Here is a 144,179-nt window from a genome sequence, read left to right as displayed (position 1 = left end):
GAGACTGAGGTGGGGGCCCTTAAACTCCATATCATTTGAAACTTCCTGAAGCTGGGATTGGAGCTGCTGTATAGAAGGGGGGTGAGTCACAGAGACAATGACTCTGAGGTGGGGGCCCTAAAACTCCATATCATTTGAACCTTCCTGAAGCTGGGATTGGAGCTGCTGGATAGAAGGGGGGTGAGTCACAGAGACAAAGAGACTGAGGTGGGGGGCCCTTAAAATCCATATCATTTGAACCTTCCTGAAGCTGGGATTGGAGCTGCTGGATAGAAGGGGGTGAGTCACAGAGACAAAGACACTTAGGTGGGGGCCCTTAAACTCCATATTATTTGAACCTTCCTGAACCTGGGATTGGAGCTGCTGGATAGAAGGGGGGTGAGTCACAGAGACAAAGAAACTGAGGTGGGGGGCCCTTAAATTCCATATCATTTGAACCTTCCTGAAGCTAGGATTGGAGCTGCTGGATAGAAGGGGGTGAGTCACAGAGACAAAGACACTTAGGTGGGGGCCCTTAAACTCCATATTATTTGAACCTTCCTGAACCTGGGATTGGAGCTGCTGGATAGAAGGGGGGTGAGTCAGAGAGACAAAGAGACTGAGGTGGGGCCCCTTAAACTCCATATCATTTGAACCTTCCTGAAGCTGGGATTGGAGCTGCTGGATAGAAGGGGGGTGAGTCAGAGGGATAATGAGACTGAGGTGGGGGCCCTTAAACTCCATATCATTTGAACCTTCCTGAAGCTGGGATTGGAGCTGCTGGATAGAAGGGCGGTGAGTCACAGAGACAAAGAGACTGAGGTGGGGGCCCTTAAACTCCATATCATTTGAACCTTCCTGAAGCTGCTGGATTGGAGCTGCAGGATAGAAGGGGAGTGAGTCACAGACAACAAAGAGACTGAGCTGGGGGCCCTTAAACTCCATATTCCTGAAGCTGGGATTGGAGCTGCTGGATAGAAGGGGGGTGAGTCAGAGTGACAAAGAGAGTGAGGTGGGGGCCCTTAAACTCCATATCATTTGAAACTTCCTGAAGCTGGGATTGGAGCTGCTGCATAGAAGGGGGGTGAGTCACAGAGACAATGACTCTGACGTGGGGGCCCTAAAACTCCATATGATTTGAACCTTCCTGAACCTGGGATTGGAGCTGCTGAATAGAAGGGGTGTGAGTCAGAGAGACAAAGAGACTGAGGTGGGGGCCCTTAAACTCCATATTCCTGAAGCTGGGTTTGGAGCTGCTGGATAGAAGGGGGGTGAGTCAGAGGGACAAAGAGACTGAGGTGGGGGCCCTAAAACTCCATATCATTTGAACCTTCCTGAAGCTGGGATTGGAGCTGCTGGATAGAAGGGGGATGAGTCACAGAGAGAAAGAGACTGAGGTGGGGGCCCTTAAACTCCATATCATTTGAACCTTCATGAAGCTGGAATTAGAGCTGCTGGATAGAAGGGGGGTGAGTCAGAGAGACAAAGAGACTGAGTTGGGGCCCCTTAAACTCCATATCATTTGAACCTTTCTGAAGCTGGGAATGGAGCTGCTGGATAGAAGGGGGCTGAGTCACAGAGACAAAGAGACTGAAGTGTGGGGCCCTTAAACTCCATATCATTTGAACCTTCCTGAAGCTGGGATTGGAGCTGCTGGATAGAAGGGGGGTGAGTCAGAGTGACAAACAGAGTGAGGTGGGGGCCCTTAAACTCCATATCATTTGAAACTTCCTGAAGCTGGGATTGGAGCTGCTGCATAGAAGGGGGGTGAGTCACAGAGACAATGACTCTGAGGTGGGGGCGCTAAAACTCCATATCATTTGAACCTTCCTGAACCTGGGATTGGAGCTGCTGGATAGAAGGGGGGTGAGTCACAGAGACAATGACTCAGAGGTGGGGGACCTAAAACTCCATATGATTTGAACCTTCCTGAAGCTGGGATTGGAGCTGCTGGATAGAAGGGGGGTGAGTCAGAGAGACATAGAGTTTGAGGTGGGGCCCCTTAAACTCCATATCATTTGAACCTTCCTGAAGCTGGTATTGGAGTTGCTGGATAGAAGGGGGGTGAGTCACAGAGACAAAGAGACTGAGGTGGGGGCCCTTAAACTCCATATCATTTGAACCTTCCTGAAGCTGGGATTGGAGCTGCTGGATTGAAAGGGGGTGAGTCAGAGAGACAATGACTCTGAGGTGGGGGCCGTAAAACTCTATATCATTTGAACCTTCCTGAAGCTGGGATTGGAGCTGCTGGATAGAAGGGGGCTGAGTCAGAGGGATAATGAGACAGAGGTGGGGGCCCTTAAACTCCATATCATTTGAACCTTCCTGAAGCTGGGATTGGAGCTGCTGGATAGAAGGGGGGTGAGTCACAGAGACAAAGAACCTGAGGTGGGGGGCCCTTAAACTCCATATCATTTGAACCTTCCTGAAGCTGGGATTGGAGTTGCTGGATAGAAGGGGGTGAGTCATAGAGACAAAGACACTTAGGAGGGGGCCCTTAAACTCCATATCATTTGAACCTTCCTGAAGCTGGGATTGGAGCTGCTGGATAGAAGGGGGGTGAGTCAGAGAGACAAAGAGACTGAGGTGGGGGCCCTTAAACTCCATATCATTTGAACCTTCCTGAAGCTGGGATTGGAATTGCTGCATAGAAGGGGGGTGAGTCACAGAGACAAAGAGACTGAGGTGGGGACCCTTAAACTACATATCATTTGAACCTTTCTGAAGCTGGGATTGGAGCTGCTGGATAGAAGGGGGGTGAGTCAGAGTGACAAAGAGAGTGAGGTGGGGCCCCTTAAACTCCATATCATTTGAAACTTCCTGAAGCTGGGATTGGAGCTGCTGCATAGAAGGGGGGTGAGTCACAGAGACAATGACTCTGAGGTGGGGGCCCTAAAACTCCATATGATTTGAACCTTCCTGAACCTGGGTTTGGAGCTGCTGGATAGAAGGGGGGTGAGTCACAGAGACAAAGAAACTGAGGTGGGGGGCCCTTAAACTCCATATCATTTGAACCTTCCTGAAGCTGGGATTGGAGCTGCTGGATAGAAGGGGGTGAGTCACAGAGAGAAAGACACTTAGGTGGGGGCCCTTAAACTCCATATCATTTGAACCTTCCTGAAGCTGGGATTGGAGCTGCTGGATAGAAGGGGGGTGAGTCAGAGGGATAATGAGACTGAGGTGGGGGCCCTTAAACTCCATATCTTTTGAACCTTCCTGAAGCTGGGATTGGAGCTCCTGGACAGAAGGGGGGTGAGTAAGAGAGACAAAGAGTTTGAGGTGGGGCCCCTTAAACTCCATATCATTTGAACCTTCCTGAAGCTGGAATTGGAGTTGCTGGATAGAAGGGGGGTGAGTCACAGAGACAAAGAGACTGAGGTGGGGCCCTTAAACTCCATATCATTTGAACCTTCCTGAAGCTGGGATTGGAGCTGCTGGATAGAAGGGGGGTGAGTCAGAGGGATAATGAGACTGAGGTGGGGGCCCTTAAACTCCATATCATTTGAACCTTCCTGAAGCTGGGATTGGAATTGCTGGATAGAAGGGGGGTGAGTCACAGAGACAAAGAGACTGAGTTGGGGACCCTTAAACTACATATCATTTGAACCTTTCTGAAGCTGGGATTGGAGCTGCTGAATAGAAGGGGTGTGAGTCAGAGCGACAAAGAGACTGAGGTGGGGGCCCTTAAACTCCATATCATTTGAACGTTCCTGAAGCTGGGATTGGAGCTGCTGGATAGAAGGGGGGTGAGTCAGAGTGACAAACAGAGTGAGGTGGGGGCCCTTAAACTCTATATCATTTGAAACTTCCTGAAGCTGGGATTGGAGCTGCTGCATAGAAGGGGGGTGAGTCACAGAGACAATGACTCTGAGGTGGGGGCGCTAAAACTCCATATCATTTGAACCTTCCTGAACCTGGGATTGGAGCTGCTGGATAGAAGGGGGGTGAGTCAGAGAGACAAAGAGACTGAAGTGGGGGGCCCTAAAACTCCATATGATTTGAACCTTCCTGAAGCTGGGATTGGAGCTGCTGGATAGAAGGGGGGTGAGTCACAGAGACAAAGAGACTGAGGTGGGGCCCCTTAAACTCCATATCATTTGAACCTTCCTGAAGCTGGGATTGGAGCTGCTAGATAGAAGGGGGGTGAGTCACTGAGACAAAGAGACTGAGGTGGGGGCCCCTTAAACTCCATATCATTTGAACCTTCCTGAACCTAGGATTGGAGCTGCTGGATAGAAGGGGGGTGAGTCACAGAGACAATGACTCAGAGGTGGGGGCCCTAAAACTCTATATCATTTGAACCTTCCTGAAGCTGGGATTGGAGCTGCTGGATAGAAGGGGGGTGAGTCAGAGGGATAATGAGACTGAGGTGGGGGCCCTTAAACGCCATATCATTTGAACCTTCCTGAAGCTGCGATTGGAGCTGCTGGATAGAAGGGCGGTGAGTCACAGAGACAAAGAGACTGAGGTGGGGGCCCTTAAACTCCATATCATTTGAACCTTCCTGAAGCTGCTGGATTGGAGCTGCAGGATAGAAGGGGAGTGAGTCACAGAGGCAAAGAGACTGAGGTGGGGGCCCTTAAACTCCATATCATTTGAACCTTCCTGAAGCTGGGATTGGAGCTGCTGGATAGAAGGGGGTGAGTCACAGAGACAAAGAGACTGAGGTGTGGGGCCCTTAAACTCCATATCATTTGAACCTTCCTGAAGCTGGGATTGGAGCTGCTGGATAGAAGGGGGTGAGTCACAGAGACAAAGAGACTGAGGTGGGGGCCCTTAAACTCCATATCATTTGAACCTTCCTGAAGCTGGGATTGGAGCTGCTGAATAGAAGGGGGGTGAGTCAGAGAGACAAAGAGACTGAGGTGGGGACCCTTAAACTACATATCATTTGAACCTTTCTGAAGCTGGGATTGGAGATGCTGAATAGAAGGGGGGTGAGTCAGAGAGACAAAGAGACTGATGTGGGGGCCCTTAAACTCCATATTCCTGAACCTGGGATTGGAACTGCTGGATAGAAGGGGGGTGAGTCAGAGAGACAAAGAGACTGAGGTGGGGGCCCTTAAACTCCATATCATTTGAAACTTCCTGAAGCTGGGATTGGAGCTGCTGGATAGAAGGGGGGTGAGTCAGAGAGACAATGACTCTGAGGTGGGGGCCGTAAAACTCTATATCATTTGAACCTTTCTGAAGCTGGGATTGGAGCTGCTGGATAGAACGGGGGTGAGTCACAGAGACAAAGAGACTGAGGTGGGGGCCCTTAATCTCCATATCATTTGAACCTTCCTGAAGCTGGGATTGGAGCTGCTGGATAGAAGGGGGGTGAGTCACAGAGACAAACAACCTGAGGTGGGGGGCCCTTAAACTCCATATCATTTGAACCTTCCTGAAGCTGGGATTGGAGCTGCTGGATAGAAGGGGGTGAGTCACAGAGACAAAGACACTTATGAGGGGCCCTTAAACTCCATATCATTTGAACCTTCCTGAAGCTGGGATTGGAGCTACTGGATAGAAGGGGGGTGAGTCAGAGAGACAAAGAGACTGAGGTGGGGGCCCTTAAACTCCATATCATTTGAACCTTCCTGAAGCTGGGATTGGAATTGCTGCATAGAAGGGGGGTGAGTCACAGAGACAAAGAGACTGAGGTGGGGACCCTTAAACTACATATCATTTGAACCGTTTTGAAGCTGGGATTGGAGCTGCTGAATAGAAGGGGGGTGAGTCAGAGAGACAAAGAGACTGAGGTGGGGGCCCTTAAACTCCATATTCCTGAAGCTGGGATTGGAGCTGCTGGATAGAAGGGGGGTGAGTCAGAGGGATAATGAGACTGAGGTGGGGGCCCTTAAACTCCATATCATTTGAAACTTCCTGAAGCTGGGATTGGAGCTGCTGGATAGAAGTGGGGTGAGTCACAGAGACAATGACTCTTAGGTGGGGGCCCTTAAACTCCATATCATTTGAAACTTCCTGAAGCTGGGATTGGAGCTGCTGGATAGAAGGGGGGTGAGTCACAGAGACAAAGAAACTGAGGTGGGGGGCCCTTAAACTCCATATCATTTGAACCTTCCTGAAGCTGGAATTGGAGCTGCTGGATAGAAGGGGGTGAGTCACAGAGACAAAGACACTTAGGAGGGGGCCCTTAAACTCCATATCATTTGAAACTTCCTGAAGCTGGGATTGGAGCTGCTGGATAGAAGGGGGGTGAGTCACAGAGACAAAGAGACTGAGGTGGGGGCCCTTAAACTCCATATCATTTGAACCTTCCTGAAGCTGGGATTGGAGCTACTGGATAGAAGGGGGGTGAGTCAGAGAGAGAAAGAGACTGAGGTGGGGCCCCTTAAACTCCATATCATTTGAACCTTCCTGAAGCTGGGATTGGAGCTGCTGGATAGAAGGGGGGTGAGTCACAGAGACAAAGAGACTGAGGTGGGGGCCCTAAAACTCTATATCATTTGAACCTTCCTGAAGCTGGGATTGGAGCTGCTGGATAGAAGGGGGGTGAGTCAGAGGGATAATGAGACTGAGGTGGGGGCCCTTAAACGCCATATCATTTGAACCTTCCTGAAGCTGGGATTGGAGCTGCTGGATAGAAGGGGGGTGAGTCAGAGAGACAAAGACTGAGGTGGGGGCCCTTAAACTCCATATCATTTGAACCTTCCTGAAGCTGGGATTGGAATTGCTGGATAGAAGTGGGGTGAGTCACAGAGACAAAGAGACTGAGTTGGGGACCCTTAAACTACATATCATTTGAACCTTTCTGAAGCTGGGATTGGAGCTGCTGAATAGAAGGGGTGTGAGTTAGAGCGACAAAGAGACTGAGGTGGGGGCCCTTAAACTCCATATCATTTGAAACTTCCTGAAGCTGAGATTGGAGCTGCTGGATAGAAGAGGGGTGAGTCACAGAGACAATGACTCTGACGTGGGGGCCCTTAAACTCCATATCATTTGAACCTTCCTGAAGCTGGGATTGGAGCTGCTGGATAGAAGGGGGGTGAGTCAGAGAGAGAAAGAGACTGAGGTGGGGCCCCTTAAACTCCATATCATTTGAACCTTCCTGAAGCTGGGATTGGAGCTGCTGGATAGAAGGGGGGTGAGTCACAGAGACAAAGAGACTGAGGTGGGGGCCCTAAAACTCTATATCATTTGAACCTTCCTGAAGCTGGGATTGGAGCTGCTGGATAGAAGGGGGGTGAGTCAGAGGGATAATGAGACTGAGGTGGGGGCCCTTAAACGCCATATCATTTGAACCTTCCTGAAGCTGGGATTGGAGCTGCTGGATAGAAGGGGGGTGAGTCAGAGAGACAAAGACTGAGGTGGGGGCCCTTAAACTCCATATCATTTGAACCTTCCTGAAGCTGGGATTGGAATTGCTGGATAGAAGTGGGGTGAGTAACAGAGACAAAGAGACTGAGTTGGGGACCCTTAAACTCCATATCATTTGAACCTTCCTGAAGCTGGGATTGGAGCTGCTGGATAGAAGGGGGTGAGTCACAGAGACAAAGACACTTAGGAGGGGGCCCTTAAACTCCATATCATTTGAATCTTCCTGAAGCTGGGATTGGAATTGCTGCATCGAAGGGGGGTGAGTCACAGAGAGAAAGATACTGAGGTGGGGACCCTTAAACTACATATCATTTGAACCTTTCTGAAGCTGGGATTGGAGCTGCTGAATAGAAGGGGGGTGAGTCAGAGAGACAAAGAGACTGAGGTGGGGGCCCTTAAACTCCATATTCCTGAAGCTGGGATTGGAGCTGCTGGATAGAAGGGGGGTGAGTCAGAGGGATAATGAGACTGAGGTGGGGGCCCTTAAACTCCATATCATTTGAACCTTCCTGAAGCTGGGATTGGAGCTGCTGGATAGAAGGGGGGTGAGTCAGAGAGACAAAGACTGAGGTGGGGGCCCTTAAACTCCATATCATTTGAACCTTCCTGAAGCTGGGATTGGAGCTGCTGGATTGAAGGGGGGTGAGTCACAGAGAGAAAGAGACTGAGGTGGGGGCCGTTAAACTCCATATCATTTGAACCTTCCTGAAGCTGGGATTGGAGCTGCTGGATAGAAGGGGGGTGAGTCAGAGAGACAAAGACTGAGGTGGGGGCCCTTAAACTCCATATCATTTGAACCTTTCTGAAGCTGGGATTGGAGCTGCTGAATAGAAGGGGGGTGAGTCAGAGAGACAAAGAGACTGAGGTGGGGGCCCTTAAACTCCATATTCCTGAAGCTGGGATTGGAGCTGCTGGATAGAAGGGGGGTGAGTCAGAGGGATAATGAGACTGAGGTGGGGGCCCTTAAACTCCATATCATTTGAACCTTCCTGAAGCTCGGATTGGAGCTGCTGGATAGAAGGGGGGTGAGTCAGAGAGACAAAGACTGAGGTGGGGGCCCTTAAACTCCATATCATTTGAACCTTCCTGAAGCTGGGATTGGAATTGCTGGATAGAAGGGGGGTGAGTCACAGAGACAAAGAGACTGAGTTGGGGACCATTAAACTACATATCATTTGAACCTTTCTGAAGCTGGGATTGGAGCTGCTGAATAGAAGGGGTGTGAGTCAGAGAGACAAGGAGACTGAGGTGGGGGCCCTTAAACTCCATATTCCTGAAGCTGGGATTGGAGCTGCTGGATAGAAGGGGGGTGAGTCAGAGCGACAAAGAGACTGAGGTGGGGGCCCTTAAACTCCATATCATTTGAAACTTCCTGAAGCTGAGATTGGAGCTGCTGGATAGAAGAGGGGTGAGTCACAGAGACAATGACTCTGACGTGGGGGCCCTAAAACTCCATATCATTTGAACCTTCCTGAAGCTGGGATTGGAGCTGCTGGATAGAAGGGGGGTGAGTCACAGAGAGAAAGAGACTGAGGTGGGGGCCGTTAAACTCCATATCATTTGAACCTTCATGAAGCTGGAATTAGAGCTGCTGCATAGAAGGGGGGTGAGTCACAGAGACAATGACTCTGAGGTGGGGGCCCTAAAACTCCATATGATTTGAACCTTCCTGAACCTGGGATTGGAGCTGCTGGATAGAAGGGGGGTGAGTCACAGAGACAAAGAAACTGAGGTGGGGGGCCCTTAAACTCCATATCATTTGAACCTTCCTGAAGCTGGGATTGGAGCTGCTGGATAGAAGGGGGTGAGTCACAGAGAGAAAGACACTTAGGTGGGGGCCCTTAAACTCCATATCATTTGAACCTTCCTGAAGCTGGGATTGGAGCTGCTGGATAGAAGGGGGGTGAGTCAGAGGGATAATGAGACTGAGGTGGGGGCCCTTAAACTCCATATCTTTTGAACCTTCCTGAAGCTGGGATTGGAGCTCCTGGATAGAAGGGGGGTGAGTCAGAGAGACAAAGAGTTTGAGGTGGGGCCCCTTAAACTCCATATCATTTGAACCTTCCTGAAGCTGGTATTGGAGTTGCTGGATAGAAGGGGGGTGAGTCACAGAGACAAAGAGACTGAGGTGGGGCCCTTAAACTCCATATCATTTGAACCTTCCTGAAGCTGGGATTGGAGCTGCTGGATAGAAGGGGGGTGAGTCAGAGAGACAAAGAGACTGAGGTGGGGGCCCTTAAACTCCATATCATTTGAACCTTCCTGAACCTGGGATTGGAGCTGCTGGATAGAATGGGGGTGAGTCACAGAGACAATGACTCTGAGGTGGGGGCCCTAAAACTCTATATCATTTGAACCTTCCTGAAGCTGGGATTGGAGCTGCTGGATAGAAGGGGGGTGAGTCAGAGGGATAATGAGACTGAGGTGGGGGCCCTTAAACTCCATATCATTTGAACCTTTCTGAAGCTGGGATTGGAGCTGCTGAATAGAAGGGGTGTGAGTCAGAGAGACAAGGAGACTGAGGTGGGGGCCCTTAAACTCCATATTCCTGAAGCTGGGATTGGAGCTGCTGGATAGAAGGGGGGTGAGTCAGAGCGACAAAGAGACTGAGGTGGGGGCCCTTAAACTCCATATCATTTGAAACTTCCTGAAGCTGAGATTGGAGCTGCTGGATAGAAGGGGGGTGAGTCACAGAGACAATGACTCTGAGGTGGGGGCCGTAAAACTCTATATCATTTGAACCTTCCTGAAGCTGGGATTGGAGCTGCTGGATAGAAGGGGGGTGAGTCAGAGGGATAATGAGACTGAGGTGGGGGCCCTTAAACTCCATATCATTTGAACCTTCCTGAAGCTGGGATTGGAGCTGCTGGATAGAAGGGGGGTGAGTCACAGAGAGAAAGAGACTGAGGTGGGGCCCCTTAAACTCCATATCATTTGAACCTTTCTGAAGCTGGGAATGGAGCTGCTGGATAGAAGGGGGCTGAGTCACAGAGACAAAGAGACTGAAGTGTGGGGCCCTTAAACTCCATATCATTTGAACCTTCCTGAAGCTGGGATTGGAGCTGCTGGATAGAAGGGGGGTGAGTCAGAGTGACAAACAGAGTGAGGTGGGGGCCCTTAAACTCTATATCATTTGAAACTTCCTGAAGCTGGGATTGGAGCTGCTGCATAGAAGGGGGGTGAGTCACAGAGACAATGACTCTGAGGTGGGGGCCCTAAAACTCTATATCATTTGAACCTTCCTAAAGCTGGGATTTGAGCTGCTGGATAGAAGGGGGGTGAGTCAGAGGGATAATGAGACTGAGGTCGGGGCCCTTAAACTCCATATCATTTGAACCTTCCTGAAGCTGGGATTGGAGCTGCTGGATAGAAGGGGGGTGAGTCAGAGAGACAAAGACTGAGGTGGGGGCCCTTAAACTCCATATCATTTGAACCTTTCTGAAGCTGGGATTGGAGCTGCTGAATAGAAGGGGGGTGAGTCAGAGAGACAAAGAGACTGAGGTGGGGACCCTTAAACTACATATCATTTGAACCTTTCTGAAGCTGGGATTGGAGCTGCTGAATAGAAGGGGGGTGAGTCAGAGAGACAAAGACACTGAGGTGGGGGCCCTTAAACTCCATATTCCTGAAGCTGGGATTGGAGCTGCTGGATAGAAGGGGGGTGAGTCAGAGCGACAAAGAGACTGAGGTGGGGGCCCTTAAACTCCATATCATTTGAACCTTCCTGAACCTAGGATTGGAGCTGCTGGATAGAAGGGGGGTGAGTCACAGAGACAATGACTCAGAGGTGGGGGCCCTAAAACTCTATATCATTTGAACCTTCCTGAAGCTGGGATTGGAGCTGCTGGATAGAAGGGGGGTGAGTTAGAGAGACAAAGAACCTGAGGTGGGGGCCCTTAAACTCCATATCATTTGAACCTTCCTGAAGCTGGGATTGGAATTGCTGGATAGAAGGGGGGTGAGTCACAGAGACAAAGAGACTGAGGTGGGGACCCTTAAACTACATATCATTTGAACCTTTCTGAAGCTGGGATTGGAGCTGCTGAATAGAAGGGGGGTGAGTCAGAGAGACAAAGAGACTGAGGTGGGGACCCTTAAACTACATATCATTTGAACCTTTCTGAAGCTGGGATTGGAGCTGCTGAATAGAAGGGGGGTGAGTCAGAGAGACAAAGAGACTGAGGTGGGGGCCCTTAAACTCCATATTCCTGAAGCTGGGATTGGAGCTGCTGGATAGAAGGGGGTGAGTCAGAGCGACAAAGAGACTGAGGTGGGGGCCCTTAAACTCCATATTATTTGAAACTTCCTGAAACTGGGATTGGAGCTGCTGGATAGAAGGGGGGTGAGTCAGAGAGACATAGAGTTTGAGGTGGGGCCCCTTAAACTCCATATCATTTGAACCTTCCTGAAGCTGGGATTGGAGCTGCTGGATAGAAGGGGGCTGAGTCAGAGGGATAATGAGACTGAGGTGGGGGCCCTTAAACTCCATATCATTTGAACCTTCCTGAAGCTGGGATTGGAGCTGCTGGATAGAAGGGGGGTGAGTCACAGAGACAAAGAGACTGAGGTGGGGGGCCCTTAAAATCCATATCATTTGAACCTTCCTGAAGCTGGGATTGGAGCTGCTGGATAGAAGGGGGTGAGTCACAGAGACAAAGACACTTAGGTGGGGGCCCTTAAACTCCATTTCATTTGAACCTTCCTGAAGCTGGGATTGGAGCTGCTGAATAGAAGGGGGGTGAGTCAGAGAGACAAAGAGACTGAGGTGGGGGCCCTTAAACTCCATATTCCTGAAGCTGGGATTGGAGCTGCTGGATAGAAGGGGGGTGAGTCAGAGCGACAAAGAGACTGAGGTGGGGGCCCTTAAACTCCATATTATTTGAAACTTCCTGAAACTGGGATTGGAGCTGCTGGATAGAAGGGGGGTGAGTCAGAGAGACATAGAGTTTGAGGTGGGGCCCCTTAAACTCCATATCATTTGAACCTTCCTGAAGCTGGGATTGGAGCTGCTGGATAGAAGGGGGCTGAGTCAGAGGGATAATGAGACTGAGGTGGGGGCCCTTAAACTCCATATCATTTGAACCTTCCTGAAGCTGGGATTGGAGCTGCTGGATAGAAGGGGGGTGAGTCACAGAGACAAAGAGACTGAGGTGGGGGGCCCTTAAAATCCATATCATTTGAACCTTCCTGAAGCTGGGATTGGAGCTGCTGGATAGAAGGGGGTGAGTCACAGAGACAAAGACACTTAGGTGGGGGCCCTTAAACTCCATTTCATTTGAACCTTCCTGAAGCTGGGATTGGAGCTGCTGGATAGAATGGGGGTGAGTCAGAGGGATAATGAGACTGAGGTGGGGGCCCTTAAACTCCATATCATTTGAACCTTCCTGAAGCTGGGATTGGAGCTGCTGGATAGAAGGGGGGTGAGTCAGATAGACAATGACTCTGAGGTGGGGGCCCTAAAACTCTATATCATTTGAACCTTCCTGAAGCTGGGATTGGAGCTGCTGGATAGAAGGGGGCTGAGTCAGAGGGATAATGAGACTGAGGTGGGGGCCCTTAAACTCCATATCATTTGAACCTTCATGAAGCTGGAATTAGAGCTGCTGGATAGAAGGGGGGTGAGTCAGAGAGACAAAGAGACTGAGTTGGGGCCCCTTAAACTCCATATCATTTGAACCTTTCTGAAGCTGGGAATGGAGCTGCTGGATAGAAGGGGGCTGAGTCACAGAGACAAAGAGACTGAAGTGTGGGGCCCTTAAACTCCATATCATTTGAACCTTCCTGAAGCTGGGATTGGAGCTGCTGGATAGAAGGGGGGTGAGTCAGAGTGACAAACAGAGTGAGGTGGGGGCCCTTAAACTCTATATCATTTGAACCTTCCTGAAGCTGGTATTGGAGTTGCTGGATAGAAGGGGGGTGAGTCACAGAGACAAAGAGACTGAGGTGGGGGCCCTAAAACTCCATATGATTTGAACCTTCCTGAAGCTGGGATTGGAGCTGCTGGATAGAAGGGGGGTGAGTCAGAGAGACATAGAGTTTGAGATGGGGCCCCTTAAACTCCATATCATTTGAACCTTCCTGAAGCTGGTATTGGAGTTGCTGGATAGAAGGGGGGTGAGTCACAGAGACAAAGAGACTGAGGTGGGGGCCCTTAAACTCCATATCATTTGAACCTTCCTGAAGCTGGGATTGGAGCTGCTGGATAGAAGGGGGGTGAGTCAGAGAGACAATGACTCTGAGGTGGGAGCCCTAAAACTCTATATCATTTGAACCTTCCTGAAGCTGGGATTGGAGCTGCTGGATAGAAGGGGGCTGAGTCAGAGGGATAATGAGACTGAGGTGGGGGCCCTTAAACTCCATATCATTTGAACCTTCCTGAAGCTGGGATTGGAGCTGCTGGATAAAAGGGGGGTGAGTCACAGAGACAATGACTCTGAGGTGGGGGCCCTTAAACTCCATATCATTTGAACCTTCCTGAAGCTGGGATTGGAGCTGCTGGATAGAAGGGGGGTGAGTCATAGAGACAAAGAACCTGAGGTGGGGGGCCCTTAAACTCCATATCATTTGAACCTTCCTCAAGCTGGGATTGGAGCTGCTGGATAGAGGGGGGTGAGTCACAGAGACAAAGACACTTAGGAGGGGGCCCTTAAACTCCATATCATTTGAACCTTCCTGAAGCTGGGATTGGAGCTGCTGGATAGAAGGGGGGTGAGTCAGAGAGAGAAAGAGACTGAGGTGGGGGCCCTTAAACTCCATATCATTTGAACCTTCCTGAAGCTGGGATTGGAGCTGCTGGATAGATGGGGGGTGAGTCACAGAGACAAAGAGACTGAGGTGGGGGCCCTTAAACTCCATATCATTTGAACCTTCCTGAACCTAGGATTGGAGCTGCTGGATAGAAGGGGGGTGAGTCACAGAGACAAAGAGACTGAGGTGGGGGCCCTTAAACTCCATATCATTTGAACCTTCCTGAAGCTGCTGGATTGGAGCTGCAGGATAGAAGGGGAGTGAGTCACAGACAACAAAGAGACTGAGGTGGGGGCCCTTAAACTCCATATTCCTGAAGCTGGGATTGGAGCTGCTGGATAGAAGGGGGGTGAGTCAGAGTGACAAAGAGAGTGAGGTGGGGGCCCTTAAACTCCATATCATTTGAAACTTCCTGAAGCTGGGATTGGAGCTGCTGCATAGAAGGGGGGTGAGTCACAGAGACAATGACTCTGAGGTGGGGGCCCTAAAACTCCATATGATTTGAACCTTCCTGAACCTGGGATTGGAGCTGCTGGATAGAAGGGGGGTGAGTCACAGAGACAAAGAAACTGAGGTGGGGGGCCCTTAAACTCCATATCATTTGAACCTTCCTGAAGCTGGGATTGGAGCTGCTGGATAGAAGGGGGTGAGTCACAGAGAGAAAGACACTTAGGTGGGGGCCCTTAAACTCCATATCATTTGAACCTTCCTGAAGCTGGGATTGGAGCTGCTGGATAGAAGGGGGGTGAGTCAGAGGGATAATGAGACTGAGGTGGGGGCCCTTAAACTCCATATCATTTGAAACTTCCTGAAGCTGGGATTGGAGCTGCTGCATAGAAGGGGGGTGAGTCACAGAGACAATGACTCTGAGGTGGGGGCCCTTAAACTCCATATCATTTGAACCTTCCTGAAGCTGGGATTGGAGCTGCTGGATAGAAGGGGGGTGAGTCACAGAGACAAAGAGACTGAGGTGGGGGCCCTTAAACTCCATATCATTTGAACCTTCCTGAAGCTGGGATTGGAGCTGCTGGATAGAAGGGGGGTGAGTCAGAGAGAGAAAGAGACTGAGGTGGGGCCCCTTAAACTCCATATCATTTGAACCTTCCTGAAGCTGGGATTGGAGCTGCTGGATAGAAGGGGGGTGAGTCACAGAGACAAAGAGACTGAGGTGGGGGGCCCTTAAACTCCATATCATTTGAACCTTCCTGAACCTAGGATTGGAGCTGCTGGATAGAAGGGGGGTGAGTCACAGAGACAATGACTCAGAGGTGGGGGCCCTAAAACTCCATATCATTTGAACCTTCCTGAAGCTGGGATTGGAGCTGCTGGATAGAAGGGGGGTGAGTCAGAGGGATAATGAGACTGAGGTGGGGGCCCTTAAACTCCATATCATTTGAAACTTCCTGAAGCTGGGATTGGAGCTGCTGTATAGAAGGGGGGTGAGTCACAGAGACAATGACTCTGAGGTGGGGGCCCTAAAACTCCATATCATTTGAACCTTCCTGAAGCTGGGATTGGAGCTGCTGGATAGAAGGGGGGTGAGTCACAGAGACAAAGAGACTGAGGTGGGGGGCCCTTAAAATCCATATCATTTGAACCTTCCTGAAGCTGGGATTGGAGCTGCTGGATAGAAGGGGGTGAGTCACAGAGACAAAGACACTTAGGTGGGGGCCCTTAAACTCCATATTATTTGAACCTTCCTGAACCTGGGATTGGAGCTGCTGGATAGAAGGGGGGTGAGTCACAGAGACAAAGAAACTGAGGTGGGGGGCCCTTAAATTCCATATCATTTGAACCTTCCTGAAGCTAGGATTGGAGCTGCTGGATAGAAGGGGGTGAGTCACAGAGACAAAGACACTTAGGTGGGGGCCCTTAAACTCCATATTATTTGAACCTTCCTGAACCTGGGATTGGAGCTGCTGGATAGAAGGGGGGTGAGTCAGAGAGACAAAGAGACTGAGGTGGGGCCCCTTAAACTCCATATCATTTGAACCTTCCTGAAGCTGGGATTGGAGCTGCTGGATAGAAGGGGGGTGAGTCAGAGGGATAATGAGACTGAGGTGGGGGCCCTTAAACTCCATATCATTTGAACCTTCCTGAAGCTGGGATTGGAGCTGCTGGATAGAAGGGCGGTGAGTCACAGAGACAAAGAGACTGAGGTGGGGGCCCTTAAACTCCATATCATTTGAACCTTCCTGAAGCTGCTGGATTGGAGCTGCAGGATAGAAGGGGAGTGAGTCACAGACAACAAAGAGACTGAGCTGGGGGCCCTTAAACTCCATATTCCTGAAGCTGGGATTGGAGCTGCTGGATAGAAGGGGGGTGAGTCAGAGTGACAAAGAGAGTGAGGTGGGGGCCCTTAAACTCCATATCATTTGAAACTTCCTGAAGCTGGGATTGGAGCTGCTGCATAGAAGGGGGGTGAGTCACAGAGACAATGACTCTGACGTGGGGGCCCTAAAACTCCATATGATTTGAACCTTCCTGAACCTGGGATTGGAGCTGCTGAATAGAAGGGGTGTGAGTCAGAGAGACAAAGAGACTGAGGTGGGGGCCCTTAAACTCCATATTCCTGAAGCTGGGTTTGGAGCTGCTGGATAGAAGGGGGGTGAGTCAGAGGGACAAAGAGACTGAGGTGGGGCCCCTAAAACTCCATATCATTTGAACCTTCCTGAAGCTGGGATTGGAGCTGCTGGATAGAAGGGGGATGAGTCACAGAGAGAAAGAGACTGAGGTGGGGGCCCTTAAACTCCATATCATTTGAACCTTCATGAAGCTGGAATTAGAGCTGCTGGATAGAAGGGGGGTGAGTCAGAGAGACAAAGAGACTGAGTTGGGGCCCCTTAAACTCCATATCATTTGAACCTTTCTGAAGCTGGGAATGGAGCTGCTGGATAGAAGGGGGCTGAGTCACAGAGACAAAGAGACTGAAGTGTGGGGCCCTTAAACTCCATATCATTTGAACCTTCCTGAAGCTGGGATTGGAGCTGCTGGATAGAAGGGGGGTGAGTCAGAGTGACAAACAGAGTGAGGTGGGGGCCCTTAAACTCCATATCATTTGAAACTTCCTGAAGCTGGGATTGGAGCTGCTGCATAGAAGGGGGGTGAGTCACAGAGACAATGACTCTGAGGTGGGGGCGCTAAAACTCCATATCATTTGAACCTTCCTGAACCTGGGATTGGAGCTGCTGGATAGAAGGGGGGTGAGTCACAGAGACAATGACTCAGAGGTGGGGGACCTAAAACTCCATATGATTTGAACCTTCCTGAAGCTGGGATTGGAGCTGCTGGATAGAAGGGGGGTGAGTCAGAGAGACATAGAGTTTGAGGTGGGGCCCCTTAAACTCCATATCATTTGAACCTTCCTGAAGCTGGTATTGGAGTTGCTGGATAGAAGGGGGGTGAGTCACAGAGACAAAGAGACTGAGGTGGGGGCCCTTAAACTCCATATCATTTGAACCTTCCTGAAGCTGGGATTGGAGCTGCTGGATTGAAAGGGGGTGAGTCAGAGAGACAATGACTCTGAGGTGGGGGCCGTAAAACTCTATATCATTTGAACCTTCCTGAAGCTGGGATTGGAGCTGCTGGATAGAAGGGGGCTGAGTCACAGAGACAAAGAGACTGAAGTGTGGGGCCCTTAAACTCCATATCATTTGAACCTTCCTGAAGCTGGGATTGGAGCTGCTGGATAGAAGGGGGGTGAGTCAGAGTGACAAACAGAGTGAGGTGGGGGCCCTTAAACTCCATATCATTTGAAACTTCCTGAAGCTGGGATTGGAGCTGCTGCATAGAAGGGGGGTGAGTCACAGAGACAATGACTCTGAGGTGGGGGCGCTAAAACTCCATATCATTTGAACCTTCCTGAACCTGGGATTGGAGCTGCTGGATAGAAGGGGGGTGAGTCACAGAGACAATGACTCAGAGGTGGGGGACCTAAAACTCCATATGATTTGAACCTTCCTGAAGCTGGGATTGGAGCTGCTGGATAGAAGGGGGGTGAGTCAGAGAGACATAGAGTTTGAGGTGGGGCCCCTTAAACTCCATATCATTTGAACCTTCCTGAAGCTGGTATTGGAGTTGCTGGATAGAAGGGGGGTGAGTCACAGAGACAAAGAGACTGAGGTGGGGGCCCTTAAACTCCATATCATTTGAACCTTCCTGAAGCTGGGATTGGAGCTGCTGGATTGAAAGGGGGTGAGTCAGAGAGACAATGACTCTGAGGTGGGGGCCGTAAAACTCTATATCATTTGAACCTTCCTGAAGCTGGGATTGGAGCTGCTGGATAGAAGGGGGCTGAGTCAGAGGGATAATGAGACAGAGGTGGGGGCCCTTAAACTCCATATCATTTGAACCTTCCTGAAGCTGGGATTGGAGCTGCTGGATAGAAGGGGGGTGAGTCACAGAGACAAAGAACCTGAGGTGGGGGGCCCTTAAACTCCATATCATTTGAACCTTCCTGAAGCTGGGATTGGAGTTGCTGGATAGAAGGGGGTGAGTCATAGAGACAAAGACACTTAGGAGGGGGCCCTTAAACTCCATATCATTTGAACCTTCCTGAAGCTGGGATTGGAGCTGCTGGATAGAAGGGGGGTGAGTCAGAGAGACAAAGAGACTGAGGTGGGGGCCCTTAAACTCCATATCATTTGAACCTTCCTGAAGCTGGGATTGGAATTGCTGCATAGAAGGGGGGTGAGTCACAGAGACAAAGAGACTGAGGTGGGGACCCTTAAACTACATATCATTTGAACCTTTCTGAAGCTGGGATTGGAGCTGCTGGATAGAAGGGGGGTGAGTCAGAGTGACAAAGAGAGTGAGGTGGGGCCCCTTAAACTCCATATCATTTGAAACTTCCTGAAGCTGGGATTGGAGCTGCTGCATAGAAGGGGGGTGAGTCACAGAGACAATGACTCTGAGGTGGGGGCCCTAAAACTCCATATGATTTGAACCTTCCTGAACCTGGGTTTGGAGCTGCTGGATAGAAGGGGGGTGAGTCACAGAGACAAAGAAACTGAGGTGGGGGGCCCTTAAACTCCATATCATTTGAACCTTCCTGAAGCTGGGATTGGAGCTGCTGGATAGAAGGGGGTGAGTCACAGAGAGAAAGACACTTAGGTGGGGGCCCTTAAACTCCATATCATTTGAACCTTCCTGAAGCTGGGATTGGAGCTGCTGGATAGAAGGGGGGTGAGTCAGAGGGATAATGAGACTGAGGTGGGGGCCCTTAAACTCCATATCTTTTGAACCTTCCTGAAGCTGGGATTGGAGCTCCTGGACAGAAGGGGGGTGAGTAAGAGAGACAAAGAGTTTGAGGTGGGGCCCCTTAAACTCCATATCATTTGAACCTTCCTGAAGCTGGAATTGGAGTTGCTGGATAGAAGGGGGGTGAGTCACAGAGACAAAGAGACTGAGGTGGGGCCCTTAAACTCCATATCATTTGAACCTTCCTGAAGCTGGGATTGGAGCTGCTGGATAGAAGGGGGGTGAGTCAGAGGGATAATGAGACTGAGGTGGGGGCCCTTAAACTCCATATCATTTGAACCTTCCTGAAGCTGGGATTGGAATTGCTGGATAGAAGGGGGGTGAGTCACAGAGACAAAGAGACTGAGTTGGGGACCCTTAAACTACATATCATTTGAACCTTTCTGAAGCTGGGATTGGAGCTGCTGAATAGAAGGGGTGTGAGTCAGAGCGACAAAGAGACTGAGGTGGGGGCCCTTAAACTCCATATCATTTGAAACTTCCTGAAGCTGAGATTGGAGCTGCTGGATAGAAGGGGGGTGAGTCACAGAGACAATGACTCTGAGGTGGGGGCCCTAAAACTCCATATCATTTGAACCTTCCTGAAGCTGGGATTGGAGCTGCTGGATAGAAGGGGGGTGAGTCACAGAGAGAAAGAGACTGAGGTGGGGCCCCTTAAACTCCATATCATTTGAACCTTTCTGAAGCTGGGAATGGAGCTGCTGGATAGAAGGGGGCTGAGTCACAGAGACAAAGAGACTGAAGTGTGGGGCCCTTAAACTCCATATCATTTGAACGTTCCTGAAGCTGGGATTGGAGCTGCTGGATAGAAGGGGGGTGAGTCAGAGTGACAAACAGAGTGAGGTGGGGGCCCTTAAACTCTATATCATTTGAAACTTCCTGAAGCTGGGATTGGAGCTGCTGCATAGAAGGGGGGTGAGTCACAGAGACAATGACTCTGAGGTGGGGGCGCTAAAACTCCATATCATTTGAACCTTCCTGAACCTGGGATTGGAGCTGCTGGATAGAAGGGGGGTGAGTCAGAGAGACAAAGAGACTGAAGTGGGGGGCCCTAAAACTCCATATGATTTGAACCTTCCTGAAGCTGGGATTGGAGCTGCTGGATAGAAGGGGGGTGAGTCACAGAGACAAAGAGACTGAGGTGGGGCCCCTTAAACTCCATATCATTTGAACCTTCCTGAAGCTGGGATTGGAGCTGCTAGATAGAAGGGGGGTGAGTCACTGAGACAAAGAGACTGAGGTGGGGGCCCCTTAAACTCCATATCATTTGAACCTTCCTGAACCTAGGATTGGAGCTGCTGGATAGAAGGGGGGTGAGTCACAGAGACAATGACTCAGAGGTGGGGGCCCTAAAACTCTATATCATTTGAACCTTCCTGAAGCTGGGATTGGAGCTGCTGGATAGAAGGGGGGTGAGTCAGAGGGATAATGAGACTGAGGTGGGGGCCCTTAAACGCCATATCATTTGAACCTTCCTGAAGCTGCGATTGGAGCTGCTGGATAGAAGGGCGGTGAGTCACAGAGACAAAGAGACTGAGGTGGGGGCCCTTAAACTCCATATCATTTGAACCTTCCTGAAGCTGCTGGATTGGAGCTGCAGGATAGAAGGGGAGTGAGTCACAGAGGCAAAGAGACTGAGGTGGGGGCCCTTAAACTCCATATCATTTGAACCTTCCTGAAGCTGGGATTGGAGCTGCTGGATAGAAGGGGGTGAGTCACAGAGACAAAGAGACTGAGGTGTGGGGCCCTTAAACTCCATATCATTTGAACCTTCCTGAAGCTGGGATTGGAGCTGCTGGATAGAAGGGGGTGAGTCACAGAGACTAAGAGACTGAGGTGGGGGCCCTTAAACTCCATATCATTTGAACCTTCCTGAAGCTGGGATTGGAGCTGCTGAATAGAAGGGGGGTGAGTCAGAGAGACAAAGAGACTGAGGTGGGGACCCTTAAACTACATATCATTTGAACCTTTCTGAAGCTGGGATTGGAGATGCTGAATAGAAGGGGGGTGAGTCAGAGAGACAAAGAGACTGATGTGGGGGCCCTTAAACTCCATATTCCTGAACCTGGGATTGGAACTGCTGGATAGAAGGGGGGTGAGTCAGAGAGACAAAGAGACTGAGGTGGGGGCCCTTAAACTCCATATCATTTGAAACTTCCTGAAGCTGGGATTGGAGCTGCTGGATAGAAGGGGGGTGAGTCAGAGAGACAATGACTCTGAGGTGGGGGCCGTAAAACTCTATATCATTTGAACCTTTCTGAAGCTGGGATTGGAGCTGCTGGATAGAACGGGGGTGAGTCACAGAGACAAAGAGACTGAGGTGGGGGCCCTTAATCTCCATATCATTTGAACCTTCCTGAAGCTGGGATTGGAGCTGCTGGATAGAAGGGGGGTGAGTCACAGAGACAAACAACCTGAGGTGGGGGGCCCTTAAACTCCATATCATTTGAACCTTCCTGAAGCTGGGATTGGAGCTGCTGGATAGAAGGGGGTGAGTCACAGAGACAAAGACACTTATGAGGGGCCCTTAAACTCCATATCATTTGAACCTTCCTGAAGCTGGGATTGGAGCTACTGGATAGAAGGGGGGTGAGTCAGAGAGACAAAGAGACTGAGGTGGGGGCCCTTAAACTCCATATCATTTGAACCTTCCTGAAGCTGGGATTGGAATTGCTGCATAGAAGGGGGGTGAGTCACAGAGACAAAGAGACTGAGGTGGGGACCCTTAAACTACATATCATTTGAACCGTTTTGAAGCTGGGATTGGAGCTGCTGAATAGAAGGGGGGTGAGTCAGAGAGACAAAGAGACTGAGGTGGGGGCCCTTAAACTCCATATTCCTGAAGCTGGGATTGGAGCTGCTGGATAGAAGGGGGGTGAGTCAGAGGGATAATGAGACTGAGGTGGGGGCCCTTAAACTCCATATCATTTGAAACTTCCTGAAGCTGGGATTGGAGCTGCTGGATAGAAGTGGGGTGAGTCACAGAGACAATGACTCTTAGGTGGGGGCCCTTAAACTCCATATCATTTGAAACTTCCTGAAGCTGGGATTGGAGCTGCTGGATAGAAGGGGGGTGAGTCACAGAGACAAAGAAACTGAGGTGGGGGGCCCTTAAACTCCATATCATTTGAACCTTCCTGAAGCTGGAATTGGAGCTGCTGGATAGAAGGGGGTGAGTCACAGAGACAAAGACACTTAGGAGGGGGCCCTTAAACTCCATATCATTTGAAACTTCCTGAAGCTGGGATTGGAGCTGCTGGATAGAAGGGGGGTGAGTCACAGAGACAAAGAGACTGAGGTGGGGGCCCTTAAACTCCATATCATTTGAACCTTCCTGAAGCTGGGATTGGAGCTACTGGATAGAAGGGGGGTGAGTCAGAGAGAGAAAGAGACTGAGGTGGGGCCCCTTAAACTCCATATCATTTGAACCTTCCTGAAGCTGGGATTGGAGCTGCTGGATAGAAGGGGGGTGAGTCACAGAGACAAAGAGACTGAGGTGGGGGCCCTAAAACTCTATATCATTTGAACCTTCCTGAAGCTGGGATTGGAGCTGCTGGATAGAAGGGGGGTGAGTCAGAGGGATAATGAGACTGAGGTGGGGGCCCTTAAACGCCATATCATTTGAACCTTCCTGAAGCTGGGATTGGAGCTGCTGGATAGAAGGGGGGTGAGTCAGAGAGACAAAGACTGAGGTGGGGGCCCTTAAACTCCATATCATTTGAACCTTCCTGAAGCTGGGATTGGAATTGCTGGATAGAAGTGGGGTGAGTCACAGAGACAAAGAGACTGAGTTGGGGACCCTTAAACTACATATCATTTGAACCTTTCTGAAGCTGGGATTGGAGCTGCTGAATAGAAGGGGTGTGAGTTAGAGCGACAAAGAGACTGAGGTGGGGGCCCTTAAACTCCATATCATTTGAAACTTCCTGAAGCTGAGATTGGAGCTGCTGGATAGAAGAGGGGTGAGTCACAGAGACAATGACTCTGACGTGGGGGCCCTAAAACTCCATATCATTTGAACCTTCCTGAAGCTGGGATTGGAGCTGCTGGATAGAAGGGGGGTGAGTCACAGAGAGAAAGAGACTGAGGTGGGGGCCGTTAAACTCCATATCATTTGAACCTTCATGAAGCTGGAATTAGAGCTGCTGCATAGAAGGGGGGTGAGTCACAGAGACAATGACTCTGAGGTGGGGGCCCTAAAACTCCATATTATTTGAACCTTCCTGAACCTGGGATTGGAGCTGCTGGATAGAAGGGGGGTGAGTCACAGAGACAAAGAAACTGAGGTGGGGGGCCCTTAAACTCCATATCATTTGAACCTTCCTGAAGCTGGGATGGGAGCTGCTGGATAGAAGGGGGTGAGTCACAGAGAGAAAGACACTTAGGTGGGGGCCCTTAAACTCCATATCATTTGAACCTTCCTGAAGCTGGGATGGGAGCTGCTGGATAGAAGGGGGTGAGTCACAGAGAGAAAGACACTTAGGTGGGGGCCCTTAAACTCCATATCATTTGAACCTTCCTGAAGCTGGGATTGGAGCTGCTGGATAGAAGGGGGGTGAGTCAGAGGGATAATGAGACTGAGGTGGGGGCCCTTAAACTCCATATCTTTTGAACCTTCCTGAAGCTGGGATTGGAGCTCCTGGATAGAAGGGGGGTGAGTCAGAGAGACAAAGAGTTTGAGGTGGGGCCCCTTAAACTCCATATCATTTGAACCTTCCTGAAGCTGGTATTGGAGTTGCTGGATAGAAGGGGGGTGAGTCACAGAGACAAAGAGACTGAGGTGGGGCCCTTAAACTCCATATCATTTGAACCTTCCTGAAGCTGGGATTGGAGCTGCTGGATAGAAGGGGGGTGAGTCAGAGAGACAAAGAGACTGAGGTGGGGGCCCTTAAACTCCATATCATTTGAACCTTCCTGAACCTGGGATTGGAGCTGCTGGATAGAATGGGGGTGAGTCACAGAGACAATGACTCTGAGGTGGGGGCCCTAAAACTCTATATCATTTGAACCTTCCTGAAGCTGGGATTGGAGCTGCTGGATAGAAGGGGGGTGAGTCAGAGGGATAATGAGACTGAGGTGGGGGCCCTTAAACTCCATATCATTTGAACCTTCCTGAAGCTGGGATTGGAGCTGCTGGATAGAAGGGGGGTGAGTCAGAGAGACAAAGACTGAGGTGGGGGCCCTTAAACTCCATATCATTTGAACCTTCCTGAAGCTGGGATTGGAATTGCTGGATAGAAGGGGGGTGAGTCACAGAGACAAAGAGACTGAGTTGGGGACCCTTAAACTACATATCATTTGAACCTTTCTGAAGCTGGGATTGGAGCTGCTGAATAGAAGGGGTGTGAGTCAGAGAGACAAGGAGACTGAGGTGGGGGCCCTTAAACTCCATATTCCTGAAGCTGGGTTTGGAGCTGCTGGATAGAAGGGGGGTGAGTCAGAGTGACAAACAGAGTGAGGTGGGGGCCCTTAAACTCCATATCATTTGAAACTTCCTGAAGCTGAGATTGGAGCTGCTGGATAGAAGAGGGGTGAGTCACAGAGACAATGACTCTGACGTGGGGGCCCTAAAACTCCATATCATTTGAACCTTCCTGAAGCTGGGATTGGAGCTGCTGGATAGAAGGGGGGTGAGTCACAGAGAGAAAGAGACTGAGGAGGGGGCCGTTAAACTCCATATCATTTGAACCTTCATGAAGCTGGAATTAGAGCTGCTGCATAGAAGGGGGGTGAGTCACAGAGACAATGACTCTGAGGTGGGGGCCCTAAAACTCCATATGATTTGAACCTTCCTGAACCTGGGATTGGAGCTGCTGGATAGAAGGGGGGTGAGTCACAGAGACAAAGAAACTGAGGTGGGGGCCCTTAAACTCCATATCATTTGAACCTTCCTGAAGCTGGGATTGGAGCTCCTGGATAGAAGGGGGGTGAGTCACAGAGAGAAAGACACTTAGGTGGGGGCCCTTAAACTCCATATCATTTGAACCTTCCTGAAGCTGGGATTGGAGCTCCTGGATAGAAGGGGGGTGAGTCACAGAGACAATGACTCTGAGGTGGGGGCCGTAAAACTCTATATCATTTGAACCTTCCTGAAGCTGGGATTGGAGCTGCTGGATAGAAGGGGGGTGAGTCAGAGGGATAATGAGACTGAGGTGGGGGCCCTTAAACTCCATATCATTTGAACCTTCCTGAAGCTGGGATTGGAGCTGCTGGATAGAAGGGGGGTGAGTCACAGAGAGAAAGAGACTGAGGTGGGGACCCTTAAACTACATATCATTTGAACCGTTTTGAAGCTGGGATTGGAGCTGCTGAATAGAAGGGGGGTGAGTCAGAGAGACAAAGAGACTGAGGTGGGGGCCCTTAAACTCCATATTCCTGAAGCTGGGATTGGAGCTGCTGGATAGAAGGGGGGTGAGTCAGAGGGATAATGAGACTGAGGTGGGGGCCCTTAAACTCCATATCATTTGAAACTTCCTGAAGCTGGGATTGGAGCTGCTGGATAGAAGTGGGGTGAGTCACAGAGACAATGACTCTTAGGTGGGGGCCCTTAAACTCCATATCATTTGAAACTTCCTGAAGCTGGGATTGGAGCTGCTGGATAGAAGGGGGGTGAGTCACAGAGACAAAGAAACTGAGGTGGGGGGCCCTTAAACTCCATATCATTTGAACCTTCCTGAAGCTGGAATTGGAGCTGCTGGATAGAAGGGGGTGAGTCACAGAGACAAAGACACTTAGGAGGGGGCCCTTAAACTCCATATCATTTGAAACTTCCTGAAGCTGGGATTGGAGCTGCTGGATAGAAGGGGGGTGAGTCACAGAGACAAAGAGACTGAGGTGGGGGCCCTTAAACTCCATATCATTTGAACCTTCCTGAAGCTGGGATTGGAGCTACTGGATAGAAGGGGGGTGAGTCAGAGAGAGAAAGAGACTGAGGTGGGGCCCCTTAAACTCCATATCATTTGAACCTTCCTGAAGCTGGGATTGGAGCTGCTGGATAGAAGGGGGGTGAGTCACAGAGACAAAGAGACTGAGGTGGGGGCCCTAAAACTCTATATCATTTGAACCTTCCTGAAGCTGGGATTGGAGCTGCTGGATAGAAGGGGGGTGAGTCAGAGGGATAATGAGACTGAGGTGGGGGCCCTTAAACGCCATATCATTTGAACCTTCCTGAAGCTGGGATTGGAGCTGCTGGATAGAAGGGGGGTGAGTCAGAGAGACAAAGACTGAGGTGGGGGCCCTTAAACTCCATATCATTTGAACCTTCCTGAAGCTGGGATTGGAATTGCTGGATAGAAGTGGGGTGAGTCACAGAGACAAAGAGACTGAGTTGGGGACCCTTAAACTACATATCATTTGAACCTTTCTGAAGCTGGGATTGGAGCTGCTGAATAGAAGGGGTGTGAGTTAGAGCGACAAAGAGACTGAGGTGGGGGCCCTTAAACTCCATATCATTTGAAACTTCCTGAAGCTGAGATTGGAGCTGCTGGATAGAAGAGGGGTGAGTCACAGAGACAATGACTCTGACGTGGGGGCCCTTAAACTCCATATCATTTGAACCTTCCTGAAGCTGGGATTGGAGCTGCTGGATAGAAGGGGGGTGAGTCAGAGAGAGAAAGAGACTGAGGTGGGGCCCCTTAAACTCCATATCATTTGAACCTTCCTGAAGCTGGGATTGGAGCTGCTGGATAGAAGGGGGGTGAGTCACAGAGACAAAGAGACTGAGGTGGGGGCCCTAAAACTCTATATCATTTGAACCTTCCTGAAGCTGGGATTGGAGCTGCTGGATAGAAGGGGGGTGAGTCAGAGGGATAATGAGACTGAGGTGGGGGCCCTTAAACGCCATATCATTTGAACCTTCCTGAAGCTGGGATTGGAGCTGCTGGATAGAAGGGGGGTGAGTCAGAGAGACAAAGACTGAGGTGGGGGCCCTTAAACTCCATATCATTTGAACCTTCCTGAAGCTGGGATTGGAATTGCTGGATAGAAGTGGGGTGAGTAACAGAGACAAAGAGACTGAGTTGGGGACCCTTAAACTACATATCATTTGAACCTTTCTGAAGCTGGGATTGGAGCTGCTGAATAGAAGGGGTGTGAGTTAGAGCGACAAAGAGACTGAGGTGGGGGCCCTTAAACTCCATATCATTTGAAACTTCCTGAAGCTGAGATTGGAGCTGCTGGATAGAAGAGGGGTGAGTCACAGAGACAATGACTCTGACGTGGGGGCCCTAAAACTCCATATCATTTGAACCTTCCTGAAGCTGGGATTGGAGCTGCTGGATAGAAGGGGGGTGAGTCACAGAGAGAAAGAGACTGAGGTGGGGGCCGTTAAACTCCATATCATTTGAACCTTCATGAAGCTGGAATTAGAGCTGCTGCATAGAAGGGGGGTGAGTCACAGAGACAATGACTCTGAGGTGGGGGCCCTAAAACTCCATATTATTTGAACCTTCCTGAACCTGGGATTGGAGCTGCTGGATAGAAGGGGGGTGAGTCACAGAGACAAAGAAACTGAGGTGGGGGGCCCTTAAACTCCATATCATTTGAACCTTCCTGAAGCTGGGATGGGAGCTGCTGGATAGAAGGGGGTGAGTCACAGAGAGAAAGACACTTAGGTGGGGGCCCTTAAACTCCATATCATTTGAACCTTCCTGAAGCTGGGATTGGAGCTGCTGGATAGAAGGGGGGTGAGTCAGAGGGATAATGAGACTGAGGTGGGGGCCCTTAAACTCCATATCTTTTGAACCTTCCTGAAGCTGGGATTGGAGCTCCTGGATAGAAGGGGGGTGAGTCAGAGAGACAAAGAGTTTGAGGTGGGGCCCCTTAAACTCCATATCATTTGAACCTTCCTGAAGCTGGTATTGGAGTTGCTGGATAGAAGGGGGGTGAGTCACAGAGACAAAGAGACTGAGGTGGGGCCCTTAAACTCCATATCATTTGAACCTTCCTGAAGCTGGGATTGGAGCTGCTGGATAGAAGGGGGGTGAGTCAGAGAGACAAAGAGACTGAGGTGGGGGCCCTTAAACTCCATATCATTTGAACCTTCCTGAACCTGGGATTGGAGCTGCTGGATAGAATGGGGGTGAGTCACAGAGACAATGACTCTGAGGTGGGGGCCCTAAAACTCTATATCATTTGAACCTTCCTGAAGCTGGGATTGGAGCTGCTGGATAGAAGGGGGGTGAGTCAGAGGGATAATGAGACTGAGGTGGGGGCCCTTAAACTCCATATCATTTGAACCTTCCTGAAGCTGGGATTGGAGCTGCTGGATAGAAGGGGGGTGAGTCAGAGAGACAAAGACTGAGGTGGGGGCCCTTAAACTCCATATCATTTGAACCTTCCTGAAGCTGGGATTGGAATTGCTGGATAGAAGGGGGGTGAGTCACAGAGACAAAGAGACTGAGTTGGGGACCCTTAAACTACATATCATTTGAACCTTTCTGAAGCTGGGATTGGAGCTGCTGAATAGAAGGGGTGTGAGTCAGAGAGACAAGGAGACTGAGGTGGGGGCCCTTAAACTCCATATTCCTGAAGCTGGGATTGGAGCTGCTGGATAGAAGGGGGGTGAGTCAGAGTGACAAACAGAGTGAGGTGGGGGCCCTTAAACTCCATATCATTTGAAACTTCCTGAAGCTGAGATTGGAGCTGCTGGATAGAAGAGGGGTGAGTCACAGAGACAATGACTCTGACGTGGGGGCCCTAAAACTCCATATCATTTGAACCTTCCTGAAGCTGGGATTGGAGCTGCTGGATAGAAGGGGGGTGAGTCACAGAGAGAAAGAGACTGAGGAGGGGGCCGTTAAACTCCATATCATTTGAACCTTCATGAAGCTGGAATTAGAGCTGCTGCATAGAAGGGGGGTGAGTCACAGAGACAATGACTCTGAGGTGGGGGCCCTAAAACTCCATATGATTTGAACCTTCCTGAACCTGGGATTGGAGCTGCTGGATAGAAGGGGGGTGAGTCACAGAGACAAAGAAACTGAGGTGGGGGGCCCTTAAACTCCATATCATTTGAACCTTCCTGAAGCTGGGATTGGAGCTGCTGGATAGAAGGGGGTGAGTCACAGAGAGAAAGACACTTAGGTGGGGGCCCTTAAACTCCATATCATTTGAACCTTCCTGAAGCTGGGATTGGAGCTCCTGGATAGAAGGGGGGTGAGTCACAGAGACAATGACTCTGAGGTGGGGGCCGTAAAACTCTATATCATTTGAACCTTCCTGAAGCTGGGATTGGAGCTGCTGGATAGAAGGGGGGTGAGTCAGAGGGATAATGAGACTGAGGTGGGGGCCCTTAAACTCCATATCATTTGAACCTTCCTGAAGCTGGGATTGGAGCTGCTGGATAGAAGGGGGGTGAGTCACAGAGAGAAAGAGACTGAGGTGGGGCCCCTTAAACTCCATATCATTTGAACCTTTCTGAAGCTGGGAATGGAGCTGCTGGATAGAAGGGGGCTGAGTCACAGAGACAAAGAGACTGAAGTGTGGGGCCCTTAAACTCCATATCATTTGAACCTTCCTGAAGCTGGGATTGGAGCTGCTGGATAGAAGGGGGGTGAGTCAGAGTGACAAACAGAGTGAGGTGGGGGCCCTTAAACTCTATATCATTTGAAACTTCCTGAAGCTGGGATTGGAGCTGCTGCATAGAAGGGGGGTGAGTCACAGAGACAATGACTCTGAGGTGGAGGCCCTAAAACTCTATATCATTTGAACCTTCCTGAAGCTGGGATTTGAGCTGCTGGATAGAAGGGGGGTGAGTCAGAGGGATAATGAGACTGAGGTCGTGGCCCTTAAACTCCATATCATTTGAACCTTCCTGAAGCTGGGATTGGAGCTGCTGGATAGAAGGGGGGTGAGTCAGAGAGACAAAGACTGAGGTGGGGGCCCTTAAACTCCATATCATTTGAACCTTCCTGAAGCTGGGATTGGAATTGCTGGATAGAAGGGGGGTGAGTCACAGAGACAAAGAGACTGAGTTGGGGACCCTTAAACTACATATCATTTGAACCTTTCTGAAGCTGGGATTGGAGCTGCTGAATAGAAGGGGTGTGAGTCAGAGAGACAAGGAGACTGAGGTGGGGGCCCTTAAACTCCATATTGCTGAAGCTGGGATTGGAGCTGCTGGATAGAAGGGGGGTGAGTCAGAGCGACAAAGAGACTGAGGTGGGGGCCCTTAAACTCCATATCATTTGAAACTTCCTGAAGCTGAGATTGGAGCTGCTGGATAGAAGGGGGGTGAGTCACAGAGACAATGACACTGAGGTGGGGGCCGTAAAACTCTATATCATTTGAACCTTCCTGAAGCTGGGATTGGAGCTGCTGGATAGAAGGGGGGTGAGTCAGAGGGATAATGAGACTGAGGTGGGGGCCCTTAAACTCCATATCATTTGAACCTTCCTGAAGCTGGGATTGGAGCTGCTGGATAGAAGGGGGGTGAGTCACAGAGAGAAAGAGACTGAGGTGGGGCCGCTTAAACTCCATATCATTTGAACATTTCTGAAGCTGGGAATGGAGCTGCTGGATAGAAGGGGGCTGAGTCACAGAGACAAAGAGACTGAAGTGTGGGGCAGTTAAACTCCATATCATTTGAACCTTCCTGAAGCTGGGATTGGAGCTGCTGGATAGAAGGGGGGTGAGTCAGAGTGACAAACAGAGTGAGGTGGGGGCCCTTAAACTCTATATCATTTGAAACTTCCTGAAGCTGGGATTGGAGCTGCTGCATAGAAGGGGGGTGAGTCACAGAGACAATGACTCTGAGGTGGGGGCGCTAAAACTCCATATCATTTGAACCTTCCTGAACCTGGGATTGGAGCTGCTGGATAGAAGGGGGGTGAGTCACAGAGACAATGACTCAGAGGTGGGGGCCCTAAAACTCCATATGATTTGAACCTTCCTGAAGCTGTGATTGGAGCTGCTGGATAGAAGGGGGGTGAGTCACAGAGACAAAGAACCTGAGGTGGGGGGGCCCTTAAACTCCATATCATTTGAACCTTCCTGAAGCTGGGATTGGAGCTGCTGGATAGAAGGGGGTGAGTCACAGAGACAAAGACACTTAGGAGGGGGCCCTTAAACTCCATATCATTTGAATCTTCCTGAAGCTGGGATTGGAATTGCTGCATCGAAGGGGGGTGAGTCACAGAGAGAAAGATACTGAGGTGGGGACCCTTAAACTACATATCATTTGAACCTTTCTGAAGCTGGGATTGGAGCTGCTGAATAGAAGGGGGGTGAGTCAGAGAGACAAAGAGACTGAGGTGGGGGCCCTTAAACTCCATATTCCTGAAGCTGGGATTGGAGCTGCTGGATAGAAGGGGGGTGAGTCAGAGGGATAATGAGACTGAGGTGGGGGCCCTTAAACTCCATATCATTTGAACCTTCCTGAAGCTGGGATTGGAGCTGCTGGATAGAAGGGGGGTGAGTCAGAGAGACAAAGACTGAGGTGGGGGCCCTTAAACTCCATATCATTTGAACCTTCCTGAAGCTGAGATTGGAATTGCTGGATAGAAGGGGGGTGAGTCACAGAGACAAAGAGACTGAGTTGGGGACCATTAAACTACATATCATTTGAACCTTTCTGAAGCTGGGATTGGAGCTGCTGAATAGAAGGGGTGTGAGTCAGAGAGACAAGGAGACTGAGGTGGGGGCCCTTAAACTCCATATTCCTGAAGCTGGGATTGGAGCTGCTGGATAGAAGGGGGGTGAGTCAGAGCGACAAAGAGACTGAGGTGGGGGCCCTTAAACTCCATATCATTTGAAACTTCCTGAAGCTGAGATTGGAGCTGCTGGATAGAAGAGGGGTGAGTCACAGAGACAATGACTCTGACGTGGGGGCCCTAAAACTCCATATCATTTGAACCTTCCTGAAGCTGGGATTGGAGCTGCTGGATTGAAGGGGGGTGAGTCACAGAGAGAAAGAGACTGAGGTGGGGGCCGTTAAACTCCATATCATTTGAACCTTCATGAAGCTGGAATTAGAGCTGCTGCATAGAAGGGGGGTGAGTCACAGAGACAATGACTCTGAGGTGGGGGCCCTAAAACTCCATATGATTTGAACCTTCCTGAACCTGGGATTGGAGCTGCTGGATAGAAGGGGGGTGAGTCACAGAGACAAAGAAACTGAGGTGGGGGGCCCTTAAACTCCATATCATTTGAACCTTCCTGAAGCTGGGATTGGAGCTGCTGGATAGAAGGGGGTGAGTCACAGAGAGAAAGACACTTAGGTGGGGGCCCTTAAACTCCATATCATTTGAACCTTCCTGAAGCTGGGATTGGAGCTGCTGGATAGAAGGGGGGTGAGTCAGAGGGATAATGAGACTTAGGTGGGGGCCCTTAAACTCCATATCTTTTGAACCTTCCTGAAGCTGGGATTGGAGCTCCTGGATAGAAGGGGGGTGAGTCAGAGAGACAAAGAGTTTGAGGTGGGGCCCCTTAAACTCCATATCATTTGAACCTTCCTGAAGCTGGTATTGGAGTTGCTGGATAGAAGGGGGGTGAGTCACAGAGACAAAGAGACTGAGGTGGGGCCCTTAAACTCCATATCATTTGAACCTTCCTGAAGCTGGGATTGGAGCTGCTGGATAGAAGGGGGGTGAGTCAGAGAGACAAAGAGACTGAGGTGGGGGCCCTTAAACTCCATATCATTTGAACCTTCCTGAACCTGGGATTGGAGCTGCTGGATAGAATGGGGGTGAGTCACAGAGACAATGACTCTGAGGTGGGGGCCCTAAAACTCTATATCATTTGAACCTTCCTGAAGCTGGGATTGGAGCTGCTGGATAGAAGGGGGGTGAGTCAGAGGGATAATGAGACTGAGGTGGGGGCCCTTAAACTCCATATCATTTGAACCTTTCTGAAGCTGGGATTGGAGCTGCTGAATAGAAGGGGTGTGAGTCAGAGAGACAAGGAGACTGAGGTGGGGGCCCTTAAACTCCATATTCCTGAAGCTGGGATTGGAGCTGCTGGATAGAAGGGGGGTGAGTCAGAGCGACAAAGAGACTGAGGTGGGGGCCCTTAAACTCCATATCATTTGAAACTTCCTGAAGCTGAGATTGGAGCTGCTGGATAGAAGGGGGGTGAGTCACAGAGACAATGACTCTGAGGTGGGGGCCGTAAAACTCTATATCATTTGAACCTTCCTGAAGCTGGGATTGGAGCTGCTGGATAGAAGGGGGGTGAGTCAGAGGGATAATGAGACTGAGGTGGGGGCCCTTAAACTCCATATCATTTGAACCTTCCTGAAGCTGGGATTGGAGCTGCTGGATAGAAGGGGGGTGAGTCACAGAGAGAAAGAGACTGAGGTGGGGCCCCTTAAACTCCATATCATTTGAACCTTTCTGAAGCTGGGAATGGAGCTGCTGGATAGAAGGGGGCTGAGTCACAGAGACAAAGAGACTGAAGTGTGGGGCCCTTAAACTCCATATCATTTGAACCTTCCTGAAGCTGGGATTGGAGCTGCTGGATAGAAGGGGGGTGAGTCAGAGTGACAAACAGAGTGAGGTGGGGGCCCTTAAACTCTATATCATTTGAAACTTCCTGAAGCTGGGATTGGAGCTGCTGCATAGAAGGGGGGTGAGTCACAGAGACAATGACTCTGAGGTGGGGGCCCTAAAACTCTATATCATTTGAACCTTCCTGAAGCTGGGATTTGAGCTGCTGGATAGAAGGGGGGTGAGTCAGAGGGATAATGAGACTGAGGTCGGGGCCCTTAAACTCCATATCATTTGAACCTTCCTGAAGCTGGGATTGGAGCTGCTGGATAGAAGGGGGGTGAGTCAGAGAGACAAAGACTGAGGTGGGGGCCCTTAAACTCCATATCATTTGAACCTTCCTGAAGCTGGGATTGGAATTGCTGGATAGAAGGGCGGTGAGTCACAGAGACAAAGAGACTGAGTTGGGGACCCTTAAACTACATATCATTTGAACCTTTCTGAAGCTGGGATTGGAGCTGCTGAATAGAAGGGGTGTGAGTCAGAGAGACAAGGAGACTGAGGTGGGGGCCCTTAAACTCCATATTCCTGAAGCTGGGATTGGAGCTGCTGGATAGAAGGGGGGTGAGTCAGAGCGACAAAGAGACTGAGGTGGGGGCCCTTAAACTCCATATCATTTGAAACTTCCTGAAGCTGAGATTGGAGCTGCTGGATAGAAGGGGGGTGAGTCACAGAGACAATGACTCTGAGGTGGGGGCCGTAAAACTCTATATCATTTGAACCTTCCTGAAGCTGGGATTGGAGCTGCTGGATAGAAGGGGGGTGAGTCAGAGGGATAATGAGACTGAGGTGGGGGCCCTTAAACTCCATATCATTTGAACCTTCCTGAAGCTGGGATTGGAGCTGCTGGATAGAAGGGGGGTGAGTCACAGAGACAAAGAGACTGAGGTGGGGCCGCTTAAACTCCATATCATTTGAACCTTTCTGAAGCTGGGAATGGAGCTGCTGGATAGAAGGGGGCTGAGTCACAGAGACAAAGAGACTGAAGTGTGGGGCCCTTAAACTCCATATCATTTGAACCTTCCTGAAGCTGGGATTGGAGCTGCTGGATAGAAGGGGGGTGAGTCAGAGTGACAAACAGAGTGAGGTGGGGGCCCTTAAACTCTATATCATTTGAAACTTCCTGAAGCTGGGATTGGAGCTGCTGCATAGAAGGGGGGTGAGTCACAGAGACAATGACTCTGAGGTGGGGGCGCTAAAACTCCATATCATTTGAACCTTCCTGAACCTGGGATTGGAGCTGCTGGATAGAAGGGGGGTGAGTCAGAGAGACAAAGACTGAGGTGGGGGCCCTTAAACTCCATATCATTTGAACCTTCCTGAAGCTGGGATTGGAATTGCTGGATAGAAGGGGGGTGAGTCACAGAGACAAAGAGACTGAGTTGGGGACCCTTAAACTACATATCATTTGAACCTTTCTGAAGCTGGGATTGGAGCTGCTGAATAGAAGGGGTGTGAGTCAGAGAGACAAGGAGACTGAGGTGGGGGCCCTTAAACTCCATATTCCTGAAGCTGGGATTGGAGCTGCTGGATAGAAGGGGGGTGAGTCAGAGCGACAAAGAGACTGAGGTGGGGGCCCTTAAACTCCATATCATTTGAAACTTCCTGAAGCTGAGATTGGAGCTGCTGGATAGAAGGGGGGTGAGTCACAGAGACAATGACTCTGAGGTGGGGGCCGTAAAACTCTATATCATTTGAACCTTCCTGAAGCTGGGATTGGAGCTGCTGGATAGAAGGGGGGTGAGTCAGAGGGATAATGAGACTGAGGTGGGGGCCCTTAAACTCCATATCATTTGAACCTTTCTGAAGCTGGGAATGGAGCTGCTGGATAGAAGGGGGCTGAGTCACAGAGACAAAGAGACTGAAGTGTGGGGCCCTTAAACTCCATATCATTTGAACCTTCCTGAAGCTGGGATTGGAGCTGCTGGATAGAAGGGGGGTGAGTCAGAGTGACAAACAGAGTGAGGTGGGGGCCCTTAAACTCTATATCATTTGAAACTTCCTGAAGCTGGGATTGGAGCTGCTGGATAGAAGGGGGGTGAGTCACAGAGACAATGACTCTGAGGTGGGGGCGCTAAAACTCCATATCATTTGAACCTTCCTGAACCTGGGATTGGAGCTGCTGGATAGAAGGGGGGTGAGTCACAGAGACAATGACTCAGAGGTGGGGGCCCTAAAACTCCATATGATTTGAACCTTCCTGAAGCTGGGATTGGAGCTGCTGGATAGAAGGGGGGTGAGTCAGAGAGACATAGATTTTGAAGTGGGGCCCCTTAAACTCCATATCATTTGAACCTTCCTGAAGCTGTGATTGGAGCTGCTGGATAGAAGGGGGGTGAGTCACAGAGACAAAGAACCTGAGGTGGGGGGGCCCTTAAACTCCATATCATTTGAACCTTCCTGAAGCTGGGATTGGAGCTGCTGGATAGAAGGGGGTGAGTCACAGAGACAAAGACACTTAGGAGGGGGCCCTTAAACTCCATATCATTTGAACCTTCCTGAAGCTGGGATTGGAATTGCTGCATCGAAGGGGGGTGAGTCACAGAGAGAAAGATACTGAGGTGGGGACCCTTAAACTACATATCATTTGAACCTTTCTGAAGCTGGGATTGGAGCTGCTGAATAGAAGGGGGGTGAGTCAGAGAGACAAAGAGACTGAGGTGGGGGCCCTTAAACTCCATATTCCTGAAGCTGGGATTGGAGCTGCTGGATAGAAGGGGGGTGAGTCAGAGGGATAATGAGACTGAGGTGGGGGCCCTTAAACTCCATATCATTTGAACCTTCCTGAAGCTGGGATTGGAGCTGCTGGATAGAAGGGGGGTGAGTCAGAGAGACAAAGACTGAGGTGGGGGCCCTTAAACTCCATATCATTTGAACCTTCCTGAAGCTGGGATTGGAATTGCTGGATAGAAGGGGGGTGAGTCACAGAGACAAAGAGACTGAGTTGGGGACCATTAAACTACATATCATTTGAACCTTTCTGAAGCTGGGATTGGAGCTGCTGAATAGAAGGGGTGTGAGTCAGAGAGACAAGGAGACTGAGGTGGGGGCCCTTAAACTCCATATTCCTGAAGCTGGGATTGGAGCTGCTGGATAGAAGGGGGGTGAGTCAGAGCGACAAAGAGACTGAGGTGGGGGCCCTTAAACTCCATATCATTTGAAACTTCCTGAAGCTGAGATTGGAGCTGCTGGATAGAAGAGGGGTGAGTCACAGAGACAATGACTCTGACGTGGGGGCCCTAAAACTCCATATCATTTGAACCTTCCTGAAGCTGGGATTGGAGCTGCTGGATAGAAGGGGGGTGAGTCACAGAGAGAAAGAGACTGAGGTGGGGGCCGTTAAACTCCATATCATTTGAACCTTCATGAAGCTGGAATTAGAGCTGCTGCATAGAAGGGGGGTGAGTCACAGAGACAATGACTCTGAGGTGGGGGCCCTAAAACTCCATATGATTTGAACCTTCCTGAACCTGGGATTGGAGCTGCTGGATAGAAGGGGGGTGAGTCACAGAGACAAAGAAACTGAGGTGGGGGGCCCTTAAACTCCATATCATTTGAACCTTCCTGAAGCTGGGATTGGAGCTGCTGGATAGAAGGGGGTGAGTCACAGAGAGAAAGACACTTAGGTGGGGGCCCTTAAACTCCATATCATTTGAACCTTCCTGAAGCTGGGATTGGAGCTGCTGGATAGAAGGGGGGTGAGTCAGAGGGATAATGAGACTGAGGTGGGGGCCCTTAAACTCCATATCTTTTGAACCTTCCTGAAGCTGGGATTGGAGCTCCTGGATAGAAGGGGGGTGAGTCAGAGAGACAAAGAGTTTGAGGTGGGGCCCCTTAAACTCCATATCATTTGAACCTTCCTGAAGCTGGTATTGGAGTTGCTGGATAGAAGGGGGGTGAGTCACAGAGACAAAGAGACTGAGGTGGGGCCCTTAAACTCCATATCATTTGAACCTTCCTGAAGCTGGGATTGGAGCTGCTGGATAGAAGGGGGGTGAGTCAGAGAGACAAAGAGACTGAGGTGGGGGCCCTTAAACTCCATATCATTTGAACCTTCCTGAACCTGGGATTGGAGCTGCTGGATAGAATGGGGGTGAGTCACAGAGACAATGACTCTGAGGTGGGGGCCCTAAAACTCTATATCATTTGAACCTTCCTGAAGCTGGGATTGGAGCTGCTGGATAGAAGGGGGGTGAGTCAGAGGGATAATGAGACTGAGGTGGGGGCCCTTAAACTCCATATCATTTGAACCTTTCTGAAGCTGGGATTGGAGCTGCTGAATAGAAGGGGTGTGAGTCAGAGAGACAAGGAGACTGAGGTGGGGCCCCTTAAACTCCATATCATTTGAACCTTCCTGAAGCTGGGATTGGAGCTCCTGGATAGAAGGGGGGTGAGTCACAGAGACAATGACTCTGAGGTGGGGGCCGTAAAACTCTATATCATTTGAACCTTCCTGAAGCTGGGATTGGAGCTGCTGGATAGAAGGGGGGTGAGTCAGAGGGATAATGAGACTGAGGTGGGGGCCCTTAAACTCCATATCATTTGAACCTTCCTGAAGCTGGGATTGGAGCTGCTGGATAGAAGGGGGGTGAGTCACAGAGAGAAAGAGACTGAGGTGGGGCCCCTTAAACTCCATATCATTTGAACCTTTCTGAAGCTGGGAATGGAGCTGCTGGATAGAAGGGGGCTGAGTCACAGAGACAAAGAGACTGAAGTGTGGGGCCCTTAAACTCCATATCATTTGAACCTTCCTGAAGCTGGGATTGGAGCTGCTGGATAGAAGGGGGGTGAGTCAGAGTGACAAACAGAGTGAGGTGGGGGACCTTAAACTCTATATCATTTGAAACTTCCTGAAGCTGGGATTGGAGCTGCTGCATAGAAGGGGGGTGAGTCACAGAGACAATGACTCTGAGGTGGAGGCCCTAAAACTCTATATCATTTGAACCTTCCTGAAGCTGGGATTTGAGCTGCTGGATAGAAGGGGGGTGAGTCAGAGGGATAATGAAACTGAGGTCGTGGCCCTTAAACTCCATATCATTTGAACCTTCCTGAAGCTGGGATTGGAGCTGCTGGATAGAAGGGGGGTGAGTCAGAGAGACAAAGACTGAGGTGGGGGCCCTTAAACTCCATATCATTTGAACCTTCCTGAAGCTGGGATTGGAATTGCTGGATAGAAGGGGGGTGAGTCACAGAGACAAAGAGACTGAGTTGGGGACCCTTAAACTACATATCATTTGAACCTTTCTGAAGCTGGGATTGGAGCTGCTGAATAGAAGGGGTGTGAGTCAGAGAGACAAGGAGACTGAGGTGGGGGCCCTTAAACTCCATATTCCTGAAGCTGGGATTGGAGCTGCTGGATAGAAGGGGGGTGAGTCAGAGCGACAAAGAGACTGAGGTGGGGGCCCTTAAACTCCATATCATTTGAAACTTCCTGAAGCTGAGATTGGAGCTGCTGGATAGAAGGGGGGTGAGTCACAGAGACAATGACTCTGAGGTGGGGGCCGTAAAACTCTATATCATTTGAACCTTCCTGAAGCTGGGATTGGAGCTGCTGGATAGAAGGGGGGTGAGTCAGAGGGATAATGAGACTGAGGTGGGGGCCCTTAAACTCCATATCATTTGAACCTTCCTGAAGCTGGGATTGGAGCTGCTGGATAGAAGGGGGGTGAGTCACAGAGAGAAAGAGACTGAGGTGGGGCCGCTTAAACTCCATATCATTTGAACATTTCTGAAGCTGGGAATGGAGCTGCTGGATAGAAGGGGGCTGAGTCACAGAGACAAAGAGACTGAAGTGTGGGGCAGTTAAACTCCATATCATTTGAACCTTCCTGAAGCTGGGATTGGAGCTGCTGGATAGAAGGGGGGTGAGTCAGAGTGACAAACAGAGTGAGGTGGGGGCCCTTAAACTCTATATCATTTGAAACTTCCTGAAGCTGGGATTGGAGCTGCTGCATAGAAGGGGGGTGAGTCACAGAGACAATGACTCTGAGGTGGGGGCGCTAAAACTCCATATCATTTGAACCTTCCTGAACCTGGGATTGGAGCTGCTGGATAGAAGGGGGGTGAGTCACAGAGACAATGACTCAGAGGTGGGGGCCCTAAAACTCCATATGATTTGAACCTTCCTGAAGCTGTGATTGGAGCTGCTGGATAGAAGGGGGGTGAGTCACAGAGACAAAGAACCTGAGGTGGGGGGGCCCTTAAACTCCATATCATTTGAACCTTCCTGAAGCTGGGATTGGAGCTGCTGGATAGAAGGGGGTGAGTCACAGAGACAAAGACACTTAGGAGGGGGCCCTTAAACTCCATATCATTTGAATCTTCCTGAAGCTGGGATTGGAATTGCTGCATCGAAGGGGGGTGAGTCACAGAGAGAAAGATACTGAGGTGGGGACCCTTAAACTACATATCATTTGAACCTTTCTGAAGCTGGGATTGGAGCTGCTGAATAGAAGGGGGGTGAGTCAGAGAGACAAAGAGACTGAGGTGGGGGCCCTTAAACTCCATATTCCTGAAGCTGGGATTGGAGCTGCTGGATAGAAGGGGGGTGAGTCAGAGGGATAATGAGACTGAGGAGGGGGCCCTTAAACTCCATATCATTTGAACCTTCCTGAAGCTGGGATTGGAGCTGCTGGATAGAAGGGGGGTGAGTCAGAGAGACAAAGACTGAGGTGGGGGCCCTTAAACTCCATATCATTTGAACCTTCCTGAAGCTGGGATTGGAATTGCTGGATAGAAGGGGGGTGAGTCACAGAGACAAAGAGACTGAGTTGGGGACCATTAAACTACATATCATTTGAACCTTTCTGAAGCTGGGATTGGAGCTGCTGAATAGAAGGGGTGTGAGTCAGAGAGACAAGGAGACTGAGGTGGGGGCCCTTAAACTCCATATTCCTGAAGCTGGGATTGGAGCTGCTGGATAGAAGGGGGGTGAGTCAGAGCGACAAAGAGACTGAGGTGGGGGCCCTTAAACTCCATATCATTTGAAACTTCCTGAAGCTGAGATTGGAGCTGCTGGATAGAAGAGGGGTGAGTCACAGAGACAATGACTCTGACGTGGGGGCCCTAAAACTCCATATCATTTGAACCTTCCTGAAGCTGGGATTGGAGCTGCTGGATTGAAGGGGGGTGAGTCACAGAGAGAAAGAGACTGAGGTGGGGGCCGTTAAACTCCATATCATTTGAACCTTCATGAAGCTGGAATTAGAGCTGCTGCATAGAAGGGGGGTGAGTCACAGAGACAATGACTCTGAGGTGGGGGCCCTAAAACTCCATATGATTTGAACCTTCCTGAACCTGGGATTGGAGCTGCTGGATAGAAGGGGGGTGAGTCACAGAGACAAAGAAACTGAGGTGGGGGGCCCTTAAACTCCATATCATTTGAACCTTCCTGAAGCTGGGATTGGAGCTGCTGGATAGAAGGGGGTGAGTCACAGAGAGAAAGACACTTAGGTGGGGGCCCTTAAACTCCATATCATTTGAACCTTCCTGAAGCTGGGATTGGAGCTGCTGGATAGAAGGGGGGGTGAGTCAGAGGGATAATGAGACTGAGGTGGGGGCCCTTAAACTCCATATCTTTTGAACCTTCCTGAAGCTGGGATTGGAGCTCCTGGATAGAAGGGGGGTGAGTCAGAGAGACAAAGAGTTTGAGGTGGGGCCCCTTAAACTCCATATCATTTGAACCTTCCTGAAGCTGGTATTGGAGTTGCTGGATAGAAGGGGGGTGAGTCACAGAGACAAAGAGACTGAGGTGGGGCCCTTAAACTCCATATCATTTGAACCTTCCTGAAGCTGGGATTGGAGCTGCTGGATAGAAGGGGGGTGAGTCAGAGAGACAAAGAGACTGAGGTGGGGGCCCTTAAACTCCATATCATTTGAACCTTCCTGAACCTGGGATTGGAGCTGCTGGATAGAATGGGGGTGAGTCACAGAGACAATGACTCTGAGGTGGGGGCCCTAAAACTCTATATCATTTGAACCTTCCTGAAGCTGGGATTGGAGCTGCTGGATAGAAGGGGGGTGAGTCAGAGGGATAATGAGACTGAGGTGGGGGCCCTTAAACTCCATATCATTTGAACCTTTCTGAAGCTGGGATTGGAGCTGCTGAATAGAAGGGGTGTGAGTCAGAGAGACAAGGAGACTGAGGTGGGGGCCCTTAAACTCCATATTCCTGAAGCTGGGATTGGAGCTGCTGGATAGAAGGGGGGTGAGTCAGAGCGACAAAGAGACTGAGGTGGGGGCCCTTAAACTCCATATCATTTGAAACTTCCTGAAGCTGAGATTGGAGCTGCTGGATAGAAGGGGGGTGAGTCACAGAGACAATGACTCTGAGGTGGGGGCCGTAAAACTCTATATCATTTGAACCTTCCTGAAGCTGGGATTGGAGCTGCTGGATAGAAGGGGGGTGAGTCAGAGGGATAATGAGACTGAGGTGGGGGCCCTTAAACTCCATATCATTTGAACCTTCCTGAAGCTGGGATTGGAGCTGCTGGATAGAAGGGGGGTGAGTCACAGAGAGAAAGAGACTGAGGTGGGGCCCGTTAAACTCCATATCATTTGAACCTTTCTGAAGCTGGGAATGGAGCTGCTGGATAGAAGGGGGCTGAGTCACAGAGACAAAGAGACTGAAGTGTGGGGCCCTTAAACTCCATATCATTTGAACCTTCCTGAAGCTGGGATTGGAGCTGCTGGATAGAAGGGGGGTGAGTCAGAGTGACAAACAGAGTGAGGTGGGGGCCCTTAAACTCTATATCATTTGAAACTTCCTGAAGCTGGGATTGGAGCTGCTGCATAGAAGGGGGGTGAGTCACAGAGACAATGACTCTGAGGTGGGGGCCCTAAAACTCTATATCATTTGAACCTTCCTGAAGCTGGGATTTGAGCTGCTGGATAGAAGGGGGGTGAGTCAGAGGGATAATGAGACTGAGGTCGGGGCCCTTAAACTCCATATCATTTGAACCTTCCTGAAGCTGGGATTGGAGCTGCTGGATAGAAGGGGGGTGAGTCAGAGAGACAAAGACTGAGGTGGGGGCCCTTAAACTCCATATCATTTGAACCTTCCTGAAGCTGGGATTGGAATTGCTGGATAGAAGGGCGGTGAGTCACAGAGACAAAGAGACTGAGTTGGGGACCCTTAAACTACATATCATTTGAACCTTTCTGAAGCTGGGATTGGAGCTGCTGAATAGAAGGGGTGTGAGTCAGAGAGACAAGGAGACTGAGGTGGGGGCCCTTAAACTCCATATCATTTGAAACTTCCTGAAGCTGAGATTGGAGCTGCTGGATAGAAGGGGGGTGAGTCACAGAGACAATGACTCTGAGGTGGGGGCCGTAAAACTCTATATCATTTGAACCTTCCTGAAGCTGGGATTGGAGCTGCTGGATAGAAGGGGGGTGAGTCAGAGGGATAATGAGACTGAGGTGGGGGCCCTTAAACTCCATATCATTTGAACCTTCCTGAAGCTGGGATTGGAGCTGCTGGATAGAAGGGGGGTGAGTCACAGAGACAAAGAGACTGAGGTGGGGCCGCTTAAACTCCATATCATTTGAACCTTTCTGAAGCTGGGAATGGAGCTGCTGGATAGAAGGGGGCTGAGTCACAGAGACAAAGAGACTGAAGTGTGGGGCCCTTAAACTCCATATCATTTGAACCTTCCTGAAGCTGGGATTGGAGCTGCTGGATAGAAGGGGGGTGAGTCAGAGTGACAAACAGAGTGAGGTGGGGGCCCTTAAACTCTATATCATTTGAAACTTCCTGAAGCTGGGATTGGAGCTGCTGCATAGAAGGGGGGTGAGTCACAGAGACAATGACTCTGAGGTGGGGGCGCTAAAACTCCATATCATTTGAACCTTCCTGAACCTGGGATTGGAGCTGCTGGATAGAAGGGGGGTGAGTCACAGAGACAATGACTCAGAGGTGGGGGCCCTAAAACTCCATATGATTTGAACCTTCCTGAAGCTGGGATTGGAGCTGCTGGATAGAAGGGGGGTGAGTCAGAGAGACATAGATTTTGAAGTGGGGCCCCTTAAACTCCATATCATTTGAACCTTCCTGAAGCTGTGATTGGAGCTGCTGGATAGAAGGGGGGTGAGTCACAGAGACAAAGAACCTGAGGTGGGGGGGCCCTTAAACTCCATATCATTTGAACCTTCCTGAAGCTGGGATTGGAGCTGCTGGATAGAAGGGGGTGAGTCACAGAGACAAAGACACTTAGGAGGGGGCCCTTAAACTCCATATCATTTGAACCTTCCTGAAGCTGGGATTGGAATTGCTGCATCGAAGGGGGGTGAGTCACAGAGAGAAAGATACTGAGGTGGGGACCCTTAAACTACATATCATTTGAACCTTTCTGAAGCTGGGATTGGATCTGCTGAATAGAAGGGGGGTGAGTCAGAGAGACAAAGAGACTGAGGTGGGGGCCCTTAAACTCCATATTCCTGAAGCTGGGATTGGAGCTGCTGGATAGAAGGGGGGTGAGTCAGAGGGATAATGAGACTGAGGTGGGGGCCCTTAAACTCCATATCATTTGAACCTTCCTGAAGCTGGGATTGGAGCTGCTGGATAGAAGGGGGGTGAGTCAGAGAGACAAAGACTGAGGTGGGGGCCCTTAAACTCCATATCATTTGAACCTTCCTGAAGCTGGGATTGGAATTGCTGGATAGAAGGGGGGTGAGTCACAGAGACAAAGAGACTGAGTTGGGGACCATTAAACTACATATCATTTGAACCTTTCTGAAGCTGGGATTGGAGCTGCTGAATAGAAGGGGTGTGAGTCAGAGAGACAAGGAGACTGAGGTGGGGGCCCTTAAACTCCATATTCCTGAAGCTGGGATTGGAGCTGCTGGATAGAAGGGGGGTGAGTCAGAGCGACAAAGAGACTGAGGTGGGGGCCCTTAAACTCCATATCATTTGAAACTTCCTGAAGCTGAGATTGGAGCTGCTGGATAGAAGAGGGGTGAGTCACAGAGACAATGACTCTGACGTGGGGGCCCTAAAACTCCATATCATTTGAACCTTCCTGAAGCTGGGATTGGAGCTGCTGGATAGAAGGGGGGTGAGTCACAGAGAGAAAGAGACTGAGGTGGGGGCCGTTAAACTCCATATCATTTGAACCTTCATGAAGCTGGAATTAGAGCTGCTGCATAGAAGGGGGGTGAGTCACAGAGACAATGACTCTGAGGTGGGGGCCCTAAAACTCCATATGATTTGAACCTTCCTGAACCTGGGATTGGAGCTGCTGGATAGAAGGGGGGTGAGTCACAGAGACAAAGAAACTGAGGTGGGGGGCCCTTAAACTCCATATCATTTGAACCTTCCTGAAGCTGGGATTGGAGCTGCTGGATAGAAGGGGGTGAGTCACAGAGAGAAAGACACTTAGGTGGGGGCCCTTAAACTCCATATCATTTGAACCTTCCTGAAGCTGGGATTGGAGCTGCTGGATAGAAGGGGGGTGAGTCAGAGGGATAATGAGACTGAGGTGGGGGCCCTTAAACTCCATATCTTTTGAACCTTCCTGAAGCTGGGATTGGAGCTCCTGGATAGAAGGGGGGTGAGTCAGAGAGACAAAGAGTTTGAGGTGGGGCCCCTTAAACTCCATATCATTTGAACCTTCCTGAAGCTGGTATTGGAGTTGCTGGATAGAAGGGGGGTGAGTCACAGAGACAAAGAGACTGAGGTGGGGCCCTTAAACTCCATATCATTTGAACCTTCCTGAAGCTGGGATTGGAGCTGCTGGATAGAAGGGGGGTGAGTCAGAGAGACAAAGAGACTGAGGTGGGGGCCCTTAAACTCCATATCATTTGAACCTTCCTGAACCTGGGATTGGAGCTGCTGGATAGAATTGGGGTGAGTCACAGAGACAATGACTCTGAGGTGGGGGCCCTAAAACTCTATATCATTTGAACCTTCCTGAAGCTGGGATTGGAGCTGCTGGATAGAAGGGGGGTGAGTCAGAGGGATAATGAGACTGAGGTGGGGGCCCTTAAACTCCATATCATTTGAACCTTTCTGAAGCTGGGATTGGAGCTGCTGAATAGAAGGGGTGTGAGTCAGAGAGACAAGGAGACTGAGGTGGGGGCCCTTAAACTCCATATCATTTGAAACTTCCTGAAGCTGAGATTGGAGCTGCTGGATAGAAGGGGGGTGAGTCACAGAGACAATGACTCTGAGGTGGGGGCCGTAAAACTCTATATCATTTGAACCTTCCTGAAGCTGGGATTGGAGCTGCTGGATAGAAGGGGGGGTGAGTCAGAGGGATAATGAGACTGAGGTGGGGGCCCTTAAACTCCATATCATTTGAACCTTCCTGAAGCTGGGATTGGAGCTGCTGGATAGAAGGGGGGTGAGTCACAGAGAGAAAGAGACTGAGGTGGGGCCCCTTAAACTCCATATCATTTGAACCTTTCTGAAGCTGGGAATGGAGCTGCTGGATAGAAGGGGGCTGAGTCACAGAGACAAAGAGACTGAAGTGTGGAGCCCTTAAACTCCATATCATTTGAACCTTCCTGAAGCTGGGATTGGAGCTGCTGGATAGAAGGGGGGTGAGTCAGAGTGACAAACAGAGTGAGGTGGGGGCCCTTAAACTCTATATCATTTGAAACTTCCTGAAGCTGGGATTGGAGCTGCTGCATAGAAGGGGGGTGAGTCACAGAGACAATGACTCTGAGGTGGGGGCCCTAAAACTCTATATCATTTGAACCTTCCTGAAGCTGGGATTTGAGCTGCTGGATAGAAGGAGGGGTGAGTCAGAGGGATAATGAGACTGAGGTCGGGGCCCTTAAACTCCATATCATTTGAACCTTCCTGAAGCTGGGATTGGAGCTGCTGGATAGAAGGGGGGTGAGTCAGAGAGACAAAGACTGAGGTGGGGGCCCTTAAACTCCATATCATTTGAACCTTCCTGAAGCTGGGATTGGAATTGCTGGATAGAAGGGCGGTGAGTCACAGAGACAAAGAGACTGAGTTGGGGACCCTTAAACTACATATCATTTGAACCTTTCTGAAGCTGGGATTGGAGCTGCTGAATAGAAGGGGTGTGAGTCAGAGAGACAAGGAGACTGAGGTGGGGGCCCTTAAACTCCATATTCCTGAAGCTGGGATTGGAGCTGCTGGATAGAAGGGGGGTGAGTCAGAGCGACAAAGAGACTGAGGTGGGGGCCCTTAAACTCCATATCATTTGAAACTTCCTGAAGCTGAGATTGGAGCTGCTGGATAGAAGGGGGGTGAGTCACAGAGACAATGACTCTGAGGTGGGGGCCGTAAAACTCTATATCATTTGAACCTTCCTGAAGCTGGGATTGGAGCTGCTGGATAGAAGGGGGGTGAGTCAGAGTGATAATGAGACTGAGGTGGGGGCCCTTAAACTCCATATCATTTGAACCTTCCTGAAGCTGGGATTGGAGCTGCTGGATAGAAGGGGGGTGAGTCACAGAGACAAAGAGACTGAGGTGGGGCCGCTTAAACTCCATATCATTTGAACCTTTCTGAAGCTGGGAATGGAGCTGCTGGATAGAAGGGGGCTGAGTCACAGAGACAAAGAGACTGAAGTGTGGGGCCCTTAAACTCCATATCATTTGAACCTTCCTGAAGCTGGGATTGGAGCTGCTGGATAGAAGGGGGGTGAGTCAGAGTGACAAACAGAGTGAGGTGGGGGCCCTTAAACTCTATATCATTTGAAACTTCCTGAAGCTGGGATTGGAGCTGCTGCATAGAAGGGGGGTGAGTCACAGAGACAATGACTCTGAGGTGGGGGCGCTAAAACTCCATATCATTTGAACCTTCCTGAACCTGGGATTGGAGCTGCTGGATAGAAGGGGGGTGAGTCACAGAGACAATGACTCAGAGGTGGGGGCCCTAAAACTCCATATGATTTGAACCTTCCTGAAGCTGGGATTGGAGCTGCTGGATAGAAGGGGGGTGAGTCAGAGAGACATAGAGTTTGAAGTGGGGCCCCTTAAACTCCATATCATTTGAACCTTCCTGAAGCTGGGATTGGAGCTGCTGGATAGAAGGGGGGTGAGTCAGAGAGACAAAGAGACTGAGGTGGGGGCCCTTAAACTCCATATCATTTGAACCTTCCTGAAGCTGGGATTGGAATTGCTGCATCGAAGGGGGGTGAGTCACAGAGAGAAAGATACTGAGGTGGGGACCCTTAAACTACATATCATTTGAACCTTTCTGAAGCTGGGATTGGAGCTGCTGAATAGAAGGGGGGTGAGTCAGAGAGACAAAGAGACTGAGGTGGGGGCCCTTAAACTCCATATTCCTGAAGCTGGGATTGGAGCTGCTGGATAGAATGGGGGTGAGTCAGAGGGATAATGAGACTGAGGTGGGGCCCCTTAAACTCCATATCATTTGAACCTTCCTGAAGCTGAGATTGGAGCTGCTGGATAGAAGAGGGGTGAGTCACAGAGACAATGACTCTGACGTGGGGGCCCTAAAACTCCATATCATTTGAACCTTCCTGAAGCTGGGATTGGAGCTGCTGGATAGAAGGGGGGTGAGTCACAGAGAGAAAGAGACTGAGGAGGGGGCCGTTAAACTCCATATCATTTGAACCTTCATGAAGCTGGAATTAGAGCTGCTGCATAGAAGGGGGGTGAGTCACAGAGACAATGACTCTGAGGTGGGGGCCCTAAAACTCCATATGATTTGAACCTTCCTGAACCTGGGATTGGAGCTGCTGGATAGAAGGGGGGTGAGTCACAGAGACAAAGAAACTGAGGTGGGGGGCCCTTAAACTCCATATCATTTGAACCTTCCTGAAGCTGGGATTGGAGCTGCTGGATAGAAGGGGGTGAGTCACAGAGAGAAAGACACTTAGGTGGGGGCCCTTAAACTCCATATCATTTGAACCTTCCTGAAGCTGGGATTGGAGCTGCTGGATAGAAGGGGGTGAGTCACAGAGAGAAAGAGACTGAGGTGGGGCCGCTTAAACTCCATATCATTTGAACCTTTCTGAAGCTGGGAATGGAGCTGCTGGATAGAAGGGGGCTGAGTCACAGAGACAAAGAGACTGAAGTGTGGGGCCCTTAAACTCCATATCATTTGAACCTTCCTGAAGCTGGGATTGGAGCTGCTGGATAGAAGGGGGGTGAGTCAGAGTGACAAACAGAGTGAGGTGGGGGCCCTTAAACTCTATATCATTTGAAACTTCCTGAAGCTGGGATTGGAGCTGCTGCATAGAAGGGGGGTGAGTCACAGAGACAATGACTCTGAGGTGGGGGCGCTAAAACTCCATATCATTTGAACCTTCCTGAACCTGGGATTGGAGCTGCTGGATAGAAGGGGGGTGAGTCACAGAGACAATGACTCAGAGGTGGGGGCCCTAAAACTCCATATGATTTGAACCTTCCTGAAGCTGGGATTGGAGCTGCTGGATAGAAGGGGGGTGAGTCAGAGAGACATAGATTTTGAAGTGGGGCCCCTTAAACTCCATATCATTTGAACCTTCCTGAAGCTGTGATTGGAGCTGCTGGATAGAAGGGGGGTGAGTCACAAAGACAAAGAACCTGAGGTGGGGGGGCCCTTAAACTCCATATCATTTGAACCTTCCTGAAGCTGGGATTGGAGCTGCTGGATAGAAGGGGGTGAGTCACAGAGACAAAGACACTTAGGAGGGGGCCCTTAAACTCCATATCATTTGAACCTTCCTGAAGCTGGGATTGGAATTGCTGCATCGAAGGGGGGTGAGTCACAGAGAGAAAGATACTGAGGTGGGGACCCTTAAACTACATATCATTTGAACCTTTCTGAAGCTGGGATTGGAGCTGCTGAATAGAAGGGGGGTGAGTCAGAGAGACAAAGAGACTGAGGTGGGGGCCCTTAAACTCCATATTCCTGAAGCTGGGATTGGAGCTGCTGGATAGAAGGGGGGTGAGTCAGAGGGATAATGAGACTGAGGTGGGGGCCCTTAAACTCCATATCATTTGAAACTTCCTGAAGCTGGGATTGGAGCTGCTGGATAGAAGTGGGGTGAGTCACAGAGACAATGACTCTGATGTGGGGGCCCTTAAACTCCATATCATTTGAAACTTCCTGAAGCTGGGATTGGAGCTGCTGGATAGAAGGGGGGTGAGTCACAGAGACAAAGAAACTGAGGTGGGGGGCCCTTAAACTCTATATCATTTGAACCTTCCTGAAGCTGGGATTGGAGCTGCTGGATAGAAGGGGGGTGAGTCACAGAGACAAAGAGACTGAGGTGGGGGCCCTTAAACTCCATATCATTTGAACCTTCCTGAAGCTGGGATTGGAGCTCCTGGATAGAAGGGGGGTGAGTCAGAGAGACAAAGAGTTTGAGGTGGGGCCCCTTAAACTCCATATCATTTGAACCTTCCTGAAGCTGGTATTGGAGTTGCTGGATAGAAGGGGGGTGAGTCACAGAGACAAAGAGACTGAGGTGGGGCCCTTAAACTCCATATCATTTGAACCTTCCTGAAGCTGGGATTGGAGCTGCTGGATAGAAGGGGGGTGAGTCAGAGGGATAATGAGACTGAGGTGGGGGCCCTTAAACTCCATATCTTTTGAACCTTTCTGAAGCTGGGATTGGAGCTCCTGGATAGAAGGGGGGTGAGTCAGAGAGACAAAGAGTTTGAGGTGGGGCCCCTTAAACTCCATATCATTTGAACCTTCCTGAAGCTGGTATTGGAGTTGCTGGATAGAAGGGGGGTGAGTCACAGAGACAAAGAGACTGAGGTGGGGCCCTTAAACTCCATATCATTTGAACCTTCCTTAAGCTGGGATTGGAGCTGCTGGATAGAAGGGGGGTGAGTCAGAGAGACAAAGAGACTGAGGTGGGGGCCCTTAAACTCCATATCATTTGAACCTTCCTGAACCTGGGATTGGAGCTGCTGGATAGAATGGGGGTGAGTCACAGAGACAATGACTCTGAGGTGGGGGCCCTAAAACTCTATATCATTTGAACCTTCCTGAAGCTGGGATTGGAGCTGCTGGATAGAAGGGGGGTGAGTCAGAGGGATAATGAGACTGAGGTGGGGGCCCTTAAACTCCATATCATTTGAACCTTCCTGAAGCTGGGATTGGAGCTGCTGGATAGAAGGGGGGTGAGTCAGAGGGATAATGAGACTGAGGTGGGGGCCCTTAAACTCCATATCATTTGAACCTTCCTGAAGCTGGGATTTGAGCTGCTGGATAGAAGGGGGGTGAGTCACAGAGAGAAAGAGACTGAGGTGGGGCCCCTTAAACTCCATATCATTTGAACCTTTCTGAAGCTGGGAATGGAGCTGCTGGATAGAAGGGGGCTGAGTCACAGAGACAAAGAGACTGAAGTGTGGGGCCCTTAAACTCCATATCATTTGAACCTTCCTGAAGCTGGGATTGGAGCTGCTGGATAGAAGGTGGGTGAGTCAGAGTGACAAACAGAGTGAGGTGGGGGCCCTTAAACTCTATATCATTTGAAACTTCCTGAAGCTGGGATTGGAGCTGCTGCATAGAAGGGGGGTGAGTCACAGAGACAATGACTCTGAGGTGGAGGCCCTAAAACTCTATATCATTTGAACCTTCCTGAAGCTGGGATTTGAGCTGCTGGATAGAAGGGGGGTGAGTCAGAGGGATAATGAGACTGAGGTCGGGGCCCTTAAACTCCATATCATTTGAACCTTCCTGAAGCTGGGATTGGAGCTGCTGGATAGAAGGGGGGTGAGTCAGAGAGACAAAGACTGAGGTGGGGGCCCTTAAACTCCATATCATTTGAACCTTCCTGAAGCTGGGATTGGAATTGCTGGATAGAAGGGGGGTGAGTCACAGAGACAAAGAGACTGAATTGGGGACCCTTAAACTACATATCATTTGAACCTTTCTGAAGCTGGGATTGGAGCTGCTGAATAGAAGGGGTGTGAGTCAGAGAGACAAGGAGACTGAGGTGGGGGCCCTTAAACTCCATATTCCTGAAGCTGGGATTGGAGCTGCTGGATAGAAGGGGGGTGAGTCAGAGCGACAAAGAGACTGAGGTGGGGGCCCTTAAACTCCATATCATTTGAAACTTCCTGAAGCTGAGATTGGAGCTGCTGGATAGAAGGGGGGTGAGTCACAGAGACAATGACTCTGAGGTGGGGGCCGTAAAACTCTATATCATTTGAACCTTCCTGAAGCTGGGATTGGAGCTGCTGGATAGAAGGGGGGTGAGTCAGAGGGATAATGAGACTGAGGTGGGGGCCCTTAAACTCCATATCATTTGAACCTTCCTGAAGCTGGGATTGGAGCTGCTGGATAGAAGGGGGGTGAGTCACAGAGAGAAAGAGACTGAGGTGGGGCCGCTTAAACTCCATATCATTTGAACCTTTCTGAAGCTGGGAATGGAGCTGCTGGATAGAAGGGGGCTGAGTCACAGAGACAAAGAGACTGAAGTGTGGGGCCCTTAAACTCCATATCATTTGAACCTTCCTGAAGCTGGGATTGGAGCTGCTGGATAGAAGGGGGGTGAGTCAGAGTGACAAACAGAGTGAGGTGGGGGCCCTTAAACTCTATATCATTTGAAACTTCCTGAAGCTGGGATTGGAGCTGCTGCATAGAAGGGGGGTGAGTCACAGAGACAATGACTCTGAGGTGGGGGCGCTAAAACTCCATATCATTTGAACCTTCCTGAACCTGGGATTGGAGCTGCTGGATAGAAGGGGGGTGAGTCACAGAGACAATGACTCAGAGGTGGGGGCCCTAAAACTCCATATGATTTGAACCTTCCTGAAGCTGGGATTGGAGCTGCTGGATAGAAGGGGGGTGAGTCAGAGAGACATAGATTTTGAAGTGGGGCCCCTTAAACTCCATATCATTTGAACCTTCCTGAAGCTGTGATTGGAGCTGCTGGATAGAAGGGGGGTGAGTCACAGAGACAAAGAACCTGAGGTGGGGGGGCCCTTAAACTCCATATCATTTGAACCTTCCTGAAGCTGGGATTGGAGCTGCTGGATAGAAGGGGGTGAGTCACAGAGACAAAGACACTTAGGAGGGGGCCCTTAAACTCCATATCATTTGAACCTTCCTGAAGCTGGGATTGGAATTGCTGCATCGAAGGGGGGTGAGTCACAGAGAGAAAGATACTGAGGTGGGGACCCTTAAACTACATATCATTTGAACCTTTCTGAAGCTGGGATTGGAGCTGCTGAATAGAAGGGGGGTGAGTCAGAGAGACAAAGAGACTGAGGTGGGGGCCCTTAAACTCCATATTCCTGAAGCTGGGATTGGAGCTGCTGGATAGAAGGGGGGTGAGTCAGAGGGATAATGAGACTGAGGTGGGGGCCCTTAAACTCCATATCATTTGAACCTTCCTGAAGCTGGGATTGGAGCTGCTGGATAGAAGGGGGGTGAGTCAGAGAGACAAAGACTGAGGTGGGGGCCCTTAAACTCCATATCATTTGAACCTTCCTGAAGCTGGGATTGGAGCTGCTGGATAGAAGGGGGGTGAGTCACAGAGAGAAAGAGACTGAGGTGGGGGCCGTTAAACTCCATATCATTTGAACCTTCATGAAGCTGGAATTAGAGCTGCTGCATAGAAGGGGGGTGAGTCACAGAGACAATGACTCTGAGGTGGGGGCCCTAAAACTCCATATGATTTGAACCTTCCTGAACCTGGGATTGGAGCTGCTGGATAGAAGGGGGGTGAGTCACAGAGACAAAGAAACTGAGGTGGGGGGCCCTTAAACTCCATATCATTTGAACCTTCCTGAAGCTGGGATTGGAGCTGCTGGATAGAAGGGGGTGAGTCACAGAGAGAAAGACACTTAGGTGGGGGCCCTTAAACTCCATATCATTTGAACCTTCCTGAAGCTGGGATTGGAGCTGCTGGATAGAAGGGGGGTGAGTCAGAGGGATAATGAGACTGAGGTGGGGGCCCTTAAACTCCATATCTTTTGAACCTTCCTGAAGCTGGGATTGGAGCTCCTGGATAGAAGGGGGGTGAGTCAGAGAGACAAAGAGTTTGAGGTGGGGCCCCTTAAACTCCATATCATTTGAACCTTCCTGAAGCTGGTATTGGAGTTGCTGGATAGAAGGGGGGTGAGTCACAGAGACAAAGAGACTGAGGTGGGGCCCTTAAACTCCATATCATTTGAACCTTCCTGAAGCTGGGATTGGAGCTGCTGGATAGAAGGGGGGTGAGTCAGAGGGATAATGAGACTGAGGTGGGGGCCCTTAAACTCCATATCATTTGAACCTTTCTGAAGCTGGGATTGGAGCTGCTGAATAGAAGGGGTGTGAGTCAGAGAGACAAGGAGACTGAGGTGGGGGCCCTTAAACTCCATATTCCTGAAGCTGGGATTGGAGCTGCTGGATAGAAGGGGGGTGAGTCAGAGCGACAAAGAGACTGAGGTGGGGGCCCTTAAACTCCATATCATTTGAAACTTCCTGAAGCTGAGATTGGAGCTGCTGGATAGAAGGGGGGTGAGTCACAGAGACAATGACTCTGAGGTGGGGGCCGTAAAACTCTATATCATTTGAACCTTCCTGAAGCTGGGATTGGAGCTGCTGGATAGAAGGGGGGTGAGTCAGAGGGATAATGAGACTGAGGTGGGGGCCCTTAAACTCCATATCATTTGAACCTTCCTGAAGCTGGGATTGGAGCTGCTGGATAGAAGGGGGGTGAGTCACAGAGAGAAAGAGACTGAGGTGGGGCCCCTTAAACTCCGTATCATTTGAACCTTTCTGAAGCTGGGAATGGAGCTGCTGGATAGAAGGGGGCTGAGTCACAGAGACAAAGAGACTGAAGTGTGGGGCCCTTAAACTCCATATCATTTGAACCTTCCTGAAGCTGGGATTGGAGCTGCTGGATAGAAGGGGGGTGAGTCAGAGTGACAAACAGAGTGAGGTGGGGGCCCTTAAACTCTATATCATTTGAAACTTCCTGAAGCTGGGATTGGAGCTGCTGCATAGAAGGGGGGTGAGTCACAGAGACAATGACTCTGAGGTGGGGGCCCTAAAACTCTATATCATTTGAACCTTCCTGAAGCTGGGATTTGAGCTGCTGGATAGAAGGGGGGTGAGTCAGAGGGATAATGAGACTGAGGTCGGGGCCCTTAAACTCCATATCATTTGAACCTTCCTGAAGCTGGGATTGGAGCTGCTGGATAGAAGGGGGGAGAGTCAGAGAGACAAAGACTGAGGTGGGGGCCCTTAAACTCCATATCATTTGAACCTTCCTGAAGCTGGGATTGGAATTGCTGGATAGAAGGGCGGTGAGTCACAGAGACAAAGAGACTGAGTTGGGGACCCTTAAACTACATATCATTTGAACCTTTCTGAAGCTGGGATTGGAGCTGCTGAATAGAAGGGGTGTGAGTCAGAGAGACAAGGAGACTGAGGTGGGGGCCCTTAAACTCCATATTCCTGAAGCTGGGATTGGAGCTGCTGGATAGAAGGGGGGTGAGTCAGAGCGACAAAGAGACTGAGGTGGGGGCCCTTAAACTCCATATAATTTGAAACTTCCTGAAGCTGAGATTGGAGCTGCTGGATAGAAGGGGGGTGAGTCACAGAGACAATGACTCTGAGGTGGGGGCCGTAAAACTCTATATCATTTGAACCTTCCTGAAGCTGGGATTGGAGCTGCTGGATAGAAGGGGGGTGAGTCAGAGGGATAATGAGACTGAGGTGGGGGCCCTTAAACTCCATATCATTTGAACCTTCCTGAAGCTGGGATTGGAGCTGCTGGATAGAAGGGGGGTGAGTCACAGAGACAAAGAGACTGAGGTGGGGCCGCTTAAACTCCATATCATTTGAACCTTTCTGAAGCTGGGAATGGAGCTGCTGGATAGAAGGGGGCTGAGTCACAGAGACAAAGAGACTGAAGTGTGGGGCCCTTAAACTCCATATCATTTGAACCTTCCTGAAGCTGGGATTGGAGCTGCTGGATAGAAGGGGGGTGAGTCAGAGTGACAAACAGAGTGAGGTGGGGGCCCTTAAACTCTATATCATTTGAAACTTCCTGAAGCTGGGATTGGAGCTGCTGCATAGAAGGGGGGTGAGTCACAGAGACAATGACTCTGAGGTGGGGGCGCTAAAACTCCATATCATTTGAACCTTCCTGAACCTGGGATTGGAGCTGCTGGATAGAAGGGGGGTGAGTCACAGAGACAATGACTCAGAGGTGGGGGCCCTAAAACTCCATATGATTTGAACCTTCCTGAAGCTGGGATTGGAGCTGCTGGATAGAAGGGGGGTGAGTCAGAGAGACATAGAGTTTGAAGTGGGGCCCCTTAAACTCCATATCATTTGAACCTTCCTGAAGCTGGGATTGGAGCTGCTGGATAGAAGGGGGGTGAGTCAGAGAGACAAAGAGACTGAGGTGGGGGCCCTTAAACTCCATATCATTTGAACCTTCCTGAAGCTGGGATTGGAATTGCTGCATCGAAGGGGGGTGAGTCACAGAGAGAAAGATACTGAGGTGGGGACCCTTAAACTACATATCATTTGAACCTTTCTGAAGCTGGGATTGGAGCTGCTGAATAGAAGGGGGGTGAGTCAGAGAGACAAAGAGACTGAGGTGGGGGCCCTTAAACTCCATATTCCTGAAGCTGGGATTGGAGCTGCTGGATAGAAGGGGGGTGAGTCAGAGGGATAATGAGACTGAGGTGGGGGCCCTTAAACTCCATATCATTTGAAACTTCCTGAAGCTGGGATTGGAGCTGCTGGATAGTAGTGGGGTGAGTCACAGGGACAATGACTCTGATGTGGGGGCCCTTAAACTCCATATCATTTGAAACTTCCTGAAGCTGGGATTGGAGCTGCTGGATAGAAGGGGGGTGAGTCACAGAGACAAAGAAACTGAGGTGGGGGGCCCTTAAACTCCATATCATTTGAACCTTCCTGAAGCTGGAATTGGAGCTGCTGGATAGAAGGGGGTGAGTCACAGAGACAAAGACACTTAGGAGGGGGCCCTTAAACTCCATATCATTTGAACCTTCCTGAAGCTGGGATTGGAGCTGCTGGATAGAAGGGGGGTGAGTCACAGAGACAAAGAGACTGAGGTGGGGGCCCTTAAACTCCATATCATTTGAACCTTCCTGAAGCTGGGATTGGAGCTGCTGGATAGAAGGGGGGTGAGTCACAGAGACAATGACTCAGAGGTGGGGGCCCTAAAACTCCATATGATTTGAACCTTCCTGAAGCTGGGATTGGAGCTGCTGGATAGAAGGGGGGTGAGTCAGAGAGACATAGAGTTTGAAGTGGGGCCCCTTAAACTCCATATCATTTGAACCTTCCTGAAGCTGTGATTGGAGCTGCTGGATAGAAGGGGGGTGAGTCACAGAGACAAAGAACCTGAGGTGGGGGGCCCCTTAAACTCCATATCATTTGAACCTTCCTGAAGCTGGGATTGGAGCTGCTGGATAGAAGGGGGTGAGTCACAGAGACAAAGACACTTAGGAGGGGGCCCTTAAACTCAATATCATTTGAACCTTCCTGAAGCTGGGATTGGAGCTGCTGGATAGAAGGGGGGTGAGTCACAGAGACAAAGACACTTAGGAGGGGGCCCTTAAACTCCATATCATTTGAACCTTCCTGAAGCTGGGATTGGAGCTGCTGGATAGAAGGGGGGTGAGTCACAGAGACAAAGAGACTGAGGTGGGGGCCCTTAAACTCCATATCATTTGAACCTTCCTGAAGCTGGGATTGGAGCTGCTGGATAGAAGGGGGGTGAGTCACAGAGACAATGACTCAGAGGTGGGGGCCCTAAAACTCCATATGATTTGAACCTTCCTGAAGCTGGGATTGGAGCTGCTGGATAGAAGGGGGGTGAGTCAGAGAGACATAGAGTTTGAAGTGGGGCCCCTTAAACTCCATATCATTTGAACCTTCCTGAAGCTGTGATTGGAGCTGCTGGATAGAAGGGGGGTGAGTCACAGAGACAAAGAACCTGAGTTGGGGGGCCCCTTAAACTCCATATGATTTGAACCTTCCTGAAGCTGGGATTGGAGCTGCTGGATAGAAGGGGGTGAGTCACAGAGACAAAGACACTTAGGAGGGGGCCCTTAAACTCCATATCATTTGAACCTTCCTGAAGCTGGGATTGGAGCTGCTGGATAGAAGGGGGGTGAGTCAGAGAGACAAAGAGACTGAGGTGGGGGCCCTTAAACTCCATATCATTTGAACCTTCCTGAAGCTGGGATTGGAATTGCTGCATAGAAGGGCGGTGAGTCACAGAGACAAAGAGACTGAGGTGGGGACCCTTAAACTACATATCATTTGAACCTTTCTGAAGCTGGGATTGGAGCTGCTGAATAGAAGGGGGGTGAGTCAGAGAGACAAAGAGACTGAGGTGGGGGCCCTTAAACTCCATATTCCTGAAGCTGGGATTGGAGCTGCTGGATAGAAGTGGGGTGAGTCACAGAGACAATGACTCTGATGTGGGGGCCCTTAAACTCCATATCATTTGAAACTTCCTGAAGCTGGGATTGGAGCTGCTGGATAGAAGGGGGGTGAGTCACAGAGACAAAGAAACTGAGGTGGGGGGCCCTTAAACTCCATATCATTTGAACCTTCCTGAAGCTGGGATTGGAGCTGCTGGATAGAAGGGGGGTGAGTCACAGAGACAAAGAGACTGAGGTGGGGGCCCTTAAACTCCATATCATTTGAACCTTCCTGAAGCTGGGATTGGAGCTGCTGGATAGAAGGGGGGTGAGTCAGAGAGAGAAAGAGACTGAGGTGGGGCCCCTTAAACTCCATATCATTTGAACCTTCCTGAAGCTGGGATTGGAGCTGCTGGATAGAAGGGGGGTGAGTCACAGAGACAAAGAGACTGAGGTGGGGGCCCCTTAAACTCCATATCATTCGAACCTTCCTGAACCTAGGATTGGAGCTGCTGGATAGAAGGGGGGTGAGTCACAGAGACAATGACTCAGAGGTGGGGGCCCTAAAACACTTTATCATTTGAACCTTCCTGAAGCTGGGATTGGAGCTGCTGGATAGAAGGGGGGTGAGTCAGAGGGATAATGAGACTGAGGTGGGGGCCCTTAAACGCCATATCATTTGAACCTTCCTGAAGCTGCGATTGGAGCTGCTGGATAGAAGGGCGGTGAGTCACAGAGACAAAGAGACTGAGGTGGGGGCCCTTAAACTACATATCATTTGAACCTTTCTGAAGCTGGGATTGGAGCTGCTGAATGGAAGGGGGGTGAGTCAGAGAGACAAAGAGACTGAGGTGGGGGCCCTTAAACTCCATATTCCTGAAGCTGGGATTGGAGCTGCTGGATAGAAGGGGGGTGAGTCAGAGCGACAAAGAGACTGAGGTGGGGGCCCTTAAACTCCATATCATTTGAACCTTCCTGAAGCTGGGATTGGAGCTGCTGGATAGAAGGGGGTGAGTCACAGAGACAAAGAGACTGAGGTGGGGGCCCTTAAACTCCATATCATTTGAACCTTCCTGAAGCTGGGATTGGAGCTGCTGAATAGAAGGGGGGTGAGTCAGAGAGACAAAGAGACTGAGGTGGGGACCCTTAAACTACATATCATTTGAACCTTTTTGAAGCTGGGATTGGAGCTGCTGAATGGAAGGGGGGTGAGTCAGAGAGACAAAGAGACTGAGGTGGGGGCCCTTAAACTCCATATTCCTGAAGCTGGGATTGGAGCTGCTGGATAGAAGGGGGGTGAGTCAGAGCGACAAAGAGACTGAGGTGGGAGCCCTTAAACTCCATATCATTTGAAACTTCCTGAAGCTGGGATTGGAGCTGCTGGATAGAAGGGGGGTGAGTCACAGAGACAAAGAGACTGAGGTGGGGACCCTTAAACTACATATCATTTGAACCTTTCTGAAGCTGGGATTGGAGCTGCTGAATAGAAGGGGGGTGAGTCAGAGAGACAAAGAGACTGAAGTGGGGGGCCCTTAAACTCCATATCATTTGAAACTTCCTGAAGCTGGGATTGGAGCTGCTGGATAGAAGGGGGGTGAGTCACAGAGACAAATAGACTGAGGTGGGTACCCTTAAACTACATATCATTTGAACCTTTCTGAAGCTGGGATTGGAGCTGCTGGATAGAAGGGGGGGTGAGTCAGAGAGACAAAGTGACTGATGTGGGGGCCCTTAAACTCCATATCATTTGAACCTTCCTGAACCTGGGATTGAAGCTGCTGGATAGAAGGGGGGTGAGTCAGAGAGACATAGAGTTTGAGGTGGGGCCCCTTAAACTCCATATCATTTGAACCTTCCTGAAGCTGGGATTGGAGCTGCTGGATAGAAGGGGGGTGAGTCAGAGAGACAAAGAGACTGAGGTGGGTTCCCTTAAACTCCATATTCCTGAAGCTGGGATTGGAGCTGCTGGATAGAAGGGGGGTGAGTCAGAGGGATAATGAGACTGAGGTGGGGGCCCTTAAACTCCATATCATTTGAAACTTCCTGAAGCTGGGATTGGAGCTGCTGGATAGAAGTGGGGTGAGTCACAGAGACAATGACTCTGAGGTGGGGGCCCTTAAACTCCATATCATTTGAAACTTCCTGAAGCTGGGATTGGAGCTGCTGGATAGAAGGGGGGTGAGTCACAGAGACAAAGAAACTGAGGTGGGGGGCCCTTAAACTCCATATCATTTGAACCTTCCTGAAGCTGGAATTGGAGCTGCTGGATAGAAGGGGGTGAGTCACAGAGACAAAGAGACTGAGGTGGGGCCCTTAAACTCCATATCATTTGAAACTTCCTGAAGCTGGGATTGGAGCTGCTGGATAGAAGGGGGGTGAGTCAGAGAGACAATGACTCTGAGGTGGGGGCCATAAAACTCCATATGATTTGAACCTTCCTGAAGCTGGGATTGGAGCTGCTGGATAGAAGGGGGGTGAGTCAGAGAGACATAGAGTTTGAAGTGGGGCCCCTTAAACTCCATATCATTTGAACCTTCCTGAAGCTGGTATTGGACTTGCTGGATAGAAGGGGGGTGAGTCACAGAGACAAAGAGACTGAGGTGGGGGCCCTTAAACTCCATATCATTTGAACCTTCCTGAAGCTGGGATTGGAGCTGCTGGATAGATGGGGGGTGAGTCAGAGAGACAATGACTCTGAGGTGGGGGCCGTAAAACTCTATATCATTTGAACCTTCCTGAAGCTGGGATTGGAGCTGCTGGATAGAAGGGGGGTGAGTCAGAGAGACAAAGAGACTGAGTTGAGGGCCCTTAAACTCCATATCATTTGAACCTTCCTGAAGCTGGGATTGGAATTGCTGCATAGAAGGGGGGTGAGTCACAGAGACAAAGACACTTAGGAGGGGGCCCTTAAACTCCATATCATTTGAACCTTCCTGAAGCTGGGATTGGAGCTGCTGGATAGAAGGGGGGTGAGTCAGAGAGACAAAGAGACTGAGGTGGGGGCCCTTAAACTCCATATCATTTGAACCTTCCTGAAGCTGGGATTGGAATTGCTGCATAGAAGGGGGGTGAGTCACAGAGACAAAGAGACTGAGGTGGGGACCCTTAAACTACATATCATTTGAACCTTTCTGAAGCTGGGATTGGAGCTGCTGAATAGAAGGGGGGTGAGTCAGAGAGAGAAAGAGACTGAGGTGGGGGCCCTTAAACTCCATATTCCTGAAGCTGGGATTGGAGCTGCTGGATAGAAGGGGGGTGAGTCAGAGGGATAATGAGACTGAGGTGGGGGCCCTTAAACTCCATATCATTTGAAACTTCCTGAAGCTGGGATTGGAGCTGCTGGATAGAAGTGGGGTGAGTCACAGAGACAATGACTCTGAGGTGGGGGCCCTTAAACTCCATATCATTTGAAACTTCCTGAAGCTGGGATTGGAGCTGCTGGATAGAAGGGGGGTGAGACACAGAGACAAAGAAACTGAGGTGGGGGGCCCTTAAACTACATATCATTTGAACGTTCCTGAAGCTGGAATTGGAGCTGCTGGATAGAAGGGAGTGAGTCACAGAGACAAAGACACTTAGGAGGGGGCCCTTAAACTCCATATCATTTGAACCTTCCTGAAGCTGGGATTGGAGCTGCTGGATAGAAGGGGGGTGAGTCACAGAGACAAAGAGACTGAGGTGGGGGCCCTTAAACTCCATATCATTTGAACCTTCCTGAAGCTGGGATTGGAGCTGCTGGATAGAAGGGGGGTGAGTCAGAGAGAGAAAGAGACTGAGGTGGGGCCCCTTAAACTCCATATCATTTGAACCTTCCTGAAGCTGGGATTGGAGCTGCTGGATAGAAGGGGGGTGAGTCACAGAGACAAAGAGACTGAGGTGGGGGCCCCTTAAACTCCATATCATTTGAACCTTCCTGAAGCTGGGATTGGAGCTGCTGGATAGAAGGGGGGTGAGTCAGAGGGATAATGAGACTGAGGTGGGGGCCCTTAAACGCCATATCATTTGAACCTTCCTGAAGCTGCGATTGGAGCTGCTGGATAGAAGGGCGGTGAGTCACAGAGACAAAGAGACTGAGGTGGGGGCCCTTAAACTCCATATCATTTGAACCTTCCTGAAGCTGCTGGATTGGAGCTGCAGGATAGAAGGGGAGTGAGTCACAGAGTCAAAGAGACTGAGGTGGGGGCCCTTAAACTCCATATCATTTGAACCTTCCTGAAGCTGGGATTGGAGCTGCTGGATAGAAGGGGGTGAGTCACAGAGACAAAGAGACTGAGGTGTGGGGCCCTTAAACTCCATATCATTTGAACCTTCCTGAAGCTGGGATTGGAGCTGCTGGATAGAAGGGGGTGAGTCACAGAGACAAAGAGACTGAGGTGGGGGCCCTTAAACTCCATATCATTTGAACCTTCCTGAAGCTGGGATTGGAGCTGCTGAATAGAAGGGGGGTGAGTCAGAGAGACAAAGAGACTGAGGTGGGGACCCTTAAACTACATATCATTTGAACCTTTCTGAAGCTGGGATTGGAGCTGCTGAATAGAAGGGGGGTGAGTCAGAGAGACAAAGAGACTGAGGTGGGGGCCCTTAAACTCCATATTCCTGAAGCTGGGATTGGAGCTGCTGGATAGAAGGGGGGTGAGTCAGAGCGACAAAGAGACTGAGGTGGGGGCCCTTAAACTCCATATCATTTGAAACTTCCTGAAGCTGGGATTGGAGCTGCTGGATAGAAGGGGGGTGAGTCACAGAGACAAAGAGACTGAGTTGAGGGCCCTTAAACTCCATATCATTTGAACCTTCCTGAAGCTGGGATTGGAATTGCTGCATAGAAGGGGGGTGAGTCACAGAGACAAAGACACTTAGGAGGGGGCCCTTAAACTCCATATCATTTGAACCTTCCTGAAGCTGGGATTGGAGCTGCTGGATAGAAGGGGGGTGAGTCAGAGAGACAAAGAGACTGAAATGGGGGCCCTTAAACTCCATATCATTTGAACCTTCCTGAAGCTGGGATTGGAATTGCTGCATAGAAGGGGGGTGAGTCACAGAGACAAAGAGACTGAGGTGGGGACCCTTAAACTACATATCATTTGAACCTTTCTGAAGCTGGGATTGGAGCTGCTGAATAGAAGGGGGGTGAGTCAGAGAGAGAAAGAGACTGAGGTGGGGGCCCTTAAACTCCATATTCCTGAAGCTGGGATTGGAGCTGCTGGATAGAAGGGGGGTGAGTCAGAGGGATAATGAGACTGAGGTGGGGGCCCTTAAACTCCATATCATTTGAAACTTCCTGAAGCTGGGATTGGAGATGCTGGATAGAAGTGGGGTGAGTCACAGAGACAATGACTCTGAGGTGGGGGCCCTTAAACTCCATATCATTTGAAACTTCCTGAAGCTGGGATTGGAGCTGCTGGATAGAAGGGGGGTGAGTCACAGAGACAAAGAAACTGAGGTGGGGGGCCCTTAAACTCCATATCATTTGAACGTTCCTGAAGCTGGAATTGGAGCTGCTGGATAGAAGGGAGTGAGTCACAGAGACAAAGACACTTAGGAGGGGGCCCTTAAACTCCATATCATTTGAACCTTCCTGAAGCTGGGATTGGAGCTGCTGGATAGAAGGGGGGTGAGTCACAGAGACAAAGAGACTGAGGTGGGGGCCCTTAAACTCCATATCATTTGAACCTTCCTGAAGCTGGGATTGGAGCTGCTGGATAGAAGGGGGGTGAGTCAGAGAGAGAAAGAGACTGAGGTGGGGCCCCTTAAACTCCATATCATTTGAACCTTCCTGAACCTAGGATTGGAGCTGCTGGATAGAAGGTGGTTGAGTCACAGAGACAATGACTCAGAGGTGGGGGCCCTAAAACTCTATATCATTTGAACCTTCCTGAAGCTGGGATTGGAGCTGCTGGATAGAAGGGGGGTGAGTCAGAGGGATAATGAGACTGAGGTGGGGGCCCTTAAACGCCATATCATTTGAACCTTCCTGAAGCTGCGATTGGAGCTGCTGGATAGAAGGGCGGTGAGTCACAGAGACAAAGAGACTGAGGTGGGGGCCCTTAAACTCCATATCATTTGAACCTTCCTGAAGCTGCTGGATTGGAGCTGCAGGATAGAAGGGGAGTGAGTCACAGAGTCAAAGAGACTGAGGTGGGGGCCCTTAAACTCCATATCATTTGAACCTTCCTGAAGCTGGGATTGGAGCTGCTGGATAGAAGGGGGTGAGTCACAGAGACAAAGAGACTGAGGTGTGGGGCCCTTAAACTCCATATCATTTGAACCTTCCTGAAGCTGGGATTGGAGCTGCTGGATAGAAGGGGGTGAGTCACAGAGACAAAGAGACTGAGGTGGGGGCCCTTAAACTCCATATCATTTGAACCTTCCTGAAGCTGGGATTGGAGCTGCTGAATAGAAGGGGGGTGAGTCAGAGAGACAAAGAGACTGAGGTGGGGACCCTTAAACTACATATCATTTGAACCTTTCTGAAGCTGGGATTGGAGCTGCTGAATAGAAGGGGGGTGAGTCAGAGAGACAAAGAGACTGAGGTGGGGGCCCTTAAACTCCATATTCCTGAAGCTGGGATTGGAGCTGCTGGATAGAAGGGGGGTGAGTCAGAGCGACAAAGAGACTGAGGTGGGGGCCCTTAAACTCCATATCATTTGAACCTTCCTGAAGCTGGGATTGGAGCTGCTGGATAGAAGGGGGGTGAGTCACAGAGACAAAGAGACTGAGGTGGGGACCCTTAAACTACATATCATTTGAACCTTTCTGAAGCTGGGATTGGAGCTGCTGAATAGAAGGGGGGTGAGTCAGAGAGACAAAGAGACTGAAGTGGGGGGCCCTTAAACTCCATATCATTTGAACCTTCCTGAAGCTGGGATTGGAGCTGCTGGATAGAAGGGGGGTGAGTCACAGAGACAAAGAGACTGAGGTGGGGGCCCCTTAAACTCCATATCATTTGAACCTTCCTGAAGCTGGGATTGGAGCTGCTGGATAGAAGGGGGGTGAGTCAGAGGGATAATGAGACTGAGGTGGGGGCCCTTAAACGCCATATCATTTGAACCTTCCTGAAGCTGCGATTGGAGCTGCTGGATAGAAGGGCGGTGAGTCACAGAGACAAAGAGACTGAGGTGGGGGCCCTTAAACTCCATATCATTTGAACCTTCCTGAAGCTGCTGGATTGGAGCTGCAGGATAGAAGGGGAGTGAGTCACAGAGTCAAAGAGACTGAGGTGGGGGCCCTTAAACTCCATATCATTTGAACCTTCCTGAAGCTGGGATTGGAGCTGCTGGATAGAAGGGGGTGAGTCACAGAGACAAAGAGACTGAGGTGTGGGGCCCTTAAACTCCATATCATTTGAACCTTCCTGAAGCTGGGATTGGAGCTGCTGGATAGAAGGGGGTGAGTCACAGAGACAAAGAGACTGAGGTGGGGGCCCTTAAACTCCATATCATTTGAACCTTCCTGAAGCTGGGATTGGAGCTGCTGAATAGAAGGGGGGTGAGTCAGAGAGACAAAGAGACTGAGGTGGGGACCCTTAAACTACATATCATTTGAACCTTTCTGAAGCTGGGATTGGAGCTGCTGAATAGAAGGGGGGTGAGTCAGAGAGACAAAGAGACTGAGGTGGGGGCCCTTAAACTCCATATTCCTGAAGCTGGGATTGGAGCTGCTGGATAGAAGGGGGGTGAGTCAGAGCGACAAAGAGACTGAGGTGGGGGCCCTTAAACTCCATATCATTTGAAACTTCCTGAAGCTGGGATTGGAGCTGCTGGATAGAAGGGGGGTGAGTCACAGAGACAAAGAGACTGAGTTGAGGGCCCTTAAACTCCATATCATTTGAACCTTCCTGAAGCTGGGATTGGAATTGCTGCATAGAAGGGGGGTGAGTCACAGAGACAAAGACACTTAGGAGGGGGCCCTTAAACTCCATATCATTTGAACCTTCCTGAAGCTGGGATTGGAGCTGCTGGATAGAAGGGGGGTGAGTCAGAGAGACAAAGAGACTGAGGTGGGGGCCCTTAAACTCCATATCATTTGAACCTTCCTGAAGCTGGGATTGGAATTGCTGCATAGAAGGGGGGTGAGTCACAGAGACAAAGAGACTGAGGTGGGGACCCTTAAACTACATATCATTTGAACCTTTCTGAAGCTGGGATTGGAGCTGCTGAATAGAAGGGGGGTGAGTCAGAGAGAGAAAGAGACTGAGGTGGGGGCCCTTAAACTCCATATTCCTGAAGCTGGGATTGGAGCTGCTGGATAGAAGGGGGGTGAGTCAGAGGGATAATGAGACTGAGGTGGGGGCCCTTAAACTCCATATCATTTGAAACTTCCTGAAGCTGGGATTGGAGATGCTGGATAGAAGTGGGGTGAGTCACAGAGACAATGACTCTGAGGTGGGGGCCCTTAAACTCCATATCATTTGAAACTTCCTGAAGCTGGGATTGGAGCTGCTGGATAGAAGGGGGGTGAGTCACAGAGACAAAGAAACTGAGGTGGGGGGCCCTTAAACTCCATATCATTTGAACGTTCCTGAAGCTGGAATTGGAGCTGCTGGATAGAAGGGAGTGAGTCACAGAGACAAAGACACTTAGGAGGGGGCCCTTAAACTCCATATCATTTGAACCTTCCTGAAGCTGGGATTGGAGCTGCTGGATAGAAGGGGGGTGAGTCACAGAGACAAAGAGACTGAGGTGGGGGCCCTTAAACTCCATATCATTTGAACCTTCCTGAAGCTGGGATTGGAGCTGCTGGATAGAAGGGGGGTGAGTCAGAGAGAGAAAGAGACTGAGGTGGGGCCCCTTAAACTCCATATCATTTGAACCTTCCTGAACCTAGGATTGGAGCTGCTGGATAGAAGGTGGTTGAGTCACAGAGACAATGACTCAGAGATGGGGGCCCTAAAACTCTATATCATTTGAACCTTCCTGAAGCTGGGATTGGAGCTGCTGGATAGAAGGGGGGTGAGTCAGAGGGATAATGAGACTGAGGTGGGGGCCCTTAAACGCCATATCATTTGAACCTTCCTGAAGCTGCGATTGGAGCTGCTGGATAGAAGGGCGGTGAGTCACAGAGACAAAGAGACTGAGGTGGGGGCCCTTAAACTCCATATCATTTGAACCTTCCTGAAGCTGCTGGATTGGAGCTGCAGGATAGAAGGGGAGTGAGTCACAGAGTCAAAGAGACTGAGGTGGGGGCCCTTAAACTCCATATCATTTGAACCTTCCTGAAGCTGGGATTGGAGCTGCTGGATAGAAGGGGGTGAGTCACAGAGACAAAGAGACTGAGGTGTGGGGCCCTTAAACTCCATATCATTTGAACCTTCCTGAAGCTGGGATTGGAATTGCTGCATAGAAGGGGGGTGAGTCACAGAGACAAAGAGACTGAGGTGGGGACCCTTAAACTACATATCATTTGAACCTTTCTGAAGCTGGGATTGGAGCTGCTGGATAGAAGGGGGTGAGTCACAGAGACAAAGAGACTGAGGTGTGGGGCCCTTAAACTCCATATCATTTGAACCTTCCTGAAGCTGGGATTGGAGCTGCTGGATAGAAGGGGGTGAGTCACAGAGACAAAGAGACTGAGGTGGGGGCCCTTAAACTCCATATCATTTGAACCTTCCTGAAGCTGGGATTGGAGCTGCTGAATAGAAGGGGGGTGAGTCAGAGAGACAAAGAGACTGAGGTGGGGACCCTTAAACTACATATCATTTGAACCTTTCTGAAGCTGGGATTGGAGCTGCTGAATAGAAGGGGGGTGAGTCAGAGAGACAAAGAGAGTGAGGTGGGGGCCCTTAAACTCCATATTCCTGAAGCTGGGATTGGAGCTGCTGGATAGAAGGGGGGTGAGTCAGAGCGACAAAGAGACTGAGGTGGGGGCCCTTAAACTCCATATCATTTGAAACTTCCTGAAGCTGGGATTGGAGCTGCTGGCTAGAAGGGGGGTGAGTCACAGAGACAAAGAGACTGAGGTGGGGACCCTTAAACTAAATATCATTTGAACCTTTCTGAAGCTGGGATTGGAGCTGCTGAATAGAAGGGGGGTGAGTCAGAGAGACAAAGAGACTGAAGTGGGGGGCCCTTAAACTCCATATCATTTGAAACTTCCTGAAGCTGGGATTGGAGCTGCTGGATAGAAGGGGGGTGAGTCACAGAGACAAAGAGACTGAGGTGGGGACCCTTAAACTACATATCATTTGAACCTTTCTGAAGCTGGGATTGGAGCTGCTGGATAGAAGGGGGGGGTGAGTCAGAGAGACAAAGAGACTGATGTGGGGGCCCTTAAACTCCATATCATTTGAACCTTCCTGAACCTGGGATTGGAGCTGCTGGATAGAATGGGGGTGAGTCAGAGAGACATAGAGTTTGAGGTGGGGCCCCTTAAACTCCATATCATTTGAACCTTCCTGAAGCTGGTATTGGAGTTGCTGGATAGAAGGGGGGTGAATCACAGAGACAAAGAGACTGAGGTGGGGGCCCTTAAACTCCATATCATTTGAACCTTCCTGAAGCTGGGATTGGAGCTGCTGGATAGAAGGGGGGTGAGTCAGAGAGACAATGACTCTGAGGTGGGGGCCGTAAAACTCTATATCATTTGAACCTTCCTGAAGCTGCTGGATTGGAGCTGCAGGATAGAAGGGGAGTGAGTCACAGAGGCAAAGAGACTGAGGTGGGAGCCCTTAAACTCCATATCATTTGAAACTTCCTGAAGCTGGGATTGGAGCTGCTGGATAGAAGGGGGGTGAGTCACACAGACAAAGAGACTGAGGTGGGGACCCTTAAACTACATATCATTTGAACCTTTCTGAAGCTGGGATTGGAGCTGCTGAATAGAAGGGGGGTGAGTCAGAGAGACAAAGAGACTGAAGTGGGGGGCCCTTAAACTCCATATCATTTGAAACTTCCTGAAGCTGGGATTGGAGCTGCTGGATAGAAGGGGGGTGAGTCACAGAGACAAACAGACTGAGGTGGGGACCCTTAAACTACATATCATTTGAACCTTTCTGAAGCTGGGATTGGAGCTGCTGGATAGAAGGGGGGGTGAGTCAGAGAGACAAAGAGACTGATGTGGGGGCCCTTAAACTCCATATCATTTGAATCTTCCTGAAGCTGGGATTGGACCTTCTGGATAGAAGGGGGGGTGAGTCAGTGACACAAAGAGACTGAGGTGGGGGCCCTTTAACTCCATATCATTTGAACCTTCCTGAAGCTGGGATTGGAGCTGCTGCATAGAAGGGGGGTGAGTCACAGAGACAAAGAGACTGAGGTGGGGGCCCTTAAACTCCATATCATTTGAACCTTCCTGAACCTGGGATTGGAGCTGCTGGATAGAATGGGGGTGAGTCACAGAGACAATGACTCTGAGGTGGGGGCCCTAAAACTCTATATCATTTGAACCTTCCTGAAGCTGGGATTGGAGCTGCTGGATAGAAGGGGGGTGAGTCAGAGGGATAATGAGACTGAGGTGGGGGCCCTTAAACTCCATATCATTTGAACCTTTCTGAAGCTGGGATTGGAGCTGCTGAATAGAAGGGGTGTGAGTCAGAGAGACAAGGAGACTGAGGTGGGGGCCCTTAAACTCCATATCATTTGAAACTTCCTGAAGCTGAGATTGGAGCTGCTGGATAGAAGGGGGGTGAGTCACAGAGACAATGACTCTGAGGTGGGGGCCGTAAAACTCTATATCATTTGAACCTTCCTGAAGCTGGGATTGGAGCTGCTGGATAGAAGGGGGGGTGAGTCAGAGGGATAATGAGACTGAGGTGGGGGCCCTTAAACTCCATATCATTTGAACCTTCCTGAAGCTGGGATTGGAGCTGCTGGATAGAAGGGGGGTGAGTCACAGAGAGAAAGAGACTGAGGTGGGGCCCCTTAAACTCCATATCATTTGAACCTTTCTGAAGCTGGGAATGGAGCTGCTGGATAGAAGGGGGCTGAGTCACAGAGACAAAGAGACTGAAGTGTGGAGCCCTTAAACTCCATATCATTTGAACCTTCCTGAAGCTGGGATTGGAGCTGCTGGATAGAAGGGGGGTGAGTCAGAGTGACAAACAGAGTGAGGTGGGGGCCCTTAAACTCTATATCATTTGAAACTTCCTGAAGCTGGGATTGGAGCTGCTGCATAGAAGGGGGGTGAGTCACAGAGACAATGACTCTGAGGTGGGGGCCCTAAAACTCTATATCATTTGAACCTTCCTGAAGCTGGGATTTGAGCTGCTGGATAGAAGGAGGGGTGAGTCAGAGGGATAATGAGACTGAGGTCGGGGCCCTTAAACTCCATATCATTTGAACCTTCCTGAAGCTGGGATTGGAGCTGCTGGATAGAAGGGGGGTGAGTCAGAGAGACAAAGACTGAGGTGGGGGCCCTTAAACTCCATATCATTTGAACCTTCCTGAAGCTGGGATTGGAATTGCTGGATAGAAGGGCGGTGAGTCACAGAGACAAAGAGACTGAGTTGGGGACCCTTAAACTACATATCATTTGAACCTTTCTGAAGCTGGGATTGGAGCTGCTGAATAGAAGGGGTGTGAGTCAGAGAGACAAGGAGACTGAGGTGGGGGCCCTTAAACTCCATATTCCTGAAGCTGGGATTGGAGCTGCTGGATAGAAGGGGGGTGAGTCAGAGCGACAAAGAGACTGAGGTGGGGGCCCTTAAACTCCATATCATTTGAAACTTCCTGAAGCTGAGATTGGAGCTGCTGGATAGAAGGGGGGTGAGTCACAGAGACAATGACTCTGAGGTGGGGGCCGTAAAACTCTATATCATTTGAACCTTCCTGAAGCTGGGATTGGAGCTGCTGGATAGAAGGGGGGTGAGTCAGAGTGATAATGAGACTGAGGTGGGGGCCCTTAAACTCCATATCATTTGAACCTTCCTGAAGCTGGGATTGGAGCTGCTGGATAGAAGGGGGGTGAGTCACAGAGACAAAGAGACTGAGGTGGGGCCGCTTAAACTCCATATCATTTGAACCTTTCTGAAGCTGGGAATGGAGCTGCTGGATAGAAGGGGGCTGAGTCACAGAGACAAAGAGACTGAAGTGTGGGGCCCTTAAACTCCATATCATTTGAACCTTCCTGAAGCTGGGATTGGAGCTGCTGGATAGAAGGGGGGTGAGTCAGAGTGACAAACAGAGTGAGGTGGGGGCCCTTAAACTCTATATCATTTGAAACTTCCTGAAGCTGGGATTGGAGCTGCTGCATAGAAGGGGGGTGAGTCACAGAGACAATGACTCTGAGGTGGGGGCGCTAAAACTCCATATCATTTGAACCTTCCTGAACCTGGGATTGGAGCTGCTGGATAGAAGGGGGGTGAGTCACAGAGACAATGACTCAGAGGTGGGGGCCCTAAAACTCCATATGATTTGAACCTTCCTGAAGCTGAGATTGGAGCTGCTGGATAGAAGGGGGGTGAGTCACAGAGACAATGACTCTGAGGTGGGGGCCGTAAAACTCTATATCATTTGAACCTTCCTGAAGCTGGGATTGGAGCTGCTGGATAGAAGGGGGGTGAGTCAGAGTGATAATGAGACTGAGGTGGGGGCCCTTAAACTCCATATCATTTGAACCTTCCTGAAGCTGGGATTGGAGCTGCTGGATAGAAGGGGGGTGAGTCACAGAGACAAAGAGACTGAGGTGGGGCCGCTTAAACTCCATATCATTTGAACCTTTCTGAAGCTGGGAATGGAGCTGCTGGATAGAAGGGGGCTGAGTCACAGAGACAAAGAGACTGAAGTGTGGGGCCCTTAAACTCCATATCATTTGAACCTTCCTGAAGCTGGGATTGGAGCTGCTGGATAGAAGGGGGGTGAGTCAGAGTGACAAACAGAGTGAGGTGGGGGCCCTTAAACTCTATATCATTTGAAACTTCCTGAAGCTGGGATTGGAGCTGCTGCATAGAAGGGGGGTGAGTCACAGAGACAATGACTCTGAGGTGGGGGCGCTAAAACTCCATATCATTTGAACCTTCCTGAACCTGGGATTGGAGCTGCTGGATAGAAGGGGGGTGAGTCACAGAGACAATGACTCAGAGGTGGGGGCCCTAAAACTCCATATGATTTGAACCTTCCTGAAGCTGGGATTGGAGCTGCTGGATAGAAGGGGGGTGAGTCAGAGAGACATAGAGTTTGAAGTGGGGCCCCTTAAACTCCATATCATTTGAACCTTCCTGAAGCTGGGATTGGAGCTGCTGGATAGAAGGGGGGTGAGTCAGAGAGACAAAGAGACTGAGGTGGGGGCCCTTAAACTCCATATCATTTGAACCTTCCTGAAGCTGGGATTGGAATTGCTGCATCGAAGGGGGGTGAGTCACAGAGAGAAAGATACTGAGGTGGGGACCCTTAAACTACATATCATTTGAACCTTTCTGAAGCTGGGATTGGAGCTGCTGAATAGAAGGGGGGTGAGTCAGAGAGACAAAGAGACTGAGGTGGGGGCCCTTAAACTCCATATTCCTGAAGCTGGGATTGGAGCTGCTGGATAGAATGGGGGTGAGTCAGAGGGATAATGAGACTGAGGTGGGGCCCCTTAAACTCCATATCATTTGAACCTTCCTGAAGCTGAGATTGGAGCTGCTGGATAGAAGAGGGGTGAGTCACAGAGACAATGACTCTGACGTGGGGGCCCTAAAACTCCATATCATTTGAACCTTCCTGAAGCTGGGATTGGAGCTGCTGGATAGAAGGGGGGTGAGTCACAGAGAGAAAGAGACTGAGGAGGGGGCCGTTAAACTCCATATCATTTGAACCTTCATGAAGCTGGAATTAGAGCTGCTGCATAGAAGGGGGGTGAGTCACAGAGACAATGACTCTGAGGTGGGGGCCCTAAAACTCCATATGATTTGAACCTTCCTGAACCTGGGATTGGAGCTGCTGGATAGAAGGGGGGTGAGTCACAGAGACAAAGAAACTGAGGTGGGGGGCCCTTAAACTCCATATCATTTGAACCTTCCTGAAGCTGGGATTGGAGCTGCTGGATAGAAGGGGGTGAGTCACAGAGAGAAAGACACTTAGGTGGGGGCCCTTAAACTCCATATCATTTGAACCTTCCTGAAGCTGGGATTGGAGCTGCTGGATAGAAGGGGGTGAGTCACAGAGAGAAAGAGACTGAGGTGGGGCCGCTTAAACTCCATATCATTTGAACCTTTCTGAAGCTGGGAATGGAGCTGCTGGATAGAAGGGGGCTGAGTCACAGAGACAAAGAGACTGAAGTGTGGGGCCCTTAAACTCCATATCATTTGAACCTTCCTGAAGCTGGGATTGGAGCTGCTGGATAGAAGGGGGGTGAGTCAGAGTGACAAACAGAGTGAGGTGGGGGCCCTTAAACTCTATATCATTTGAAACTTCCTGAAGCTGGGATTGGAGCTGCTGCATAGAAGGGGGGTGAGTCACAGAGACAATGACTCTGAGGTGGGGGCGCTAAAACTCCATATCATTTGAACCTTCCTGAACCTGGGATTGGAGCTGCTGGATAGAAGGGGGGTGAGTCACAGAGACAATGACTCAGAGGTGGGGGCCCTAAAACTCCATATGATTTGAACCTTCCTGAAGCTGGGATTGGAGCTGCTGGATAGAAGGGGGGTGAGTCAGAGAGACATAGATTTTGAAGTGGGGCCCCTTAAACTCCATATCATTTGAACCTTCCTGAAGCTGTGATTGGAGCTGCTGGATAGAAGGGGGGTGAGTCACAAAGACAAAGAACCTGAGGTGGGGGGGCCCTTAAACTCCATATCATTTGAACCTTCCTGAAGCTGGGATTGGAGCTGCTGGATAGAAGGGGGTGAGTCACAGAGACAAAGACACTTAGGAGGGGGCCCTTAAACTCCATATCATTTGAACCTTCCTGAAGCTGGGATTGGAATTGCTGCATCGAAGGGGGGTGAGTCACAGAGAGAAAGATACTGAGGTGGGGACCCTTAAACTACATATCATTTGAACCTTTCTGAAGCTGGGATTGGAGCTGCTGAATAGAAGGGGGGTGAGTCAGAGAGACAAAGAGACTGAGGTGGGGGCCCTTAAACTCCATATTCCTGAAGCTGGGATTGGAGCTGCTGGATAGAAGGGGGGTGAGTCAGAGGGATAATGAGACTGAGGTGGGGGCCCTTAAACTCCATATCATTTGAAACTTCCTGAAGCTGGGATTGGAGCTGCTGGATAGAAGTGGGGTGAGTCACAGAGACAATGACTCTGATGTGGGGGCCCTTAAACTCCATATCATTTGAAACTTCCTGAAGCTGGGATTGGAGCTGCTGGATAGAAGGGGGGTGAGTCACAGAGACAAAGAAACTGAGGTGGGGGGCCCTTAAACTCCATATTATTTGAACCTTCCTGAAGCTGGGATTGGAGCTGCTGGATAGAAGGGGGGTGAGTCACAGAGACAAAGAGACTGAGGTGGGGGCCCTTAAACTCCATATCATTTGAACCTTCCTGAAGCTGGGATTGGAGCTCCTGGATAGAAGGGGGGTGAGTCAGAGAGACAAAGAGTTTGAGGTGGGGCCCCTTAAACTCCATATCATTTGAACCTTCCTGAAGCTGGTATTGGAGTTGCTGGATAGAAGGGGGGTGAGTCACAGAGACAAAGAGACTGAGGTGGGGCCCTTAAACTCCATATCATTTGAACCTTCCTGAAGCTGGGATTGGAGCTGCTGGATAGAAGGGGGGTGAGTCAGAGGGATAATGAGACTGAGGTGGGGGCCCTTAAACTCCATATCTTTTGAACCTTCCTGAAGCTGGGATTGGAGCTCCTGGATAGAAGGGGGGTGAGTCAGAGAGACAAAGAGTTTGAGGTGGGGCCCCTTAAACTCCATATCATTTGAACCTTCCTGAAGCTGGTATTGGAGTTGCTGGATAGAAGGGGGGTGAGTCACAGAGACAAAGAGACTGAGGTGGGGCCCTTAAACTCCATATCATTTGAACCTTCCTTAAGCTGGGATTGGAGCTGCTGGATAGAAGGGGGGTGAGTCAGAGAGACAAAGAGACTGAGGTGGGGGCCCTTAAACTCCATATCATTTGAACCTTCCTGAACCTGGGATTGGAGCTGCTGGATAGAATGGGGGTGAGTCACAGAGACAATGACTCTGAGGTGGGGGCCCTAAAACTCTATATCATTTGAACCTTCCTGAAGCTGGGATTGGAGCTGCTGGATAGAAGGGGGGTGAGTCAGAGGGATAATGAGACTGAGGTGGGGGCCCTTAAACTCCATATCATTTGAACCTTCCTGAAGCTGGGATTGGAGCTGCTGGATAGAAGGGGGGTGAGTCAGAGGGATAATGAGACTGAGGTGGGGGCCCTTAAACTCCATATCATTTGAACCTTCCTGAAGCTGGGATTTGAGCTGCTGGATAGAAGGGGGGTGAGTCACAGAGAGAAAGAGACTGAGGTGGGGCCCCTTAAACTCCATATCATTTGAACCTTTCTGAAGCTGGGAATGGAGCTGCTGGATAGAAGGGGGCTGAGTCACAGAGACAATGAGACTGAAGTGTGGGGCCCTTAAACTCCATATCATTTGAACCTTCCTGAAGCTGGGATTGGAGCTGCTGGATAGAAGGTGGGTGAGTCAGAGTGACAAACAGAGTGAGGTGGGGGCCCTTAAACTCTATATCATTTGAAACTTCCTGAAGCTGGGATTGGAGCTGCTGCATAGAAGGGGGGTGAGTCACAGAGACAATGACTCTGAGGTGGAGGCCCTAAAACTCTATATCATTTGAACCTTCCTGAAGCTGGGATTTGAGCTGCTGGATAGAAGGGGGGTGAGTCAGAGGGATAATGAGACTGAGGTCGGGGCCCTTAAACTCCATATCATTTGAACCTTCCTGAAGCTGGGATTGGAGCTGCTGGATAGAAGGGGGGTGAGTCAGAGAGACAAAGACTGAGGTGGGGGCCCTTAAACTCCATATCATTTGAACCTTCCTGAAGCTGGGATTGGAATTGCTGGATAGAAGGGGGGTGAGTCACAGAGACAAAGAGACTGAATTGGGGACCCTTAAACTACATATCATTTGAACCTTTCTGAAGCTGGGATTGGAGCTGCTGAATAGAAGGGGTGTGAGTCAGAGAGACAAGGAGACTGAGGTGGGGGCCCTTAAACTCCATATTCCTGAAGCTGGGATTGGAGCTGCTGGATAGAAGGGGGGTGAGTCAGAGCGACAAAGAGACTGAGGTGGGGGCCCTTAAACTCCATATCATTTGAAACTTCCTGAAGCTGAGATTGGAGCTGCTGGATAGAAGGGGGGTGAGTCACAGAGACAATGACTCTGAGGTGGGGGCCGTAAAACTCTATATCATTTGAACCTTCCTGAAGCTGGGATTGGAGCTGCTGGATAGAAGGGGGGTGAGTCAGAGGGATAATGAGACTGAGGTGGGGGCCCTTAAACTCCATATCATTTGAACCTTCCTGAAGCTGGGATTGGAGCTGCTGGATAGAAGGGGGGTGAGTCACAGAGAGAAAGAGACTGAGGTGGGGCCGCTTAAACTCCATATCATTTGAACCTTTCTGAAGCTGGGAATGGAGCTGCTGGATAGAAGGGGGCTGAGTCACAGAGACAAAGAGACTGAAGTGTGGGGCCCTTAAACTCCATATCATTTGAACCTTCCTGAAGCTGGGATTGGAGCTGCTGGATAGAAGGGGGGTGAGTCAGAGTGACAAACAGAGTGAGGTGGGGGCCCTTAAACTCTATATCATTTGAAACTTCCTGAAGCTGGGATTGGAGCTGCTGCATAGAAGGGGGGTGAGTCACAGAGACAATGACTCTGAGGTGGGGGCGCTAAAACTCCATATCATTTGAACCTTCCTGAACCTGGGATTGGAGCTGCTGGATAGAAGGGGGGTGAGTCACAGAGACAATGACTCAGAGGTGGGGGCCCTAAAACTCCATATGATTTGAACCTTCCTGAAGCTGGGATTGGAGCTGCTGGATAGAAGGGGGGTGAGTCAGAGAGACATAGATTTTGAAGTGGGGCCCCTTAAACTCCATATCATTTGAACCTTCCTGAAGCTGTGATTGGAGCTGCTGGATAGAAGGGGGGTGAGTCACAGAGACAAAGAACCTGAGGTGGGGGGGCCCTTAAACTCCATATCATTTGAACCTTCCTGAAGCTGTGATTGGAGCTGCTGGATAGAAGGGGGGTGAGTCACAGAGACAAAGAACCTGAGGTGGGGGGGCCCTTAAACTCCATATCATTTGAACCTTCCTGAAGCTGGGATTGGAATTGCTGCATCGAAGGGGGGTGAGTCACAGAGAGAAAGATACTGAGGTGGGGACCCTTAAACTACATATCATTTGAACCTTTCTGAAGCTGGGATTGGAGCTGCTGAATAGAAGGGGGGTGAGTCAGAGAGACAAAGAGACTGAGGTGGGGGCCCTTAAACTCCATATTCCTGAAGCTGGGATTGGAGCTGCTGGATAGAAGGGGGGTGAGTCAGAGGGATAATGAGACTGAGGTGGGGGCCCTTAAACTCCATATCATTTGAACCTTCCTGAAGCTGGGATTGGAGCTGCTGGATAGAAGGGGGGTGAGTCAGAGAGACAAAGACTGAGGTGGGGGCCCTTAAACTCCATATCATTTGAACCTTCCTGAAGCTGGGATTGGAGCTGCTGGATAGAAGGGGGGTGAGTCACAGAGAGAAAGAGACTGAGGTGGGGGCCGTTAAACTCCATATCATTTGAACCTTCATGAAGCTGGAATTAGAGCTGCTGCATAGAAGGGGGGTGAGTCACAGAGACAATGACTCTGAGGTGGGGGCCCTAAAACTCCATATGATTTGAACCTTCCTGAACCTGGGATTGGAGCTGCTGGATAGAAGGGGGGTGAGTCACAGAGACAAAGAAACTGAGGTGGGGGGCCCTTAAACTCCATATCATTTGAACCTTCCTGAAGCTGGGATTGGAGCTGCTGGATAGAAGGGGGTGAGTCACAGAGAGAAAGACACTTAGGTGGGGGCCCTTAAACTCCATATCATTTGAACCTTCCTGAAGCTGGGATTGGAGCTGCTGGATAGAAGGGGGGTGAGTCAGAGGGATAATGAGACTGAGGTGGGGGCCCTTAAACTCCATATCTTTTGAACCTTCCTGAAGCTGGGATTGGAGCTCCTGGATAGAAGGGGGGTGAGTCAGAGAGACAAAGAGTTTGAGGTGGGGCCCCTTAAACTCCATATCATTTGAACCTTCCTGAAGCTGGTATTGGAGTTGCTGGATAGAAGGGGGGTGAGTCACAGAGACAAAGAGACTGAGGTGGGGCCCTTAAACTCCATATCATTTGAACCTTCCTGAAGCTGGGATTGGAGCTGCTGGATAGAAGGGGGGTGAGTCAGAGAGACAAAGAGACTGAGGTGGGGGCCCTTAAACTCCATATCATTTGAACCTTCCTGAACCTGGGATTGGAGCTGCTGGATAGAATGGGGGTGAGTCACAGAGACAATGACTCTGAGGTGGGGGCCCTAAAACTCTATATCATTTGAACCTTCCTGAAGCTGGGATTGGAGCTGCTGGATAGAAGGGGGGTGAGTCAGAGGGATAATGAGACTGAGGTGGGGGCCCTTAAACTCCATATCATTTGAACCTTTCTGAAGCTGGGATTGGAGCTGCTGAATAGAAGGGGTGTGAGTCAGAGAGACAAGGAGACTGAGGTGGGGGCCCTTAAACTCCATATTCCTGAAGCTGGGATTGGAGCTGCTGGATAGAAGGGGGGTGAGTCAGAGCGACAAAGAGACTGAGGTGGGGGCCCTTAAACTCCATATCATTTGAAACTTCCTGAAGCTGAGATTGGAGCTGCTGGATAGAAGGGGGGTGAGTCACAGAGACAATGACTCTGAGGTGGGGGCCGTAAAACTCTATATCATTTGAACCTTCCTGAAGCTGGGATTGGAGCTGCTGGATAGAAGGGGGGTGAGTCAGAGGGATAATGAGACTGAGGTGGGGGCCCTTAAACTCCATATCATTTGAACCTTCCTGAAGCTGGGATTGGAGCTGCTGGATAGAAGGGGGGTGAGTCACAGAGAGAAAGAGACTGAGGTGGGGCCCCTTAAACTCCATATCATTTGAACCTTTCTGAAGCTGGGAATGGAGCTGCTGGATAGAAGGGGGCTGAGTCACAGAGACAAAGAGACTGAAGTGTGGGGCCCTTAAACTCCATATCATTTGAACCTTCCTGAAGCTGGGATTGGAGCTGCTGGATAGAAGGGGGGTGAGTCAGAGTGACAAACAGAGTGAGGTGGGGGCCCTTAAACTCTATATCATTTGAAACTTCCTGAAGCTGGGATTGGAGCTGCTGCATAGAAGGGGGGTGAGTCACAGAGACAATGACTCTGAGGTGGGGGCCCTAAAACTCTATATCATTTGAACCTTCCTGAAGCTGGGATTTGAGCTGCTGGATAGAAGGGGGGTGAGTCAGAGGGATAATGAGACTGAGGTCGGGGCCCTTAAACTCCATATCATTTGAACCTTCCTGAAGCTGGGATTGGAGCTGCTGGATAGAAGGGGGGAGAGTCAGAGAGACAAAGACTGAGGTGGGGGCCCTTAAACTCCATATCATTTGAACCTTCCTGAAGCTGGGATTGGAATTGCTGGATAGAAGGGCGGTGAGTCACAGAGACAAAGAGACTGAGTTGGGGACCCTTAAACTACATATCATTTGAACCTTTCTGAAGCTGGGATTGGAGCTGCTGAATAGAAGGGGTGTGAGTCAGAGAGACAAGGAGACTGAGGTGGGGGCCCTTAAACTCCATATTCCTGAAGCTGGGATTGGAGCTGCTGGATAGAAGGGGGGTGAGTCAGAGCGACAAAGAGACTGAGGTGGGGGCCCTTAAACTCCATATAATTTGAAACTTCCTGAAGCTGAGATTGGAGCTGCTGGATAGAAGGGGGGTGAGTCACAGAGACAATGACTCTGAGGTGGGGGCCGTAAAACTCTATATCATTTGAACCTTCCTGAAGCTGGGATTGGAGCTGCTGGATAGAAGGGGGGTGAGTCAGAGGGATAATGAGACTGAGGTGGGGGCCCTTAAACTCCATATCATTTGAACCTTCCTGAAGCTGGGATTGGAGCTGCTGGATAGAAGGGGGGTGAGTCACAGAGACAAAGAGACTGAGGTGGGGCCGCTTAAACTCCATATCATTTGAACCTTTCTGAAGCTGGGAATGGAGCTGCTGGATAGAAGGGGGCTGAGTCACAGAGACAAAGAGACTGAAGTGTGGGGCCCTTAAACTCCATATCATTTGAACCTTCCTGAAGCTGGGATTGGAGCTGCTGGATAGAAGGGGGGTGAGTCAGAGTGACAAACAGAGTGAGGTGGGGGCCCTTAAACTCTATATCATTTGAAACTTCCTGAAGCTGGGATTGGAGCTGCTGCATAGAAGGGGGGTGAGTCACAGAGACAATGACTCTGAGGTGGGGGCGCTAAAACTCCATATCATTTGAACCTTCCTGAACCTGGGATTGGAGCTGCTGGATAGAAGGGGGGTGAGTCACAGAGACAATGACTCAGAGGTGGGGGCCCTAAAACTCCATATGATTTGAACCTTCCTGAAGCTGGGATTGGAGCTGCTGGATAGAAGGGGGGTGAGTCAGAGAGACATAGAGTTTGAAGTGGGGCCCCTTAAACTCCATATCATTTGAACCTTCCTGAAGCTGGGATTGGAGCTGCTGGATAGAAGGGGGGTGAGTCAGAGAGACAAAGAGACTGAGGTGGGGGCCCTTAAACTCCATATCATTTGAACCTTCCTGAAGCTGGGATTGGAATTGCTGCATCGAAGTGGGGTGAGTCACAGAGAGAAAGATACTGAGGTGGGGACCCTTAAACTACATATCATTTGAACCTTTCTGAAGCTGGGATTGGAGCTGCTGAATAGAAGGGGGGTGAGTCAGAGAGACAAAGAGACTGAGGTGGGGGCCCTTAAACTCCATATTCCTGAAGCTGGGATTGGAGCTGCTGGATAGAAGGGGGGTGAGTCAGAGGGATAATGAGACTGAGGTGGGGGCCCTTAAACTCCATATCATTTGAAACTTCCTGAAGCTGGGATTGGAGCTGCTGGATAGAAGTGGGGTGAGTCACAGGGACAATGACTCTGATGTGGGGGCCCTTAAACTCCATATCATTTGAAACTTCCTGAAGCTGGGATTGGAGCTGCTGGATAGAAGGGGGGTGAGTCACAGAGACAAAGAAACTGAGGTGGGGGGCCCTTAAACTCCATATCATTTGAACCTTCCTGAAGCTGGAATTGGAGCTGCTGGATAGAAGGGGGTGAGTCACAGAGACAAAGACACTTAGGAGGGGGCCCTTAAACTCCATATCATTTGAACCTTCCTGAAGCTGGGATTGGAGCTGCTGGATAGAAGGGGGGTGAGTCACAGAGACAAAGAGACTGAGGTGGGGGCCCTTAAACTCCATATCATTTGAACCTTCCTGAAGCTGGGATTGGAGCTGCTGGATAGAAGGGGGGTGAGTCACAGAGACAATGACTCAGAGGTGGGGGCCCTAAAACTCCATATGATTTGAACCTTCCTGAAGCTGGGATTGGAGCTGCTGGATAGAAGGGGGGTGAGTCAGAGAGACATAGAGTTTGAAGTGGGGCCCCTTAAACTCCATATCATTTGAACCTTCCTGAAGCTGTGATTGGAGCTGCTGGATAGAAGGGGGGTGAGTCACAGAGACAAAGAACCTGAGGTGGGGGGCCCCTTAAACTCCATATCATTTGAACCTTCCTGAAGCTGGGATTGGAGCTGCTGGATAGAAGGGGGTGAGTCACAGAGACAAAGACACTTAGGAGGGGGCCCTTAAACTCAATATCATTTGAACCTTCCTGAAGCTGGGATTGGAGCTGCTGGATAGAAGGGGGGTGAGTCACAGAGACAAAGACACTTAGGAGGGGGCCCTTAAACTCCATATCATTTGAACCTTCCTGAAGCTGGGATTGGAGCTGCTGGATAGAAGGGGGGTGAGTCACAGAGACAAAGAGACTGAGGTGGGGGCCCTTAAACTCCATATCATTTGAACCTTCCTGAAGCTGGGATTGGAGCTGCTGGATAGAAGGGGGGTGAGTCACAGAGACAATGACTCAGAGGTGGGGGCCCTAAAACTCCATATGATTTGAACCTTCCTGAAGCTGGGATTGGAGCTGCTGGATAGAAGGGGGGTGAGTCAGAGAGACATAGAGTTTGAAGTGGGGCCCCTTAAACTCCATATCATTTGAACCTTCCTGAAGCTGTGATTGGAGCTGCTGGATAGAAGGGGGGTGAGTCACAGAGACAAAGAACCTGAGTTGGGGGGCCCCTTAAACTCCATATGATTTGAACCTTCCTGAAGCTGGGATTGGAGCTGCTGGATAGAAGGGGGTGAGTCACAGAGACAAAGACACTTAGGAGGGGGCCCTTAAACTCCATATCATTTGAACCTTCCTGAAGCTGGGATTGGAGCTGCTGGATAGAAGGGGGGTGAGTCAGAGAGACAAAGAGACTGAGGTGGGGGCCCTTAAACTCCATATCATTTGAACCTTCCTGAAGCTGGGATTGGAATTGCTGCATAGAAGGGCGGTGAGTCACAGAGACAAAGAGACTGAGGTGGGGACCCTTAAACTACATATCATTTGAACCTTTCTGAAGCTGGGATTGGAGCTGCTGAATAGAAGGGGGGTGAGTCAGAGAGACAAAGAGACTGAGGTGGGGGCCCTTAAACTCCATATTCCTGAAGCTGGGATTGGAGCTGCTGGATAGAAGGGGGGTGAGTCAGAGGGATAATGAGACTGAGGTGGGGGCCCTTAAACTCCATATCATTTGAAACTTCCTGAAGCTGGGATTGGAGCTGCTGGATAGAAGTGGGGTGAGTCACAGAGACAATGACTCTGATGTGGGGGCCCTTAAACTCCATATCATTTGAAACTTCCTGAAGCTGGGATTGGAGCTGCTGGATAGAAGGGGGGTGAGTCACAGAGACAAAGAAACTGAGGTGGGGGGCCCTTAAACTCCATATCATTTGAACCTTCCTGAAGCTGGGATTGGAGCTGCTGGATAGAAGGGGGGTGAGTCACAGAGACAAAGAGACTGAGGTGGGGGCCCTTAAACTCCATATCATTTGAACCTTCCTGAAGCTGGGATTGGAGCTGCTGGATAGAAGGGGGGTGAGTCAGAGAGAGAAAGAGACTGAGGTGGGGCCCCTTAAACTCCATATCATTTGAAACTTCCTGAAGCTGGGATTGGAGCTGCTGGATAGAAGGGGGGTGAGTCAGAGAGAGAAAGAGACTGAGGTGGGGCCCCTTAAACTCCATATCATTCGAACCTTCCTGAACCTAGGATTGGAGCTGCTGGATAGAAGGGGGGTGAGTCACAGAGACAATGACTCAGAGGTGGGGGCCCTAAAACACTTTATCATTTGAACCTTCCTGAAGCTGGGATTGGAGCTGCTGGATAGAAGGGGGGTGAGTCAGAGGGATAATGAGACTGAGGTGGGGGCCCTTAAACGCCATATCATTTGAACCTTCCTGAAGCTGCGATTGGAGCTGCTGGATAGAAGGGCGGTGAGTCACAGAGACAAAGAGACTGAGGTGGGGGCCCTTAAACTACATATCATTTGAACCTTTCTGAAGCTGGGATTGGAGCTGCTGGATAGAAGGGGGGTGAGTCAGAGGGATAATGAGACTGAGGTGGGGGCCCTTAAACGCCATATCATTTGAACCTTCCTGAAGCTGCGATTGGAGCTGCTGGATAGAAGGGCGGTGAGTCACAGAGACAAAGAGACTGAGGTGGGGGCCCTTAAACTACATATCATTTGAACCTTTCTGAAGCTGGGATTGGAGCTGCTGAATGGAAGGGGGGTGAGTCAGAGAGACAAAGAGACTGAGGTGGGGGCCCTTAAACTCCATATTCCTGAAGCTGGGATTGGAGCTGCTGGATAGAAGGGGGGTGAGTCAGAGCGACAAAGAGACTGAGGTGGGGGCCCTTAAACTCCATATCATTTGAAACTTCCTGAAGCTGGGATTGGAGCTGCTGGATAGAAGGGGGGTGAGTCACAGAGACAAAGAGACTGAGGTGTGGGGCCCTTAAACTCCATATCATTTGAACCTTCCTGAAGCTGGGATTGGAGCTGCTGGATAGAAGGGGGTGAGTCACAGAGACAAAGAGACTGAGGTGGGGGCCCTTAAACTCCATATCATTTGAACCTTCCTGAAGCTGGGATTGGAGCTGCTGAATAGAAGGGGGGTGAGTCAGAGAGACAAAGAGACTGAGGTGGGGACCCTTAAACTACATATCATTTGAACCTTTTTGAAGCTGGGATTGGAGCTGCTGAATGGAAGGGGGGTGAGTCAGAGAGACAAAGAGACTGAGGTGGGGGCCCTTAAACTCCATATTCCTGAAGCTGGGATTGGAGCTGCTGGATAGAAGGGGGGTGAGTCAGAGCGACAAAGAGACTGAGGTGGGAGCCCTTAAACTCCATATCATTTGAAACTTCCTGAAGCTGGGATTGGAGCTGCTGGATAGAAGGGGGGTGAGTCACAGAGACAAAGAGACTGAGGTGGGGACCCTTAAACTACATATCATTTGAACCTTTCTGAAGCTGGGATTGGAGCTGCTGAATAGAAGGGGGGTGAGTCAGAGAGACAAAGAGACTGAAGTGGGGGGCCCTTAAACTCCATATCATTTGAAACTTCCTGAAGCTGGGATTGGAGCTGCTGGATAGAAGGGGGGTGAGTCACAGAGACAAATAGACTGAGGTGGGTACCCTTAAACTACATATCATTTGAACCTTTCTGAAGCTGGGATTGGAGCTGCTGGATAGAAGGGGGGGGTGAGTCAGAGAGACAAAGTGACTGATGTGGGGGCCCTTAAACTCCATATCATTTGAACCTTCCTGAACCTGGGATTGAAGCTGCTGGATAGAAGGGGGGTGAGTCAGAGAGACATAGAGTTTGAGGTGGGGCCCCTTAAACTCCATATCATTTGAACCTTCCTGAAGCTGGGATTGGAGCTGCTGGATAGAAGGGGGGTGAGTCAGAGAGACAAAGAGACTGAGGTGGGTTCCCTTAAACTCCATATTCCTGAAGCTGGGATTGGAGCTGCTGGATAGAAGGGGGGTGAGTCAGAGAGACATAGAGTTTGAAGTGGGGCCCCTTAAACTCCATATCATTTGAACCTTCCTGAAGCTGTGATTGGAGCTGCTGGATAGAAGGGGGGTGAGTCACAGAGACAAAGAACCTGAGTTGGGGGGCCCCTTAAACTCCATATGATTTGAACCTTCCTGAAGCTGGGATTGGAGCTGCTGGATAGAAGGGGGTGAGTCACAGAGACAAAGACACTTAGGAGGGGGCCCTTAAACTCCATATCATTTGAACCTTCCTGAAGCTGGGATTGGAGCTGCTGGATAGAAGGGGGGTGAGTCAGAGAGACAAAGAGACTGAGGTGGGGGCCCTTAAACTCCATATCATTTGAACCTTCCTGAAGCTGGGATTGGAATTGCTGCATAGAAGGGCGGTGAGTCACAGAGACAAAGAGACTGAGGTGGGGACCCTTAAACTACATATCATTTGAACCTTTCTGAAGCTGGGATTGGAGCTGCTGAATAGAAGGGGGGTGAGTCAGAGAGACAAAGAGACTGAGGTGGGGGCCCTTAAACTCCATATTCCTGAAGCTGGGATTGGAGCTGCTGGATAGAAGGGGGGTGAGTCAGAGGGATAATGAGACTGAGGTGGGGGCCCTTAAACTCCATATCATTTGAAACTTCCTGAAGCTGGGATTGGAGCTGCTGGATAGAAGTGGGGTGAGTCACAGAGACAATGACTCTGATGTGGGGGCCCTTAAACTCCATATCATTTGAAACTTCCTGAAGCTGGGATTGGAGCTGCTGGATAGAAGGGGGGTGAGTCACAGAGACAAAGAAACTGAGGTGGGGGGCCCTTAAACTCCATATCATTTGAACCTTCCTGAAGCTGGGATTGGAGCTGCTGGATAGAAGGGGGGTGAGTCACAGAGACAAAGAGACTGAGGTGGGGGCCCTTAAACTCCATATCATTTGAACCTTCCTGAAGCTGGGATTGGAGCTGCTGGATAGAAGGGGGGTGAGTCAGAGAGAGAAAGAGACTGAGGTGGGGCCCCTTAAACTCCATATCATTTGAACCTTCCTGAAGCTGAAATTGGAGCTGCTGGATAGAAGGGGGGTGAGTCACAGAGACAAAGAGACTGAGGTGGGGGCCCCTTAAACTCCATATCATTCGAACCTTCCTGAACCTAGGATTGGAGCTGCTGGATAGAAGGGGGGTGAGTCACAGAGACAATGACTCAGAGGTGGGGGCCCTAAAACACTTTATCATTTGAACCTTCCTGAAGCTGGGATTGGAGCTGCTGGATAGAAGGGGGGTGAGTCAGAGGGATAATGAGACTGAGGTGGGGGCCCTTAAACGCCATATCATTTGAACCTTCCTGAAGCTGCGATTGGAGCTGCTGGATAGAAGGGCGGTGAGTCACAGAGACAAAGAGACTGAGGTGGGGGCCCTTAAACTACATATCATTTGAACCTTTCTGAAGCTGGGATTGGAGCTGCTGAATGGAAGGGGGGTGAGTCAGAGAGACAAAGAGACTGAGGTGGGGGCCCTTAAACTCCATATTCCTGAAGCTGGGATTGGAGCTGCTGGATAGAAGGGGGGTGAGTCAGAGCGACAAAGAGACTGAGGTGGGGGCCCTTAAACTCCATATCATTTGAAACTTCCTGAAGCTGGGATTGGAGCTGCTGGATAGAAGGGGGGTGAGTCACAGAGACAAAGAGACTGAGGTGTGGGGCCCTTAAACTCCATATCATTTGAACCTTCCTGAAGCTGGGATTGGAGCTGCTGGATAGAAGGGGGTGAGTCACAGAGACAAAGAGACTGAGGTGGGGGCCCTTAAACTCCATATCATTTGAACCTTCCTGAAGCTGGGATTGGAGCTGCTGAATAGAAGGGGGGTGAGTCAGAGAGACAAAGAGACTGAGGTGGGGACCCTTAAACTACATATCATTTGAACCTTTTTGAAGCTGGGATTGGAGCTGCTGAATGGAAGGGGGGTGAGTCAGAGAGACAAAGAGACTGAGGTGGGGGCCCTTAAACTCCATATTCCTGAAGCTGGGATTGGAGCTGCTGGATAGAAGGGGGGTGAGTCAGAGCGACAAAGAGACTGAGGTGGGAGCCCTTAAACTCCATATCATTTGAAACTTCCTGAAGCTGGGATTGGAGCTGCTGGATAGAAGGGGGGTGAGTCACAGAGACAAAGAGACTGAGGTGGGGACCCTTAAACTACATATCATTTGAACCTTTCTGAAGCTGGGATTGGAGCTGCTGAATAGAAGGGGGGTGAGTCAGAGAGACAAAGAGACTGAAGTGGGGGGCCCTTAAACTCCATATCATTTGAAACTTCCTGAAGCTGGGATTGGAGCTGCTGGATAGAAGGGGGGTGAGTCACAGAGACAAATAGACTGAGGTGGGTACCCTTAAACTACATATCATTTGAACCTTTCTGAAGCTGGGATTGGAGCTGCTGGATAGAAGGGGGGGTGAGTCAGAGAGACAAAGTGACTGATGTGGGGGCCCTTAAACTCCATATCATTTGAACCTTCCTGAACCTGGGATTGAAGCTGCTGGATAGAAGGGGGGTGAGTCAGAGAGACATAGAGTTTGAGGTGGGGCCCCTTAAACTCCATATCATTTGAACCTTCCTGAAGCTGGGATTGGAGCTGCTGGATAGAAGGGGGGTGAGTCAGAGAGACAAAGAGACTGAGGTGGGTTCCCTTAAACTCCATATTCCTGAAGCTGGGATTGGAGCTGCTGGATAGAAGGGGGGTGAGTCAGAGGGATAATGAGACTGAGGTGGGGGCCCTTAAACTCCATATCATTTGAAACTTCCTGAAGCTGGGATTGGAGCTGCTGGATAGAAGTGGGGTGAGTCACAGAGACAATGACTCTGAGGTGGGGGCCCTTAAACTCCATATCATTTGAAACTTCCTGAAGCTGGGATTGGAGCTGCTGGATAGAAGGGGGGTGAGTCACAGAGACAAAGAAACTGAGGTGGGGGGCCCTTAAACTCCATATCATTTGAACCTTCCTGAAGCTGGAATTGGAGCTGCTGGATAGAAGGGGGTGAGTCACAGAGACAAAGAGACTGAGGTGGGGCCCTTAAACTCCATATCATTTGAAACTTCCTGAAGCTGGGATTGGAGCTGCTGGATAGAAGGGGGGTGAGTCAGAGAGACAATGACTCTGAGGTGGGGGCCCTAAAACTCCATATGATTTGAACCTTCCTGAAGCTGGGATTGGAGCTGCTGGATAGAAGGGGGGTGAGTCAGAGAGACATAGAGTTTGAAGTGGGGCCCCTTAAACTCCATATCATTTGAACCTTCCTGAAGCTGGTATTGGACTTGCTGGATAGAAGGGGGGTGAGTCACAGAGACAAAGAGACTGAGGTGGGGGCCCTTAAACTCCATATCATTTGAACCTTCCTGAAGCTGGGATTGGAGCTGCTGGATAGATGGGGGGTGAGTCAGAGAGACAATGACTCTGAGGTGGGGGCCGTAAAACTCTATATCATTTGAACCTTCCTGAAGCTGGGATTGGAGCTGCTGGATAGAAGGGGGGTGAGTCAGAGAGACAAAGAGACTGAGGTGGGGGCCCTTAAACTCCATATCATTTGAACCTTCCTGAAGCTGGGATTGGAATTGCTGCATAGAAGGGGGGTGAGTCACAGAGACAAAGAGACTGAGGTGGGGACCCTTAAACTACATATCATTTGAACCTTTCTGAAGCTGGGATTGGAGCTGCTGAATAGAAGGGGGGTGAGTCAGAGAGAGAAAGAGACTGAGGTGGGGGCCCTTAAACTCCATATTCCTGAAGCTGGGATTGGAGCTGCTGGATAGAAGGGGGGTGAGTCAGAGGGATAATGAGACTGAGGTGGGGGCCCTTAAACTCCATATCATTTGAAACTTCCTGAAGCTGGGATTGGAGCTGCTGGATAGAAGTGGGGTGAGTCACAGAGACAATGACTCTGAGGTGGGGGCCCTTAAACTCCATATCATTTGAAACTTCCTGAAGCTGGGATTGGAGCTGCTGGATAGAAGGGGGGTGAGACACAGAGACAAAGAAACTGAGGTGGGGGGCCCTTAAACTCCATATCATTTGAACGTTCCTGAAGCTGGAATTGGAGCTGCTGGATAGAAGGGAGTGAGTCACAGAGACAAAGACACTTAGGAGGGGGCCCTTAAACTCCATATCATTTGAACCTTCCTGAAGCTGGGATTGGAGCTGCTGGATAGAAGGGGGGTGAGTCAGAGAGAGAAAGAGACTGAGGTGGGGCCCCTTAAACTCCATATCATTTGAACCTTCCTGAAGCTGGGATTGGAGCTGCTGGATAGAAGGGGGGTGAGTCACAGAGACAAAGAGACTGAGGTGGGGGCCCCTTAAACTCCATATCATTTGAACCTTCCTGAAGCTGGGATTGGAGCTGCTGGATAGAAGGGGGGTGAGTCAGAGGGATAATGAGACTGAGGTGGGGGCCCTTAAACGCCATATCATTTGAACCTTCCTGAAGCTGCGATTGGAGCTGCTGGATAGAAGGGCGGTGAGTCACAGAGACAAAGAGACTGAGGTGGGGGCCCTTAAACTCCATATCATTTGAACCTTCCTGAAGCTGCTGGATTGGAGCTGCAGGATAGAAGGGGAGTGAGTCACAGAGTCAAAGAGACTGAGGTGGGGGCCCTTAAACTCCATATCATTTGAACCTTCCTGAAGCTGGGATTGGAGCTGCTGGATAGAAGGGGGTGAGTCACAGAGACAAAGAGACTGAGGTGTGGGGCCCTTAAACTCCATATCATTTGAACCTTCCTGAAGCTGGGATTGGAGCTGCTGGATAGAAGGGGGTGAGTCACAGAGACCAAGAGACTGAGGTGGGGGCCCTTAAACTCCATATCATTTGAACCTTCCTGAAGCTGGGATTAGAGCTGCTGAATAGAAGGGGGGTGAGTCAGAGAGACAAAGAGACTGAGGTGGGGACCCTTAAACTACATATCATTTGAACCTTTCTGAAGCTGGGATTGGAGCTGCTGAATAGAAGGGGGGTGAGTCAGAGAGACAAAGAGACTGAGGTGGGGGCCCTTAAACTCCATATTCCTGAAGCTGGGATTGGAGCTGCTGGATAGAAGGGGGGTGAGTCAGAGCGACAAAGAGACTGAGGTGGGGGCCCTTAAACTCCATATCATTTGAAACTTCCTGAAGCTGGGATTGGAGCTGCTGGATAGAAGGGGGGTGAGTCACAGAGACAAAGAGACTGAGTTGAGGGCCCTTAAACTCCATATCATTTGAACCTTCCTGAAGCTGGGATTGGAATTGCTGCATAGAAGGGGGGTGAGTCACAGAGACAAAGACACTTAGGAGGGGGCCCTTAAACTCCATATCATTTGAACCTTCCTGAAGCTGGGATTGGAGCTGCTGGATAGAAGGGGGGTGAGTCAGAGAGACAAAGAGACTGAGGTGGGGGCCCTTAAACTCCATATCATTTGAACCTTCCTGAAGCTGGGATTGGAATTGCTGCATAGAAGGGGGGTGAGTCACAGAGACAAAGAGACTGAGGTGGGGACCCTTAAACTACATATCATTTGAACCTTTCTGAAGCTGGGATTGGAGCTGCTGAATAGAAGGGGGGTGAGTCAGAGAGAGAAAGAGACTGAGGTGGGGGCCCTTAAACTCCATATTCCTGAAGCTGGGATTGGAGCTGCTGGATAGAAGGGGGGTGAGTCAGAGGGATAATGAGACTGAGGTGGGGGCCCTTAAACTCCATATCATTTGAAACTTCCTGAAGCTGGGATTGGAGATGCTGGATAGAAGTGGGGTGAGTCACAGAGACAATGACTCTGAGGTGGGGGCCCTTAAACTCCATATCATTTGAAACTTCCTGAAGCTGGGATTGGAGCTGCTGGATAGAAGGGGGGTGAGTCACAGAGACAAAGAAACTGAGGTGGGGGGCCCTTAAACTCCATATCATTTGAACGTTCCTGAAGCTGGAATTGGAGCTGCTGGATAGAAGGGAGTGAGTCACAGAGACAAAGACACTTAGGAGGGGGCCCTTAAACTCCATATCATTTGAACCTTCCTGAAGCTGGGATTGGAGCTGCTGGATAGAAGGGGGGTGAGTCACAGAGACAAAGAGACTGAGGTGGGGGCCCTTAAACTCCATATCATTTGAACCTTCCTGAAGCTGGGATTGGAGCTGCTGGATAGAAGGGGGGTGAGTCAGAGAGAGAAAGAGACTGAGGTGGGGCCCCTTAAACTCCATATCATTTGAACCTTCCTGAACCTAGGATTGGAGCTGCTGGATAGAAGGTGGTTGAGTCACAGAGACAATGACTCAGAGGTGGGGGCCCTAAAACTATATATCATTTGAACCTTCCTGAAGCTGGGATTGGAGCTGCTGGATAGAAGGGGGGTGAGTCAGAGGGATAATGAGATTGAGGTGGGGGCCCTTAAACGCCATATCATTTGAACCTTCCTGAAGCTGCGATTGGAGCTGCTGGATAGAAGGGCGGTGAGTCACAGAGACAAAGAGACTGAGGTGGGGGCCCTTAAACTCCATATCATTTGAACCTTCCTGAAGCTGCTGGATTGGAGCTGCAGGATAGAAGGGGAGTGAGTCACAGAGTCAAAGAGACTGAGGTGGGGGCCCTTAAACTCCATATCATTTGAACCTTCCTGAAGCTGGGATTGGAGCTGCTGGATAGAAGGGGGTGAGTCACAGAGACAAAGAGACTGAGGTGTGGGGCCCTTAAACTCCATATCATTTGAACCTTCCTGAAGCTGGGATTGGAGCTGCTGGATAGAAGGGGGTGAGTCACAGAGACAAAGAGACTGAGGTGGGGGCCCTTAAACTCCATATCATTTGAACCTTCCTGAAGCTGGGATTGGAGCTGCTGAATAGAAGGGGGGTGAGTCAGAGAGACAAAGAGACTGAGGTGGGGACCCTTAAACTACATATCATTTGAACCTTTCTGAAGCTGGGATTGGAGCTGCTGAATAGAAGGGGGGTGAGTCAGAGAGACAAAGAGACTGAGGTGGGGGCCCTTAAACTCCATATTCCTGAAGCTGGGATTGGAGCTGCTGGATAGAAGGGGGGTGAGTCAGAGCGACAAAGAGACTGAGGTGGGGGCCCTTAAACTCCATATCATTTGAACCTTCCTGAAGCTGGGATTGGAGCTGCTGGATAGAAGGGGGGTGAGTCACAGAGACAAAGAGACTGAGGTGGGGACCCTTAAACTACATATCATTTGAACCTTTCTGAAGCTGGGATTGGAGCTGCTGAATAGAAGGGGGGTGAGTCAGAGAGACAAAGAGACTGAAGTGGGGGGCCCTTAAACTCCATATCATTTGAACCTTCCTGAAGCTGGGATTGGAGCTGCTGGATAGAAGGGGGGTGAGTCACAGAGACAAAGAGACTGAGGTGGGGGCCCCTTAAACTCCATATCATTTGAACCTTCCTGAAGCTGGGATTGGAGCTGCTGGATAGAAGGGGGGTGAGTCAGAGGGATAATGAGACTGAGGTGGGGGCCCTTAAACGCCATATCATTTGAACCTTCCTGAAGCTGCGATTGGAGCTGCTGGATAGAAGGGCGGTGAGTCACAGAGACAAAGAGACTGAGGTGGGGGCCCTTAAACTCCATATCATTTGAACCTTCCTGAAGCTGCTGGATTGGAGCTGCAGGATAGAAGGGGAGTGAGTCACAGAGTCAAAGAGACTGAGGTGGGGGCCCTTAAACTCCATATCATTTGAACCTTCCTGAAGCTGGGATTGGAGCTGCTGGATAGAAGGGGGTGAGTCACAGAGACAAAGAGACTGAGGTGTGGGGCCCTTAAACTCCATATCATTTGAACCTTCCTGAAGCTGGGATTGGAGCTGCTGGATAGAAGGGGGTGAGTCACAGAGACAAAGAGACTGAGGTGGGGGCCCTTAAACTCCATATCATTTGAACCTTCCTGAAGCTGGGATTGGAGCTGCTGAATAGAAGGGGGGTGAGTCAGAGAGACAAAGAGACTGAGGTGGGGACCCTTAAACTACATATCATTTGAACCTTTCTGAAGCTGGGATTGGAGCTGCTGAATAGAAGGGGGGTGAGTCAGAGAGACAAAGAGACTGAGGTGGGGGCCCTTAAACTCCATATTCCTGAAGCTGGGATTGGAGCTGCTGGATAGAAGGGGGGTGAGTCAGAGGGATAATGAGACTGAGGTGGGGGCCCTTAAACTCCATATCATTTGAAACTTCCTGAAGCTGGGATTGGAGATGCTGGATAGAAGTGGGGTGAGTCACAGAGACAATGACTCTGAGGTGGGGGCCCTTAAACTCCATATCATTTGAAACTTCCTGAAGCTGGGATTGGAGCTGCTGGATAGAAGGGGGGTGAGTCACAGAGACAAAGAAACTGAGGTGGGGGGCCCTTAAACTCCATATCATTTGAACGTTCCTGAAGCTGGAATTGGAGCTGCTGGATAGAAGGGAGTGAGTCACAGAGACAAAGACACTTAGGAGGGGGCCCTTAAACTCCATATCATTTGAACCTTCCTGAAGCTGGGATTGGAGCTGCTGGATAGAAGGGGGGTGAGTCACAGAGACAAAGAGACTGAGGTGGGGGCCCTTAAACTCCATATCATTTGAACCTTCCTGAAGCTGGGATTGGAGCTGCTGGATAGAAGGGGGGTGAGTCAGAGAGAGAAAGAGACTGAGGTGGGGCCCCTTAAACTCCATATCATTTGAACCTTCCTGAACCTAGGATTGGAGCTGCTGGATAGAAGGTGGTTGAGTCACAGAGACAATGACTCAGAGGTGGGGGCCCTAAAACTATATATCATTTGAACCTTCCTGAAGCTGGGATTGGAGCTGCTGGATAGAAGGGGGGTGAGTCAGAGGGATAATGAGATTGAGGTGGGGGCCCTTAAACGCCATATCATTTGAACCTTCCTGAAGCTGCGATTGGAGCTGCTGGATAGAAGGGCGGTGAGTCACAGAGACAAAGAGACTGAGGTGGGGGCCCTTAAACTCCATATCATTTGAACCTTCCTGAAGCTGCTGGATTGGAGCTGCAGGATAGAAGGGGAGTGAGTCACAGAGTCAAAGAGACTGAGGTGGGGGCCCTTAAACTCCATATCATTTGAACCTTCCTGAAGCTGGGATTGGAGCTGCTGGATAGAAGGGGGTGAGTCACAGAGACAAAGAGACTGAGGTGTGGGGCCCTTAAACTCCATATCATTTGAACCTTCCTGAAGCTGGGATTGGAGCTGCTGGATAGAAGGGGGTGAGTCACAGAGACAAAGAGACTGAGGTGGGGGCCCTTAAACTCCATATCATTTGAACCTTCCTGAAGCTGGGATTGGAGCTGCTGAATAGAAGGGGGGTGAGTCAGAGAGACAAAGAGACTGAGGTGGGGACCCTTAAACTACATATCATTTGAACCTTTCTGAAGCTGGGATTGGAGCTGCTGAATAGAAGGGGGGTGAGTCAGAGAGACAAAGAGACTGAGGTGGGGGCCCTTAAACTCCATATTCCTGAAGCTGGGATTGGAGCTGCTGGATAGAAGGGGGGTGAGTCAGAGCGACAAAGAGACTGAGGTGGGGGCCCTTAAACTCCATATCATTTGAACCTTCCTGAAGCTGGGATTGGAGCTGCTGGATAGAAGGGGGGTGAGTCACAGAGACAAAGAGACTGAGGTGGGGACCCTTAAACTACATATCATTTGAACCTTTCTGAAGCTGGGATTGGAGCTGCTGAATAGAAGGGGGGTGAGTCAGAGAGACAAAGAGACTGAAGTGGGGGGCCCTTAAACTCCATATCATTTGAACCTTCCTGAAGCTGGGATTGGAGCTGCTGGATAGAAGGGGGGTGAGTCACAGAGACAAAGAGACTGAGGTGGGGGCCCCTTAAACTCCATATCATTTGAACCTTCCTGAAGCTGGGATTGGAGCTGCTGGATAGAAGGGGGGTGAGTCAGAGGGATAATGAGACTGAGGTGGGGGCCCTTAAACGCCATATCATTTGAACCTTCCTGAAGCTGCGATTGGAGCTGCTGGATAGAAGGGCGGTGAGTCACAGAGACAAAGAGACTGAGGTGGGGGCCCTTAAACTCCATATCATTTGAACCTTCCTGAAGCTGCTGGATTGGAGCTGCAGGATAGAAGGGGAGTGAGTCACAGAGTCAAAGAGACTGAGGTGGGGGCCCTTAAACTCCATATCATTTGAACCTTCCTGAAGCTGGGATTGGAGCTGCTGGATAGAAGGGGGTGAGTCACAGAGACAAAGAGACTGAGGTGTGGGGCCCTTAAACTCCATATCATTTGAACCTTCCTGAAGCTGGGATTGGAGCTGCTGGATAGAAGGGGGTGAGTCACAGAGACAAAGAGACTGAGGTGGGGGCCCTTAAACTCCATATCATTTGAACCTTCCTGAAGCTGGGATTGGAGCTGCTGAATAGAAGGGGGGTGAGTCAGAGAGACAAAGAGACTGAGGTGGGGACCCTTAAACTACATATCATTTGAACCTTTCTGAAGCTGGGATTGGAGCTGCTGAATAGAAGGGGGGTGAGTCAGAGAGACAAAGAGACTGAGGTGGGGGCCCTTAAACTCCATATTCCTGAAGCTGGGATTGGAGCTGCTGGATAGAAGGGGGGTGAGTCAGAGCGACAAAGAGACTGAGGTGGGGGCCCTTAAACTCCATATCATTTGAAACTTCCTGAAGCTGGGATTGGAGCTGCTGGATAGAAGGGGGGTGAGTCACAGAGACAAAGAGACTGAGTTGAGGGCCCTTAAACTCCATATCATTTGAACCTTCCTGAAGCTGGGATTGGAATTGCTGCATAGAAGGGGGGTGAGTCACAGAGACAAAGACACTTAGGAGGGGGCCCTTAAACTCCATATCATTTGAACCTTCCTGAAGCTGGGATTGGAGCTGCTGGATAGAAGGGGGGTGAGTCAGAGAGACAAAGAGACTGAGGTGGGGGCCCTTAAACTCCATATCATTTGAACCTTCCTGAAGCTGGGATTGGAATTGCTGCATAGAAGGGGGGTGAGTCACAGAGACAAAGAGACTGAGGTGGGGACCCTTAAACTACATATCATTTGAACCTTTCTGAAGCTGGGATTGGAGCTGCTGAATAGAAGGGGGGTGAGTCAGAGAGAGAAAGAGACTGAGGTGGGGGCCCTTAAACTCCATATTCCTGAAGCTGGGATTGGAGCTGCTGGATAGAAGGGGGGTGAGTCAGAGGGATAATGAGACTGAGGTGGGGGCCCTTAAACTCCATATCATTTGAAACTTCCTGAAGCTGGGATTGGAGATGCTGGATAGAAGTGGGGTGAGTCACAGAGACAATGACTCTGAGGTGGGGGCCCTTAAACTCCATATCATTTGAAACTTCCTGAAGCTGGGATTGGAGCTGCTGGATAGAAGGGGGGTGAGTCACAGAGACAAAGAAACTGAGGTGGGGGGCCCTTAAACTCCATATCATTTGAACGTTCCTGAAGCTGGAATTGGAGCTGCTGGATAGAAGGGAGTGAGTCACAGAGACAAAGACACTTAGGAGGGGGCCCTTAAACTCCATATCATTTGAACCTTCCTGAAGCTGGGATTGGAGCTGCTGGATAGAAGGGGGGTGAGTCACAGAGACAAAGAGACTGAGGTGGGGGCCCTTAAACTCCATATCATTTGAACCTTCCTGAAGCTGGGATTGGAGCTGCTGGATAGAAGGGGGGTGAGTCAGAGAGAGAAAGAGACTGAGGTGGGGCCCCTTAAACTCCATATCATTTGAACCTTCCTGAACCTAGGATTGGAGCTGCTGGATAGAAGGTGGTTGAGTCACAGAGACAATGACTCAGAGATGGGGGCCCTAAAACTCTATATCATTTGAACCTTCCTGAAGCTGGGATTGGAGCTGCTGGATAGAAGGGGGGTGAGTCAGAGAGACAAAGAGACTGAGGTGGGGACCCTTAAACTACATATCATTTGAACCTTTCTGAAGCTGGGATTGGAGCTGCTGAATAGAAGGGGGGTGAGTCAGAGAGACAAAGAGACTGAGGTGGGGGCCCTTAAACTCCATATTCCTGAAGCTGGGATTGGAGCTGCTGGATAGAAGGGGGGTGAGTCAGAGCGACAAAGAGACTGAGGTGGGGGCCCTTAAACTCCATATCATTTGAAACTTCCTGAAGCTGGGATTGGAGCTGCTGGATAGAAGGGGGGTGAGTCACAGAGACAAAGAGACTGAGTTGAGGGCCCTTAAACTCCATATCATTTGAACCTTCCTGAAGCTGGGATTGGAATTGCTGCATAGAAGGGGGGTGAGTCACAGAGACAAAGACACTTAGGAGGGGGCCCTTAAACTCCATATCATTTGAACCTTCCTGAAGCTGGGATTGGAGCTGCTGGATAGAAGGGGGGTGAGTCAGAGAGACAAAGAGACTGAGGTGGGGGCCCTTAAACTCCATATCATTTGAACCTTCCTGAAGCTGGGATTGGAATTGCTGCATAGAAGGGGGGTGAGTCACAGAGACAAAGAGACTGAGGTGGGGACCCTTAAACTACATATCATTTGAACCTTTCTGAAGCTGGGATTGGAGCTGCTGAATAGAAGGGGGGTGAGTCAGAGAGAGAAAGAGACTGAGGTGGGGGCCCTTAAACTCCATATTCCTGAAGCTGGGATTGGAGCTGCTGGATAGAAGGGGGGTGAGTCAGAGGGATAATGAGACTGAGGTGGGGGCCCTTAAACTCCATATCATTTGAAACTTCCTGAAGCTGGGATTGGAGATGCTGGATAGAAGTGGGGTGAGTCACAGAGACAATGACTCTGAGGTGGGGGCCCTTAAACTCCATATCATTTGAAACTTCCTGAAGCTGGGATTGGAGCTGCTGGATAGAAGGGGGGTGAGTCACAGAGACAAAGAAACTGAGGTGGGGGGCCCTTAAACTCCATATTATTTGAACGTTCCTGAAGCTGGAATTGGAGCTGCTGGATAGAAGGGAGTGAGTCACAGAGACAAAGACACTTAGGAGGGGGCCCTTAAACTCCATATCATTTGAACCTTCCTGAAGCTGGGATTGGAGCTGCTGGATAGAAGGGGGGTGAGTCACAGAGACAAAGAGACTGAGGTGGGGGCCCTTAAACTCCATATCATTTGAACCTTCCTGAAGCTGGGATTGGAGCTGCTGGATAGAAGGGGGGTGAGTCAGAGAGAGAAAGAGACTGAGGTGGGGCCCCTTAAACTCCATATCATTTGAACCTTCCTGAACCTAGGATTGGAGCTGCTGGATAGAAGGTGGTTGAGTCACAGAGACAATGACTCAGAGATGGGGGCCCTAAAACTCTATATCATTTGAACCTTCCTGAAGCTGGGATTGGAGCTGCTGGATAGAAGGGGGGTGAGTCAGAGGGATAATGAGACTGAGGTGGGGGCCCTTAAACGCCATATCATTTGAACCTTCCTGAAGCTGCGATTGGAGCTGCTGGATAGAAGGGCGGTGAGTCACAGAGACAAAGAGACTGAGGTGGGGGCCCTTAAACTCCATATCATTTGAACCTTCCTGAAGCTGCTGGATTGGAGCTGCAGGATAGAAGGGGAGTGAGTCACAGAGTCAAAGAGACTGAGGTGGGGGCCCTTAAACTCCATATCATTTGAACCTTCCTGAAGCTGGGATTGGAGCTGCTGGATAGAAGGGGGTGAGTCACAGAGACAAAGAGACTGAGGTGTGGGGCCCTTAAACTCCATATCATTTGAACCTTCCTGAAGCTGGGATTGGAATTGCTGCATAGAAGGGGGGTGAGTCACAGAGACAAAGAGACTGAGGTGGGGACCCTTAAACTACATATCATTTGAACCTTTCTGAAGCTGGGATTGGAGCTGCTGGATAGAAGGGGGTGAGTCACAGAGACAAAGAGACTGAGGTGTGGGGCCCTTAAACTCCATATCATTTGAACCTTCCTGAAGCTGGGATTGGAGCTGCTGGATAGAAGGGGGTGAGTCACAGAGACAAAGAGACTGAGGTGGGGGCCCTTAAACTCCATATCATTTGAACCTTCCTGAAGCTGGGATTGGAGCTGCTGAATAGAAGGGGGGTGAGTCAGAGAGACAAAGAGACTGAGGTGGGGACCCTTAAACTACATATCATTTGAACCTTTCTGAAGCTGGGATTGGAGCTGCTGAATAGAAGGGGGGTGAGTCAGAGAGACAAAGAGAGTGAGGTGGGGGCCCTTAAACTCCATATTCCTGAAGCTGGGATTGGAGCTGCTGGATAGAAGGGGGGTGAGTCAGAGCGACAAAGAGACTGAGGTGGGGGCCCTTAAACTCCATATCATTTGAAACTTCCTGAAGCTGGGATTGGAGCTGCTGGATAGAAGGGGGGTGAGTCACAGAGACAAAGAGACTGAGGTGGGGACCCTTAAACTAAATATCATTTGAACCTTTCTGAAGCTGGGATTGGAGCTGCTGAATAGAAGGGGGGTGAGTCAGAGAGACAAAGAGACTGAAGTGGGGGGCCCTTAAACTCCATATCATTTGAAACTTCCTGAAGCTGGGATTGGAGCTGCTGGATAGAAGGGGGGTGAGTCACAGAGACAAAGAGACTGAGGTGGGGACCCTTAAACTACATATCATTTGAACCTTTCTGAAGCTGGGATTGGAGCTGCTGGATAGAAGGGGGGGGTGAGTCAGAGAGACAAAGAGACTGATGTGGGGGCCCTTAAACTCCATATCATTTGAACCTTCCTGAACCTGGGATTGGAGCTGCTGGATAGAATGGGGGTGAGTCAGAGAGACATAGAGTTTGAGGTGGGGCCCCTTAAACTCCATATCATTTGAACCTTCCTGAAGCTGGTATTGGAGTTGCTGGATAGAAGGGGGGTGAATCACAGAGACAAAGAGACTGAGGTGGGGGCCCTTAAACTCCATATCATTTGAACCTTCCTGAAGCTGGGATTGGAGCTGCTGGATAGAAGGGGGGTGAGTCAGAGAGACAATGACTCTGAGGTGGGGGCCGTAAAACTCTATATCATTTGAACCTTCCTGAAGCTGCTGGATTGGAGCTGCAGGATAGAAGGGGAGTGAGTCACAGAGGCAAAGAGACTGAGGTGGGAGCCCTTAAACTCCATATCATTTGAAACTTCCTGAAGCTGGGATTGGAGCTGCTGGATAGAAGGGGGGTGAGTCACACAGACAAAGAGACTGAGGTGGGGACCCTTAAACTACATATCATTTGAACCTTTCTGAAGCTGGGATTGGAGCTGCTGAATAGAAGGGGGGTGAGTCAGAGAGACAAAGAGACTGAAGTGGGGGGCCCTTAAACTCCATATCATTTGAAACTTCCTGAAGCTGGGATTGGAGCTGCTGGATAGAAGGGGGGTGAGTCACAGAGACAAACAGACTGAGGTGGGGACCCTTAAACTACATATCATTTGAACCTTTCTGAAGCTGGGATTGGAGCTGCTGGATAGAAGGGGGGGTGAGTCAGAGAGACAAAGAGACTGATGTGGGGGCCCTTAAACTCCATATCATTTGAACCTTCCTGAACCTGGGATTGGAGCTGCTGGATAGAAGGGGGGTGAGTCAGAGAGACATAGAGTTTGAGGTGGGGCCCCTTAAACTCCATATCATTTGAACCTTCCTGAAGCTGGTATTGGAGTTGCTGGATAGAAGGGGGGTGAGTCACAGAGACAAAGAGACTGAGGTGGGGGCCCTTAAACTCCATATCATTTGAACCTTCCTGAAGCTGGGATTGGAGCTGCTGGATAGAAGGGGGGTGAGTCACAGAGACAAAGACACTTAGGAGGGGGCCCTTAAACTCCATATCATTTGAACCTTCCTGAAGCTGGGATTGGAGCTGCTGGATAGAAGGGGGGTGAGTCAGAGAGACAAAGAGACTGAGGTGGGGGCCCTTAAACTCCATATCATTTGAACCTTCCTGAAGCTGGGATTGGAATTGCTGCATAGAAGGGGGGTGAGTCACAGAGACAAAGAGACTGAGGTGGGGACCCTTAAACTACATATCATTTGAACCTTTCTGAAGCTGGGATTGGAGCTGCTGAATAGAAGGGGGGTGAGTCAGAGAGAGAAAGAGACTGAGGTGGGAGCCCTTAAACTCCATATTCCTGAAGCTGGGATTGGAGCTGCTGGATAGAAGGGGGGTGAGTCAGAGGGATAATGAGACTGAGGTAGGGGCCCTTAAACTCCATATCATTTGAAACTTCCTGAAGCTGGGATTGGAGCTGCTGGATAGAAGGGGGGTGAGTCACAGAGACAATGACTCTGAGGTGGGGGCCCTTAAACTCCATATCATTTGAAACTTCCTGAAGCTGGGATTGGAGCTGCTGGATAGAAGGGGGGTGAGTCACAGAGACAAAGAAACTGAGGTGGGGGGCCCTTAAACTCCATATCATTTGAACCTTCCTGAAGCTGGGATTGGAGCTGCTGGATAGAAGGGGGGTGAGTCAGAGAGAGAAAGAGACTGAGCTGGGGCCCCTTAAACTCCATATCATTTGTACCTTCCTGAAGCTGGGATTGGAGCTGCTGGATAGAAGGGGGGTGAGTCACAGAGACAAAGAGACTGAGGTGGGGGCCCCTTAAACTCCATATCATTTGAACCTTCCTGAAGCTGGGATTGGAGCTGCTGGATAGAAGGGGAGTGAGTCACAGAGTCAAAGAGACTGAGGTGGGGGCCCTTAAACTCCATATCATTTGAACCTTCCTGAAGCTGGGATTGGAGCTGCTGGATAGAAGGGGGTGAGTCACAGAGTCAAAGAGACTGAGGTGGGGGCCCTTAAACTCCATATCATTTGAATCTTCCTGAAGCTGGGATTGGAGCTGCTGGATAGAAGGGGGTGAGTCACAGAGACAAAGAGACTGAGGTGTGGGGCCCTTAAACTCCATATCATTTGAACCTTCCTGAAGCTGGGATTGGAGCTGCTGGATAGAAGGGGGTGAGTCACAGAGACAAAGAGACTGAGGTGGGGGCCCTTAAACTCCATATCATTTGAACCTTTCTGAAGCTGGGATTGGAGCTGCTGAATAGAAGGGGGGTGAGTCAGAGAGACAAAGAGACTGAGGTGGGGGCCCTTAAACTCCATATTCCTGAAGCTGGGATTGGAGCTGCTGGATAGAAGGGGGGTGAGTCAGAGCGACAAAGAGACTGAGGTGGGGGCCCTTAAACTCCATATCATTTGAAACTTCCTGAAGCTGGGATTGGAGCTGCTGGATAGAAGGGGGGTGAGTCACAGAGACAAAGAGACTGAGGTGGGGACCCTTAAACTACATATCATTTGAACCTTTCTGAAGCTGGGATTGGAGCTGCTGAATAGAAGGGGGGTGAGTCAGAGAGACAAAGAGACTGAAGTGGGGGGCCCTTAAACTCCATATCATTTGAAACTTCCTGAAGCTGGGATTGGAGCTGCTGGATAGAATGGGGGTGAGTCAGAGAGACATAGAGTTTGAGGTGGGGCCCCTTAAACTCCATATCATTTGAACCTTCCTGAAGCTGGTATTGGAGTTGCTGGATAGAAGGGGGGTGAATCACAGAGACAAAGAGACTGAGGTGGGGGCCCTTAAACTCCATATCATTTGAACCTTCCTGAAGCTGGGATTGGAGCTGCTGGATAGAAGGGGGGTGAGTCAGAGAGACAATGACTCTGAGGTGGGGGCCGTAAAACTCTATATCATTTGAACCTTCCTGAAGCTGCTGGATTGGAGCTGCAGGATAGAAGGGGAGTGAGTCACAGAGGCAAAGAGACTGAGGTGGGAGCCCTTAAACTCCATATCATTTGAAACTTCCTGAAGCTGGGATTGGAGCTGCTGGATAGAAGGGGGGTGAGTCACAGAGACAAAGAGACTGAGGTGGGGACCCTTAAACTACATATCATTTGAACCTTTCTGAAGCTGGGATTGGAGCTGCTGAATAGAAGGGGGGTGAGTCAGAGAGACAAAGAGACTGAAGTGGGGGGCCCTTAAACTCCATATCATTTGAAACTTCCTGAAGCTGGGATTGGAGCTGCTGGATAGAAGGGGGGGTGAGTCAGAGAGACAAAGAGACTGATGTGGGGGCCCTTAAACTCCATATCATTTGAACCTTCCTGAACCTGGGATTGGAGCTGCTGGATAGAAGGGGGGTGAGTCAGAGAGACATAGAGTTTGAGGTGGGGCCCCTTAAACTCCATATCATTTGAACCTTCCTGAAGCTGGTATTGGAGTTGCTGGATAGAAGGGGGGTGAGTCACAGAGACAAAGAGACTGAGGTGGGGGCCCTTAAACTCCATATCATTTGAACCTTCCTGAAGCTGGGATTGGAGCTGCTGGATAGAAGGGGGGTGAGTCAGAGAGACAAAGAGACTGAGGTGGGGGCCCTTAAACTCCATATTCCTGAAGCTGGGATTGGAGCTGCTGGATAGAAGGGGGGTGAGTCAGAGGGATAATGAGACTGAGGTGGGGGCCCTTAAACTCCATATCATTTGAAACTTCCTGAAGCTGGGATTGGAGCTGCTGGATAGAAGTGGGGTGAGTCACAGAGACAATGACTCTGAGGTGGGGGCCCTTAAACTCCATATCATTTGAAACTTCCTGAAGCTGGGATTGGAGCTGCTGGATAGAAGGGGGGTGAGTCACAGAGACAAAGAAACTGAGGTGGGGGGGCCTTAAACTCCATATCATTTGAACCTTCCTGAAGCTGGAATTGGAGCTGCTGGATAGAAGGGGGTGAGTCACAGAGACAAAGAGACTGAGGTGGGGGCCCTTAAACTCCATATCATTTGAAACTTCCTGAAGCTGGGATTGGAGCTGCTGGATAGAAGGGGGGTGAGTCAGAGAGACAATGACTCTGAGGTGGGGGCCCTAAACTCCATATGATTTGAACCTTCCTGAAGCTGGGATTGGAGCTGCTGGATAGAAGGGGGGTGAGTCAGAGAGACATAGAGTTTGAAGTGGGGCCCCTTAAACTCCATATCATTTGAACCTTCCTGAAGCTGGTATTGGACTTGCTGGATAGAAGGGGGGTGAGTCACAGAGACAAAGAGACTGAGGTGGGGGCCCTTAAACTCCATATCATTTGAACCTTCCTGAAGCTGGGATTGGAGCTGCTGGATAGATGGGGGGTGAGTCAGAGAGACAATGACTCTGAGGTGGGGGCCGTAAAACTCTATATCATTTGAACCTTTCTGAAGCTGGGATTGGAGCTGCTGAATAGAAGGGGGGTGAGTCAGAGAGACAAAGAGACTGAAGTGGGGGGCCCTTAAACTCCATATCATTTGAAACTTCCTGAAGCTGGGATTGGAGCTGCTGGATAGAAGGGGGGTGAGTCACAGAGACAAACAGACTGAGGTGGGGACCCTTAAACTACATATCATTTGAACCTTTCTGAAGCTGGGATTGGAGCTGCTGGATAGAAGGGGGGGTGAGTCAGAGAGACAAAGAGACTGATGTGGGGGCCCTTAAACTCCATATCATTTGAACCTTCCTGAACCTGGGATTGGAGCTGCTGGATAGAAGGGGGGTGAGTCAGAGAGACATAGAGTTTGAGGTGGGGCCCCTTAAACTCCATATCATTTGAACCTTCCTGAAGCTGGTATTGGAGTTGCTGGATAGAAGGGGGGTGAGTCACAGAGACAAAGAGACTGAGGTGGGGGCCCTTAAACTCCATATCATTTGAACCTTCCTGAAGCTGGGATTGGAGCTGCTGGATAGAAGGGGGGTGAGTCACAGAGACAAAGACACTTAGGAGGGGGCCCTTAAACTCCATATCATTTGAACCTTCCTGAAGCTGGGATTGGAGCTGCTGGATAGAAGGGGGGTGAGTCAGAGAGACAAAGAGACTGAGGTGGGGGCCCTTAAACTCCATATCATTTGAACCTTCCTGAAGCTGGGATTGGAATTGCTGCATAGAAGGGGGGTGAGTCACAGAGACAAAGAGACTGAGGTGGGGACCCTTAAACTACATATCATTTGAACCTTTCTGAAGCTGGGATTGGAGCTGCTGAATAGAAGGGGGGTGAGTCAGAGAGAGAAAGAGACTGAGGTGGGAGCCCTTAAACTCCATATTCCTGAAGCTGGGATTGGAGCTGCTGGATAGAAGGGGGGTGAGTCAGAGGGATAATGAGACTGAGGTAGGGGCCCTTAAACTCCATATCATTTGAAACTTCCTGAAGCTGGGATTGGAGCTGCTGGATAGAAGGGGGGTGAGTCACAGAGACAATGACTCTGAGGTGGGGGCCCTTAAACTCCATATCATTTGAAACTTCCTGAAGCTGGGATTGGAGCTGCTGGATAGAAGGGGGGTGAGTCACAGAGACAAAGAAACTGAGGTGGGGGGCCCTTAAACTCCATATCATTTGAACCTTCCTGAAGCTGGGATTGGAGCTGCTGGATAGAAGGGGGGTGAGTCAGAGAGAGAAAGAGACTGAGCTGGGGCCCCTTAAACTCCATATCATTTGTACCTTCCTGAAGCTGGGATTGGAGCTGCTGGATAGAAGGGGGGTGAGTCACAGAGACAAAGAGACTGAGGTGGGGGCCCCTTAAACTCCATATCATTTGAACCTTCCTGAAGCTGGGATTGGAGCTGCTGGATAGAAGGGGAGTGAGTCACAGAGTCAAAGAGACTGAGGTGGGGGCCCTTAAACTCCATATCATTTGAACCTTCCTGAAGCTGGGATTGGAGCTGCTGGATAGAAGGGGGTGAGTCACAGAGTCAAAGAGACTGAGGTGGGGGCCCTTAAACTCCATATCATTTGAACCTTCCTGAAGCTGGGATTGGAGCTGCTGGATAGAAGGGGGTGAGTCACAGAGACAAAGAGACTGAGGTGTGGGGCCCTTAAACTCCATATCATTTGAACCTTCCTGAAGCTGGGATTGGAGCTGCTGGATAGAAGGGGGTGAGTCACAGAGACAAAGAGACTGAGGTGGGGGCCCTTAAACTCCATATCATTTGAACCTTTCTGAAGCTGGGATTGGAGCTGCTGAATAGAAGGGGGGTGAGTCAGAGAGACAAAGAGACTGAGGTGGGGGCCCTTAAACTCCATATTCCTGAAGCTGGGATTGGAGCTGCTGGATAGAAGGGGGGTGAGTCAGAGCGACAAAGAGACTGAGGTGGGGGCCCTTAAACTCCATATCATTTGAAACTTCCTGAAGCTGGGATTGGAGCTGCTGGATAGAAGGGGGGTGAGTCACAGAGACAAAGAGACTGAGGTGGGGACCCTTAAACTACATATCATTTGAACCTTTCTGAAGCTGGGATTGGAGCTGCTGAATAGAAGGGGGGTGAGTCAGAGAGACAAAGAGACTGAAGTGGGGGGCCCTTAAACTCCATATCATTTGAAACTTCCTGAAGCTGGGATTGGAGCTGCTGGATAGAAGGGGGGTGAGTCACAGAGACAAAGAGACTGAGGTGGGGACCCTTAAACTACATATCATTTGAACCTTTCTGAAGCTGGGATTGGAGCTGCTGGATAGAAGGGGGGGGGTGAGTCAGAGAGACAAAGAGACTGATGTGGGGGCCCTTAAACTCCATATCATTTGAACCTTCCTGAACCTGGGATTGGAGCTGCTGGATAGAAGGTGGGTGAGTCACAGAGACAATGACTCAGAGGTGGGGGCCCTAAAACTCTATATCATTTGAACCTTCCTGAAGCTGGGATTGGAGCTGCTGGATAGAAGGGGGGTGAGTCAGAGGGATAATGAGACTGAGGTGGGGGCCCTTAAACGCCATATCATTTGAACCTTCCTGAAGCTGCGATTGGAGCTGCTGGATAGAAGGGCGGTGAGTCACAGAGACAAAGAGACTGAGGTGGGGGCCCTTAAACTCCATATCATTTGAACCTTCCTGAAGCTGCTGGATTGGAGCTGCAGGATAGAAGGGGAGTGAGTCACAGAGTCAAAGAGACTGAGGTGGGGGCCCTTAAACTCCATATCATTTGAACCTTCCTGAAGCTGGGATTGGAGCTGCTGGATAGAAGGGGGTGAGTCACAGAGACAAAGAGACTGAGGTGTGGGGCCCTTAAACTCCATATCATTTGAACCTTCCTGAAGCTGGGATTGGAGCTGCTGGATAGAAGGGGGTGAGTCACAGAGACAAAGAGACTGAGGTGGGGGCCCTTAAACTCCATATCATTTGAACCTTTCTGAAGCTGGGATTGGAGCTGCTGAATAGAAGGGGGGTGAGTCAGAGAGACAAAGAGACTGAGGTGGGGGCCCTTAAACTCCATATTCCTGAAGCTGGGATTGGAGCTGCTGGATAGAAGGGGGGTGAGTCAGAGCGACAAAGAGACTGAGGTGGGGGCCCTTAAACTCCATATCATTTGAAACTTCCTGAAGCTGGGATTGGAGCTGCTGGATAGAAGGGGGGTGAGTCACAGAGACAAAGAGACTGAGGTGGGGACCCTTAAACTACATATCATTTGAACCTTTCTGAAGCTGGGATTGGAGCTGCTGAATAGAAGGGGGGTGAGTCAGAGAGACAAAGAGACTGAAGTGGGGGGCCCTTAAACTCCATATCATTTGAAACTTCCTGAAGCTGGGATTGGAGCTGCTGGATAGAAGGGGGGTGAGTCACAGAGACAAAGAGACTGAGGTGGGGACCCTTAAACTACATATCATTTGAACCTTTCTGAAGCTGGGATTGGAGCTGCTGGATAGAAGGGGGGGGGGGTGAGTCAGAGAGACAAAGAGACTGATGTGGGGGCCCTTAAACTCCATATCATTTGAACCTTCCTGAACCTGGGATTGGAGCTGCTGGATAGAATGGGGGTGAGTCAGAGAGACATAGAGTTTGAGGTGGGGCCCCTTAAACTCCATATCATTTGAACCTTCCTGAAGCTGGTATTGGAGTTGCTGGATAGAAGGGGGGTGAATCACAGAGACAAAGAGACTGAGGTGGGGGCCCTTAAACTCCATATCATTTGAACCTTCCTGAAGCTGGGATTGGAGCTGCTGGATAGAAGGGGGGTGAGTCAGAGAGACAATGACTCTGAGGTGGGGGCCGTAAAACTCTATATCATTTGAACCTTCCTGAAGCTGCTGGATTGGAGCTGCAGGATAGAAGGGGAGTGAGTCACAGAGGCAAAGAGACTGAGGTGGGAGCCCTTAAACTCCATATCATTTGAAACTTCCTGAAGCTGGGATTGGAGCTGCTGGATAGAAGGGGGGTGAGTCACAGAGACAAAGAGACTGAGGTGGGGACCCTTAAACTACATATCATTTGAACCTTTCTGAAGCTGGGATTGGAGCTGCTGAATAGAAGGGGGGTGAGTCAGAGAGAGAAAGAGACTGAGCTGGGGCCCCTTAAACTCCATATCATTTGTACCTTCCTGAAGCTGGGATTGGAGCTGCTGGATAGAAGGGGGGTGAGTCACAGAGACAAAGAGACTGAGGTGGGGGCCCCTTAAACTCCATATCATTTGAACCTTCCTGAAGCTGGGATTGGAGCTGCTGGATAGAAGGGGAGTGAGTCACAGAGTCAAAGAGACTGAGGTGGGGCCCCTTAAACTCCATATCATTTGAACCTTCCTGAAGCTGGGATTGGAGCTGCTGGATAGAAGGGGGTGAGTCACAGAGTCAAAGAGACTGAGGTGGGGGCCCTTAAACTCCATATCATTTGAACCTTCCTGAAGCTGGGATTGGAGCTGCTGGATAGAAGGGGGTGAGTCACAGAGACAAAGAGACTGAGGTGTGGGGCCCTTAAACTCCATATCATTTGAACCTTCCTGAAGCTGGGATTGGAGCTGCTGGATAGAAGGGGGTGAGTCACAGAGACAAAGAGACTGAGGTGGGGGCCCTTAAACTCCATATCATTTGAACCTTTCTGAAGCTGGGATTGGAGCTGCTGAATAGAAGGGGGGTGAGTCAGAGAGACAAAGAGACTGAGGTGGGGGCCCTTAAACTCCATATTCCTGAAGCTGGGATTGGAGCTGCTGGATAGAAGGGGGGTGAGTCAGAGCGACAAAGAGACTGAGGTGGGGGCCCTTAAACTCCATATCATTTGAAACTTCCTGAAGCTGGGATTGGAGCTGCTGGATAGAAGGGGGGTGAGTCACAGAGACAAAGAGACTGAGGTGGGGACCCTTAAACTACATATCATTTGAACCTTTCTGAAGCTGGGATTGGAGCTGCTGAATAGAAGGGGGGTGAGTCAGAGAGACAAAGAGACTGAAGTGGGGGGCCCTTAAACTCCATATCATTTGAAACTTCCTGAAGCTGGGATTGGAGCTGCTGGATAGAAGGGGGGTGAGTCACAGAGACAAAGAGACTGAGGTGGGGACCCTTAAACTACATATCATTTGAACCTTTCTGAAGCTGGGATTGGAGCTGCTGGATAGAAGGGGGGGGGTGAGTCAGAGAGACAAAGAGACTGATGTGGGGGCCCTTAAACTCCATATCATTTGAACCTTCCTGAACCTGGGATTGGAGCTGCTGGATAGAAGGTGGGTGAGTCACAGAGACAATGACTCAGAGGTGGGGGCCCTAAAACTCTATATCATTTGAACCTTCCTGAAGCTGGGATTGGAGCTGCTGGATAGAAGGGGGGTGAGTCAGAGGGATAATGAGACTGAGGTGGGGGCCCTTAAACGCCATATCATTTGAACCTTCCTGAAGCTGCGATTGGAGCTGCTGGATAGAAGGGCGGTGAGTCACAGAGACAAAGAGACTGAGGTGGGGGCCCTTAAACTCCATATCATTTGAACCTTCCTGAAGCTGCTGGATTGGAGCTGCAGGATAGAAGGGGAGTGAGTCACAGAGTCAAAGAGACTGAGGTGGGGGCCCTTAAACTCCATATCATTTGAACCTTCCTGAAGCTGGGATTGGAGCTGCTGGATAGAAGGGGGTGAGTCACAGAGACAAAGAGACTGAGGTGTGGGGCCCTTAAACTCCATATCATTTGAACCTTCCTGAAGCTGGGATTGGAGCTGCTGGATAGAAGGGGGTGAGTCACAGAGACAAAGAGACTGAGGTGGGGGCCCTTAAACTCCATATCATTTGAACCTTTCTGAAGCTGGGATTGGAGCTGCTGAATAGAAGGGGGGTGAGTCAGAGAGACAAAGAGACTGAGGTGGGGGCCCTTAAACTCCATATTCCTGAAGCTGGGATTGGAGCTGCTGGATAGAAGGGGGGTGAGTCAGAGCGACAAAGAGACTGAGGTGGGGGCCCTTAAACTCCATATCATTTGAAACTTCCTGAAGCTGGGATTGGAGCTGCTGGATAGAAGGGGGGTGAGTCACAGAGACAAAGAGACTGAGGTGGGGACCCTTAAACTACATATCATTTGAACCTTTCTGAAGCTGGGATTGGAGCTGCTGAATAGAAGGGGGGTGAGTCAGAGAGACAAAGAGACTGAAGTGGGGGGCCCTTAAACTCCATATCATTTGAAACTTCCTGAAGCTGGGATTGGAGCTGCTGGATAGAAGGGGGGTGAGTCACAGAGACAAAGAGACTGAGGTGGGGACCCTTAAACTACATATCATTTGAACCTTTCTGAAGCTGGGATTGGAGCTGCTGGATAGAAGGGGGGGGGTGAGTCAGAGAGACAAAGAGACTGATGTGGGGGCCCTTAAACTCCATATCATTTGAACCTTCCTGAACCTGGGATTGGAGCTGCTGGATAGAATGGGGGTGAGTCAGAGAGACATAGAGTTTGAGGTGGGGCCCCTTAAACTCCATATCATTTGAACCTTCCTGAAGCTGGTATTGGAGTTGCTGGATAGAAGGGGGGTGAATCACAGAGACAAAGAGACTGAGGTGGGGGCCCTTAAACTCCATATCATTTGAACCTTCCTGAAGCTGGGATTGGAGCTGCTGGATAGAAGGGGGGTGAGTCAGAGAGACAATGACTCTGAGGTGGGGGCCGTAAAACTCTATATCATTTGAACCTTCCTGAAGCTGCTGGATTGGAGCTGCAGGATAGAAGGGGAGTGAGTCACAGAGGCAAAGAGACTGAGGTGGGAGCCCTTAAACTCCATATCATTTGAAACTTCCTGAAGCTGGGATTGGAGCTGCTGGATAGAAGGGGGGTGAGTCACACAGACAAAGAGACTGAGGTGGGGACCCTTAAACTACATATCATTTGAACCTTTCTGAAGCTGGGATTGGAGCTGCTGAATAGAAGGGGGGTGAGTCAGAGAGACAAAGAGACTGAAGTGGGGGGCCCTTAAACTCCATATCATTTGAAACTTCCTGAAGCTGGGATTGGAGCTGCTGGATAGAAGGGGGGTGAGTCAGAGAGACATAGAGTTTGAGGTGGGGCCCCTTAAACTCCATATCATTTGAACCTTCCTGAAGCTGGTATTGGAGTTGCTGGATAGAAGGGGGGTGAGTCACAGAGACAAAGAGACTGACTTGGGGGCCCTTAAACTCCATATCATTTGAACCTTCCTGAAGCTGGGATTGGAGCTGCTGGATAGAAGGGGGGTGAGTCAGAGAGACAAAGAGACTGAGGTGGGGGCCCTTAAACTCCATATTCCTGAAGCTGGGATTGGAGCTGCTGGATAGAAGGGGGGTGAGTCAGAGGGATAATGAGACTGAGGTGGGGGCCCTTAAACTCCATATCATTTGAAACTTCCTGAAGCTGGGATTGGAGCTGCTGGATAGAAGTGGGGTGAGTCACAGAGACAATGACTCTGAGGTGGGGGTCCTTAAACTCCATATCATTTGAAACTTCCTGAAGCTGGGATTGGAGCTGCTGGATAGAAGGGGGGTGAGTCACAGAGACAAAGAAACTGAGGTGGGGGGGCCTTAAACTCCATATCATTTGAACCTTCCTGAAGCTGGAATTGGAGCTGCTGGATAGAAGGGGGTGAGTCACAGAGACAAAGAGACTGAGGTGGGGGCCCTTAAACTCCATATCATTTGAAACTTCCTGAAGCTGGGATTGGAGCTGCTGGATAGAAGGGGGGTGAGTCAGAGAGACAATGACTCTGAGGTGGGGGCCCTAAACTCCATATGATTTGAACCTTCCTGAAGCTGGGATTGGAGCTGCTGGATAGAAGGGGGGTGAGTCAGAGAGACATAGAGTTTGAAGTGGGGCCCCTTAAACTCCATATCATTTGAACCTTCCTGAAGCTGGTATTGGACTTGCTGGATAGAAGGGGGGTGAGTCACAGAGACAAAGAGACTGAGGTGGGGGCCCTTAAACTCCATATCATTTGAACCTTCCTGAAGCTGGGATTGGAGCTGCTGGATAGATGGGGGGTGAGTCAGAGAGACAATGACTCTGAGGTGGGGGCCGTAAAACTCTATATCATTTGAACCTTCCTGAAGCTGGGATTGGAGCTGCTGGATAGAAGGGGGGTGAGTCAGAGAGACAAAGAGACTGAGTTGAGGGCCCTTAAACTCCATATCATTTGAACCTTCCTGAAGCTGGTATTGGAATTGCTGCATAGAAGGGGGGTGAGTCAGAGAGACAAAGAGACTGAGGTGGGGGCCCTTAAACTCCATATTCCTGAAGCTGGGATTGGAGCTGCTGGATAGAAGGGGGGTGAGTCAGAGGGATAATGAGACTGAGGTGGGGGCCCTTAAACTCCATATCATTTGAAACTTCCTGAAGCTGGGATTGGAGCTGCTGGATAGAAGTGGGGTGAGTCACAGAGACAATGACTCTGAGGTGGGGGCCCTTAAACTCCATATCATTTGAAACTTCCTGAAGCTGGGATTGGAGCTGCTGGATAGAAGGGGGGTGAGTCACAGAGACAAAGAAACTGAGGTGGGGGCCCCTTAAACTCCATATCATTTGAACGTTCCTGAAGCTGGAATTGGAGCTGCTGGATAGAAGGGAGTGAGTCACAGAGACAAAGACACTTAGGAGGGGGCCCTTGAACTCCATATCATTTGAACCTTCCTGAAGCTGGGATTGGAGCTGCTGGATAGAAGGGGGGTGAGTCACAGAGACAAAGAGAATGAGGTGGGGGCCCTTAAACTCCATATCATTTGAACCTTCCTGAAGCTGCTGGATTGGAGCTGCAGGATAGAAGGGGAGTGAGTCACAGAGTCAAAGAGACTGAGGTGGGGGCCCTTAAACTCCATATCATTTGAACCTTCCTGAAGCTGGGATTGGAGCTGCTGGATAGAAGGGGGTGAGTCACAGAGACAAAGAGACTGAGGTGTGGGGCCCTTAAACTCCATATCATTTGAACCTTCCTGAAGCTGGGATTGGAGCTGCTGGATAGAAGGGGGTGAGTCACAGAGACAAAGAGACTGAGGTGGGGGCCCTTAAACTCCATATCATTTGAACCTTTCTGAAGCTGGGATTGGAGCTGCTGAATAGAAGGGGGGTGAGTCAGAGAGACAAAGAGACTGAGGTGGGGGCCCTTAAACTCCATATTCCTGAAGCTGGGATTGGAGCTGCTGGATAGAAGGGGGGTGAGTCAGAGCGACAAAGAGACTGAGGTGGGGGCCCTTAAACTCCATATCATTTGAAACTTCCTGAAGCTGGGATTGGAGCTGCTGGATAGAAGGGGGGTGAGTCACAGAGACAAAGAGACTGAGGTGGGGACCCTTAAACTACATATCATTTGAACCTTTCTGAAGCTGGGATTGGAGCTGCTGAATAGAAGGGGGGTGAGTCAGAGAGACAAAGAGACTGAAGTGGGGGGCCCTTAAACTCCATATCATTTGAAACTTCCTGAAGCTGGGATTGGAGCTGCTGGATAGAAGGGGGGTGAGTCACAGAGACAAAGAGACTGAGGTGGGGACCCTTAAACTACATATCATTTGAACCTTTCTGAAGCTGGGATTGGAGCTGCTGGATAGAAGGGGGGGGTGAGTCAGAGAGACAAAGAGACTGATGTGGGGGCCCTTAAACTCCATATCATTTGAACCTTCCTGAAGCTGGGATTGGAGCTGCTGGATAGAATGGGGGTGAGTCAGAGAGACATAGAGTTTGAGATGGGGCCCCTTAAACTCCATATCATTTGAACCTTCCTGAAGCTGGTATTGGAGTTGCTGGATAGAAGGGGGGTGAATCACAGAGACAAAGAGACTGAGGTGGGGGCCCTTAAACTCCATATCATTTGAACCTTCCTGAAGCTGGGATTGGAGCTGCTGGATAGAAGGGGGGTGAGTCAGAGAGACAATGACTCTGAGGTGGGGGCCGTAAAACTCTATATCATTTGAACCTTCCTGAAGCTGCTGGATTGGAGCTGCAGGATAGAAGGGGAGTGAGTCACAGAGGCAAAGAGACTGAGGTGGGAGCCCTTAAACTCCACATCATTTGAAACTTCCTGAAGCTGGGATTGGAGCTGCTGGATAGAAGGGGGGTGAGTCACAGAGACAAAGAGACTGAGGTGGGGACCCTTAAACTACATATCATTTGAACCTTTCTGAAGCTGGGCTTGGAGCTGCTGAATAGAAGGGGGGTGAGTCAGAGAGACAAAGAGACTGAAGTGGGGGGCCCTTAAACTCCATATCATTTGAAACTTCCTGAAGCTGGGATTGGAGCTGCTGGATAGAAGGGGGGTGAGTCACAGAGACAAATAGACTGAGGTGGGGGCCCTTAAACTCCATATTCCTGAAGCTGGGATTGGAGCTGCTGGATAGAAGGGGGGTGAGTCAGAGGGATAATGAGACTGAGGTGGGGGCCCTTAAACTCCATATCATTTGAAACTTCCTGAAGCTGGGATTGGAGCTGCTGGATAGAAGTGGGGTGAGTCACAGAGACAATGACTCTGAGGTGGGGGCCCTTAAACTCCATATCATTTGAAACTTCCTGAAGCTGGGATTGGAGCTGCTGGATAGAAGGGGGGTGAGTCACAGAGACAAAGAAACTGAGGTGGGGGGGCCTTAAACTCCATATCATTTGAACCTTCCTGAAGCTGGAATTGGAGCTGCTGGATAGAAGGGGGTGAGTCACAGAGACAAAGAGACTGAGGTGGGGGCCCTTAAACTCCATATCATTTGAAACTTCCTGAAGCTGGGATTGGAGCTGCTGGATAGAAGGGGGGTGAGTCAGAGAGACAATGACTCTGAGGTGGGGGCCCTAAAACTCCATATGATTTGAACCTTCCTGAAGCTGGGATTGGAGCTGCTGGATAGAAGGGGGGTGAGTCAGAGAGACATAGAGTTTGAAGTGGGGCCCCTTAAACTCCATATCATTTGAACCTTCCTGAAGCTGGTATTGGACTTGCTGGATAGAAGGGGGGTGAGTCACAGAGACAAAGAGACTGAGGTGGGGGCCCTTAAACTCCATATCATTTGAACCTTCCTGAAGCTGGGATTGGAGCTGCTGGATAGATGGGGGGTGAGTCAGAGAGACAATGACTCTGAGGTGGGGGCCGTAAAACTCTATATCATTTGAACCTTCCTGAAGCTGGGATTGGAGCTGCTGGATAGAAGGGGGGTGAGTCAGAGAGACAAAGAGACTGAGTTGAGGGCCCTTAAACTCCATATCATTTGAACCTTCCTGAAGCTGGTATTGGAATTGCTGCATAGAAGGGGGGTGAGTCACAGAGACAAAGAGACTGAGGTGGGGACCCTTAAACTACATATCATTTGAACCTTTCTGAAGCTGGGATTGGAGCTGCTGAATAGAAGGGGGGTGAGTCAGAGAGACAAAGAGACTGAGGTGGGGGCCCTTAAACTCCATATTCCTGAAGCTGGGATTGGAGCTGCTGGATAGAAGGGGGGTGAGTCAGAGGGATAATGAGACTGAGGTGGGGGCCCTTAAACTCCATATCATTTGAAACTTCCTGAAGCTGGGATTGGAGCTGCTGGATAGAAGTGGGGTGAGTCACAGAGACAATGACTCTGAGGTGGGGGCCCTTAAACTCCATAGTATTTGAAACTTTCTGAAGCTGGGATTGGAGCTGCTGGATAGAAGGGGGGTGAGTCACAGAGACAAAGAAACTGAGGTGGGGGGCCCTTAAACTCCATATCATTTGAACGTTCCTGAAGCTGGAATTGGAGCTGCTGGATAGAAGGGAGTGAGTCACAGAGACAAAGACACTTAGGAGGGGGCCCTTGAACTCCATATCATTTGAACCTTCCTGAAGCTGGGATTGGAGCTGCTGGATAGAAGGGGGGTGAGTCACAGAGACAAAGAGACTGAGGTGGGGGCCCTTAAACTCCATATCATTTGAACCTTCCTGAAGCTGGGATTGGAGCTGCTGGATAGAAGGGGGGTGAGTCAGAGAGAGAAAGAGACTGAGGTGGGGCCCCTTAAACTCCATATCATTTGAACCTTCCTGAAGCTGGGATTGGAGCTGCTGGATAGAAGGGGGGTGAGTCACAGAGACAAAGAGAATGAGGTGGGGGCCCCTTAAACTCCATATCATTTGAACCTTCCTGAACCTAGGATTGGAGCTGCTGGATAGAAGGGGGGTGAGTCACAGAGACAATGACTCAGAGGTGGGGGCCCTAAAACTCTATATCATTTGAACCTTCCTGAAGCTGGGATTGGAGCTGCTGGATAGAAGGGGGGTGAGTCAGAGGGATAATGAGACTGAGGTGGGGGCCCTTAAACGCCATATCATTTGAACCTTCCTGAAGCTGCGATTGGAGCTGCTGGATAGAAGGGCGGTGAGTCACAGAGACAAAGAGACTGAGGTGGGGGCCCTTAAACTCCATATCATTTGAACCTTCCTGAAGCTGCTGGATTGGAGCTGCAGGATAGAAGGGGAGTGAGTCACAGAGTCAAAGAGTCTGAGGTGGGGGCCCTAAAACTCCATATCATTTGAACCTTCCTGAAGCTGGGATTGGAGCTGCTGGATAGAAGGGGGTGAGTCACAGAGAAAAAGAGACTGAGGTGTGGGGCCCTTAAACTCCATATCATTTGAACCTTCCTGAAGCTGGGATTGGAGCTGCTGAATAGAAGGGGGGTGAGTCAGAGAGACAAAGAGACTGAGGTGGGGGCCCTTAAACTCCATATTCCTGAAGCTGGGATTGGAGCTGCTGGATAGAAGGGGGGTGAGTCAGAGGGATAATGAGACTGAGGTGGGGGCCCTTAAACTCCATATCATTTGAAACTTCCTGAAGCTGGGATTGGAGCTGCTGGATAGAAGTGGGGTGAGTCACAGAGACAATGACTCTGAGGTGGGGGCCCTTAAACTCCATAGTATTTGAAACTTTCTGAAGCTGGGATTGGAGCTGCTGGATAGAAGGGGGGTGAGTCACAGAGACAAAGACACTTAGGAGGGGGCCCTTGAACTCCATATCATTTGAACCTTCCTGAAGCTGGGATTGGAGCTGCTGGATAGAAGGGGGGTGAGTCACAGAGACAAAGAGACTGAGGTGGGGGCCCTTAAACTCCATATCATTTGAACCTTCCTGAAGCTGGGATTGGAGCTGCTGGATAGAAGGGGGGTGAGTCAGAGAGAGAAAGAGACTGAGGTGGGGCCCCTTAAACTCCATATCATTTGAACCTTCCTGAAGCTGGGATTGGAGCTGCTGGATAGAAGGGGGGTGAGTCACAGAGACAAAGAGAATGAGGTGGGGGCCCCTTAAACTCCATATCATTTGAACCTTCCTGAACCTAGGATTGGAGCTGCTGGATAGAAGGGGGGTGAGTCACAGAGACAATGACTCAGAGGTGGGGGCCCTAAAACTCTATATCATTTGAACCTTCCTGAAGCTGGGATTGGAGCTGCTGGATAGAAGGGGGGTGAGTCAGAGGGATAATGAGACTGAGGTGGGGGCCCTTAAACGCCATATCATTTGAACCTTCCTGAAGCTGCGATTGGAGCTGCTGGATAGAAGGGCGGTGAGTCACAGAGACAAAGAGACTGAGGTGGGGGCCCTTAAACTCCATATCATTTGAACCTTCCTGAAGCTGCTGGATTGGAGCTGCAGGATAGAAGCGGAGTGAGTCACAGAGTCAAAGAGTCTGAGGTGGGGGCCCTAAAACTCCATATCATTTGAACCTTCCTGAAGCTGGGATTGGAGCTGCTGGATAGAAGGGGGTGAGTCACAGAGAAAAAGAGACTGAGGTGTGGGGCCCTTAAACTCCATATCATTTGAACCTTCCTGAAGCTGGGATTGGAGCTGCTGGATAGAAGGGGGTGAGTCACAGAGACAAAGAGACTGAGGTGGGGGCCCTTAAACTCCATATCATTTGAACCTTCCTGAAGCTGGGATTGGAGCTACTGGATAGAAGGGGGCTGAGTCAGAGGGATAATGAGACTGAGGTGGGGGCCCTTAAACTCCATATCATTTGAACCTTACTGAAGCTGGGATTGGAGCTGCTGGATAGAAGGGGGGTGAGTCACAGAGACAAAGAACCTGAGGTGGGGGGCCCTTAAACTCCATATCATTTGAACCTTCCTGAAGCTGGGATTGGAGCTGCTGGATAGAAGGGGGTGAGTCACAGAGACAAAGACACTTAGGAGGGGGCGCTTAAACTCCATATCATTTGAACCTTCCTGAAGCTGGGATTGGAGCTGCTGGATAGAAGGGGGGTGAGTCAGAGAGACAAAGAGACTGAGGTGGGGGCCCTTAAACTCCATATCATTTGAACCTTCCTGAAGCTGGGATTGGAATTGCTGCATAGAAGGGAGGTGAGTCACAGAGAAAAAGAGACTGAGGTGGGGACCCTTAAACTACATATCATTTGAACCTTTCTGAAGCTGGGATTGGAGCTGCTGAATAGAAGGGGGGTGAGTCAGAGAGAGAAAGAGACTGAGGTGGGGGCCCTTAAACTCCATATTCCTGAAGCTGGGATTGGAGCTGCTGGATAGAAGGGGGGTGAGTCAGAGGGATAATGAGACTGAGGTGGGGACCCTTAAACTACATATCATTTGAACCTTTCTGAAGCTGGGATTGGAGCTGCTGGATAGAAGGGGGGGTGAGTCAGAGAGACAAAGAGACTGATGTGGGGGCCCTTAAACGCCATATCATTTGAACCTTCCTGAAGCTGCGATTGGAGCTGCTGGATAGAAGGGCGGTGAGTCACAGAGACAAAGAGACTGAGGTGGGGGCCCTTAAACTCCATATCATTTGAACCTTCCTGAAGCTGCTGGATTGGAGCTGCAGGATAGAAGGGGAGTGAGTCACAGAGGCAAAGAGACTGAGGTGGGGGCCCTTAAACTCCATATCATTTGAACCTTCCTGAAGCTGGGATTGGAGCTGCTGGATAGAAGGGGGTGAGTCACAGAGACAAAGAGACTGAGGTGTGGGGCCCTTAAACTCCATATCATTTGAACCTTCCTGAAGCTGGGATTGGAGCTGCTGGATAGAAGGGGGTGAGTCACAGAAACAAAGAGACTGAGGTGGGGGCCCTTAAACTCCATATCATTTGAACCTTCCTGAAGCTGGGATTGGAGCTGCTGAATAGAAGGGGGGTGAGTCAGAGAGACAAAGAGACTGAGGTGGGGACCCTTAAACTACATATCATTTGAACCTTTCTGAAGCTGGGATTGGAGATGCTGAATAGAAGGGGGGTGAGTCAGAGAGACAAAGAGACTGATGTGGGGGCCCTTAAACTCCATATTCCTGAACCTGGGATTGGAGCTGCTGGATAGAAGGGGGGTGAGTCAGAGAGACAAAGAGACTGAGGTGGGGGCCCTTAAACTCCATATCATTTGAAACTTCCTGAAGCTGGGATTGGAGCTGCTGGATAGAAGGGGGGTGAGTCAGAGAGACAATGACTCTGAGGTGGGGGCCGTAAAACTCTATATCATTTGAACCTTTCTGAAGCTGGGATTGGAGCTGCTGGATAGAACGGGGGTGAGTCACAGAGACAAAGAGACTGAGGTGGGGGCCCTTAATCTCCATATCATTTGAACCTTCCTGAAGCTGGGATTGGAGCTGCTGGATAGAAGGGGGGTGAGTCACAGAGACAAACAACCTGAGGTGGGGGGCCCTTAAACTCCATATCATTTGAACCTTCCTGAAGCTGGGATTGGAGCTGCTGGATAGAAGGGGGTGAGTCACAGAGACAAAGACACTTATGAGGGGGCCCTTAAACTCCATATCATTTGAACCTTCCTGAAGCTGGGATTGGAGCTACTGGATAGAAGGGGGGTGAGTCAGAGAGACAAAGAGACTGAGGTGGGGGCCCTTAAACTCCATATCATTTGAACCTTCCTGAAGCTGGGATTGGAATTGCTGCATAGAAGGGGGGTGAGTCACAGAGACAAAGAGACTGAGGTGGGGACCCTTAAACTACATATCATTTGAACCGTTCTGAAGCTGGGATTGGAGCTGCTGAATAGAAGGGGGGTGAGTCAGAGAGACAAAGAGACTGAGGTGGGGGCCCTTAAACTCCATATTCCTGAAGCTGGGATTGGAGCTGCTGGATAGAAGTGGGGTGAGTCACAGAGACAAAGACACTTAGGAGGGGGCCCTTAAACTCCATATCATTTGAACCTTCCTGAAGCTGGGATTGGAGCTGCTGGATAGAAGGGGGGTGAGTCACAGAGACAAAGAGACTGAGGTAGGGGCCCTTAAACTCCATATCATTTGAACCTTCCTGAAGCTGGGATTGGAGCTGCTGGATAGAAGGGGGGTGAGTCAGAGAGAGAAAGAGACTGAGATGGGGCCCCTTAAACTCCATATCATTTGAACCTTCCTGAAGCTGGGATTGGAGCTGCTGGATAGAAGGGGGGTGAGTCACAGAGACAAAGAGACTGAGGTGGGGGCCCTAAAACTCTATATCATTTGAACCTTCCTGAACCTGGGATTGGAGCTGCTGGATAGAAGGGGGGTGAGTCAGAGGGATAATGAGACTGAGGTGGGGGCCCTTAAACGCCATATCATTTGAACCTTCCTGAAGCTGGGATTGGAGCTGCTGGATAGAAGGGGGGTGAGTCAGAGAGACAAAGACTGAGGTGGGGGCCCTTAAACTCCATATCATTTGAACCTTCCTGAAGCTGGGATTGGAATTGCTGGATAGAAGTGGGGTGAGTCACAGAGACAAAGAGACTGAGTTGGGGACCCTTAAACTACATATCATTTGAACCTTTCTGAAGCTGGGATTGGAGCTGCTGAATAGAAGGGGTGTGAGTCAGACAGACAAAGAGACTGAGGTGGGGGCCCTTAAACTCCATATTCCTGAAGCTGGGATTGCAGCTGCTGGATAGAAGGGGGGTGAGTTAGAGCGACAAAGAGACTGAGGTGGGGGCCCTTAAACTCCATATCATTTGAAACTTCCTGAAGCTGAGATTGGAGCTGCTGGATAGAAGAGGGGTGAGTCACAGAGACAATGACTCTGACGTGGGGGCCCTAAAACTCCATATCATTTGAACCTTCCTGAACCTGGGATTGGAGCTGCTGGATAGAAGGGGGGTGAGTCAGAGGGATAATGAGACTGAGGTGGGGGCCCTTAAACGCCATATCATTTGAACCTTCCTGAAGCTGGGATTGGAGCTGCTGGATAGAAGGGGGGTGAGTCAGAGAGACAAAGACTGAGGTGGGGGCCCTTAAACTCCATATCATTTGCACCTTCCTGAAGCTGGGATTGGAATTGCTGGATAGAAGTGGGGTGAGTCACAGAGACAAAGAGACTGAGTTGGGGACCCTTAAACTACATATCATTTGAACCTTTCTGAAGCTGGGATTGGAGCTGCTGAATAGAAGGGGTGTGAGTCAGAGAGACAAAGAGACTGAGGTGGGGGCCCTTAAACTCCATATTCCTGAAGCTGGGATTGGAGCTGCTGGATAGAAGGGGGGTGAGTTAGAGCGACAAAGAGACTGAGGTGGGGGCCCTTAAACTCCATATCATTTGAAACTTCCTGAAGCTGAGATTGGAGCTGCTGGATAGAAGAGGGGTGAGTCACAGAGACAATGACTCTGACGTGGGGGCCCTAAAACTCCATATCATTTGAACCTTCCTGAAGCTGGGATTGGAGCTGCTGGATAGAAGGGGGGTGAGTCACAGAGAGACAGAGACTGAGGTGGGGGCCGTTAAACTCCATATCATTTGAACCTTCATGAAGCTGGAATTAGAGCTGCTGCATAGAAGGGGGGTGAGTCACAGAGACAATGACTCTGAGGTGGGGGCCCTAAAACTCCATATGATTTGAACCTTCCTGAACCTGGGATTGGAGCTGCTGGATAGAAGGGGGGTGAGTCACAGAGACAAAGAAACTGAGGTGGGGGGCCCTTAAACTCCATATCATTTGAACCTTCCTGAAGCTGGGATTGGAGCTGCTGGATAGAAGCGGGTGAGTCACAGAGAGAAAGACACTTAGGTGGGGGCCCTTAAACTCCATATCATTTGAACCTTCCTGAAGCTGGGATTGGAGCTGCTGGATAGAAGGGGGGTGAGTCAGAGGGATAATGAGACTGAGGTGGGGGCCCTTAAACTCCATATCTTTTGAACCTTCCTGAAGCTGGGATTGGAGCTCCTGGATAGAAGGGGGGTGAGTCAGAGAGACAAAGAGTTTGAGGTGGGGCCCCTTAAACTCCATATCATTTGAACCTTCCTGAAGCTGGTATTGGAGTTGCTGGATAGAAGGGGGGAGAGTCACAGAGACAAAGAGACTGAGGTGGGGCCCTTAAACTCCATATCATTTGAACCTTCCTGAAGCTGGGATTGGAGCTGCTGGATAGAAGGGGGGTGAGTCAGAGAGACAAAGAGACTGAGTTGGGGACCCTTAAACTACATATCATTTGAACCTTTCTGAAGCTGGGATTGGAGCTGCTGAATAGAAGGGGTGTGAGTCAGAGAGACAAAGAGACTGAGGTGGGGGCCCTTAAACTCCATATTCCTGAAGTTGGGATTGGAGCTGCTGGATAGAAGGGGGGTGAGTTAGAGCGACAAAGAGACTGAGGTGGGGGCCCTTAAACTCCATATCATTTGAAACTTCCTGAAGCTGAGATTGGAGCTGCTGGATAGAAGAGGGGTGAGTCACAGAGACAATGACTCTGACGTGGGGGCCCTAAAACTCCATATCATTTGAACCTTCCTGAAGCTGGGATTGGAGCTGCTGGATAGAAGGGGGGTGAGTCACAGAGAGACAGAGACTGAGGTGGGGGCCGTTAAACTCCATATCATTTGAACCTTCATGAAGCTGGAATTAGAGCTGCTGCATAGAAGGGGGGTGAGTCACAGAGACAATGACTCTGAGGTGGGGGCCCTAAAACTCCATATGATTTGAACCTTCCTGAACCTGGGATTGGAGCTGCTGGATAGAAGGGGGGTGAGTCACAGAGACAAAGAAACTGAGGTGGGGGGCCCTTAAACTCCATATCATTTGAGCCTTCCTGAAGCTGGGATTGGAGCTGCTGGATAGAAGCGGGTGAGTCACAGAGAGAAAGACACTTAGGTGGGGGCCCTTAAACTCCATATCATTTGAACCTTCCTGAAGCTGGGATTGGAGCTGCTGGATAGAAGGGGGGTGAGTCAGAGGGATAATGAGACTGAGGTGGGGGCCCTTAAACTCCATATCTTTTGAACCTTCCTGAAGCTGGGATTGGAGCTCCTGGATAGAAGGGGGGTGAGTCAGAGAGACAAAGAGTTTGAGGTGGGGCCCCTTAAACTCCATATCATTTGAACCTTCCTGAAGCTGGTATTGGAGTTGCTGGATAGAAGGGGGGTGAGTCACAGAGACAAAGAGACTGAGGTGGGGCCCTTAAACTCCATATCATTTGAACCTTCCTGAAGCTGGGATTGGAGCTGCTGGATAGAAGGGGGGTGAGTCAGAGAGACAAAGAGACTGAGGTGGGGGCCCTTAAACTCCATATCATTTGAACCTTCCTGAACCTGGGATTGGAGCTGCTGGATAGAATGGGGGTGAGTCACAGAGACAATGACTCTGAGGTGGGGGCCCTAAAACTCTATATCATTTGAACCTTCCTGAAGCTGGGATTGGAGCTGCTGGATAGAAGGGGGGTGAGTCAGAGGGATAATGAGACTGAGGTGGGGGCCCTTAAACTCCATATCATTTGAACCTTCCTGAAGCTGGGATTGGAGCTGCTGGATAGAAGGGGGGTGAGTCAGAGAGACAAAGACTGAGGTGGGGGCCCTTAAACTCCATATCATTTGAACCTTCCTGAAGCTGGGATTGGAATTGCTGGATAGAAGGGGGGTGAGTCACAGAGACAAAGAGACTGAGTTGGGGACCCTTAAACTGCATATCATTTGAACCTTTCTGAAGCTGGGATTGGAGCTGCTGAATAGAAGGGGTGTGAGTCAGAGAGACAAGGAGACTGAGGTGGGGGCCCTTAAACTCCATATTCCTGAAGCTGGGATTGGAGCTGCTGGATAGAAGGGGGGTGAGTCAGAGCGACAAAGAGACTGAGGTGGGGGCCCTTAAACTCCATATCATTTGAAACTTCATGAAGCTGGAATTAGAGCTGCTGCATAGAAGGGGGGTGAGTCACAGAGACAATGACTCTGAGGTGGGGGCCCTAAAACTCCATATGATTTGAACCTTCCTGAACCTGGGATTGGAGCTGCTGGATAGAAGGGGGGTGAGTCACAGAGACAAAGAAACTGAGGTGGGGGGCCCTTAAACTCCATATCATTTGAACCTTCCTGAAGCTGGGATTGGAGCTGCTGGATAGAAGGGGGTGAGTCACAGAGAGAAAGACACTTAGGTGGGGGCCCTTAAACTCCATATCATTTGAACCTTCCTGAAGCTGGGATTGGAGCTGCTGGATAGAAGGGGGGTGAGTCAGAGGGAGAATGAGACTGAGGTGGGGGCCCTTAAACTCCATATCTTTTGAACCTTCCTGAAGCTGGGATTGGAGCTCCTGGATAGAAGGGGGGTGAGTCAGAGAGACAAAGAGTTTGAGGTGGGGCCCCTTAAACTCCATATCATTTGAACCTTCCTGAAGCTGGTATTGGAGTTGCTGGATAGAAGGGGGGTGAGTCACAGAGACAAAGAGACTGAGGTGGGGCCCTTAAACTCCATATCATTTGAACCTTCCTGAAGCTGGGATTGGAGCTGCTGGATAGAAGGGGGGTGAGTCAGAGAGACAAAGAGACTGAGGTGGGGGCCCTTAAACTCCATATCATTTGAACCTTCCTGAACCTGGGATTGGAGCTGCTGGATAGAATGGGGGTGAGTCACAGAGACAATGACTCTGAGGTGGGGGCCCTAAAACTCTATATCATTTGAACCTTCCTGAAGCTGGGATTGGAGTTGCTGGATAGAAGGGGGGTGAGTCAGAGGGATAATGAGACTGAGGTGGGGGCCCTTAAACTCCATATCATTTGAACCTTCCTGAAGCTGGGATTGGAGCTGCTGGATAGAAGGGGGGTGAGTCAGAGAGACAAAGACTGAGGTGGGGGCCCTTAAACTCCATATCATTTGAACCTTCCTGAAGCTGGGATTGGAATTGCTGGATAGAAGGGGGGTGAGTCACAGAGACAAAGAGTCTGAGTTGGGGACCCTTAAACTACATATCATTTGAACCTTTCTGAAGCTGGGATTGGAGCTGCTGAATAGAAGGGGTGTGAGTCAGAGAGACAAGGAGACTGAGGTGGGGGCCCTTAAACTCCATATTCCTGAAGCTGGGATTGGAGCTGCTGGATAGAAGGGGGGTGAGTCAGAGCGACAAAGAGACTGAGGTGGGGGCCCTTAAACTCCATATCATTTGAAACTTCCTGAAGCTGAGATTGGAGCTGCTGGATAGAAGGGGGGTGAGTCACAGAGACAATGACTCTGAGGTGGGGGCCGTAAAACTCTATATCATTTGAACCTTCCTGAAGCTGGGATTGGAGCTGCTGGATAGAAGGGGGGTGAGTCACAGAGAGAAAGAGACTGAGGTGGGGCCCCTTAAACTCGATATCATTTGAACCTTTCTGAAGCTGGGAATGGAGCTGCTGGATAGAAGGGGGCTGAGTCACAGAGACAAAGAGACTGAAGTGTGGGGCCCTTAAACTCCATATCATTTGAACCTTCCTGAAGCTGGTATTGGAGTTGCTGGATAGAAGGGGGGTGAGTCACAGAGACAAAGAGACTGAGGTGGGGCCCTTAAACTCCATATCATTTGAACCTTCCTGAAGCTGGGATTGGAGCTGCTGGATAGAAGGGGGGTGAGTCAGAGAGACAAAGAGACTGAGGTGGGGGCCCTTAAACTCCATATCATTTGAACCTTCCTGAACCTGGGATTGGAGCTGCTGGATAGAATGGGGGTGAGTCACAGAGACAATGACTCTGAGGTGGGGGCCCTAAAACTCTATATCATTTGAACCTTCCTGAAGCTGGGATTGGAGCTCCTGGATAGAAGGGGGGTGAGTCAGAGGGATAATGAGACTGAGGTGGGGGCCCTTAAACTCCATATCATTTGAACCTTCCTGAAGCTGGGATTGGAGCTGCTGGATAGAAGGGGGGTGAGTCAGAGAGACAAAGACTGAGGTGGGGGCCCTTAAACTCCATATCATTTGAACCTTCCTGAAGCTGGGATTGGAATTGCTGGATAGAAGGGGGGTGAGTCACAGAGACAAAGAGTCTGAGTTGGGGACCCTTAAACTACATATCATTTGAACCTTTCTGAAGCTGGGATTGGAGCTGCTGAATAGAAGGGGTGTGAGTCAGAGAGACAAGGAGACTGAGGTGGGGGCCCTTAAACTCCATATTCCTGAAGCTGGGATTGGAGCTGCTGGATAGAAGGGGGGTGAGTCAGAGCGACAAAGAGACTGAGGTGGGGGCCCTTAAACTCCATATCATTTGAAACTTCCTGAAGCTGAGATTGGAGCTGCTGGATAGAAGGGGGGTGAGTCACAGAGACAATGAGTCTGAGGTGGGGGCCGTAAAACTCTATATCATTTGAACCTTCCTGAAGCTGGGATTGGAGCTGCTGGATAGAAGGGGGGTGAGTCACAGAGAGAAAGAGACTGAGGTGGGGCCCCTTAAACTCGATATCATTTGAACCTTTCTGAAGCTGGGAATGGAGCTGCTGGATAGAAGGGGGCTGAGTCACAGAGACAAAGAGACTGAAGTGTGGGGCCCTTAAACTCCATATCATTTGAACCTTCCTGAAGCTGGGATTGGAGCTGCTGGATAGAAGGGGGGTGAGTCAGAGTGACAAACAGAGTGAGGTGGGGGCCCTTAAACTCTATATCATTTGAAACTTCCTGAAGCTGGGATTGGAGCTGCTGGATAGAAGGGGGGTGAGTCAGAGAGACATAGAGTTTGAAGTGGGGCCCCTTAAACTCCATATCATTTGAACCTTCCTGAAGCTGTGATTGGAGCTGCTGGATAGAAGGGGGGTGAGTCACAGAGACAAAGAACCTGAGGTGGGGGGCCCCTTAAACTCCATATCATTTGAACCTTCCTGAAGCTGGGATTGGAGCTGCTGGATAGAAGGGGGTGAGTCACAGAGACAAAGACACTTAGGAGGGGGCCCTTAAACTCCATATCATTTGAACCTTCCTGAAGCTGGGATTGGAGCTGCTGGATAGAAGGGGGGTGAGTCACAGAGACAAAGACACTTAGGAGGGGGCCCTTAAACTCCATATCATTTGAACCTTCCTGAAGCTGGGATTGGAGCTGCTGGATAGAAGGGGGGTGAGTCACAGAGACAAAGAGACTGAGGTGGGGACCCTTAAACTACATATCATTTGAACCTTTCTGAAGCTGGGATTGGAGCTGCTGGATAGAAGGGGGGTGAGTCACAGAGACAATGACTCAGAGGTGGGGGCCCTAAAACTCCATATTCCTGAAGCTGGGATTGGAGCTGCTGGATAGAAGGGGGGTGAGTCAGAGGGATAATGAGACTGAGGTGGGGACCCTTAAACTACATATCATTTGAACCTTTCTGAAGCTGGGATTGGAGCTGCTGGATAGAAGGGGGGGTGAGTCAGAGAGACAAAGAGACTGATGTGGGGGCCCTTAAACGCCATATCATTTGAACCTTCCTGAAGCTGCGATTGGAGCTGCTGGATAGAAGGGCGGTGAGTCACAGAGACAAAGAGACTGAGGTGGGGGCCCTTAAACTCCATATCATTTGAACCTTCCTGAAGCTGCTGGATTGGAGCTGCAGGATAGAAGGGGAGTGAGTCACAGAGGCAAAGAGACTGAGGTGGGGGCCCTTAAACTCCATATCATTTGAACCTTCCTGAAGCTGGGATTGGAGCTGCTGGATAGAAGGGGGTGAGTCACAGAGACAAAGAGACTGAGGTGTGGGGCCCTTAAACTCCATATCATTTGAACCTTCCTGAAGCTGGGATTGGAGCTGCTGGATAGAAGGGGGTGAGTCACAGAGACAAAGAGACTGAGGTGGGGGCCCTTAAACTCCATATCATTTGAACCTTCCTGAAGCTGGGATTGGAGCTGCTGAATAGAAGGGGGGTGAGTCAGAGAGACAAAGAGACTGAGGTGGGGACCCTTAAACTACATATCATTTGAACCTTTCTGAAGCTGGGATTGGAGATGCTGAATAGAAGGGGGGTGAGTCAGAGAGACAAAGAGACTGATGTGGGGGCCCTTAAACTCCATATTCCTGAACCTGGGATTGGAGCTGCTGGATAGAAGGGGGGTGAGTCAGAGAGACAAAGAGACTGAGGTGGGGGCCCTTAAACTCCATATCATTTGAAACTTCCTGAAGCTGGGATTGGAGCTGCTGGTTAGAAGGGGGGTGAGTCAGAGAGACAATGACTCTGAGGTGGGGGCCGTAAAACTCTATATCATTTGAACCTTTCTGAAGCTGGGATTGGAGCTGCTGGATAGAACGGGGGTGAGTCACAGAGACAAAGAGACTGAGGTGGGGGCCCTTAATCTCCATATCATTTGAACCTTCCTGAAGCTGGGATTGGAGCTGCTGGATAGAAGGGGGGTGAGTCACAGAGACAAACAACCTGAGGTGGGGGGCCCTTAAACTCCATATCATTTGAACCTTCCTGAAGCTGGGATTGGAGCTGCTGGATAGAAGGGGGTGAGTCACAGAGACAAAGACACTTATGAGGGGGCCCTTAAACTCCATATCATTTGAACCTTCCTGAAGCTGGGATTGGAGCTACTGGATAGAAGGGGGGTGAGTCAGAGAGACAAAGAGACTGAGGTGGGGGCCCTTAAACTCCATATCATTTGAACCTTCCTGAAGCTGGGATTGGAATTGCTGCATAGAAGGGGGGTGAGTCACAGAGACAAAGAGACTGAGGTGGGGACCCTTAAACTACATATCATTTGAACCGTTCTGAAGCTGGGATTGGAGCTGCTGAATAGAAGGGGGGTGAGTCAGAGAGACAAAGAGACTGAGGTGGGGGCCCTTAAACTCCATATTCCTGAAGCTGGGATTGGAGCTGCTGGATAGAAGTGGGGTGAGTCACAGAGACAAAGACACTTAGGAGGGGGCCCTTAAACTCCATATCATTTGAACCTTCCTCAAGCTGGGATTGGAGCTGCTGGATAGAAGGGGGGTGAGTCACAGAGACAAAGAGACTGAGGTAGGGGCCCTTAAACTCCATATCATTTGAACCTTCCTGAAGCTGGGATTGGAGCTGCTGGATAGAAGGGGGGTGAGTCAGAGAGAGAAAGAGACTGAGGTGGGGCCCCTTAAACTCCATATCATTTGAACCTTCCTGAAGCTGGGATTGGAGCTGCTGGATAGAAGGGGGGTGAGTCACAGAGACAAAGAGACTGAGGTGGGGGCCCTAAAACTCTATATCATTTGAACCTTCCTGAACCTGGGATTGGAGCTGCTGGATAGAAGGGGGGTGAGTCAGAGGGATAATGAGACTGAGGTGGGGGCCCTTAAACGCCATATCATTTGAACCTTCCTGAAGCTGGGATTGGAGCTGCTGGATAGAAGGGGGGTGAGTCAGAGAGACAAAGACTGAGGTGGGGGCCCTTAAACTCCATATCATTTGAACCTTCCTGAAGCTGGGATTGGAATTGCTGGATAGAAGTGGGGTGAGTCACAGAGACAAAGAGACTGAGTTGGGGACCCTTAAACTACATATCATTTGAACCTTTCTGAAGCTGGGATTGGAGCTGCTGAATAGAAGGGGTGTGAGTCAGAGAGACAAAGAGACTGAGGTGGGGGCCCTTAAACTCCATATTCCTGAAGCTGGGATTGCAGCTGCTGGATAGAAGGGGGGTGAGTTAGAGCGACAAAGAGACTGAGGTGGGGGCCCTTAAACTCCATATCATTTGAAACTTCCTGAAGCTGAGATTGGAGCTGCTGGATAGAAGAGGGGTGAGTCACAGAGACAATGACTCTGACGTGGGGGCCCTAAAACTCCATATCATTTGAACCTTCCTGAACCTGGGATTGGAGCTGCTGGATAGAAGGGGGGTGAGTCACAGAGACAATGACTCTGAGGTGGGGGCCCTAAAACTCCATATGATTTGAACCTTCCTGAACCTGGGATTGGAGCTGCTGGATAGAAGGGGGGTGAGTCACAGAGACAAAGAAACTGAGGTGGGGGGCCCTTAAACTCCATATCATTTGAACCTTCCTGAAGCTGGGATTGGAGCTGCTGGATAGAAGCGGGTGAGTCACAGAGAGAAAGACACTTAGGTGGGGGCCCTTAAACTCCATATCATTTGAACCTTCCTGAAGCTGGGATTGGAGCTGCTGGATAGAAGGGGGGTGAGTCAGAGGGATAATGAGACTGAGGTGGGGGCCCTTAAACTCCATATCTTTTGAACCTTCCTGAAGCTGGGATTGGAGCTCCTGGATAGAAGGGGGGTGAGTCAGAGAGACAAAGAGTTTGAGGTGGGGCCCCTTAAACTCCATATCATTTGAACCTTCCTGAAGCTGGTATTGGAGTTGCTGGATAGAAGGGGGGTGAGTCACAGAGAGAAAGAGACTGAGGTGGGGGCCCTTAAACTCCATATTCCTGAAGCTGGGATTGGAGCTGCTGGATAGAAGGGGGGTGAGTTAGAGCGACAAAGAGACTGAGGTGGGGGCCCTTAAACTCCATATCATTTGAAACTTCCTGAAGCTGAGATTGGAGCTGCTGGATAGAAGAGGGGTGAGTCACAGAGACAATGACTCTGACGTGGGGGCCCTAAAACTCCATATCATTTGAACCTTCCTGAAGCTGGGATTGGAGCTGCTGGATAGAAGGGGGGTGAGTCACAGAGAGACAGAGACTGAGGTGGGGGCCGTTAAACTCCATATCATTTGAACCTTCATGAAGCTGGAATTAGAGCTGCTGCATAGAAGGGGGGTGAGTCACAGAGACAATGACTCTGAGGTGGGGGCCCTAAAACTCCATATGATTTGAACCTTCCTGAACCTGGGATTGGAGCTGCTGGATAGAAGGGGGGTGAGTCACAGAGACAAAGAAACTGAGGTGGGGGGCCCTTAAACTCCATATCATTTGAACCTTCCTGAAGCTGGGATTGGAGCTGCTGGATAGAAGCGGATGAGTCACAGAGAGAAAGACACTTAGGTGGGGGCCCTTAAACTCCATATCATTTGAACCTTCCTGAAGCTGGGATTGGAGCTGCTGGATAGAAGGGGGGTGAGTCAGAGGGATAATGAGACTGAGGTGGGGGCCCTTAAACTCCATATCTTTTGAACCTTCCTGAAGCTGGGATTGGAGCTCCTGGATAGAAGGGGGGTGAGTCAGAGAGACAAAGAGTTTGAGGTGGGGCCCCTTAAACTCCATATCATTTGAACCTTCCTGAAGCTGGTATTGGAGTTGCTGGATAGAAGGGGGGTGAGTCACAGAGACAAAGAGACTGAGGTGGGGCCCTTAAACTCCATATCATTTGAACCTTCCTGAAGCTGGGATTGGAGCTGCTGGATAGAAGGGGGGTGAGTCAGAGAGACAAAGAGACTGAGGTGGGGGCCCTTAAACTCCATATCATTTGAACCTTCCTGAACCTGGGATTGGAGCTGCTGGATAGAATGGGGGTGAGTCACAGAGACAATGACTCTGAGGTGGGGGCCCTAAAACTCTATATCATTTGAACCTTCCTGAAGCTGGGATTGGAGCTGCTGGATAGAAGGGGGGTGAGTCAGAGGGATAATGAGAGTGAGGTGGGGGCCCTTAAACTCCATATCATTTGAACCTTCCTGAAGCTGGGATTGGAGCTGCTGGATAGAAGGGGGGTGAGTCAGAGAGACAAAGACTGAGGTGGGGGCCCTTAAACTCCATATCATTTGAACCTTCCTGAAGCTGGGATTGGAATTGCTGGATAGAAGGGGGGTGAGTCACAGAGACAAAGAGACTGAGTTGGGGACCCTTAAACTGCATATCATTTGAACCTTTCTGAAGCTGGGATTGGAGCTGCTGAATAGAAGGGGTGTGAGTCAGAGAGACAAGGAGACTGAGGTGGGGGCCCTTAAACTCCATATTCCTGAAGCTGGGATTGGAGCTGCTGGATAGAAGGGGGGTGAGTCAGAGCGACAAAGAGACTGAGGTGGGGGCCCTTAAACTCCATATCATTTGAAACTTCATGAAGCTGGAATTAGAGCTGCTGCATAGAAGGGGGGTGAGTCACAGAGACAATGACTCTGAGGTGGGGGCCCTAAAACTCCATATGATTTGAACATTCCTGAACCTGGGATTGGAGCTGCTGGATAGAAGGGGGGTGAGTCACAGAGACAAAGAAACTGAGGTGGGGGGCCCTTAAACTCCATATCATTTGAACCTTCCTGAAGCTGGGATTGGAGCTGCTGGATAGAAGGGGGTGAGTCACAGAGAGAAAGACACTTAGGGGGGGGCCCTTAAACTCCATATCATTTGAACCTTCCTGAAGCTGGGATTGGAGCTGCTGGATAGAAGGGGGGTGAGTCAGAGGGATAATGAGACTGAGGTGGGGGCCCTTAAACTCCATATCTTTTGAACCTTCCTGAAGCTGGGATTGGAGCTGCTGGATAGAAGGGGGGTGAGTCAGAGAGACAAAGAGACTGAGGTGGGGGCCCTTAAACTCCATATCATTTGAACCTTCCTGAACCTGGGATTGGAGCTGCTGGATAGAATGGGGGTGAGTCACAGAGACAATGACTCTGAGGTGGGGGCCCTAAAACTCTATATCATTTGAACCTTCCTGAAGCTGGGATTGGAGCTCCTGGATAGAAGGGGGGTGAGTCAGAGGGATAATGAGACTGAGGTGGGGGCCCTTAAACTCCATATCATTTGAACCTTCCTGAAGCTGGGATTGGAGCTGCTGGATAGAAGGGGGGTGAGTCAGAGAGACAAAGACTGAGGTGGGGGCCCTTAAACTCCATATCATTTGAACCTTCCTGAAGCTGGGATTGGAATTGCTGGATAGAAGGGGGGTGAGTCACAGAGACAAAGAGACTGAGTTGGGGACCCTTAAACTACATATCATTTGAACCTTTCTGAAGCTGGGATTGGAGCTGCTGAATAGAAGGGGTGTGAGTCAGAGAGACAAGGAGACTGAGGTGGGGGCCCTTAAACTCCATATTCCTGAAGCTGGGATTGGAGCTGCTGGATAGAAGGGGGGTGAGTCAGAGCGACAAAGAGACTGAGGTGGGGGCCCTTAAACTCCATATCATTTGAAACTTCCTGAAGCTGAGATTGGAGCTGCTGGATAGAAGGGGGGTGAGTCACAGAGACAATGACTCTGAGGTGGGGGCCGTAAAACTCTATATCATTTGAACCTTCCTGAAGCTGGGATTGGAGCTGCTGGATAGAAGGGGGGTGAGTCACAGAGAGAAAGAACCTGAGGTGGGGGGCCCCTTAAACTCCATATCATTTGAACCTTCCTGAAGCTGGGATTGGAGCTGCTGGATAGAAGGGGGTGAGTCACAGAGACAAAGACACTTAGGAGGGGGCCCTTAAACTCCATATCATTTGAACCTTCCTGAAGCTGGGATTGGAGCTGCTGGATAGAAGGGGGGTGAGTCACAGAGACAAAGACACTTAGGAGGGGGCCCTTAAACTTCATATCATTTGAACCTTCCTGAAGCTGGGATTGGAGCTGCTGGATAGAAGGGGGGTGAGTCACAGAGACAAAGAGACTGAGGTGGGGACCCTTAAACTACATATCATTTGAACCTTTCTGAAGCTGGGATTGGAGCTGCTGGATAGAAGGGGGGTGAGTCACAGAGACAATGACTCAGAGGTGGGGGCCCTAAAACTCCATATGATTTGAACCTTCCTGAAGCTGGGATTGGAGCTGCTGGATAGAAGGGGGGTGAGTCAGAGAGACATAGAGTTTGAAGTGGGGCCCCTTAAACTCCATATCATTTGAACCTTCCTGAAGCTGTGATTGGAGCTGCTGGATAGAAGGGGGGGTGAGTCACAGAGACAAAGAACCTGAGGTGGGGGGCCCCTTAAACTCCATATCATTTGAACCTTCCTGAAGCTGGGATTGGAGCTGCTGGATAGAAGGGGGTGAGTCACAGAGACAAAGACACTTAGGAGGGGGCCCTTAAACTCCATATCATTTGAACCTTCCTGAAGCTGGGATTGGAGCTGCTGGATAGAAGGGCGGTGAGTCACAGAGACAAAGAGACTGAGGTGGGGACCCTTAAACTACATATCATTTGAACCTTTCTGAAGCTGGGATTGGAGCTGCTGAATAGAAGGGGGGTGAGTCAGAGAGACAAAGAGACTGAGGTGGGTGCCCTTAAACTCCATATTCCTGAAGCTGGGATTGGAGCTGCTGGATAGAAGGGGGGTGAGTCAGAGGGATAATGAGACTGAGGTGGGGGCCCTTAAACTCCATATCATTTGAAACTTCCTGAAGCTGGGATTGGAGCTGCTGGATAGAAGTGGGGTGAGTCACAGAGACAATGACTCTGATGTGGGGGCCCTTAAACTCCATATCATTTGAAACTTCCTGAAGCTGGGATTGGAGCTGCTGGATAGAAGGGGGGTGAGTCACAGAGACAAAGAAACTGAGGTGGGGGGCCCTTAAACTCCATATCATTTGAACCTTCCTGAAGCTGGAATTGGAGCTGCTGGATAGAAGGGGGTGAGTCACAGAGACAAAGACACTTAGGAGGGGGCCCTTAACCTCCATATCATTTGAACCTTCCTGAAGCTGGGATTGGAGCTGCTGGATAGAAGGGGGGTGAGTCACAGAGACAAAGAGACTGAGGTGGGGGCCCTTAAACTCCATATCATTTGAACCTTCCTGAAGCTGGGATTGGAGCTGCTGGATAGAAGGGGGGTGAGTCAGAGAGAGAAAGAGACTGAGGTGGGGCCCCTTAAACTCCATATCATTTGAACCTTCCTGAAGCTGGGATTGGAGCTGCTGGATAGAAGGGGGGTGAGTCACAGAGACAAAGAGACTGAGGTGGGGGCCCCTTAAACTCCACATCATTTGAACCTTCCTGAACCTAGGATTGGAGCTGCTGGATAGAAGGGGGGTGAGTCACAGAGACAATGACTCAGAGGTGGGGGCCCTAAAACTCTTTATCATTTGAACCTTCCTGAAGCTGGGATTGGAGCTGCTGGATAGAAGGGGGGTGAGTCAGAGGGATAATGAGACTGAGGTGGGGGCCCTTAAACGCCATATCATTTGAACCTTCCTGAAGCTGCGATTGGAGCTGCTGGATAGAAGGGCGGTGAGTCACAGAGACAAAGAGACTGAGGTGGGGGCCCTTAAACTACATATCATTTGAACCTTTCTGAAGCTGGGATTGGAGCTGCTGAATGGAAGGGGGGTGAGTCAGAGAGACAAAGAGACTGAGGTGTGGGGCCCTTAAACTCCATATCATTTGAACCTTCCTGAAGCTGGGATTGGAGCTGCTGGATAGAAGGGGGTGAGTCACAGAGACAAAGAGACTGAGGTGGGGGCCCTTAAACTCCATATCATTTGAACCTTCCTGAAGCTGGGATTGGAGCTGCTGAATAGAAGGGGGGTGAGTCAGAGAGACAAAGAGACTGAGGTGGGGACCCTTAAACTACATATCATTTGAACCTTTCTGAAGCTGGGATTGGAGCTGCTGAATGGAAGGGGGGTGAGTCAGAGAGACAAAGAGACTGAGGTGGGGGCCCTTAAACTCCATATTCCTGAAGCTGGGATTGGAGCTGCTGAATAGAAGGGGGGTGAGTCAGAGCGACAAAGAGACTGAGGTGGGAGCCCTTAAACTCCATATCATTTGAAACTTCCTGAAGCTGGGATTGGAGCTGCTGGATAGAAGGAGGGTGAGTCACAGAGACAAAGAGACTGAGGTGGGGACCCTTAAACTACATATCATTTGAACCTTTCTGAAGCTGGGATTGGAGCTGCTGAATAGAAGGGGGGTGAGTCAGAGAGACAAAGAGACTGAAGTGGGGGGCCCTTAAACTCCATATCATTTGAAACTTCCTGAAGCTGGGATTGGAGCTGCTGGATAGAAGGGGGGTGAGTCACAGAGACAAATAGACTGAGGTGGGTACCCTTAAACTACATATCATTTGAACCTTTCTGAAGCTGGGATTGGAGCTGCTGGATAGAAGGGGGGGTGAGTCAGAGAGACAAAGAGACTGATGTGGGGGCCCTTAAACTCCATATCATTTGAACCTTCCTGAACCTGGGATTGGAGCTGCTGGATAGAAGGGGGGTGAGTCAGAGAGACATAGAGTTTGAGGTGGGGCCCCTTAAACTCCATATCATTTGAACCTTCCTGAAGCTGGTATTGGAGCTGCTGAATAGAAGGGGTGTGAGTCAGAGAGACAAGGACACTGAGGTGGGGGCCGTAAAACTCTATATCATTTGAACCTTCCTGAAGCTGGGATTGGAGCTGCTGGATAGAAGTGGGGTGAGTCAGAGCGACAAAGAGACTGAGGTGGGGGCCCTTAAACTCCATATCATTTGAAACTTCCTGAAGCTGAGATTGGAGCTGCTGGATAGAAGGGGGGTGAGTCACAGAGACAATGACTCTGAGGTGGGGGCCGTAAAACTCTATATCATTTGAACCTTCCTGAAGCTGGGATTGGAGCTGCTGGATAGAAGGGGGGTGAGTCAGAGGGATAATGAGACTGAGGTGGGGGCCCTTAAACTCCATATCATTTGAACCTTCCTGAAGCTGGGATTGGAGCTGCTGGATAGAAGGGGGGTGAGTCACAGAGAGAAAGAGACTGAGGTGGGGCCGCTTAAACTCCATATCATTTGAACCTTTCTGAAGCTGGGAATGGAGCTGCTGGATAGAAGGGGGCTGAGTCACAGAGACAAAGAGACTGAAGTGTGGGGCCCTTAAACTCCATATCATTTGAACCTTCCTGAAGCTGGGATTGGAGCTGCTGGATAGAAGGGGGGTGAGTCAGAGTGACAAACAGAGTGAGGTGGGGGCCCTTAAACTCTATATCATTTGAAACTTCCTGAAGCTGGGATTGGAGCTGCTGCATAGAAGGGGGGTGAGTCACAGAGACAATGACTCTGAGGTGGGGGCGCTAAAACTCCATATCATTTGAACCTTCCTGAACCTGGGATTGGAGCTGCTGGATAGAAGGGGGGTGAGTCACAGAGACAATGACTCAGAGGTGGGGGCCCTAAAACTCCATATGATTTGAACCTTCCTGAAGCTGGGATTGGAGCTGCTGGATAGAAGGGGGGTGAGTCAGAGAGACATAGAGTTTGAAGTGGGGCCCCTTAAACTCCATATCATTTGAACCTTCCTGAAGCTGTGATTGGAGGTGCTGGATAGAAGGGGGGTGAGTCACAGAGACAAAGAACCTGAGGTGGGGGGCCCCTTAAACTCCATATCATTTGAACCTTCCTGAAGCTGGGATTGGAGCTGCTGGATAGAAGGGGGTGAGTCACAGAGACAAAGACACTTAGGAGGGGGCCCTTAAACTCCATATCATTTGAACCTTCCTGAAGCTGGGATTGGAGCTGCTGGATAGAAGGGGGGTGAGTCAGAGAGACAAAGAGACTGAGGTGGGGGCCCTTAAACTCCATATCATTTGAACCTTCCTGAAGCTGGGATTGGAATTGCTGCATCGAAGGGGGGTGAGTCACAGAGAGAAAGATACTGAGGTGGGGACCCTTAAACTACATGTCATTTGAACCTTTGTGAAGCTGGGATTGGAGCTGCTGAATAGAAGGGCGGTGAGTCAGAGAGACAAAGAGACTGAGGTGGGGGCCCTTAAACTCCATATTCCTGAAGCTGGGATTGGAGCTGCTGGATAGAAGGGGGGTGAGTCAGAGGGATAATGAGACTGAGGTGGGGGCCCTTAAACTCCATATCATTTGAAACTTCCTGAAGCTGGGATTGGAGCTGCTGGATAGAAGTGGGGTGAGTCACAGGGACAATGACTCTGATGTGGGGGCCCTTAAACTCCATATCATTTGAAACTTCCTGAAGCTGGGATTGGAGCTGCTGGATAGAAGGGGGGTGAGTCACAGAGACAAAGAAACTGAGGTGGGGGGCCCTTAAACTCCATATCATTTGAACCTTCCTGAAGCTGGAATTGGAGCTGCTGGATAGAAGGGGGTGAGTCACAGAGACAAAGACACTTAGGAGGGGGCCCTTAAACTCCATATCATGTGAACCTTCCTGAAGCTGGGATTGGAGCTGCTGGATAGAAGGGGGGTGAGTCACAGAGACAAAGAGACTGAGGTGGGGGCCCTTAAACTCCATATCATTTGAACCTTCCTGAAGCTGGGATTGGAGCTGCTGGATAGAAGGGGGGTGAGTCACAGAGACAATGACTCAGAGGTGGGGGCCCTAAAACTCCATATGATTTGAACCTTCCTGAAGCTGGGATTGGAGCTGCTGGATAGAAGGGGGGTGAGTCAGAGAGACATAGAGTTTGAAGTGGGGCCCCTTAAACTCCATATCATTTGAACCTTCCTGAAGCTGTGATTGGAGCTGCTGGATAGAAGGGGGGTGAGTCACAGAGACAAAGAACCTGAGGTGGGGGGCCCCTTAAACTCTATATCATTTGAACTTTCCTGAAGCTGGGATTGGAGCTCCTGGATAGATGAGGGGTGAGTCACAGAGACAAAGACACTTAGGAGGGGGCCCTTAAACTCCATATCATTTGAACCTTCCTGAAGCTGGGATTGGAGCTGCTGGATAGAAGTGGGGTGAGTCACAGAGACAAAGACACTTAGGAGGGGGCCCTTAAACTCCATATCATTTGAACCTTCCTGAAGCTGGGATTGGAGCTGCTGGATAGAAGGGGGGTGAGTCAGAGAGACAAAGAGACTGAGGTGGGGGCCCTTAAACTCCATATCATTTGAACCTTCCTGAAGCTGGGATTGGAATTGCTGCATCGAAGGGGGGTGAGTCACAGAGAGAAAGATACTGAGGTGGGGACCCTTAAACTACATATCATTTGAACCTTTCTGAAGCTGGGATTGGAGCTGCTGAATAGAAGGGGGGTGAGTCAGAGAGACAAAGAGACTGAGGTGGGGGCCCTTAAACTCCATATTCCTGAAGCTGGGATTGGAGCTGCTGGATAGAAGGGGGGTGAGTCAGAGGGATAATGAGACTGAGGTGGGGGCCCTTAAACTCCATATCATTTGAAACTTCCTGAAGCTGGGATTGGAGCTGCTGGATAGAAGTGGGGTGAGTCACAGAGACAATGACTCTGATGTGGGGGCCCTTAAACTCCATATCATTTGAAACTTCCTGAAGCTGGGATTGGAGCTGCTGGATAGAAGGGGGGTGAGTCACAGAGACAAAGAAACTGAGGTGGGGGGCCCTTAAACTCCATATCATTTGAACCTTCCTGAAGCTGGAATTGGAGCTGCTGGATAGAAGGGGGTGAGTCACAGAGACAAAGACACTTAGGAGGGGGCCCTTAAACTCCATATCATTTGAACCTTCCTGAAGCTGGGATTGGAGCTGCTGGATAGAAGGGGGGTGAGTCAGAGAGACATAGAGTTTGAAGTGGGGCCCCTTAAACTTCATATCATTTGAAACTTCCTGAAGCTGTGATTGGAGGTGCTGGATAGAAGGGGGGTGAGTCACAGAGACAAAGAACCTGAGGTGGGGGGCCCCTTAAACTCCATATCATTTGAACCTTCCTGAAGCTGGGATTGGAGCTGCTGGATAGAAGGGGGTGAGTCACAGAGACAAAGACACTTAGGAGGGGTCCCTTAAACTCCATATCATTTGAACCTTCCTGAAGCTGGGATTGGAGCTGCTGGATAGAAGGGGGGTGAGTCAGAGAGACAAAGAGACTGAGGTGGGGGCCCTTAAACTCCATATCATTTGAACCTTCCTGAAGCTGGGATTGGAATTGCTGCATCGAAGGGGGGTGAGTCACAGAGAGAAAGATACTGAGGTGGGGACCCTTAAACTACATATCATTTGAACCTTTCTGAAGCTGGGATTGGAGCTGCTGAATAGAAGGGGGGTGAGTCAGAGAGACAAAGAGACTGAGGTGGGGGCCCTTAAACTCCATATTCCTGAAGCTGGGATTGGAGCTGCTGGATAGAAGGGGGGTGAGTCAGAGGGATAATGAGACTGAGGTGGGGGCCCTTAAACTCCATATCATTTGAAACTTCCTGAAGCTGGGATTGGAGCTGCTGGATAGAAGGGGGGTGAGTCACAGAGACAAAGAAACTGAGGTGGGGGGCCCTTAAACTCCATATCATTTGAACCTTCCTGAAGCTGGAATTGGAGCTGCTGGATAGAAGGGGGTGAGTCACAGAGACAAAGACACTTAGGAGGGGGCCCTTAAACTCCATATCATTTGAACCTTCCTGAAGCTGGGATTGGAGCTGCTGGATAGAAGGGGGGTGAGTCACAGAGACAAAGAGACTGAGGTGGGGGCCCTTAAACTCCATATCATTTGAACCTTCCTGAAGCTGGGATTGGAGCTGCTGGATAGAAGGGGGGTGAGTCAGAGAGAGAAAGAGACTGAGGTGGGGCCCCTTAAACTCCATATCATTTGAACCTTCCTGAAGCTGGGATTGGAGCTGCTGGATAGAAGGGGGGTGAGTCACAGAGACAAAGAGACTGAGGTGGGGGCCCCTTAAACTCCATATCATTTGAACCTTCCTGAACCTAGGATTGGAGCTGCTGGATAGAAGGGGGGTGAGTCACAGAGACAATGACTCAGAGGTGGGGGCCCTAAAACTCTTTATCATTTGAACCTTCCTGAAGCTGGGATTGGAGCTGCTGGATAGAAGGGGGGTGAGTCAGAGGGATAATGAGACTGAGGTGGGGGCCCTTAAACGCCATATCATTTGAACCTTCCTGAAGCTGCGATTGGAGCTGCTGGATAGAAGGGCGGTGAGTCACAGAGACAAAGAGACTAAGGTGGGGGCCCTTAAACTACATATCATTTGAACCTTTCTGAAGCTGGGATTGGAGCTGCTGAATGGAAGGGGGGTGAGTCAGAGAGACAAAGAGACTGAGGTGGGGGCCCTTAAACTCCATATTCCTGAAGCTGGGATTGGAGCTGCTGGATAGAAGGGGGGTGAGTCAGAGCGACAAAGAGACTGAGGTGGGGGCCCTTAAACTCCATATCATTTGAAACTTCCTGAAGCTGGGATTGGAGCTGCTGGATAGAAGGGGGTTGAGTCACAGAGACAAAGAGACTGAGGTGTGGGGCCCTTAAACTCCATATCATTTGAACCTTCCTGAAGCTGGGATTGGAGCTGCTGAATAGAAGGGGGGTGAGTCAGAGAGACAAAGAGACTGAGGTGGGGACCCTTAAACTACATATCATTTGAACCTTTCTGAAGCTGGGATTGGAGCTGCTGAATGGAAGGGGGGGTGAGTCAGAGAGACAAAGAGACTGAGGTGGGGGCCCTTAAACTCCATATTCCTGAAGCTGGGATTGGAGCTGCTGGATAGAAGGGGGGTGAGTCAGAGCGACAAAGAGACTGAGGTGGGAGCCCTTAAACTCCATATCATTTGAAACTTCCTGAAGCTGGGATTGGAGCTGCTGGATAGAAGGGGGGTGAGTCACAGAGACAAAGAGACTGAGGTGGGGACCCTTAAACTACATATCATTTGAACCTTTCTGAAGCTGGGATTGGAGCTGCTGAATAGAAGGGGGGTGAGTCAGAGAGACAAAGAGACTGAAGTGGGGGGCCCTTAAACTCCATATCATTTGAAACTTCCTGAAGCTGGGATTGGAGCTGCTGGATAGAAGGGGGGTGAGTCACAGAGACAAATAGACTGAGGTGGGAGCCCTTAAACTCCATATCATTTGAAACTTCCTGAAGCTGGGATTGGAGCTGCTGGATAGAAGGGGGGTGAGTCACAGAGACAAAGAGACTGAGGTGGGGACCCTTAAACTACATATCATTTGAACCTTTCTGAAGCTGGGATTGGAGCTGCTGAATAGAAGGGGGGTGAGTCAGAGAGACAAAGAGACTGAAGTGGGGGGCCCTTAAACTCCATATCATTTGAAACTTCCTGAAGCTGGGATTGGAGCTGCTGGATAGAAGGGGGGTGAGTCACAGAGACAAATAGACTGAGGTGGGTACCCTTAAACTACATATCATTTGAACCTTTCTGAAGCTGGGATTGGAGCTGCTGGATAGAAGGGGGGGTGAGTCAGAGAGACAAAGAGACTGATGTGGGGGCCCTTAAACTCCATATCATTTGAACCTTCCTGAACCTGGGATTGGAGCTGCTGGATAGAAGGGGGGTGAGTCAGAGAGACATAGAGTTTGAGGTGGGGCCCCTTAAACTCCATATCATTTGAACCTTCCTGAAGCTGGTATTGGAGTTGCTGGATAGAAGGGGGGTGAGTCACAGAGACAAAGAGACTGAGGTGGGGGCCCTTAAACTCCATATCATTTGAACCTTCCTGAAGCTGGGATTGGAGCTGCTGGATAGAAGGGGGGTGAGTCAGAGAGACAAAGAGACTGAGGTGGGGGCCCTTAAACTCCATATTCCTGAAGCTGGTATTGGAGTTGCTGGATAGAAGGGGGGTGAGTCACAGAGACAAAGAGACTGAGGTGGGGGCCCTTAAACTCCATATCATTTGAACCTTCCTGAAGCTGGGATTGGAGCTGCTGGATAGAAGGGGGGTGAGTCAGAGAGACAATGACTCTGAGGTGGGGGCCGTAAAACTCTATATCATTTGAACCTTCCTGAAGCTGGGATTGGAGCTGCTGGATAGAAGGGGGCTGAGTCAGAGGGATAATGAGACTGAGGTGGGGGCCCTTAAACTCCATATCATTTGAACCTTACTGAAGCTGGGATTGGAGCTGCTGAATGGAAGGGGGGTGAGTCAGAGAGACAAAGAGACTGAGGTGGGGGCCCTTAAACTCCATATAATTTGAACCTTTCTGAAGCTGGGATTGGAGCTGCTGAATAGAAGGGGGGTGAGTCAGAGAGACAAAGAGACTGAGGTGGGGGCCCTTAAACTCCATATTCCTGAAGCTGGGATTGGAGCTGCTGGATAGAAGGGGGGTGAGTCAGAGCGACAAAGAGACTGAGGTGGGGGCCCTTAAACTCCATATCATTTGAAACTTCCTGAAGCTGGGATTGGAGCTGCTGGATAGAAGGGGGGTGAGTCACAGAGACAAAGAGACTGAGGTGGGGACCCTTAAACTCCATATCATTTGAACATTTCTGAAGCTGGGATTGGAGCTGCTGAATAGAAGGGGGGTGAGTCAGAGAGACAAAGAGACTGAAGTGGGGGGCCCTTAAACTCCATATCATTTGAAACTTCCTGAAGCTGGGATTGGAGCTGCTGGATAGAAGGGGGGTGAGTCACAGAGACAAAGAGACTGAGGTGGGGACCCTTAAACTACATATCATTTGAACCTTTCTGAAGCTGGGATTGGAGCTGCTGGATAGAAGGGGGGGGGTGAGTCAGAGAGACAAAGAGACTGATGTGGGGGCCCTTAAACTCCATATCATTTGAACCTTCCTGAACCTGGGATTGGAGCTGCTGGATAGAAGGGGGGTGAGTCACAGAGACAATGACTCTGAGGTGGGGGCCCTTAAACTCCATATCATTTGAACCTTCCTGAAGCTGGGATTGGAGCTGCTGGATAGAAGGGGGGTGAGTCACAGAGACAAAGAGACTGAAGTGGGGGGCCCTTAAACTCCATATCATTTGAACCTTTCTGAAGCTGGGATTGGAGCTGCTGGATAGAAGGGGGGTGAGTCAGAGAGACAAAGAGACTGATGTGGGGGCCCTTAAACTCCATGTCATTTGAACCTTCCTGAACCTGGGATTGGAGCTGCTGGATAGAAGGGGGGTGAGTCACAGAAAGAATGACTCTGAGGTGGGGGCCCTAAAACTCTATATCATTTGAACCTTCCTGAAGCTGGGATTGGAGCTGCTGGATAGAAGGGGGGTGATTCAGAGGGATAATGAAACTGAGGTGGGGGCCCTAAAACTCTATATCATTTGAACCTTCCTGAAGCTGGGATTGGAGCTGCTGGATAGAAGGGGGGTGAGTCAGAGAGACAAAGAGACTGAGTTGGGGCCCCTTAAACTCCATATCATTTGAACCTTCCTGAAGCTGGGATTGGAG

The sequence above is a fragment of the Natrix helvetica genome, assembly GCF_964273705.1.
Source record: "Natrix helvetica genome assembly, chromosome: W".
Lineage (NCBI taxonomy): Eukaryota > Metazoa > Chordata > Lepidosauria > Squamata > Natricidae > Natrix > Natrix helvetica.
Note: the sequence above shows the minus strand (reverse complement) of the source record.